Genomic DNA, 144,179 nt, shown 5'->3' with positions numbered 1-144,179 from the left:
ACATGAACATCGTACAGTGTGTTGCACATGTTGCAGGTGCTCTCAATCTGCGTTCACATGTATAATGTATGCTTCAATCGGTTTTTTTTGCAAACTGGCTTTCAGGCATCACTCTCAACAAAGACAGGTAAACACTGCCAAAACAGTCAACCTTGAAAAAATTGCTGTTAACAAAATCAAAGACTGCTACACAATTGTAATTTTTGAATAACATAAACTGCTATCCAAACATATGACATTATCTTCATCCCTGTTATGATAATAATGTGTGTCTGTGTATGTGTGTGTCTGTGTGTGTGTTCTCGTGTTCGTGTGTGTACGTGAGTGTGTGTATGGGGGATAAGGGTGTGTGCACCTTGCTTGGTGTCGTTGTCGGGTGGGGAATTCCCCCTATTGTTGTGAGTGGTGAAGAGGAAACAAGGAATTCTGTTCAAGTCAGCTCAAAGCTCTTCAGTAGGGAAACAGACTCTTTCGAAAAAGAAACCAATTTTGATCTATATTGATGTAGAGGTGTTCCATGGGTGCAGACAGTGAGAAATACTAGCAAATACCTGCGGGTGTGCAGACAGTGAAAAATACTAGCAAATACCTGCCGGTGTGCAGACAGTGAGAAACACTAGCCAATACCTGCGGGTGTGCAGACAGTGAGAAATACTAGCAAATACCTGCGGGTATGCAGACAGTGAGAAATACTAGCAAATACCTGCGGGTGTGCAGACAGTGAGAAATACTAGCAAATACCTGCGGGTGTGCAGACAGTGAGAAATACTACTTCGAAGTAGCAAATACCTGCGGGTGTGCAGACAGTGAGAAATACTAGCAAATACCTGAGGGTGTGCAGACAGTGAGAAATACTAGCCAATACCTGTGCAGACAGTGAGAAATACTAGCAAATACCTTCGGGTGTGTAGAGCTAGGAGAGTCTAACTGAACGTCGTAGCTACGTTCGTTTGTTTTGAATGTCTCCTCCCAAAATCCTATTTCCGGCATGACAGCATTGTTCACTTGGCAGACATTGCCTGGTCGCTTAAGTTGACCGTCACTACTTCGTGCTAGACTCTCAGAGCTGCTCTGTGTGTCACTGGTGTGCGTGCACGTTCATTTGCCCATCGTGTGTGATAGATGTGATGAAGCATACTGGCAGAAGTACATTCACAACCACCACCATGACAGATTTGGTAATAGACGTTGAGTTCTTTGACCAAGGCTCGAATAAATGGAACTCGACAAAACACTTCACGGCTCTGAAACAAACGCCGTTCCTAATTGTGATGAACGATGGACAAACGGGAACCTATTTCCGATCTCGAATCAACGCGAAAAGACCTCATATCACGACTCTGTCAATCGTGTCAACCGGAGTCGCACCAGTCGGTGAGATTTCAAGTATACAATTGTTTCTTTTTGCGTTCATATGTATGTATGTATGTGTGTGTGTGTGTGTGTGTGTGTGTGTGTGTGTGTGTGTTTTCTTTCATTCTCCTGGATGGTTATCGACAGCAAGTGCATGCTGGATTACACTTGTGTGTGTGTGTGTGTGTGTGTTTGCGTGTGTATGTGTGTGTGTGTGTATGTGTATATGTACATACATGTGTATGTGTGTGTATGTGCAAATGCTGGTCAAAAGAAACAGGAATGTTTCATAATACGTATCTAATATTGACAGACTATGAGGTCAATATAGGAAATAAAAGTCGAGTAAAAGACCGAGGCGAAGCTGACGTCTTTTACGAGGCTTTTATTCCCGTAGCTATGCAAAAGACATAACTTGTTGTTGTTGTTGTTTCAAATCTTTATTCTCACGATAGCCAGTGGCCAATAAGAGATAATAGTGTAAGAAAGGAGAAAGAGTGAGGAAGAATTGGGTGGGCAGGGCCTAGGGGTTAATGACTACTTAAGTGTACGGGCAGGGGTGGTCGCCACACGAGCATACAGAGTTGTGTACTTAAGTGTACGGGCAGGGGTGGTCGCTACACGAGCATACAGAGTTGTGCAACAGCAGGGATATCTCGGATTTGAAGGGAGTACGAGAAGGGATTTCGCGAAGCTGGGTGGGCAGGCAATTAAAGTAATGAAGGGCCTTGTACAGGGGAGAATGGAGACAGCGGTCAGTCCGGAGTTGGCAAGTGCCAAGTACGAGAGCGACGTAAATGTTACGACGGTTGCACGTTGCTAGCAGTATGCAGCGAGAGTATATGTGGTGGGGCATAATTGTGGCGCAGAGAATGCGCGAAGAGTATAATATTATGTTTAACTTTAAAGCGTGAAAATAATGTTGGCCATTTGATGCGATGCAAAAGGTGGGAGTGTTCTAAGTGTGTGTAAAGGGAAGGTGGAGACATATTCTGGCGGCTCTCCGCTGGAGTCGTTCTAGCCTGTCAAGGGAAGTGTGGAACAACGGTGTGAGAGCATTGCTCGCATATGAGCATATAGGTAGTATGTATGTCTGATAGATGTGAGATAAAAAATCACTGGTGAGTGTAGACCTTAGTCTAAAAAGAATATTGAAAGACTTTAGTGATTTTTTGACTATGTATTCAACATGCTCCGTCCAACGGAGGTCATGCTGAAAGATTATTCCGAGGTGTTTGTGTTTTTGTGCTACGGTAAGCGGACTATTCCTGAGGGTGATCTGGGGTGGCTGTTCAGGGGGGCGGTTATTGTGGTAAAACGGGAAGATGACTGTTTTCTTTGTGTTACCCAGCAGGTGCCATCTTTGAAGCCAGTCTCCAGCTGCTGTGACACTCTGTTGTAGGTTTCGAGTGCAGTCTTGAAGAGTTCCCGCTATGGAAATCAGAGCGGTGTCATCTGCAAATTGGCTACAGGTGGTGCCGGGATTCTCACATGCGTGTGGAAGGTCTATGGTGTAGACGAGGAGTAGAAGCGGCCCAAGAACAGATCCCTGAGGGACGCCGGCATGGATCTCGAGGAAAGGCGATAGGTCGCCATCCACCTGGACCCTTTGCCGACGCCCCAACAGGTACCGTCGGAACCACTCCAGGGCGTTGCCCCGGACACCATAGTGGGAGAGTTTTGCTAGAAGGCCTGCATGCCACACATGATCGAAGGCCTTGCTTAGATCAAAAAAGCAGGCATTGACGTGTTTCCCGTCGTCTCTCGCAGTGGAGAGGGTATGGACGAGACGGGCGAGCTGCTGCTCAGTGCCGTCTTTCTCACGGAATCCGGACTGCTGGTTGGGCAGGTGGGGTGTGATGTGCTTGTAGAGGAGTTGATGTGCATTTTTTTTCTTTGACTTTTGATGTAATGCTCAAGAGAGAGATGGGTCTATAATTTGTTGGTTGGGTCCCCAGGCTTGGGTACTTGTTGTTGTTGTTGTTGTTGTTGTTGTTGTTGTTGTTGTTGTTGTTGTTGTTGTTGTTGTTGTTGTTGTTGTTGTTGTTGTTGTTGTTGTTGTTGTTGTTGTTGTTGTTGTTGTTGTTGTTGTTGTTGTTGTTGTTGTTGTTGTTGTTGTTGTTGTTGTTGTTGTTGTTGTTGTTGTTGTTGTTGTTGTTGTTGTTGTTGTTGTTGTTGTTGTTGTTGTTGTTGTTGTTGTTGTTGTTGTTGTTGTTGTTGTTGTTGTTGTTGTTGTTGTTGTTGTTGTTGTTGTTGTTGTTGTTGTTGTTGTTGTTGTTGTTGTTGTTGTTGTTGTTGTTGTTGTTGTTGTTGTTGTTGTTGTTGTTGTTGTTGTTGTTGTTGTTGTTGTTGTTGTTGTTGTTGTTGTTGTTGTTGTTGTTGTTGTTGTTGTTGTTGTTGTTGTTGTTGTTGTTGTTGTTGTTGTTGTTGTTGTTGTTGTTGTTGTTGTTGTTGTTGTTGTTGTTGTTGTTGTTGTTGTTGTTGTTGTTGTTGTTGTTGTTGTTGTTGTTGTTGTTGTTGTTGTTGTTGTTGTTGTTGTTGTTGTTGTTGTTGTTGTTGTTGTTGTTGTTGTTGTTGTTGTTGTTGTTGTTGTTGTTGTTGTTGTTGTTGTTGTTGTTGTTGTTGTTGTTGTTGTTGTTGTTGTTGTTGTTGTTGTTGTTGTTGTTGTTGTTGTTGTTGTTGTTGTTGTTGTTGTTGTTGTTGTTGTTGTTGTTGTTGTTGTTGTTGTTGTTGTTGTTGTTGTTGTTGTTGTTGTTGTTGTTGTTGTTGTTGTTGTTGTTGTTGTTGTTGTTGTTGTTGTTGTTGTTGTTGTTGTTGTTGTTGTTGTTGTTGTTGTTGTTGTTGTTGTTGTTGTTGTTGTTGTTGTTGTTGTTGTTGTTGTTGTTGTTGTTGTTGTTGTTGTTGTTGTTGTTGTTGTTGTTGTTGTTGTTGTTGTTGTTGTTGTTGTTGTTGTTGTTGTTGTTGTTGTTGTTGTTGTTGTTGTTGTTGTTGTTGTTGTTGTTGTTGTTGTTGTTGTTGTTGTTGTTGTTGTTGTTGTTGTTGTTGTTGTTGTTGTTGTTGTTGTTGTTGTTGTTGTTGTTGTTGTTGTTGTTGTTGTTGTTGTTGTTGTTGTTGTTGTTGTTGTTGTTGTTGTTGTTGTTGTTGTTGTTGTTGTTGTTGTTGTTGTTGTTGTTGTTGTTGTTGTTGTTGTTGTTGTTGTTGTTGTTGTTGTTGTTGTTGTTGTTGTTGTTGTTGTTGTTGTTGTTGTTGTTGTTGTTGTTGTTGTTGTTGTTGTTGTTGTTGTTGTTGTTGTTGTTGTTGTTGTTGTTGTTGTTGTTGTTGTTGTTGTTGTTGTTGTTGTTGTTGTTGTTGTTGTTGTTGTTGTTGTTGTTGTTGTTGTTGTTGTTGTTGTTGTTGTTGTTGTTGTTGTTGTTGTTGTTGTTGTTGTTGTTGTTGTTGTTGTTGTTGTTGTTGTTGTTGTTGTTGTTGTTGTTGTTGTTGTTGTTGTTGTTGTTGTTGTTGTTGTTGTTGTTGTTGTTGTTGTTGTTGTTGTTGTTGTTGTTGTTGTTGTTGTTGTTGTTGTTGTTGTTGTTGTTGTTGTTGTTGTTGTTGTTGTTGTTGTTGTTGTTGTTGTTGTTGTTGTTGTTGTTGTTGTTGTTGTTGTTGTTGTTGTTGTTGTTGTTGTTGTTGTTGTTGTTGTTGTTGTTGTTGTTGTTGTTGTTGTTGTTGTTGTTGTTGTTGTTGTTGTTGTTGTTGTTGTTGTTGTTGTTGTTGTTGTTGTTGTTGTTGTTGTTGTTGTTGTTGTTGTTGTTGTTGTTGTTGTTGTTGTTGTTGTTGTTGTTGTTGTTGTTGTTGTTGTTGTGCATATTTTAATTCGCAAACCAAACGGGCAGATCTGCCCAATGAAAAGATGGCGGATGCAGATAGAAAGCAGTAATTAATGAAATTGAGGAGGGACTTCAGTAATGTCAGACGCTAGCCAGGGTCTACACAGCTTTAATTCCGTGTTTGTTTGTTTGTGTCATCGGCATGTCTGGCGCTATCCCGTACTTGTCCTGTACCATCAACGACAGCCAGTCAGACAGCCCGACATCAATACGGTGTTGTACGGTATAAGGATGTCGCATAGCATGTCATACAACAGTCGGATGAAATTGTGGGAGAAACCAGCGACCGCTTGGAAACAATGAAAATCACAACAGTTTTATTGTGAGTGAGAGTCAGGCCAAGTTTCTGAAGAGCAGTAGCGAGTGCTATCCCGAGCATTATTTTAGCATTACAAAAGCAAAGACAGGATGCGTATAATAGGAGACCCAAGTTGCTGAAGATTATTATTATTATTATTATGAAATGACCCAAAGGCAATGTGCCTATCGAGGGGTTCATTTGATTGAAAGAGATCAGTAGTCATTGCTGATAACGTGCTGAAAAACTAAATCTGCACCCTCTTTTGCCGTCGGACAGGATGAGTATTATAGGAGACTGTAAAGTGATATAATGTCCTCCACAGGCAACCATGAATTCGGCCGTCAGCAACAGTTAAGCACAAGCACACTATCAAGGCCAGGAAATTAATGTATTATTGTATTGTATCGTATTGTATGGAATATACTTTGACCTCATTGGCTCAACAGGTCAATGTACTTCTACAAAAAAGCCACAAAATCCGATTCTAAGGAGATAAAAAGGAAAAGAAGGAGCGAACCAACAGTGGATGAAGTAGGAGAAAATCACAATCCTCAATAAAATCTGCAATTACTTTTGCCTAACTCATATTCAAACTGGTTGAAACGGTTTTGCAATACAATGATGAAGCGAATCAACGGAAAAGTTATTTCCATCAGTTCTAATAACATGCATGATGAGCTAGGCAAAAAAAGCATAGCGTAGGGCCCTGAGTTTCCAAGCTCCCTTGTTTCCTTTACTGACCAAGTACGATGTCAATACTGTAAAAGCCATAACGAAGTGCTAACTCTAACGAGTTAACGAGGAGAAATCTGTTATACAGAAATCGATACATAGACTGTCCTATTGAGCGTTGAGAATGAGTGAGAACCGTTTTCTTTGGTACACGTAAACTAATCAATTTTGGGAAATCGTCGTATATATGCGCCTCGTTAGAATAATGGCTTTTACAGTATTAGATTTATCACGACAAACAGTCGGTATTTCAAATTCCCGAACGATTACCTCATGAATCCCGGTTGTAGGATTGCAAAACCGTTGCACCATCACCTACTCATACAGTGACCATGCTGCACTAGGCACCGTTCAACTGCGCAACCCATAAGCAGTCAAATATAAGCAGTCAATATAGCACTAAGGAGCTAAGGAGTGAAATATGCTGTCATACTGTAGCTCAGTTGGTTAGAGCATTGCTCGCGAATAGCAAGGTCTCTGGTTCGAGTCCCGGTGGTGTGACTAATGAGTATTTCTTTCTTTCATATCTGGCTTGCAAGTGTTGAGTTTCGGAGAGAAAAGAGCAGTACGTGGCATGTGGCCTCTAATTTCCTAAAACTTTGAAATTCTCCGTGAAGTCCAAATTTGAAATTGCAATTTGTATTTGCTCGCAGTGGACATAGTTTGATGCGCTCCCCATGATAGCAAGCGAATGGCCGAGGGCCCTCTTGATTGGTGTGAGTTGCCAGTATGATGCAAGCCAGATATGGATTGATCGAAGAAGGATAGATTTACCATCACTGTGGATAAGAGTCATACTGTAGCTCAGTTGGTTAGAGCATTGCTCGCGAATAGTAAGGTCCCTGGTTCGAGTCCCGGTTTTGTGACTGATGATTTTTTCTTTCTTTCATATCTGGCTTGCAAGTGTTGAGTTTCGGAGAGAAAGGAGCAGTACGTGGCATGTGGCCTCTAATTTCCTAAAACTTTGCCTCTAATTTCCTAAAACTTTGAAATTCTCTGTGAAGTCCAAATTTGATATTGCATTTTTTACTTGGTTCATGTAAAAGTTGCACCTTATCTCTACATGCCCATTTTCTTGTCCCTTTCCCATATGCAACAGGCCTTCCCACCTATCGCTGGTCCACGCCGCCACTCCCCAATGCCATCGCAAGACGCACCCCGCAGCACTTGATGGTACCATTACCGGCTGTTCCAGAATCTCCCAATCTGACCGTTGAATTCGGCAAATTTGGCGCAAATTATTCCCAGCTGGTCAATACGTCAGTCAGCCGAATAGAAGGGATTGTAAACTTGAGGTCCAGTCGCCATTACAAGGTTCGCGTGTCAAGTCCTGCGGCTTACGGAATCTTTGGTCAAGCTGCTTTCTCCATGGAAGCAGTATTCTATATTCCCAGTAAGTACAGGTCACACACACGCACACACACACACACACACACACACACACACACACACACACACACACACACACACACACACACACTCACACACACACACACACACACACACACATACACACAAACGTGCACACACACACATATACACACACACACACATACACACACAAACTTACTGGTCCTTGTTGCTCACTGCCAAACTGGTCACATGGGTCTCCCCGGGAGAAGGGAGAGAGACTCAAAGGAATCTTGGAAAGATGACTCAATTGGCTATTGAACCACCCAACGGCCGACACCTTCCGAAATTCCCAAAACTCTGGGTGGATTTGAAAATGATCCCACTTATGGGCTCACCACGTCTCAGTAAATGGGTGAGGACAAGGTAAAGGAAAAGGATTGACGGCATCAAGGTATCCGTCCCGGGATCCAACTGCAGTTACCCGGCCTGCCCCCAGTGAAGGTAATATTTGCTACTAGGGTGCGTAGCTAAATCAGAGTGGATCTGATAAAAGCTTCACTAGCACCATTGATTACACAAGAGTTAATCTAGAGAAGCAGTCCACGGTCAACAGGTATGTATACTTCAAAAAGAAAGAACATGAACCCTGAAACCAACAAATGCAGCAGATACAACAGTACACCTTCAAGCAACTGACCCTGTTGGCAACAGACCGAACACAACCAGGCATAAGTGTACCCACCAACCAAACTAGCTGGCACACAAACACACACACACACACGCACACACACACAAACACACGCACACACACACACACACACACACACACACACACACACACACACACACACACACACACACACAAACACACACCCATACACACGCACATGCACATGCACACGCACATGCAAACATACACACACACACACACACACACATGCACATGCACATCCACGCGCATGCACACACGCATGCTTACACACACACATACACACACATACACACATATACACACATACACACATGCATGCACGGAAATATATACGTATTTGTGCACGCACACACGCACGTACGAATGTATGGACGCCCACACATATGCTCACACATACATACACGCACTCGCACACATACACACACCCTCACACACATGTGTGCTCACGCATATACAATTGCTCAAAGTCAATTCTTTTGTCGTCAGTCCTCTTCGGGACAGATACGAGAATAACAACAAGAATATACATATCCAGTTTCGGGCATTTCGGTCTACCGGACACCCTTTCGGTGACTGTCAGTGGTAATGAACATCACCACCACCACCACCACCACCACCACCGCAACCACCATCACCACCAACACCACCACCGCCACCGCACCCGCCGCCACCACCACCACCACCTGATTAGGGTGCTTATCAGAGGGGAAACGTATTTGGAAAATCTACGTGGAAGTCAACTTTGTAATTATTGATGTGGCCTTTCATGCAACTATACACAGGCGATGTTTTGTACCATTGGCGCTGCTCAGAAATAAACCTGTCATTATAATCCAAATCTCCTTAAAAACTTGACACCAGAGCGGCGGAATCGAGAGTTAACGGTCCAAAAAAGCAAGAACGGATGACGTCTTTCAGCTCCAAAACAGGGCCCCGGGTTTGACGCTGATGCACCATTAATGCATTGACGCTTAAATTCACTTTGAAAATTTAAGCAGACGGTCAGTGTATTGTTGTGAACGTCAACTTTGTAATTATTGATGTGGCCTTTCCTGTGGACGGCAGATTGGTGCAACTACATGGGACGCTATATTTACGACAACAATGTTATTAATAATGACTGTGGATTTTCACGTTGCACATGTATGGTGAGTAACTATTCATTTTTATTACCAGTGAACTGTTTAATAATATCTTAATATGGGCCGCGGTCAGCTAAAACATTACTTTGGGTTTTCGAACAAAAAAAATGGAGAAATGACGTAATGAAAACATGTTTTTGTTGAGCCCGTTTATGCTCCCCTTCATTCATGAACCGGTGGCGATCATCATCTCACATTCTTTCAAACACTTGTTTGGCCGTCTAGTTCAAGTAGTTCAAGTAGCTGTCAAGCAAGCACTGACAATATCCGTGTCCAGTGATACTAGAGCAGCTCGTAGGGCCAGACGATCGCTTGGCCCGGGCTTGGTCAGGCTGTCAACAAGGCGGGCGTGGCAGCGGGTCTGCTGAGCGACGAATTTTTTCTTGGATCTGATGTTGATGTTGACAACAAGCTGAATCGTCCCCAGTAGTGAAGAAGCCTTGCGGGCGAGTACATTGGATGACGAACTAACTTGCGACGTTACATACCGCTCACTGCGCTCAGCTCTCATGAGCCGTAGGACGCAGTGTCGGGAGTACAGGTGACGATCAAAATTGTCACTGTCAGATTCAAAAGAGTATCATCGCGGCAAGTGCAACAACATCCCCCCCCCCTTCCCCAGAGGATCGTGGTGCTTTCCAGGAAAAGCTTGGTCCATGACTTAGAACTGATGTCGTTGACTTGCTCAAAAACGTTATCCATTGTATTGTGCTCCTTCGCAAAAGCCACTTGTGTATCTGTGTGTCCGACTGTATGAAAACTGTAATTTTCTATTTCAAAGTACAATAATTTGAAAGCGGTATTTGGGGGACTTTTAGACTACTTTGGGGCCTTCAAGAGGTCAAGTAATTAGTTACGTCCCAAAAACTGTTTTCACGAGAAAACAAAATTTGAAAATTTCACTCTAAGACATGCTTCAGCTGGTTGCAACCCATAATGGCTATGCCCATGATTAACTGTAAAAATGGGGCTCCAATGTGGGAGGCTAGCACACATTCCCATCGAAAAAAACTCCAACCGAAAACGACACCCCATCAGCGGGTCAGAATGTATTATTGTTATCAGCCTTGTCGCTTTGACTTCACCAGGCAAGCTTGGCTAGTCTTCGCTCAGGTCAAGTGGAACGAAGAATGAGGAACAAGCGGGGTTAATGACGTGCTTATACGCATGCAACTGCAGAATAGGCAGCACAGATAATATCAAAACAGTCTGAAAACTGCAGGTCAGAACGCATAGTTAATGCACTAATAAGCGAAGAAGCTGGTAAAGCGCCTACTGTAAAAGCAGAAATTTTCGGTGGTGTAATATTTTCGGTATTCGCCAAAATCGGCGGTTCGGTAGCGGGAAATTTTCGGTAAAACCAATTTTCCAGGTAAGTGTACTAGTACTACATGTATACAGTATCGGGTGTACCGACAATTTCGGTGCGTTTTATTTTCGGTAAAAATTGTCGGCACCGAAGTTACCGAAAATAAAACACCACCGAAAATTTCTGCTTTTACAGTATGTGGATGCAAGCAATTATGGAGTTGTTTGCTAAAACTTAGGTGGAAGCACTCATTGTTCCTGCAGACTAGGATTGCAACTCGACTTACTCATGACTGCCCATCCAGACAACAGGAGGACTTCCTTGAATCTTCCAACAGGGAACGCCTTCACGAAAGCACCACTCCTTGCTCTGGACACAGGTCATGGTGTGCGTGGATGCAATCTTATAATGCCATCTTCTTTCTCGTTGCATCTTTTCTACTCTACAAAGTACATGTTATACCTGAAATATACACACCCAGAGACAAATAAGGCCGCATGGGAGATGGAAACGAATAAGTTTGACACAGGCGACGTTTTGTACCATTGGCGCTGCTCAGGTAACTGTAGTGGAGGAACAGAAAGGTGAAACGGTGGCCAGTCAGAAATTTGAAGAAGGGCTTAGGCTTCATGCAGCTTCGTCTCTGAAATAAGGAATCCGTGTGGAAACACCCTTCCTATAGCACTGCACATCCAAACCAGGTCCTTAAGGGCCTGGTCAAACTGAGGCAAAAACAAAACAATCCACTGATTATAATGCCACGGAAACCTGATGCCAGAGCGGTGAAATCGAGAGTAGACGCTCCAAAGAAAAGGAAGCAAGAACGGACGACGCTTTTCCGCTCCAAGACAGGAGTTTAACGCTGACACGCCATTGACGCTGATATTCACTGATTTTTCATCTCGATATCGAGGAACTAATTGGCCACGGACAACAACAAAACTCATAAGGATGGTTGCAAAGATTGCACTGAAGGTGTTCGCGATGACTGAGGTGAGGGAATTTGATGTTGTTCGTGGAGATTGCTGCTTGACGCTTGAAATGTGTTTTGGTTTCCATTCTCTATCGCCTACCTACCTTCGCAATGCATATACTTCCTTCTTCGTCTTTACTTAAATGAAGCACCCAAACCACGGTTCCCACTAGCCACCGTTTCTCCCGGTTTATTGCACCCACGCTGATTGATAACACATAGTACTGCCTCTCTCTGATTGGCTACGGCCATCGTGAGAATAAAGATAATAATTCTCCCCCCTGTCCAGCGTGGTCACGATTCTAATCTTGAACGATTTTCTTTTTTCGTCAGGGACGAACAATTTGCCGTAGTCTGACCAGACCTTTACTGCAAGATGCTTTGGCACATGGCCATCATCAGGTAATAAGAACAATCATTGTTCAGTTACCTGATGATGGCGAAGTGCTGAAACGCTGCGAAATAACACAACTCGTTCGGATGTGCAGCACTAAGGGAATGGGTGTGTCCATCCAAATTCCCTATTTCCCTATTTCAGTAAAAAATCTGCTGGCAAAAACATTGAAACAATAATGCCTGGGTTTGTACAACACTCAATAGGATACCATTGAAGTTGAAGTAGGGTAACACAGTCATGCACAAGCAATTACCGTAAAGTACCGCCTGAGCGCCCAGTCTCGCGTGAGCGCCCCACCTTGATTTCACAGCCAAGGAAAGGAAAATCGTATGGCAGAGTGCAATGAAGTTTGTACGGCGTGAGAACCTTAGTATGCTAAGGTCAGACTTGGCCAGAGCTCGTGTTCGCTTGAAGGTGAATTGAGTACGGATTGACTGCAGAACGCGCAATAAGTGTAATAGGTTCGTGTAATAATATTATGACTTACTGGCAGGACACCACCCGCACAATACTACTGCGAAAGGACGAGATGGTGGGGTGCTCCTACGGTGGTATCATTGCATTGACTGTGTTGGATTTACATCTAATAGCTAGCAGCATGCTTAGGCTAGGCTAAACCACACTGAGCTAGTAACCGTTGGGTGTCTCAGTACTTCCTACCAGTGTGGTGCCTTGTTGTACCACTCTCTAGCTGTATCTCTTTTACTGAAGTATTTTTTAAGTGTCACCAGCAAATCCTAGATATTATAGGATTAGGTTTCTGGCTAAAGGATTTGGCTAAAGAACCTATGAAAATTGATGAAATGGTTTCATGAGGTGTTTGGAACTGTTTCCTTATACATCCGTAGGAATAATCCAACCTTCAAGCAGATCGGCCAATTTTCGGGGTGAAGCTTCTGCTGCAGTACGGTTAAAAGCACTAAATATGCCAAACTGTGGTAGTGCTCCCCAATCAATCACAAACTTCTATTCATGGTATCTGTGTACTTATTCAGCATACTAGGCATTCTATATTACTTTCCCTGCCAGTTCTATCATCATCTGCATCCATTACAACACTCTCGATAATGCAGAATACTCAAATCCTATATATATATATATAGGATCCAAGAAAAAACTGACAGGTCCTCACTAAAACGGCCCTATAAGTCAAGTGATAATACTGGCACTTTTGAAAACTTCTGAACAGAGCCTACTGATACTGCCCTAACACCTTACAATGCAATTTAGGAAAACAACTTATCCCGGGCAGAAGCATGATTAGGATTAATGGAAATTTTTCCAAAATCCGATATATAGGATTTGACAGTTTAAGAGATATTATGTGGTTAGTTTGGTGGACAGTTAGTCGTAACGTGTAAACACATTTTGTCCTTTTTTCAGCCATGAGCCATTAAGGCATTACAGTACTTTTATTGTTCTTCTCTTTTTGCTGATTGCGGACAGAGCGGAGTGGCCTATTGCCCCCACAATCCAACATGTGAAAAGCTAGTCTGTTCTCAAGAAACGAGAGGTTGCTGTGGAGCATGCGGCATTCAAAGTAAGGTCTTTTGCACAAGACAATTTGTTGTTGTTATTATTATTTAACTTGGATGGCTAGCCAATAAAATTATTGTGAAAAGAAGAAGGACAACATGTTACAAGTTATGACTTACTGTCCACCAACATAACCAGATCTTATACAGTCAGCAAATTGGAAGGTTGTTGATTTGCGCCTTGGAGAAGTGTTGGAGATAGGTGTCAGGTTGTCGAATGTCTCAGCACTCCTTATCAGTTTTGTGCCATTTTGTCGCACTCGCTGACTGTATAAGATCTAGTTTCGTTGGTGGACAGTTCGTTAGAACTCGTAACATTTTGTCCTTCTTCTTTTCACAGTTATTATTATCATGATTATTGTAACTCGGATGGTGAGTAGGGTTTTCCACATTATGTTTTGCACAATTTTTGCATCTTTGGGGTAAAAATGAATCCCAGGTATAAAAATGCATCTTTCCTGATTTTTGCCAGATTTTCTTCAAAAACTACACGTTTTGCAAGAGTTGTGTATTTAAAGCTACAACTGTAAAGCCAAAGGTATTTTTCTAGTGCTGGCAAGACTTGCCGGTGTGTACCAGCACCTGACATTCTTGAAATACGAAAGAAAGTCCAACCCGTATTTCCATTGGAGTTCCAAATCGCTCATACTACATGTAGTGACATGAGAAGAAAAAGACAAGGCCTCAGAGCAGCTAAGAACAGGCATGTTGTGAAAGCAAGCAACAGTTCATGTCACACTGAAAGGCGATCATGATTCATGATTAGTGGGAATATCGATGGTTGATGTAGTTGATTGAAGAATTCTTAAACTTTGCTATTACCATACAGTATTAAAATTTAATATGATCACACAATATTACGAGATCAGCAGGTGGATACTCTCGTATATGCACATGCAAACAATACAAGCTATTTTGAAGCAGGCTAGGAAGACAGGACTGAATGCTCTAAACATCAACATTATCACACACGGTTTTATCGATTTCAATACAGTATGATCACACAATATTACGAGATCAGCAGGTGGATACTCTCGTACATGCACATGTAAACAATACAAGCTATTTTGAAGTAGGCTGGGAAGACAGGACTGAAGGCTAAACATCAGCATTATCACACATGGTTTTATCGATCGCTAAAGAGAAAGAAGAAGAAGAGGAGGGCATAGAAAAAAAGAAAAAAGAGGACATTGAAGCCGCGGAATTGGAGCAAATACATGTCCAGTGCATACCTGTACTGTATCTGAGGAGGAAAGACAAGCTGTAAAACAAAATGTGCATGTACCACGACTGCATTGCTCTGTCCACACAATCCACTTTCTCTAGGCTTCTCCATCCAGGACCTAGTGATTGTACTGCAACATAATCGCCGCCTCGATGTAGTCCTCCAATGCTCGCTCTTGCCTATCAATGAAGGAGTTTTGCAGCAGGCTGAAGACTCGCTCTGCGGCAGCTGAACTGGGTTGAACTAGTAGCACTTTGCGCAGTGCATTGCACCAGCTTTCGATATCAGTATGGCCTCGCCACCAAAGAAGAGGATAAATTCCAGCATGTGTATCCTCGCATGCAGCTAGATAGCCTGGCAAATCTGCTGTCATTGCTTCGACCTCCGCCTGGGAAATGAAGGGGAATGCAACCAGCGCCTCAACATCCTCCATATCTGGTTGCATCTCATTCACTTTGCCTGGGTGGAAGAGCCGAGCAGCGCGGAATGCCTGGACGACAGGAAAGAGAGCACCACCATTTCCAAATCTAGCGTTGAAGTAGCAAACAGCTGGGCGAACACATTCATACCCCACCTCCATCCATGCTTGGTAATGAGCTACATTGCCGTTAGCCAGGACGCGCGCAACAGCAGCTGTAGAGGGCAGTTGAAGAGGGTCTGTGTTGGTAAACAGCGTCAAGGTACTCACTTCCTCATATGCCTTCAAGCACAGCGCCGCATCGCCTTCAAGCCTGTATGTAGCTTGTACAAACGGCTCGCCAAACTCGACAGTGACAGCAAGCTGAATTTGAATCCTGGCCCTCGCTTCAAGATCTGCGATGGACTGCTTCAGATGCCTCTTCGTCACACTGTTGTCTTCCACATCACTGATGAACTTCATCACATCCCCAAAGAGGTTATGCATCTGCTGCATTACCTCCCACTTGCTCCACCAGCGGGTTTGGCTGTAGGAGCACATGCTAACGCCTGTCTGTGCTTTCCATTGTATACGGCTTTTAGGGCTATGGGAGAATAGGGTAATCCAATCCATTACGAAGCCTTTCAGGGTATCACCTCCGATTGCACGACCCACGTTGTCCAAGGTGTGGCTAAAGCAGCCAACGTCCATCACCTGGGGATACAGCGGCTTGATTGTCCTCACTGCTTGATTGTCCTCACTGCTTGATTGTCCTCACTGCTACTTGATTGTCCTCACTGCTACGTCATTTACAGAAGCCCTATCACGCATATTGGTGACAAGATGAGGCGAGTTGATCTGAAATGTTACTGCGAGGGTATGGAGAAGTCGATGAGCAATCTGTTCTCCCGTCATAGTCTCCGCAGCAAGCTTCAGTGAGATCATCAAACGCTGGTGTATCGTAAAGTCAGCTCCAATACACCGCGCAATAATGGCCATTGCCTCGTAAACATGCGTGGTCCCATCGAACACAATGGAGATATGCTTGTGGTTCCTGTCCATCAAGAAGGCCTTCACCTCAGCCACTTCCTTATCTCGGATCATTGGGATGAGGTCACTGAGGTGTTGGCTTCCAGTCAAACGTAGGCCATGTTGCTCGAGAAGAGGCCAGAAGTGCTCAATCTGATTCAGAGGAACACCATCACTCGTAAAGGTTTTCAGGCAATCGACTCTAAACACCAGAACCTCATCAGAAAGGGTGGAGCCTTTTGACTTCGTCTTCGTCGTCTGTAGGCGTGACCATCGATCAATGTTTGAGCACGCTTCGCACTCCGCTCACTGCTTGCCTTCTTTCCGAGTTCGTGCTTGGAAGACTTGATGTGCTTCTGGAGAACACTTTTCACCGTCGATACCTAATGTCGGCATGTTTCACAGAACAGCTTGCCGCTCTTTACACACAATTCCTCCTTGGGAAATTGCTGAACTCGTACAGCCGGCCCACGACTCTGGTGCTTTTCCGGGAGTTGGCGGCTTATAAACACCTCTTGTTTTGGAGCCAGAGTTCAGTTGGATTTTCCTCTTTCTGCTCAAATCAGATGGAGTAGGGGGCGAAGACGATCCAAAATTGAGAGCGCAGCAGTAGTCTCATGTTCGCTACCGGAATCCTCACTCTCGGAATCCTCACTACTACTACTACCACCAACCGCTTCCAAAAGTGACGGGGCATCACTCGCCATGAAGGTTTGCATGCAAACGAACCTCCAAGCTTGAGAAAGGAAGTGAAAAGTGGAACCAACTGAACTATTAAGGAAAGCATAGGCCCTAGGCCATATATAGGGACTAGGTCACTAGGCCCAGGCCCAGTGTGTAAAAAGGAAAGAGCCTGCATGATGCCAAAACCAGGGAGTCGTAAAATAGCAGGTATTTTACGACTCCCTGGCCAAACCTAATTTGGCCACATGCTTCGAATATCTTTGGCAGCCATTTTGTTGCCATGGCACTGGGTGAATAATTTTCGCACATTGGGTGATTTTTTGAATCTTTTTAGATTTTTTTCTAGATCTATCTTGTCTTTTGGTGTGTCGCGTCCTGCACGCGTGTGTGTCTACTCTATACTCTAGCATGGAGAGTAGAATGTTAAGACAGTACTGTCAGTAGTGTTTTCTTTCCAGGGAGCACGGTGTGAGATAAAAGGAGATGACGTGTGCAGGGTCGGCCTCTTTTGTCTTCGCGCGGACCTTTTTTGCGCTGTGGTGGCCCCCACTGGCAATGTTGACGTGTTCAATAGTGGTGTACACTTATCAGTGAGTGGGCGGATGTGTGTGCAACGAGTGAGTGCAGGCCGTGGACAGAGAATTCAATTGACCGTAACTTTGGTGTCTCTGAATGGATTTGAGTGAAATTTTCACCACACACTCCTACCACTATGTTGGCCGTCTGGACATGGGTTAAAAGTTCTTGCGCCTCACTGACAGGCTTTCCAGGCCGGAAAAACTCAAAATTCCGGCATAGTGCCACGGTGTGCGAGCCACCCAGGAGCCAACAAAATGCATTTACAATTTTTTTCACGTTTTCTTACCCATTGTGTCCGTGCGTGGGAATTAAACCTAAAAAAAGTCCAGAAGCAGCAATGGGTGGTGGGATAGGGCCCTCAACGTGGCCCTGGAATCTGTCACAACGGAACGAGTGGGCGTTCTCTCACAGTCTCCCACAGACCGAAGTCATTTTTTGACTTTTTTAGGTTTAGCAGGTGCTACGAGGGCGTACCTTTGGTAAAACATCCAGGGCTGGGACCTCCACAGCAAGCCATTTCCACAGCGCTGCACATCAAATCCAGGATACCCTCAAAAATCGGCAAAGACAACCACTCACATTCCACTACTGCCTAGTACTGAATCCTACCTGACTTCTAGACACGACTCAAACTTGCCAAAGTTTAAGTCACTAAATCAACGTCAACGACAGTAATCAAGCCACATATCTGCAACGTCACGAGGGTGCTGGCAAAAGTTCTGCTGCACGGCTAAAATTCGTGATTTTTTGGACTTGGAGCAAAATTCTGCACACTTTCGCGTTTCCCTTGATACGACAAGTTGCTTACAGTCTGCCCAGATTCAAATACAGTGCTGCCAAAAAATGACAGCGTGCAACAAAAAAACCTTTCCTTGCAAGGGCACATTTTCGGCCATAACTCTTGGACGGCTGGTCACATCGAGACAAATTTTCAGAGATTGTGCAGCTATTCATGCTCTTTCAAATGATGTAGCACTCGATAAGAATTTACAAATTCGGTTTTAGGAAAATAATTTGGGTAATCTGCCGCCTTAATAAGTGGGAACCAGAAAAGGTTGCAGGTTGGTCGAAAGAGTGCTCGATGCCCGGGGGACAGCCTAGCTACTTAGAACTAGTCACAACGAATTCTTCATATTCTTGATCTTACTGTGATTGTTTTTTTCTTGTGTTGATGCGTTTGTTTTTCAAGGTCCTTGTGATTTAAACTGTACCCAAGGAAAAACATGTCTGCTCGGAGGAACCGGAAAAAGTTGCCGATGTAAGTCAGTATAAATAGGCAGAAGGGACATGAACAGGCTCCTTCCACTCGCACCCTGGACATGTAAATGTCATACATGTACATGTGTTCAAAGAGTCGCTGGCTCCGCCGTACTACAGCCAGTGTTACCTAGCACCAGAGAGTCGTATATTTACGACTCCCTGGTGCTAGCACTGAATCTGCTCATTGATGTACACGGCTGACTGGTCCGTACAAAACATCAGAACAGGTACGAGGGAGCTTGGAAGCTCAGGGCCCTACGCTATGCTTATTTGCCTAGCTCACCATGCATGTTATTAGAACTGATGAAAATGTTTTTTCTATTGATTGGCTATAGTGTTTTACGTCGATCATGATTCATGACGGCTACAATGCCCGACCAAACCACAACGAACTGATCGGCTACATCATTGTATTGCAAATGTTTCCATCTGTTAGAATAATATGCATGATGAGCAAAATAAAGCATAGCGTAGGGCCTGAGCGAAATAAATAAACTTTCTCTTTGCATTGCCCTGATGATGGGCCAGGGCCAAAAATTTGGCGTATTATTTATCCTAATTTTAATTTTAATTGCAGAAACCGTTTTTGGAGTTGAGAAGTGAAGTTTCCTGAATATGTAAGTGGCTGTGTTGGAGCTTGCGGGCAATTAAAAAAGAATTGAACCATCTTTTCCCGTTTGTGTCTTTCCCTCAAACAAGTGAAGAACCATTTTTGTTAAACCTTCTGCATGTTGTACAGATGCACGAAATCCTGTAGAATCTCGTGGAACCTCGCAGACTCTCATAACGTTAGACTCTCGTAGACTCGGTTCGCCGATGAATGAGCAGGACTTCTTCTCCACAAATATCTATCTAGTCATCAGGTCTCTTCAAAGTGGAGAAGCTTGAAAAGCGATTGTTTGCCATGGATTATGAGTCTAAATGGGTCAAACCAAGAGTACATAACCCGTACTCTTGGTCAAACGCGCATGTATAGCACACAATGAACACCCAACCGGGTATGTACACACCTACGACCCTAGTACAGAACTTCGTACATCTGTACAACGTGCATACTAACCATAGCACATTTCACCACCTAAATACGTGCAACTCCAGCCCGGGCTGGAGCGAGCGGGCCAGCCCGTCGAGGGTGTTTACATGTGCAAGGCCGGGCTGGTCGCCAGCCCGCAGTCAGTTTATGCGCTGAGTACACATCAGCTCGTTGTGAGTATGCAACGAACACTCTACGGCTGTAGTGTACTGCCGGGGGCTGAAACGCAGGGCTGCAAGCCATACTCAGGTTATAAACCTAAAATCTTTTTTTCTCACACAATGTATTCTTCTGCTGATTTCTTTTCGCGCTGTGGCACATGCTTGGTGCGTCGTATCACCTCGTTTCTTTTTCCTGTTTTTCACATTTTTAACTGTCCATATCAAAGTATTTTGCAAGTAGTTCCCCTTCCATTTGAATGTAAATCATGTATGTCGACAAATAAACAGTGCTCATTGCACGTCCTTCTTGTTGCTGTACAAATAGCTTCATAGATTTTCAAGACAATATCGGGAATCCTCTTCATAACTTCCTTCAAAAGTTAAAAGTACCTATTTTTTAGTATGAACGCAGTGTCGACACCTTGATAATACAACTCTGGCCCGGGCTTGTCTAATTATAATTATGTGCTTTTTCTCGCCCGCCTAGCCGGGATCCCGGGTGCCTCGAGGTGGGATCCCGCCTCGCCGGGCCAGCCCGCTTGCCATGTACGCACCACAGGTTTTGTGTGGATTTGTGTACAACCCCGACATCCCTTTGCAGGCAGGCTGGCCCGCCTGTCGACCAGCCCAGGCTGGAGCTGCACATATAATCACCCCCTCAGGCCAAGGGTGCGTTCTTAAATCCTCTCGGAAAAGTTGGAGACTCTCGGGAAGGTTCGAGAGCTGTTCTTATATCCTGTCCCACTTTTAGGAGGCTCTCCACAGGTCTACGAGCTCTACAAGCTTCAGAGGTGGTTGAAACTTGGAGATTCCCGCGGTTTGGGATCAGCGCATGCGAACTACGGCTAAAAGCCACGTGTTGATCCTGATTGTCTGCATTTCCCCTTTTCGCATACGCATATGTGCATACTACATTCATAACTCAAGAACCCCCCATACGGACTTGGTCGAGCGTAATCGAATTTTTGCGTGATAAAACCGTATACATCTGAGGGAAACCCGGGAGTCTCCAATCAAAAACGTCGGTACCCTGCCTCGAGACTGGTCTTACGCTGGTGTGAAGTGTATGCTTGACATCAGAAGATCCGACTACACTCGACCATGACCCTATGCAGAGCTTGATCAGGCGTGGCACACTCTGGGGATTATGTACTCTTGCTGACACTCCTCACCGACAGATAGCAAGTGTGTTCATGAATATCATCGACATCCCACCATTGCACCAGGAGCCTTGATTCTTGCTGAAATCACCTCTGTGCAAATCACCCGCTCGACCCTGCAACTACTGTATTTCCGGAAAGTTTAACGACCAAAAAGTTTAACGTTTTTTTGTAATTTTGGCATGATAACGTGCAGAAAGTTTAACGATGGTTACCTTGCCACCCATTTGTATGCGCATCTTTTCACAGACTTCTCAAACTGGTTCGCCATAACGTTTCTTCAAAAACGAAAATGAATTGGTCGATAAAATGTTAGACTTTGTGACTCAGTTCTCTTCCAGCGAGCGCTTGTGTCTATGGGCTCATTGAGAAGAAATGAATGTCGCTACTTAAACAACGCAAGCAACTAACTCCAACTTGTTTCACTTCCACAGGTTTAGTCCAGGACAGGTCCACTATGATCTGACTCATCCGTTCTCTCGAAAGTCTACTCAGTCAGCTAACTATCTAACCCCAGTTCTACGAAGTATGGTGCATCTGTTGTGTGAATCACTGTCTTTTATGTTCAACAAAAGCTTATCAGCATCCACCTTTCCGACTGAATGGAAGCTGGCTACGGTCAGCCCCTTGTACAAAGGCAAAGGCAGTACGGCATCGCCCACTAACTATCAACCTATATCGCTCTTGCACCCGATTCGTCGCCTCTTCGAGTTTCGCTCGGCGTCTAGCCTCAACGAGTATATCAATCAACATCAATTGATTGTGGCGAGTCAATTTGCATATATCCCTCAAAAGGTCGACAACCGACCAGCTCGTACCCTGAGTCACCGGATTGCTGATATCTCAGACACCGGTGGAAAGTTTGACTGGGTTTTCCTAGATTTCGGGAAAGCCTTTGATAAGGTCCATCACCCAACACTCATCAAATGTCTAGAAAGATGCATGGATCACTCCACAGTTAAATGGTCCCAGAGATTTTTAAACCGCAGAAAGCTACAAGTGAAGATATAGCAGACGATCTCCGCGACTCATTCGTCACCAGCGGAGTTCCGCATGGATCGCACCTTGCCCCCTCCACTCTTTCTACTGTATATTAACACCCTCCCTGATAGTCTCCACCATAGTAGCCACTTTCTGTGTGCAGACGATGTGACTCTTCTGTATGCTCATCATCGGGCATTATCCCTCAATGAGAATTGGTGTAACAACCAGCAGGAGCTCAGCAGTTGCCAGCGATGGGCCAGGAGCGTCCATGGTGAGTTCTCTCCGGAAAAGACTTCTTCCCTCTGCAACTACCAACTCCCAACACCATCACCAACCCGTATGGACAATATTCCTATCTATTCGTCACCTCACCGTTCTGTAGTTCACCTTGGTGTAGAGCTAAACCCCCGACCTAAAGTTTCATAGTCATTTTGCAACCGTTTTCAGAAAGTTCCAGCAAAGAGTAAACCTACTCTGCTATATGGGCCGTCATTTACATCACTATAATATCACCCTCCTCTATAAGAGGTAAGTTCGCCCTGAAACTGAATACACCATTCCAGTGTGGACTTATAGATTAAGTGCTGAGCACCTAGCTAGCCTTGATGTACTTCAAGCTAGAGTGTGTAGATCCATTTTAAAGTCTAGTAACACAGCCTTTGATAAATAAATTTGAAACTAAAGAAAATCAAAATAAGCTATGCCATATTCAATCCCTTCACTTTTTAGACGCCAGTTTCTTTCACTGGTCACCCTCTTTAGATACATCCATTGGCCCCCTAATTACCTCGCAATGTTCCACAGCTTCAGTGTACACTCATCTGCTAGCTAGTCCTGATTGTTGCAATTCGTATTCCGACTCTTCGTTCACTGTATTGTGCCGTGGTCGTCATGGTTATGGACTACAGTTTAAAGTGTTGGAAGCTCTCTATCAGCGTCTGTATAAGCCTAATTTGTGTGTACAGAAAGATAGTATAATTGGGTTGAAATTGTTCAAGTAACGTGTCGTGTTTGGTGCGGCCAAGCTTGGCCATTAATGGCCCAGGTGAAATGTACTGCTGTTATGTGTTATCACTTTGTCCTTCCTTCTTTCTTTCTCTTGTTTGTTCATTTTTCCATTGGAAAGTTTATTGTTAGCACACGCATTCGTTATTGCTCTCGGATTGATTGTTAAAATTCACACTTGTAAATTTCACTACTGTTGTTCTTAGTGTTATTTCTCTAACTTAGACTTTCTATAATAGTTCAATTTTGTTTCAGTGTCCTTTAGTACAACGACGATTCCTGATGAGTTTTGTACGAAAACTTGTTTGAATCCATATTTTTCACTACACCATTTCTTCATATTTTCATCGTTTTATTGCACATCGTCTCCACTGTTTTTTCATTGCATGAATAAAGTACACAAATGTCGGTTCAGCTGATTTTATTGATTGCGGTTATCAAAATTATTATTATTGTCTCCTCGCGGTTTGTTTAAATAAATTATACAATTATACTTTGCACTTGGAATCTTGGGATGGTTTTACTTCTCAATTTTGTTGTTGTGCGTGTATGTGCTCCGCTTTCCCTCTCTTCTGTCATAGATGTGATGCAACACAATGTTTTACCACTATTTCTGGACCTGACTAAAATAGATGTTCACGTGTTTGACTACGCGCGGAATCTTTGGTATAAGACACCCAACTTTACGGTTGTAGATCAAAGACCGATCCTGATTGTGATGAACCTTAGACAAAAAGGAATCCATTTCAGATCCCGGATCAACTCTAGCACTCTTGATATCGGTCCTTGGTCTCCTCCTTATATCACCAATCAGTCAATTGTGTCTACCAGAAATCCATATATTGGTGAGTTCTCCAACCTCTCTCTCTTTCTCAAACTCTTGGGATATTTTCTCTGTGTGTGTGTGTGTGTGTTTGTGTCTGTGTGTGTCGTGGGGGGGGGGGGGGGTATGCGTGTGTGTAGGGGGATACGAGTGTGTGTGAAGGGGGGATGCGTATGTGTGTGTGTGTGTGTGTGTGTGTGTGTGTGTGTGTGTGCGTGTGTGTGTGCGTGGTATGTGCAGTCGATTTCCAATCGAGGGGTTGCGGGTTCAATTCCCGACGATTATGGTCGCACACGTCTTTCTTCTCTTTCTCGGACTCTTCCTGACTTTTCTTACATTCTCCTGGGTGGTTACCAACAGCCAGTGTATGCCGGAGTATGTGGTGTGGTGTGTGTAGGAAAAAAATGGAAAAACGAAAAATAGGGATTCACTGACCAGAAAAAGTCACTTCAAACAGCTGTGTGGTGGATACCAGGCTAAAAATAGTGGCGGTCAATTCATCAGCCTTGCAAGCTGTTGAATGGTGTAATCCCAGCACAAGTTGCTATGTCTAACATAGCTGTTCGCTATCATTGCTTCCGCGATGGGCATGTCTGAGGTCTGAGGTGTGTGAGGGGGGGGGGGGGGGAGGTCGCATACCCCCCCCCCCCCCCATCGCACATGTACACCCACACACACACCCACACACACCCACACACACACGCACACTCATACACTGTGTGACAGTGTGTGTGTGTGTGTGTTAATTAAACTGTTTTTATAATGATTCTGTGTCGATGTGTTTACTTCTCCAGTATACAATTGCACTGTGCCGGATATTGCTAACGGCACTACGAACAACACATACATCATGTATGGTGAAGCACTGGTCTACACATGCAGTAAGGGCACAGCACCACCAAGCGAGACTCGAGCAATCTGTCAAGCAGACGGCACTTTTAGTGCAATGCCCAAATGTGAATGTAAGTTAGTTTGTGTGTTGCTTTGCAGTGGAGAGGGAGAAATAGAGAAAGATAGCAAGAAGGTGGAAAGATAAAGTTATAAAGAGAAAGAGAGCTAGAAGGAGAAAGTGGGGACGTTTTCCTCTTAACGAGAGAGCTTGGAAGCTCAGGGCCCTACGCTATGCTTTTATGCTTTTTTGCCTAGCTCATCGTACATGTTATAAGAACTAGTAGTAGTAGTAGTATTCTTTTATTTTCCATCGGAAGCCTCAACAGTGATGAACACAACTCTTAAGAGGGCCGATAACAGGGTAGAGGGGTGTGGGGTGAGGAAAAAAAATAAAATAATAATAATAGGAGATATTTAAACTAAACTAAACTGATACTTGGAACAATAAAGCAGCAGTAAGCAGTAAGCAGTAAACACAGGTATACAATACAAGCGATGCAGATGAATGAGGCCGTTTGCTGAAAAGAAGATCTAAATACTTCTGAAAAGACGCTGCGTCTTTAAGCATGGTCATAATGGGATAGTGCAAGAATTAAAGAGATGTTTTTAAAAACGAATTTAAACTAGGAACGCAGTAAACACAGTTATACAATACAGGCGGTGCAGATCAATGAGGGAGTTTGCTGAAAAGAAGATCAAAATACTTCTGAAAAGACGCTGCGTCTTTTAGCATGGTCTGAAGGTGCTTAGCAAATGTAGTGCGGTGCTGGGTGCGCCACTCCACAGGCAAAGAATTAAAGAACAGGGCAGCACGATTTGAAAAGGAATTGACACCGTCAGTCGTCCGGAATTTAGATATTGCAATAGCAGCATTAAAAGAGCTTCTTGTTGTCCTAGGGCCGGTTGAAACTTGAGGGAAAAGGTCCGTCAGATTTGGGAGAGGGAAAACGACATGATTAACATGGATAAATTTAGCAATGCTACGAATAAGGTAATGTTCAAACGGATCGATCGACAATCTAGCTAACAGCGGCATGACGTCCTCTTGTAGTTTCGAGCCACAAGCAGCGCGTACAGAACGACGATAAACGGACGAGAGTCGCTGTCGGTCCTTGGCGGATAGCTTCATTGCAAAGCAAGAGCAGCAGTATAATAAGTCAGGCAGGATAACCGAGAGGATAAACTGCCGTGTTGCCTTCAAACTTAGTTGCCGAAAACACCGTCGAAGAGCGCCAATTTTCGTGCAAGTCTTCCTAACGATAAAGTCTATGTGACCAGACCAAGAAACATCACTGTCTACAATGACTCCCAGGATTCTCGTGCTAGACACTTGAGTCAGAGGCTGTTGGTTAAAAACGATTGGAGTTGAGAGGGGTTGAGAAGACTTAGAAATCATCAAAGTTACAGTCTTTGTTGTATTAATGCGCAGCCCAAGCTCGTCTAGATCCACAGAAATTGCAGATAACGAATCAGTAACGGTAGCGACGGCCTCAGCTTGTGTACGTCTGCTGGCATACAACGTCATGTCGTCAGCGAACATCGGGAGCTTGCAAGAAAAGGCCTCTGCTGTCAATGGGAGCTTCCGTACATATATGTTAAATAGCACCGGACCCAGAATGGTGCCCTGTGGCACGCCACTAGTGATTGCCACCAACGGAGATGTTCCAGTGTGGGTAACCACCCGCTGTTGTCTGGCACAAAGGTATGATCGGAACCAGGCCAGGGCCACTCCCGAAATACCGACAGCTGCGAGAGCAAGAAGAAGCTGTTGATGCTTCACCATATCGAACGCTTTTTTCAAATCAATACAGACAACCGCCGTATGCAGTCCAGCGTCGCGCGAGACAAGCCAGTCGTTCGTAACCTTGGTGAGAAGCTGTCCGGTAGAACGGTGCTTCCGAAAGCCAAACTGGTCCACATGGAATGGGCAACGATCATTAAAAAAAAGATGTATACGAGAAAACACAAGCCCCTCCAGGAGCTTGGCTAGGATAGATGTTAAAGACACTGGGCGGTAGTTAGAAGGGCAGTCGCGGGGGCCTTGAGTTGACTTCAGAATTGGTGTAATGTTTGCAATTTTGAACAAGGATGGGAATTGACTAGACGAGAGGGAAGTGTTGAATAAGATAGCAAGTGATAGAGCAATTACGTCTTTTGATATTTTAAGTAGACACGGAAGAATGCCGTCCGGTCCAGGGGCTTTATTACTTTGGAGGTCACCGATCCGAAGCTTCACCTCTGCTACTGTAACGGCTGAAAACGTAGTAAGGTCGTCGGATTTAGCAGGTCCCATTGGGAGCTTGTAATTCGCTTCCTTATCTGTGACAATCGAGTGAAAATAGTCGTTCAATCGCTCAGGTGGGATGGTAACTGTTTGCTTCGGAGAGGAACGCTTTGTGATCATATTCAAGGCTTTCCAGAACTGCCGAGGCTCCCGTTCATACCGCTGGCACTGGTCTGAAAAGTAAAGATTCTGTAGGTGTCGATACAAGTTATTGCACTGGTTGCGCAGCCGCTTGAATTGTACAGATAGGCTCTCGTCTCGAAAGTTAGTAGCTTTTAGTTTCTTGAAGACCGATTTGCGCTTTCTAATCAAGGCAAGGAGTGGCGAGGTCATGAACGGGCAATTTTTCCGACGGGACTTCCTGTGTTTCCTGGTTACGTACGGTGCGATGATATCAAGCACAGCATTGACTTTCCCTGTCCACTCGTCCAACATCAGGTCTGGGGTACGGGATGTAAAGATATGAAGATCGGAGGACAGCAGCATATCGCAGAAACGCTGAGCGTTGAAGTTCCGGTAGTCTCTGCGTGTTTGATGGGTAGTAGTATTGCTCCGCGCATCCATGATGGGCACTGGGACGGAAGTAATGACGAGGCGATGGTCTGAAAACTCACAGTCCACGACAGAGGCTGACGGAACTCGATCAATGTTTGTGAGAATACAGTCAATGGATGTACGGGTAGAGCCTGTTATTCTTGTTGCTTCAGTTACTTTATTGGCCAGTCTGCACGGAAGTAGCAACGTGTCTTTGAGATGGTGGAACGCACTGGACGTCTGACGCAGAAAGTCCACATTTATGTCACCTAGCAACACAATATTCTCGCCGTCCAGCTGCTCCGTGGATGTAGCGAGCCGATTCCAAAACTCTACCGGCTCGGATGGGGGACGGTATATGCAACCAAACAAGGTACTATCTTTGCCTGTGCCAGCTCTAAGCCACATCAACTCTAGACTGGAGTGTGAGTGGTCCAAGATGTGCTTAGCCTTAACATGTTCCTTTACGAAGATGCAGATCCCGCCTCCTTTACGACATGGAGTGCAGGAGGATAGGCAAGTGCATCCATCAGCGCACGGCCTGTCTCGACGTAAGAGAATTGTGCCTGGTACAGAAACCTCAGTGTCCGAGATGCTTGAGTCGAGCCACGTTTCCGTAACCGCCAGCAGATCTAGGCAGTGCTCATCTATTAGCTTAGTTATAACATGGGTTTTATGTCGTAGGCTGCAAATGTTTATGTGGCCAACATTTAGTCGGTTGGATGGATGAATTGTAGAGTAGAATGCTGGGGTTGAGGGATTTGGAGACGAAGGGGTGAACACAGGAGCATGCGGGTTCAGGGGCTGTGAATACCGGTAGGTGGTGTGTGGCATTATGTGAGTGCTGGAGCTGTGCCGTCAGCACCAAAGCGCCATTCACGAACTGCAAAACCGAGCGAGTCCGGCCAAAATGCTTTGTCCTGTACGGTGGTGGCGTCCGACGCCAGCACTGTGACCCTGGCAAACCCTGTTCGGAAGCGCTCCGAGGTGTACACAACACTCTGCACGATGTGTACATCCTGTGCCTGACAATGCTCTGCAATTGATTTGGCATCACATTCGGGGTCCACGTTGCCAACGTAGAACACTTTGACTCTTGGCTTACCCGTTAGTGCACATCGGGTGGTGCTCTTTGGAAGCTTGGGTGCCAGCCAGCGAGACGATTCCTGTCGCCTGTACGGCTTGGGAGGCTGGCGTTGTGGCCTTTGGGCAGCTGGGGCAGCTGCAGGGGCAGTATTTTTGGGCTGCAATGCTGGTTGTTGGTGCAAAGTTTCTGCATACGTGGGTCGATGTTGTGGGGTGGAGGATACGGTTTTGGTAAAGCTTGGTTCAGTGGGGTCATTGTTCAAAGTTTGAATCACCGTATCGTACCTCTCAACTTTGGCATGCAGGTCGTTCCTAAGTTCCCGTACTTCCGTCTTCAGGCACAACACCTCTCTGGCAGAATCGTTGAATTTAGCTTCTATTTCTCTCATGGCGTGTAACTCAGTCTTCAACTCTCGGACGACATTAGTGAGTTCAGACAGAGCTGAGCACAGGCTGGCAACAACACCCTCATTAGCAGCCAGGGGGCTCGTGCTAGTAGGTTCACTTACTTCTTTGTCCTCATCCAGCGATGTTCTGAGCAGGGCAACAAGATCGGGTCTGGTGGCTTTTCGTGGGATTTCCAGTCCACGCTGCCTGATGAGGTCCCTCAGCTCCCCGTCGATCAGGACTGCAATGTCCACTTCAGCAGCGGGCTTATTAGCCATTTTATTACTAAATAAAGGACTTTTCCGGTGGCCTAAAGCCCAGGAAATTACAAAAAAGGCCGCTTTTCGGGAGCCAAAAAAGGTGCTGCCGCCCGTGACTGTAGTTCGTATATCCACCAAGAACTGAGGCAAAAGTATTTGCAGAATTTATTGCGGATTGTTATTTCTCTAATAATCATCTACTTTTGGTTTGCTCCTTCTTTTCTTTTATCTCCTTATACTGTAAATCAACAAATTTTGGCCGATGAGAAATAGAAACCTCTCTATTAGAGAGGTTAAGATGCACGTTATTACCGACGTGACGCGCAATTTCACGTCAAATTTGAAATCGATCGGTATTTTTGCTCTCACATGCATCCATTGCTCAATCATGCATCATTTGCCGATATGACAAACTTTGGCCTGCGATTTACTTTGGCCGGTTGGTACTAAGCGGCGAAATCAGCGAAATTAAATCGCCAGCGAAAATTATTTTCTGGCCTTTTTGTAGTAATACATGTACATTGACCTGTTGAGCCAATGACGACCCCGAATTTGTGGTTGCCTGTGGAGCACATCACATAACTTAGCAGTCTCCTAAAATACGTATCCTGTCCGACGGCAAAAGAGTCTGCAGATTTAGTTTTTCTGCGCGTCGACGGGATGTCTGCGACGCGAAAGTTCAGCTCGCGTTATTTGGCTTGCACGTCGAAAAATCAACGCGAGTGACCTGCTGCTCACGTGAAAATTTGAACATTACATAACTTTACAGTCCCCTATAATACGTATCCTGTCCGACGGCAAAAGAGGCTGCAGATTTAGTTTTTCTGCGCGTCGACGGGATGTCTGTCCTGACGTTCACTGGGACCGGCTCTGACTCTGCCGATTTACGGGCGTTCTGGACTCGACGGGATGTCTGTCCTGACGTTTCCTGGGACCGGCTTAGACTGTGCCGATCACGGGCGTTCTGGACTCAACGGGATGTCTGTCCTGACGTTGCCTGGGACCGGCGGACTCTGCCGATCACGGGGGTTCTGGAGTCGACGGGATCCCTCTTACGACGTTTCCTGTGACCGGCGCTGAATCGCTCGTTCACGCTTATTTTGGAGACGACGGGATCTCTCTTCCAAAGTACATGTATGTTAATGCGGACGCATCCTATCACCTATTCGGCGTGTTTTCTAATTTATTTACTCCTCGTCTCCCTATTTCTTTCCAAATCTCCCTCTACATCAGGGAGTCGTATACATAACACGACGAATATTGGTACGGTACGGGACAGATACAGGAGCCCGCAAATATTGTGGACAGCTGTTATGTACAATCCTGTAGAGCCTTTGTAGTCACAGATACGGGACAGATACGGGACAGATACGGGATAGCTCCAGCCGTGACACAAACAAACAAACAAACACACAAACACCAAATTAAAGCTGTGCGGACCCTGGCTAGCGCCAGACGTTACTGAAGTAACGTCTTCTGCATAGCTACGGGAATAAATACGTATAATAATCCACATGTCGTAAGAGCCGGGAGCAAGGGCAACTTCCTACGTAAATCTTTCTACCAATTTCCGTGGTAAAGGACTTTCCTACGTTGGATCTTCGTTTTGAATTTTTTTCGCATTTTCCGGCTTTATCAATGGCAATGTTCAAGCATCACGAAACACAAGGTCCGCACCACATCGAAAGTGGTTGAAGCGATTTCGATTCGTATTGCATGCAGTGCGCGCATGCCTCTCAGCTGCCCACAGTGTTAACCGCTAAATGCTGTTTCAGCTGGCAGCAAGACCTATCCAGACATTCGCAATACTTGTTGGAATCCAACTCCCGTTTTCTGGTCCCCTTGTGATAGGGGTGACACTTGCCCATCTGAGCAGTCATGCTGCTAATAGTACGTAGGGGTGAATGAACGAACGAAAGTTTGAATATTCGTTTGAAAAATTTGAAAACGAACGAACGAACTCGCAAGATTGATAAACGAACACAGCAAGCAAGCATAAAGATCGCTTGTGACTAGATCACGAAGGAGCCGCGGAGGTTGGGAGATCACGCTGATCCACTGCGTCTGCCTTGCTGATCACTTGAAGCAAGTTGAAGGAGTTGTCGCGTCGGAACAAATTTTCCTGAAATATTTCTGTGTGTCCGTTTGAGATTGATTTGTACTCGTAGTGAAAGGAGTCGAGTCGCTTGTGACATCTGTTCCTGAAAGCAAACGTTCACTCGTTGCAATGATGTCAAAACTTTCGAGCCTTTCATCGCGGTCCGGAGTTGGAGCGGAATTTGATAAAGTGGTCGGGAAACACGAAGTCCTTTTCTCAATTTCAAAAAGGTTCTATCACGCAACAGAGTGACGACGAGCAATCTTCGTACCCACCTCAAGAAGTACCATTTCTCCTGATCTGACGACCTGAGCTAGCGATGAGAAGAAAACTCTCGTCCGGACGATGGTGATGGACTTTGCAGCTAAGCTAGCTGCAAAACCCTGTGATTCAGCGCAGGCTGGCGTGATGAAAACATATTTCTGTTCTCGCAGTGTATCATGCGGTCAATGAGCATTCTCACTTTCTCAGTGATTCTGGTCTCTGGCTCTATAGAGCTAGCTTACATGTAGATGTACATGCATGATCACAGTGTTTGTTTAGCATCACACCGTCAATACTGAACTGTGGCCAGTCAAGTACAAAGAACGCCTGTACTGACAGTCTGTGTGGTCTTCAAAAAAATACATCCATGAAATACACAATGGAGAATGTTCGTTCGAGTTCGTTCGTTAGTGTGAGAGTTCGTTGGTATTCAAAATTCGATGTTCGATTCACCCCTAAATAGTAGTAGTGGGTGTTAAGGTGGGGGGGGGGGGTGAGTATGTGTATATATATGTGTGTGTGTGTGTGTGTGTGTGTGTGTGTGTGTGTGTGTGTGTGTGTGTGTGTGTGTTATTTGCCCAACTGTTTTTATAATGCTTGTGTGTCGATGTGTTCACTTGTCTAGTAATCAATTGCACTGTGCCGGAAATTGCTAATGCCACTACGAACAACATATACATCAGGTATGGTGAAGCATTGGTCTACACATGCAGTAAGGGCACAGCACCCCCAAGCAGGACTCCAGCGATCTGTAAAGCAGACGGCACTTTAAGCTCAATGCCCAAATGTGAATGTAAGTTAGTTTGTGTGTTGAATCGCAGTGGAGAGGGAAAAAATGGCCCGGTATCAGCAAGAATCGACCTTCGGGTGAAAATATTTTTGCAGAAAAAGTCATTTTCTGCCACCGCAAAAAAACTCTTGCTTTGCTGTGCACATCTAAACAAAAATGTGTTGATTGCGACAATGAAAGCATTTGATCGTCCTACTTGTACTAGTGTAGTAGGAGCGTTCGCTCACTATGGCCAACTGCCGTCCATCTCTGCCAGAAGTCATTGGACTTCCTAGGTAGGAATCATCGCGTCTGGTAGAGAACACCGACAGTCCTCACGAGATGTTTTTTTGTCGACGCCCAATTCTTATTTAGCGACGAAAAAAATTCAACTTGGTTTAGGCGCTTCGCCAAAGGAGATCTCTGCTGGTGAAAGTACTTTCTGACATCTGGAAATCCTCGTAGGGCCCTTCTGATTTTAGTACAACTCCGCTGGGGGGAAATACTCAACGAGGAGAAACTAGTGAGGCGACGACAACAGAGGCAGTTGCACTGAAATGTCCTGGATCAACTCAAGTATGGACGAAAGAGCGCTGCCGCTAGTGACATTATGTTGCGCCCGGGACTCCGTGAGGCCGAACATGAAAACCCCAGGACGGGGCAAGAGATGAACAGTACTTGTGATTAATGAGCTATGAACTCTTTGCCCTCAGTGCTGCAATCAAGGCGCACTGATGCGCATGCTGGAAGTTTCCCACAGAGCTCAAATTTCAATGAGGTGCAGGAAGAACAATGATGGACTACCTCTAAATCGTGCATGAGATGAAGTCACGGTGTGGTGTTAGAATGTTGTGCCTGTGTCATATTCCCTGTGGGATGCACAGACTGGGACTCAAGGTGTAGTTATAGCCACCCTCCCTCCTGTTCTTGACTTCTGCGGATTATCAGCAGACTTGGGATGGTGTTAAGGGGGCAGCCTACCCATAAATTTCATATGGCATTCAATTGACCGTAACTTTGGTGTTTCTCAGTGGATTTGAGTGAAATTTTGACCACACACTCCTGCCACTATGCTGGCCCTCAGGACATGATTTACAAGCTCTTTCGCCTCACTGACAGGCTTTCCAGGCCGGAAAAACTCAAATTTCCGGCATAGTGCCACGGTGTGCGAGCCACCCAGGAGCCAAACAAATGCATTTACAATTTTTTCACATTTTCGTGCTCATTCTGTTCGTGCGCGGGACTCAAACCTAGAACAAGTCCAGAAGCAGCCATAGGTGATGGGGTAGGCCCCTCAACGAGGCCCTGGAATCTGTCACAACGGAACGAGTGGGCGTTCTCTCACACACTCCCACAGACCCAAGTCAATTTTTGAATTTCTTTAGGTTTAGCACGTGCTACGAGGTCGTACCTTTGATACAACATCCAGTGCTGGGACCTCCACAGCAAGCCATTTCCACAGCGCTGCACACCAAATCCAGGATACCCTCAGAAACCGGCAAAGACTACCACTCACGTTTTACTACTGCCTAGTACTGAATCCTACCTGACTTCTTGACACGACTCAAACTTGCCAAAGTCACTAAATCAACGTCAACTACAATAATCAAGCCACATATCTGCAACGTCACGAGGGTGCTGGCAAAAGTGCAGCCCAATATGTGGCTCAAAAACCTGATTTTTTGGACTTGGAGCAAATTTCTGCACACTTTCACGTGTTTCCATGATACGACAAGTTGCGCACGGTCTGCTCACATTCAAATACAGTGCTGCCAACAAATGACAGCATGCAACAAAAAAATCTTTCCTTGCAAGGGCACATTTTCGGCCATAACTCTTGAACGGCCGGTCAGATCGGGACACAATTTTCAGAGAATTTGCAGCTATTCATGCTCTTTCAACTGACGTAGCACTCAATATGAATTTACAAATTCGATTTTTCAGCGAATTTTTGGGTAGTCTGCCACCCTAAAGCAGTTTCCATTGCCGTCTGCAGTGATGGGGATCAAGGCCATCCATGCTCTATGCCAGAAGTTGTGCGAGAGTTGTTTTACAACAAAAACTGGATGGCTGATGTATTACACTGTCTTTTGTAACACATAGTACTAGTATTGCGATGTGGAAAACGCTGTGATAAATTGTTGTATTTTCTGATATGTACCTATACTTGTTTGAGAAGCTTCTGTGTCATCAATATTTATTGCTTTGTTCCGTCTAATACGATACCATGTGAACACTAGAAAGCAATATTGATAGATGACAAAAGCAGAAAAGTCATTTTGTAAAAAATCACCTTAAGGCGAGACCAAAAAAATAGAGATTCCTGGGCCCTCCCGCACCAAAATTGAGCCAAAGCCAATTTTTTTGGGGAACAGTTCACACATGTACAGTACTGATCATGTGAGTATATCTGTGACATGGAGTCACACAAACCCGAGCATGTACGACTCCCTGATGTACAGATCAGGGCCATCGTTGGCCGAAATATAGAAAAATTGAACTTGTAAACCGCGTACCTGTTGTCTGTAAAAAAATTGAATACAAATTACCGGAAAATGCTGCAAAAAAGTTCAACATGGCATGCACACATAGTCATGTATATACATGGGAACCGAAATAAAAAATAAAATCCGCCCGCCCGCACCAATTTCACATGGGTCCTGCCTGGGAATCTCGATTTTATTTTGGTCTCGCCTAAGGTCCATTTTTGCTGATACTGGGCCAAATAGAGAAAATAGAGAAAGATAGCAAGAGGATGGAAATATACAGAGATAGAGAGGAAGGGAGATAGAAAGAGAAAGTGGGGACGTTTTCCTCTTAATAAATATGTATAATAATCCGCATGTCGTAAGAGCCGGGAGCAAGGGCAACTTCCTACGTAAGTCTCTCTACCAATTTCCATGGCAAAGCACTTCCCTACGTTTGATCTTCTTTTTGACATTTTCCACACTTTCCGGCTTTATGAATGGCAACGTTCAAGCATCGCGAAAAACAAGGTTCACACCACATCGAAAGTGAAAGAAGCAGTTTCGATTCGTGTCGCATGCAGTGGGCGCATGCCCGTCAGCTGCCCACAGCGTTAAGGGGGCAGCCTACCCATCAATTTCATATGGCATTCAATTGATCGTAACTTTGGCGTTTCTCAGTGGATTTGAGTGAAATTTTGACCACACACTCCTGCCACTATGCTGGCCCTCAGGACATGATTTACAAGTTCTTGCGCCTCACTAACAGGCTTTCCAGGCCGGAAAAACTCAAATTTCCGGCATAGTGCCACGGTGTGCGAGCCACCCAGGAGCCAAACAAATGCATTTACATTTTTTTCACATTTTCGTGCCCATTCTGTCCGTGCGCGGGACCCAAACCTAAAACAAGTCCAGAAGCAGCCATGGGTGGTGGGGTAGGGCCCCTCAACGTGGCCCTGGAATCTGTCACAACGGAACGAGTGGGCGTTCTCTCGCGGACTCCCACAGACCCAAGTCAATTTTTGAATTTTTCAGGTTTAGGGTGTGCTACGAGGTCGTACCTTTGATACAACATCCAGTGCTGGGACCTCCACAGCAAGCCATTTCCACAGCGCTGCACACCAAATCCAGGATGCCCTCAGAAACCCGCAAAGACTGCCACTCACGTTTCACTACTGCCTAGTACTGAATCCTACCTGACTTCTTGACACGACTCAAACTTGCCAAAGTCACTAAATCAACGTCAACTGCAATAATCAAGCCACATATCTGCAACGTCACGAGGGTGCTGGCAAAAGTCCTGCTGCACGGCGGCGGGCTTCGCCCGCCGCCGTGCAGCCCAATACGTGGTTTTTTAACGTGATTTTTTGGACTTGGGGCAAAATTCTGCACACTTTCGCGTGTTTCCATAATACGACAAGTTGCGCACGGTCTGCTCACATTCAAATACAGTGCTGCCAACAAATGACAGCATGCAACAAAAAAATCTTTCCTTGCAAGGGCACATTTTCGGCCATAACTCTTGAACGGCCGGTCAGATCGGGACACAATTTTCAGAGAATTTGCAGCTATTCATGCTCTTTCAACTGACGTAGCACTCAATATGAATTTACAAATTCGATTTTTCAGCCAATTTTTGGGTAGTCTGCCACCTTAACAACTAAATGCCGTTTCAGCTGGCAGCAAGACCTATCCAGACATTCGCAGTCCTTGTTGGAATCCAACTTCCGTTTTCTGGTCCCCTTTTCATAGGGGGACACTTGCCCATGTGGACAGTCATGCTGTTAATAGTAGTAGTGGTAGTGTGTGTGTGTGTGTGTGTGTGTGTGTGTGTGTGTGTGCGCGTGTGTTATTAGCACAACTGTTTTTATAATGCTTGCGTGTCGATGTGTTTGCTTGTCTAGTAATCAATTGCACTGTGCCGGCAATTGCTAACGGCACCACCAGCAGACATTACGTCATGTATGGTGAGGCAGTGGTATACACATGCAATACTTTTACAGTACCGCCAAGCGGGAATCGAGCTATCTGTCAGGCAGATGGCTCGTTAAGCCCAGTGCCCCATTGTGAATGTAAGTTGGTTCGTGAGTTGATTTCCAGCCTCCGTGTGACAGTCGAAATGTGTTTACTGTGACCGGTATTTGTCACTCTTGCTATGCCAGGAATGCGTACATCCACTGTGAGTGCATGCATGCTTTCTCCCTTGTACATTTAGAATCCACTAAAGATGTGAGTGATGCCGGTCTTTGGCCATCTGAAAAAGGTATACCTTCCACCATTGCTGTTTCCAGGGTTGCTGCACTTTGCTTTAGTGCTTTGATTTGTTTCAAAAATCACTACTTCAAGTTCAATAATTAAAAAAATATTCGATTAGAATTGCGAGCTAGCAGAGATTATTGGTTTTAACAACTGATTTCACTTCCAGAGGCGTCATGGTGTGCTAATGTGGTACAATGTGGATGTGTGACTGTGCTTGCCATGGGGGAACAGTACAGTGTGGATGTGTGACTGTGCTTGCCATGGGGGAACAGTACAGTGTGGATGTGTGACTGTGATTGCCATGGGGGAACAGTACAGTGTTGATGTGTGACTGTGCTTGCCATGGGGGAACAGTACAGTGTGGATGTGTGACTGTGCTTGCCATGGGGGAACAGTACAATGTGGATGTGTGACTGTGCTTGCCATGGGGGAACAGTACAGTGTGGAGGTGTGACTGTGCTTGCCGTAAGGGAACAGTACAATGTGGATGTGTGACTATGCTTGCCATGGGGGAACAGTACAATATGGATGTGTGACTGTGCTTGCCGTAAGGGAACAGTACAATATGGATGTGTGACTGTGCTTGCCGTAGGGGAGCAGTACAGTGTGGATGTGTGACTGTGCTTGCCGTAGGGGAACAGTTAACTTTGTGTATGCATGTGGTTGCTTGAAGTTGATAGTAAAAAAACAACGTTAAATCTATTGTATGAACCGAGGATTGTCAGCCTACCCCCTCGCCTCCTGGTCCATTATATTGTTGAATTCAAACAACAGCCGACGGAGCGAATCGAGTTTAGTGGCAGATCTTCAATCATTCGAGTGAGAGTCGAGAGAGAGTTGAAGAGAGAGGCAACGCAATATAAAGGGCCTGGGTAGCTATGGCAAACATGGGCGCGCAAGTAGCTACCCAGGCCAAATGAATAATGCATGAACTAATGAATATGAACTAATTACCTGTGGGCCTAACACTATGATGAGGAGTTTTTTTCCTGTCACCGACTAAATTACTGTTTTTTCATGTAAATTTCGTCAAATACGAATACTGTCTTGGAGTAATCCTCTGAAGAACTCCCGACTACCAGGTCTACAGGTCTACAGGTCTACAGCCACCAAGTTGGCGTGGCGCTGTGCCAATCAGCATTATGCTGGCATTTTTAGCAGCAGAGCCTACTCCGCGGGATGTGGTGGTGGGGTACTCAACCAACCCATCGTAGCATGGGTTGGTAGCAGCGATCGAAATCGTAAATTCATGGACACACGGGGAAATTCGTACCCTCCAAATACTGTAAAGCGCCATGTCGTATGTGAATTGCCTAAGTCATCTGCGTCTTCAGCAACATCGTCAGATGAATCGCTTCCCGTAGCTACATTGCGTTCCTTTGGGGTTCGGGTTGTTGGTGTTATCGCCGGCCGGAGGAGTACTGTTTTCTGCACACGCTCTCATCATCGTCACGGTTGTTCCTCATACGAAAAGTTCAAAACAATAGTGAGGTTTTGCATTCCGAAATTCGGCAAAAAGATTCGGCACGCGGGAGCGAGGTCGAAAATGCACACGAAGATTCGGCATGTTTGTTCGGAAAAAGCTCACTTTGCCGAAAATATTTTTCGGATGAATTTTCTTGTAGAAGAGCGCTAGCGCGTGATTTATTCAAAGAGGTTTCTTATCTCGGCATCGCTTCGCCTCCGTCTTTGGCGACATCAGCATCGTCAGCTACCTCTGATTGCTCCTCTGAGTCCTCTCCACTGCCTGTCTACTCTCTTTCGCCTGGACTGGAGTATCCTCACCGTCATCTATGTGGCTGAAAAGACTATGGCGATACGCATAAAATTTGACTTGGCCATGGAGTTGGTTTTTCTGAGGTGACTGGGGAGGCAGGTTTGGCCCTCGACTCTTTGGGCGATCAAAGTTCGTTGGAATCAGCAAGAAAAGGAGCACGGGACAGGACATTGCTGATGCTGGGGCTCACGAAATGAAAACACATCATTTTCGACTTGCAAAACAAACGTTGGTGCGAAAATTCGGCATTTTGATGTTCGACAAATGACCGATGAACGCCGAACCGAAATTCGGAATGCAAAACCTCACTAATGACGTACCGGTACGTCCGTTCTCACAAAATAAAACTAAGATGCTCGCGGGAGAAGTCAAAAAGGTGAAAGCTAAGCTGCTTCATATTTTAATTTGGCTGTTTACAAAAATGGTTTAGCTGCACGTGGGTCTCTGCCTCTTTGGCATTCTCCTTCATGCCAGTACGGCGTACCCATCTATGTTGGACTTCGTTTTGACGACGAATGTACGCGTGGAGGTCAGATCCCGCGTGACGTCACTCGGCACTTCGGGACAATGTTGGGCACCTTCTTTTCAAGTCTTCACCCACTTCCAGTCATCGCAGAGAAAAACGAATAACACCATCGTGATCAGGAGCCAAAGAACTACAAGATAAGACAAAAAAATTTTGGTGACAGTTGAAGGTCACTGTGCTGATATATCACTGTACAATCAACTACAGTAAAGTCGCGGATAAAAGCCGGGTTTGCATACAAGCACATCGCGGATAGAAGCCTGAAAATCAAACGGGTCAAATGCATATAAGCTTGTCGCGCGTAGAAGCCTGGCTTCTATGCAAACGCGGATCGGGTAGGTCAAGTGTGCATTGTGCTATGTACGGTGCATAGTAAAACTGCCGCCATACCCGTATTGGTAGATCTACGCGTGTCGCGCGTAGAAGCCTGGCTTCTACGCAAGTGTGGTGCATATAACCATGGTTTGCATACAAGTCTGGTTTGCATTAAAGCCTGATGCAGAAAGCGGCTTATATGCTTATAAGCCCGGCTTTTATCCGCGACTTTACGGTATTCTGTACAATCAACTTCCAAAGAATGAGATCTTCTCGTTTTCTCAGCCATGACCAACTTTCGCTATCCCCATAGCAACGATTGTTGTGAGAAAATGATGGAAAAGTTAAAAGTAGCCGGTCGAGTTTGTGCCCAGTTTTTAGGCTCGGGCGGATTATGCTCCGGCGAAATCATGGAATTATGCTTTCATGGATTCTCGCATTGTGCTCGCAAAATCCTCGTATTATGCTTTGGCACGCGGGGATACATATTATTCACTTTGTTGTACCCATGGAGCCTCCAAGTTCGGAAAATTGTGCTTTCTTGGTACTTGCAAGTGGCCACAAGTACAACAAAATGTTACAGTCATGAGTATCCCCATACCAAGGTGTCCCTGCATGCTAGAGATCGACATGGAAAAGAGAACACATTACTTCTTCTCAGTATTCAAGAGTTGACTTCTTTTCAAAATATGTTTTCATTGTCAAATTAGCTTGAGTTACCTTTGAAAAATATCATGTTCAACTGTCTTCGTGATCGCTATACCCGTCCAACCGATGTCACCCTCACCCTGCGAATAATCTAGCTCATCTCTCCTGTAGCTTCACCTCTCCTTCCATCATGACCCAACATCAACAATACCTCTTCAAGTTTTTTAATAATTATTAGAGCAATCATCTATAGCCTGCAGTGCACAGTCATGGCTGCTTAAATCCAGAGGTCATGACTTCGTAACATTCATAATGTACATGACTGTACATGTACGCGGAGTTTTGCGGACTACCCGTCACTATCTCGTCCGCCCCAGGATTCCTGATGAGACTGATTCACTCGCATCTTCTGCTACATGTACTGTATCAACGTGAGAAAGAACTTTGAAGAAGACGAGTTCGAGCATACAATAATGTATTCATTCGGCCATGATTTCTACCCTGCTTTTCATTGAAAACACTATCTGCATGACCTCGGACCCTTTACCATGCAGACTTCCAGCACTGATCAGGTGCATTGTACACAAGTGTGTAGCCTACGTACTAGAACGGTATTACAATCATGTAGCTATGCTCCTACCTCCGAAAGGATGCCAAATTATGCTCCAAATTTTCAACCACCAAATTATGCCAATAATTATGCCGGCATAATCCGCCGGTGCCTACCAGTTATAGCACTTTCTGATTGCTTATTGTCTTGCTATAGTGGTGGGCAGTTGCTTCATAACTCGTACCCTTTCTGTCTTCTCCGCAATTTAAAATGAAAGAAAGTTTTGGACTCGGATGAGGAGCCAAGGATATATTTATAGAAAAAGGACCAAGTGGAGTTAGTGGGCATTATAGCGTAAGTGGTAGCTCCTTGGTCCTTTTTCTTTTCTATGAAAGAAAATGTTGTGCTTTTTCCCTTCTTTTGACATTACAGCGGCGACTTGGAATGATTGTGATGATGGAAAAACACAAATTTATACCAACCAAACGATCTCGGACTGGATAAGTACGGAGAAACATTGTCAAACAATAGGTGGTCACCTTATCAGCCATGAACAGGCTCAGGCGTGCCACAAACAAATCACCAAACAGACATATTCCTACCCGAGCAAGAGATATGTTAACATCGGCTCCACAAGATTGGTCGATGCACCACACTTCCGCTCTGTTGGCAACAACTTGAAGGTTGATAACTTTCTTCCTATCCATATCGTTGAGCCGTATTCTAAAAGAAACAACGTGTTGAGCTGTGCAAAATCGACAGTGACTGGCAATAGGAAGTCTGCTGTGCATTGCCAAATCGATGACCTCACCTGGTGGCACGGAGGACCAGTACGGTTTGCGCAAGGTCCAACCCATTTCCCTATAGTATGCGCCCGCAAGAAAGGTAAGATCTAGGTCAGGAGTCAGGGTCGTGAATGCTTGTTTCACACGTTCAGCTGGTCTAGACAGTCCTGGACTTTTTGCTGTTCCATTCCTAGCAACTTAACTTCTTCGACTTGCTCACAGATTTGATTACTAGTTACCGTATTTACGCCCATACAAGTGCATGGGCTTGTGTCAGGACACAAGCTCACCTCCCAATTATTAGTGCATGTGCTGAAGTGTGGATACTATTGGTGAAAGCACCTGGGAGCTGAATATTATACTACTAAGCATTGTGATAATACCATTGTTTAGGACACAGACAAACCTTAATCCACCCTTTTAATCCACCCATTTTTAATCCATCCGTTCTTAATCCATCCGTTTTTAATCCACCCATTTTTAAACCACCCATTTTTAATTCACACATTTTTAATCCACCCATTTTTGATCCATCCATTCCAAGTGTAAATACCACAGGGAACCTAAGAACCTAAAATTGAGAAAAATCAATAAGATGATCTGGCCATCCTTTGGCTGGTGTTTTCCGTGCATGGTATCTTAGAATGCTTCGATGTTTACCTTTATGCATCAGGAGAGAGCCCCGTCACCTCCAATTGTGTCGCCAATGGACAGACCGGCATCTACCTCTACCACACGATTGCCTTTGGTTTCGAGCATGCTCTAGAGGCCTGTAAACTGCACAGTGGCCGACCTATTCTCTCATCGGGTGGCGAGAGAGCATGCGCAGCCAAACTCCTGGCCGAATCCAAAATCCTGCGCGATAATGATGTGAGCGGCGTGGAACTGTTCACCAACGATACAACTCTTGAGTCGGGAAAGAGGTTCTGTCACTACCTCAAGGTATCCACCAATACCGCGGTGAAATACGAATGCAACTTGAACAAGCCAGTGGTTTGCGTGAGCTGTAAGATTTATTTATTAACTTTTTTTTACAAAAACACACACACACATTATTTGAGGGCACAAAGCAGCAAGGCAGTGATGACACATAATTATATAGAATGGCAGGAATGTGGAGAGGCAGCAGGGAGTACTGGCAATTCACAAGGGCATGCTGGTGCATGCATGCATGTGAGGTTGATCTTTTCGCCGCCTTTGGTCAGTTCTGAAAGCTGCGCCAGCCTCAGCAGTGCAATCCATACGATCCAAAGCATAATCTTGTAGTACTTTTCCTGATGACAAGAATGGCTTATGGCTCAGATGGGGTCCTGTGATGGGGACCTGTGACGGGGGGGGGGGGGGGGCGACCTGTGATGGGTGGTGGGACCTGTGACGGGGGACCTGTGACGGGGGGACCTGTGATGGGAAACTGAATGATGTACCTTATAACACTGGCCTCAGTTGAAAAAGAAGGGCCTGGTGGATCGTACCACACTTCTCCTAACACCTCAAGCTGGGAAAACCTGCCGCACTCCTGGTGAAATAAACCCCTTGTGCAGCTACCCAAATTGCCGGGGGAGCTATCTGCCAGTGCCTATTCTTGCTGGGCTGCATGCAGATAAAAATGAATGACGACCACCATGCTCCTTATTCAAGCACTTTGTGTTCCGCTGGTTTCTGTTCTCGCACTGCAGCTAAGGCACGGAGCGCCGATAGTGGAGATTTGCCACAACCGTCCCTTGAAGTGGAAGAAGGTATGTGATTGGTGAAAATACAGGCGAAGAAAGGTGTCAGTGCTTCGTTGCAGGGGCAGCTCACCCCTACTGTGATAAGATTTCTGCAGCACCAAACAAAGGCTCTTCACTGAGAGTCATTTTGCATTCTACCCAATTTTCGGGCATGACCTGGCCCAGCATTGGGGTAAAGGGGGTTCAGGAAAAGCAGAATCCACTCGAGAAAGACGTCTTGCTCCATTTTCCACACTAGTTTGTCTTACATACCTTTTCTCAGTGTAGAATTCGAGCGCGAAGTGCAGACTGCACATACCTAGTCTAAATGTATATGCAACACACTTCCAGTCTTGCTGAAATCCCTTTTGTGTCGCAACCCAAGCTGCCTGGGGAACTATCTACCATTGCCGATTCCCGGGCTGCGCGGAGATAAAATGGATGACGATATACCGTGCTCTTGTTTGCATGCGGCGCTGCAAGCACATTGTGTTTCACTGGTCCTTTTCTCTTGCCACAGATGCGGCACCAAGCTCCAATAGTGAAGCGCCCACAGCAGAAGAAGGTATGTCACTTCTGAAGCACAGGCGAAGGGAGGTGTCTGTGCTTGACTATCGTTGTAGGGGGAACTCAGTTATCACAAGCTCTAATATGACACTGGGGCATTGCACACGGTACGGTCACTACGGTATTGACTGTACCACTGTTTGCACCAAGTACCAAGTGAATCAATAGAAAATGCACTGATTTGGGCTCTGAATTTCCAAAATTCTCGGCTAAGCCACACTTCCCTCACGAGTAAATTGTATAGTTCAGATGACTGACCGTACCACGCTAAAATACCTTCCGACATCCCTGTGACATGCTTATTCAACTTCAACACACAGCCTCACACACAGGCCACATTCTCTTCACTACTTCACTTTACATTTCACCAAGTTTTCGGGCCCGGCCACGGCGGTAAACACTCCACTCCATTTTTTTTGCCTCATTTTCAACATTTGATTTTCTTTCGTAAATTTGCTCTTGGCAGACTTCTAGCACGAAGTGCAGGATGCAGATACCCAGTCTAAATAATATATGCGCTGTGTGCTTATTTTATAATAGCAATAAAGAGAACAAATTCTGCAGTCATCGCCACACTACAACGAAGTCATGAAAGTTTACCAGAATTAATTTTCTTGTCACATTCATCAGTGGAAAGTCGTGACTGAAGAGTAACCATGCTGAACAATGATTAAATATACATTCAATGATGTGTTACGAGAACAAAATACAGTGCCAAAATAGAATGAGGGAAGGTGAGACAATAGAAGTGAAGTGAGAGCTAAGTGCAACGGCGGGTGAGAAACTAATTATAACGCTAAAACTGTGTAGTGAGACAAACAATCATGCTGTGCACCTACGAAAACAATTTTAACGCAACTACATGTTTCTTCTGCTTACAAAGATCAGGCTTATGCAAACGAATACAAACAGCCTCAAGTACTTTCAACTGACTAGCATACCGTGCACGACAAAGAACAGAAAAACTAAAATCATCATACACCTGCAGACACTTAGGGTGAGACAACAAGTGAAGAAAAACGGCAGACTTCTTACGATCACAATCACCATCTGAATCCTTGTCTCCAACAACCGCAACCTCGTCCTCCGTCTCATCTCCCAACTCGTCCTCAGTGTCGTCCTCCGTGTCATTCTCCTCATCAACACCGATCGGTCCCAGGCTCGCTTCATGTTGTCTAACCTCTGTTCGTTGACTCCTCCTTTGATCTTGATGGTAAATTGTTACCATTGTTGTTGTGGTTGTTGTTGTTGTTGTTGTTGTTGTTGTTGTTGTTGTTGTTGTTGTTAAATCTTGTGTTCCCAGTGTCCTCGCCGGTGCTTGACCTCCAGTACTGTAATAATTCATTGAATAATTAGCCGTTGATCGTCTAGGTCTTTGAATGTTGATTGTGTTACTTTCTTTGTTGAATTCCGTTCCCTTCAGCCTTCTTTATCGTTGTTCACGTTCAGTGCTTGCCTCATCCATATATGCACGTGCCACCGACACCACAGACTCAGCCCCAGCACTGCCGATGATAGATGTAGGTGGCGGTTCTGGGGGAGGCAACGGCAAAGACGGCGATGAGGGCATTACTTCATCACAGCGTCCACTTTGGTCTTGAGCTGAATGTTGTTGTGGTGTGTTATCTTGTGTTGTTATGGTGCATTGTGTTGTGATGACATTATGCCCATTACCCGACTCCAAGGCTCTCGATACGGGTAATGGAGGCACTATTGCCGATGACGGAAATTGTGCTAACGATGGCTGTGGCCGAGGGTTCTTCAGTGGCCTGCCGCGTTTGGGTCGCAGTGCCCGTGCCGAGCCAGTCAGCATATGTAGTGGGACGTGCTGCTTGATACGTGCGTTCAGATGTTGAAGAGTCCTACCAACGTACCGACTACCGCATTGTCGGCACTCAAATTGGTATACCAATTTAGATGCAAGTTGGGTTGGTAGGACATCCTTCCTCACCGTGAACGCACGTACAGTTGTGAAAACGGGTACAAAATGTACCGCGTTGTAAGTTTGCTGCACAATTTTCCGTACCACGCGACTCATGGATAATGAGAGGTTACCTTTCCAAGGGAGAGAAAGATACGTGGGACATTTGTCCGGGCCAAAACGTTTTTCCTTTTTATGCAGCCTTTCGCTCATGAGTTCCTTCAATAGATCGTCGGGGTACCCGTTCTTTAGAAAAACGGACTTAAGGAAGTCCAGTTCCTCAGCTAGTTTGGAAGAGGAGCAAATACGCTCTTCTCGATCCACCAAGTTACGAACCAAATTCACCTTGTATTGGTACGAACAATACGAGTCAAACATTATGTACTGGCCGGTGAATGTAGGCTTTCTGTATACAGATGTTACGGTACCCTGACTAGACTTTTCCACAGGGACGTCTAGAAAGGGAAGTTTGTTCGCTTGTTCGTGTTCACACGTAAAACGTATGGAAGGATGTAGGTCATTTAGAATACCAAGAAAGATTTGGCTATCTTCAAGAGAATCAAACCAGGTGAAGGAATCATCAACAAAACGAACGTACAATGCTGGCCACAACTGTTCTGCAATCAGTGACTCGCAGTAACCAACGAACACATTCGCTAAAACTGGACCCAATGGAGAGCCCATGGCTACCCCATCAACCTGCCTGTACATGTCACCGAAGGAAAATTCCACACCAGTCGTCACGAGCAACATCAGTTCCCGGAACGCCGTCTCCGATATCCATGGCGTGTCAACTTCATCATTTCGGTACAACACATCTAGGCAAATATTGATAGTCTCTTGTAATGGGACGTTCGTGAACAGACTCACAACATCAAACGAGCACATATGCGCGGAGGCCGGAACCAGGTGGGAGCGAAGGACGTCAATGAATTCGAAGGTGTCTTTAACTGTATGTTTGCAATAGAACGTTTGCACGACGTCAAGCCAACCACACAGCCATTTAGAGATATTATATTGCGGTGATGCAACCATGGATAAAATGGGGCGCAACGGACAGTTCGGTTTATGTATTTTTGGTAGCCCATAGAGACGTGGCCGGACGGAACCAATGGGCCGCATTTTGAAGAACTCTTCCTCCGATATCTGTTTACTTTCTTTAAGTCTCTTGAGAAAACTATTGAACTTTTTCTTTACTCGAACTGTGTTGTCATGAGTAGATACCGGACCGAGTTGGACAAACTTACTCGTGTCCTCAAGGATGACCGCCATTTTCGTATTGTACTCTTGTGTGCTGATAATAACTGTAGCTCGACCCTTGTCTGGTCTTGTGATTCTAATATCGTTGTTGTTCGTAAGATGACGTCGAGCCTTAAGGTGTTCTCTGGATAATGAAAATGTGCTTCGGTCTGGAGGTTTTTCTGCGTGTTCTTCGGCGATGGCTCGAAGATTAGCCGTACAGATAGCACGCTGATTTTCAGACACTGGTGTAAAATTCTTCATGAGTTTTTTGTGGAACATTTCGAATTGCGTAAGAACTATTTCCTTTCTGTTGTGAGAAGGAGGATTACCAAACTCCGTTCCCCGGCAAAGTAATTCCTTTTGCACAGGGGATAGTTCGATGTTGGCCAGATTAATAATCGTGTCCATGTTGGGCTTAAAGGAGCCATACCGCTTTGCACGCAGCCATTTGATGAACGCTTTTGCTTGCACCTTGGGGTGGTCGCTTAAACCAGGTTTTACTGTCTGTGATGTGTGCTTATCCTGCTAGCTAATGCAGATAACTAGTTTTACTGGTTTTTGCATACAGTATATTATCACGTTGTTGAACGGTTGTTCTCGGTGTGACTATAATTTTGGTAGAGGAACCTGGCACCTAAATTTAAATGCCACATTTAAAAAAGGCAACAGATCATACTGTATGTGAAGGCAATGCGTGTTACGTAATTCTATATAACAACCGAACTCTGGCGGATCCCTGACACCGAAATTCTAATGCACCTAAAATTACATGCCAAAAATAATGGAGTTTATCTTCTCGACAAGGAGTGTAACTTCTCATGTACCGGCATAGCCTAAGCTAAAATTTAAGATTTGCGTATGAACCCTACGCCAATCTAGAAGCAATTTATTGTCATGTTTTTACTCTGTTGTTGCTTATATGCAGGTGTTGTGGAGTGCAAAGGGTATCGACTGCAATTGCACAGAGAAGAAAACAAATTTGAAGTTTCCACCAGCACCTGCGCCCAGAGCGGTATGCGACTTTTCAGGCGCAAGGATCGCAAAGCACTGAAGAAATCCCAGTGTTTCAAGGTAAAGATTAAGTTTGTTTAAATTGTATCATAATCGCTTAGTCCACTCCATAAAGACACCTTGCTCCATTTACAACACTAGTTAATCTTACGTAACTTTGCTCTGTGTAGAATTCGAGCGCGAAGTGCAGATTGTAGGTACCTAGTCTGAATGTGTATATGCAACACACTTGTCCTGCTCAGTATTGTTCATGTTTCATCGGAGTATTGTAACCCTGGGGATAGGCCATGGCAGAAAAGTTGATGACGTAAGCAGCAAAGAGCCGTATTTTGAGTGTTTGGGTTGAGGTGTCCTAGTACATAATGTGTAAATGGCTGCAATGGAGGCTGCGACTGCTTAGAATTTGTTTCATTTGTTGTCCATGATTTTTGTAGAATCAGCGCGTTCTATGGAAACCAGATCAAACGCTCGAAACGTGGCCTCTTTGTTGCATACGCCATTCGAACAGTTCATCACACCTGAAAATGGAGGTGCGACTTACAATCGAGTGCTACTGGCAATCGAGTGCTATTTGCAATCTAGTGCGACTTGCAATCGAGCGCGACTTGCAATCGAACGCGACTTGCAATCAAGTGTGACTTATAATCGAGCGCCACTTCCAACCGAGTACGTCCGGTACAAATCCTCTCCTCGTGTATTGTCTTATTTTTTCTATTAACTGGTTTGAGGGAAAGAGACAAACGGGAAAAGTCTGAAGAAAAAATTTAATGACGATTTTTTCTGTTTCTGAATCTGCTCTTCATTTTGCCAATCAGAAATTACTGGGATCTAACCAGGGGCTTCTTGTCTGGATGCGAGTAAAGAACTCCAAGACAGCTACAATGGATCTCTCAACCGGAGAGGACGGGCCAGAGCAATCCACAGCTGCTTCCCTATGTGGTGAGAAGCATGCAGTACATGTATACTAATCGGAGTCCAGTTATTGTCAATGAAGCTCTTGCACACTACCACATGGCCACAGACTCGAGCCAAGTCAGTTCTTTTACCTTCTGTGCTTTAACCCTTCAGGAGCCGACTGTAATAATCAGAATTCTTCATATTTTCATGTTCGTTGGGTTTAAAACGGTGCTGGAGATGTGATTCTGCATTTTCTATAATTATTCTCCTAGTTCTGTCAACTGTTCTTTTGGTTGTGTATATCTACAGTGTAAGATTCAGTGCATTTTGTTCTGTTTAGTTCTCAAAGCTGCGCCAGCCTCAACAGTGCAATCCATACAATCCAAAGCATGTGATGGGGGGACCTGTGACGGGTGGGGGACCTGTGATGGGAAACTGAATGATGTACCTTATTACACTGGACTCAGTTGAAAAAGAAGGGCCTGGTGGATCGTACCACACTTCTCCTAACACCTCAAGCTGGGAAAACCCGCCGCACTCTTGGTGAAATAAACCCCTTGCGCAGCAACCCAAATTGCCGGGGGAACTATCTGCCAGTGCCTATTCTTGCTGGGTTGCATGCAGATAAAAAGATGGGCGACCGCCATGCTCCTGGTTTGCTTGTTGTGCAAGAGCTTTGTGTTCCGCTGGTTTCTGTTCTCGCACTGCAGCTAAGGCACCAAGCGCCGAAAGTAGAGATTTGCCACAACCGTCCCTTGAAGTGGAAGAAGGTATGTAATTGGTGAAAATACAGGCGAAGAAAGGTGTCAGTGCTTCGTTGCAGGGGTAGCTCACCCCTACTGTGATAAGATTTCTCCAGCACCAAACAAAGGCTCTTCACTGAGAATCATTTTGCGTTCTACCCAATTTTCGGGCATGACCTGGCCCAGCATTGGGGGTAAAGGGGGAGCCGGAGAAGCAGAATCCCCTCCAGAAAGACGTCTTGCTCCATTTTTCACACTAGTCTGTCTTACGTAACTTTTCTCAGTGTAGAATTCGAGCGCGAAGTGCAGACTGCACATACCTAGTCTAAATGTACCGTAAAGTACCGCCAGAGCGCCCCACCATCTCATCCTTTCGCAGTCGTATTGTGGAGGTGGTCTGCTGTCTGTAGGTCATACGACATGAACCTTGTACACATATTCCACGTTTTGCAGTCAATCCGCACCTTCAAGCTGACACAAGCTCCACACAAAAACCTGCCAAGATTCTCACATCGTGCACACTTCGTTGCACTCTGCCATACGATTTTCCTTTCTCTGGCTGTAAAATCAAGGTGGGGCGCTCTCGCGAGACGGGGCGCTCTGGCGGTACTTTACGGTATATGCAACACACTTCCAGTCTTGCTGAAATCCCTTTTGTGTCGCAACCCAAGCTGCCTGGGGAACTATCTACCAATTGCCTATTCCCGGGCTGCGCGGAGATAACATGGATGACGATATACCCCGCTCTTGTTTGTATGCGGTGCTGCAAGCACATTGTGTTTCACTGGTCCTTTTCTCTCGCCACAGATGTGGCACCAAGCTCCGATAGAGAAGCGCCCACAGCAGAAGAAGAAGGTATGTCACTCGTGAAGCACAGGTGAAGGGAGGTGTCTGTGCTTGACTATGGTTGTAGGGGGAACTCAGTTATCACAAGCTCTAATATGACACTGGGGCAGTGCACACGGTACGGTCACTACGGTATTGACTGTACCACTCTTTGCACCAAGTACCTCGTAAATCAATAAAAAATGCACTCTCTGAATTTCCAAAATTCTCGGCTCAGCCACACTTCCCTCACGAGTATATTGTACAGTTCAGATGACTGACCGTACCACGCTAAAGTACCTTGCGATACCCCTGTGACATGCTTATTCAACTTCAACACACAGCCTCACACACAGGCCACAGTCTCTTCACTACTTCACTTTACATTTCACCAAGTTGTCGGGCCCGGCCACGGCGGTAAACACTCCACTCCAGAAAGTCGTCTTGCGTCATTTTCAACAACTTGCTTTTCTTTCGTAAATTTGCTCTTGGTAGACTTCTAGCACGAAGTGCAGGATGCGGATACCTAGTCTAAATATATATGCGCTGTGTGCTTATTTCTTCTCATTTTTCAAGTATCTAAATCCCAAAGCACAAGCGCAAAGGGCCTGCCTCTCTTTAGTTCAGGTAAGCTGATAAGGAAGGTCCAATCGATAGCAGTAAATCTGTGTCGCTTGATGTCGGTTTTTTAGATTTAATTGATGATGTGGCTTCATTTGTGCTTCGCATCCGAAGCACCAACAGATGCGTCAACGGTGAATTCGTTAGCTGACCTTTGTTGTTTCGCATAGCAGTCGGTGGTTTATGTTTTAGATTAGGAACTTGTGTCGATTTTTCCAGAATCTGAAAGAGGAGCCATGGATCACGAAGTGCAGATCGCAGATCCCGGTTCTAAATATACACTGTAAAACCTAGTGTAAGCGAACTCTGTGTTTAGCGACCACCTGCTTTTAGCGACCGTTTTCCATGCACCGACAGTTCTACACAGACACTGTGAGACCTGGTTCCAAAGGCCACCTGGCTTTAACGACCGATTTTGATTGCACTGTAGGGTGGTCACTTAAAGGGGCACTCCGGGAATTTTTTTCGGTAATGTGTTCTCTTCATGGGGGCCTTATAATATTATGGCCTCCAAGGAATGCAGATTGCGAAAACTAGAATCAAAAAGTCGATATATGAAGCCAGGGAGGGCCAAGTTTGTCTCCTCCGCCGAGGGTTTTGATGACGTCACCTGTGATTAGTGCCTTCGATGGTGTTAGTTGTTTGAATTTCCTGATGATGAAGAACGATGTTTGGGAGACATTCCCAAGCTTCACAACTGCGGCCATACTCCAAGGAACCAGAAGGGCCTCCTCAGGTGCCACCGGTAGAAGCGCAGCGTGATGAGGGCCAGGAGATTGGAGCAGCCGACTTCACTGGTCGACAAGGAAGAAACGATTGGTGTCCCTGCCAGAAATGTGAAGTGATGCAGAGGGCAGTCGATTGCCTTTCCTGTCGAGAGAGCGATGGAGCTGTTAGCAATGACAGCGCTTTGACATGCGTTACGCATCACCCCGACTTCCCGTCAGCTTGTCTAAACACTTACCAGCACCTCGTCCGATCCCTCCTTCTGCTCGCGTTTTTGCTTGAGGTACATGTAAAGTGATTCCTTTAGAGGTGTTGTTTTCGGTGTGGAACTAGACTTTGCAGACACGCCTGAACTCGAAAATAACGTGGGCACTGCACCCTCCATGCGACGAGCTTACAAGGTCGCTTTTGCCAGATGGGCTGCTCATCGCTTCGCTAGCCATAAATTCGCTCATCAGATCGCGTTGAAAGCAGGCCGGTTCAAAGTAGGCTGAACACAAACGATCCCACTTTATTGGCTCAAAGAGCTTGTGGGTTTCCCACCGGCGACTCGAGCTGCTCTGCCCATGTTCTTGACCCGCGAAAGACGCAACTCAGCGTCGTGGGGAAACACAAAAAATGTCAAATTTGAGCACGCCTCATCCTGCGAATCGTTTGAACAGCCGGGAGCATAGCACCTTCGCATGACAGACAGGAAATCTGAAGCTGGCACATCGACGACATGAAAGAAAAAACTTGACAACTACCCTGCAACTCTTCACCTCGACAGTTTCAGCAGTGTTCCCATTCGAGCTCCGGGAGCGCATTGAGCTCCATCAAAACCCTCCGTGGTGGAGACAAACTTGGCCCTCCCTGGCTTCATAGTATCGACTTTTTGGGTCTAGTTTTCGCGATTTTCCATTCCTTGGGGCCATACGAAGCCCCATGAAGAAAACACACCACCGAAAAATCGGACACCCGTCATCGCCAAGGCTGGCCACGTGGTGCGAATTTTTCTCTTTGTCAATTTTTCCAGAGAATGCAAAATATCGCCCAAAATACCATGAAAAATCGCTCCGTTGCCATGGTAACTGATACGGCACCCCCGAAGTTGTCATGAATTATTATTTTGTAATGAATGCATGAGTGTGGTCACACACTGTACAGTGTCATGTACCCAGGCATACATGTATTACCAAGAGTACTCTTGGTATTACTCAACTCTCAAGTTTGCACTTCCACAGCCGGCCAAGCGCTAGCCCTTTTTCCTCATGTACATGACTACATGACTACAGTACTACTAGTAGAGTGATTTGTACCTTCAGTTGCGCTGAAAAGTGAAAATAGAGGACTTCTGCATAGGAAAGTACTGATCCCTGATAATTTTGGGTGCTTTTCGGACGTTTCCTTTTTCGGACCGGTTTTCGGAAGAGGCTTCAAAAATCGGACACTGTCCGAAAAATTGGACTGTTTGGCAGCACTGTGTATGTGATGGGTGCATATCCTGCTAGCTAATGCAGATAACTAGTTTTACTGGTGTTTGCATATAGTATATCACGTTGTTCTCGGTGTGACTGTAATTTCGGTAGAGGGACCTGGAGCCTAAATTTAAATGCCACCTTTAAAAAAGGCAACAGATCATACTGTATGTGAAGGCAATACGTGTCACGTAATTCTATATTACAACTGAATTCTGGCTGATTCCTGACACCGAAATTCTAATACACCTAAAATTACAATTCCAAACGTAATGGAGTTTATCTTCTCGACAAGGAGTGAAACTTCGCATGTACCGGCATATCCTACGCTAAAATTTAGGATTTGCGTATGAATCCTACGCCAATCTAGAATCAATTTATTGTGATGTTTTTATTCTGTTGTTGCTCATGTGCAGGTGTTGTGGAGTGCAAAGGATATCGACTGCAATTGCACAGGGAAGAAAACAAATTTGACGTTTCCGCCAGCACCTGCGCCCAGAGCGGTATGCGACTTTTCAGGCGCAAGGATCGCAAAGCACTGAAGAAATTCGAGTGTTTCAAGGTAAAGATTAAGTTTGTTTAAATTGTATCATAATCGCTCAGTCTACTCCATAAAGACAACTTGCTCCATTTACAACAGTTGTTTATCTTACGTAAATTTGCCCTGTGTAGAATTTGAGCGCGAAGTGTAGATTGTAGGTACCTAGTCTAAATGTGTATGCGACACACTTGTCCTGCTAAGTATCGCTCATGTCATGTTTCATGGGAGTATTTTCACCCTGGGGATAGGCCATGGCGGAAAAGTTGATGACGTAAGCAGCAAAGAACCGTATTTTGAGTGTTTGGGTTGAGGTGTCCCAGTAAATAATGTGTGAATGGCTGCACTGGAGGCTGTGATTGCTTAGAATTTGTTTCATTTGTTGTCCGATTTTTTGAAGAATCAGCGCCTTCTATGGAAACCAACTCGAACGCTCGAAACGTGGCCTCTTTGTTGCATACGCCATTCGAACTGTTCATCACACCTGAAAATGGAGGTGCAACTTACAATCCAGTGCTACTGGCAATCGAGTGCTACTGACAATAGAGTGCTACTGACAATCGACTGCGACTTGTAATTGAGTGCGACTTGCAATCGAGTACTACTGACAATGGAGTGCTACTTGCAGTCGAATGCGACTTGCAATCAAGTGTGACTTATAATCGAGCGCCACTTCTAACCGAGTACGTCCGGTACAAATCCTCTCCTCCTGTTTTGTCTTAATTTTTCTTCTTCTGAATCTGCTCTTCATTTTGCCAATCAGAAATTACTGGCATCCAACCAGGGGCTTCTTGTCTGGTTGCGAGTAAAGAACTCCAAGACAGCTACAATGGATCTCTCAACCGGAGAGGACGGGCCAGAGCAATCCACGGCTGCCTCCCTATGTGGTGAGAAGCATGCAATATAATGTGTACTACTCGGAGTCCACTTCTTGTCAATGAAGCTATTTCACTCTACCACATGGCCACAGACTCGAGCCAAGTCAGCTCTTTTAGCTTCTGTGCTTTCACCCTTCAGGAGCCGGCTGCAATTTTCAAAATTCTTCATATTATCATGTTCTTTGGGTTTAAACATGTGCTGGAATTGTGATTCTGCATTTCCCATATTTTCCTAGTTCTGTCAACTGTTCTTTTTGTTGTGTATATCTACAGTGTATGATTCTGTGCATTTTTGTTCTGTTTGCGCTGCATAGTTCTGAAGCCGACGAGGAAAGCCGGAGAGGCAAAAGACACGCACGACCAAAGGAAGGGTTTCGTCCACTCTCAGTGAGTACTAAACTATTTCACGGTTCGCTGGAGACTCGGTTTCATTAATAGAATCAGTTTTCTGCATCCCTAGGAACGCCATCACCCTGCACAGATCTAAGGTGCAGATGTAGATCCAGACTATCTAGGTGCAGTCGGAATTTAGTTTTCTTTTTACCCTAATGGTGAAACGAGCAGGGTTTCCCTCCCCCTTCACCTAACGTTATGTAATGCAATTCAGATAGTATATTATAAAGAAGCCTGCCTTGGTAGTTTTGCAAACATGTTTTTCGATTTTGACAGCATGTTACAAGGCGAGGACGCATAGTGCTCCTGACTACAACCATAATCTGGTTGGCAGAGTATTCAGATAATACAATTTATTATCTTTCCAGCAAAACCTCCCTACAGTCAGCCTTGCGAATAATGTGCCTCGATTGTTCATGGGGAAAGTGTCCTATTCTCGAGTTTGCTTTATTCAGAATGTTGAAAAGAGCAGTGAGATTATCTGAAGATTGCGGTACTGTCCGAAGTATACGCTGCACTGGAGTGAAACGCACATTCAAATTTGTTGGTCAAGAAATCAAGACACCTATCCTGCCTATCACCATTTATTTGATTATCACAGTATAGACCGCACTGACGTGTTTGAGGGTTAATTGCTGGCTCATTCCAATAAATATGGTATGTGTGTGTGTGTGTGTGTGTGTGTGTGTGTGTGTGTGTGTCTGTCTGTTTGTGAATGGATGTGTACGTGTGTCTATTTAAACACGCAGATAATAGAAAGGACAAGCAACCTCATTAGCTGATAGCAGTTATCAAACACTCTCTTCACACCAGGGGCGTGGTGTACATCGTGTCTGCGTGTGTGTGTGTGTGTGTGTGTGTGTGTATGTGCAACATCGTCACTCGTCAGTCACCTAAAATGTCCAGAGACTTGCCTACTCTTTGTCCTGCAACTGTCCAGAAGAGAGGACGGCTACTCAGGAATTATTGTAGTTTCTCGCTGGACAATGGGGATCTAGCGCGGTTTGTGGCTCCTAGAACATTCAGGACTGGATTTGGCGAGACAGCCATATCGCTATTCAAAACACACCCAATTGGAAAGAACGTTAACATCGTACTTCTGTAATCTTGTAGACGACTTTGAGATGCTAACGCGCGTGTGCACGAGCGTGTGCATATGTACATATGTGTGTGTGTGTGTGTGTGTGTGTGTGTGTGTGTGTGTGTGTGTGTGTGTGTGTGTGTGTGTGTGTGTGTGTGTGTGTGTGTGTGTGTGTGTGTGTGTGTGTGTGTGTGTGTGTGTGTGTGTGTGTGTGTGTGTGTGTGTGTGTGTGTGTGTGTGTGTGTGTGTGTGTGTGTGTGTGTGTGTGTGTGTGTGTGTGTGTGTGTGTGTGTGTGTGTGTGTGTGTGTGTGTGTGTGTGTGTGTGTGTGTGTGTGTGTGTGTGTGTGTGTGTGTGTGTGTGTGTGTGTGTGTGTGTGTGTTCGCATGCTTTAAAGTAGATGTTTAGATATGTATCAGAATATGTGTGCACGTGTACTATTTTTTGCTGTTTCTTGTACATCCCAAGAGTGTGTAAGTCCACTATGGGTGCTACACTGACCTGATTCATTGCAAGTTAGCATCACTTTGGTGTTGCAGTGTGCATTGTCTGAAGGTATGATTGTATTTTCAGACTAAAGTAAGTGGATCTACATGATTGTACTGGCTTTGAGGTGACATGTGTACGTGGTTGTGTGAATATCAAGCGTGGTGTGGTGTGGTGCGATGAGATGGGTGGGTGTGTGGGGATTGGGGGGGGGGGGGGAGGGGGGGGGGGAGAGGGGGGGGGAGGGGGGGCAGGGTTAACTAGCGAGGTACCTACACCACCATATCTAGGGACATGTCCCGGCCCAAGACAGAAAAGGCTGGCGCACCCTGAAGGCAACTTGCTAGAACCAAACTGTTCAAACCACTCCAGACCGAATATTCAGAAATGACGAGACAACTCACCAGCTATTATCAATGAACTAATCATTTTCACCTTTCTGTAGTGCATCCAATCGATACCGGCTCTTCTGCTCTACAGCATTGTTCCTCAAGATTCTGAGCTTTCTGTTTGTCTTTCTCTTTGTCATCATCCTGAATGGCACAAGTGAAGTAGGCATCCCCGCTTACATCGCGATAGTGCTTATAATAATATATGTTGGACTCAGTAGAGCGTCCAGCCCCTATATGATGTCCAACCCCTATAGAGAGTGCTTATAATATTATATTATGCTAGTGCGTATAATATAATATTATAAGCACTATCGCGATGTAAGCGGGGATGCCTACTTCACTTGTGCCATTCAGGATGATGATAAAGAGAAAGACAAACAGAAAGCTCAGAATCTTGAGGAACAATGGACATATATTATAATTTGAAACTCGGGTATTGAGCCAATAATAAAAGTAGAAAGGAAAAGGACATAATGGAAACGAGTTAAGAGTAACTCTCCACCACTGTAACTAGATACTATATACAGTCAGAAAGTGCAACAACTTGGCACAAAACTGACAGAGTACTGAGACATTCGACGTCCTGACACCTAGCTTCAACACATCTCCGTAGCGCTAACCGACAGCCTTCCAACTTGGAAGGTTCAAGGTTATGGCAAGACCAAAGGGGAAGGCAAGCGCAACGAAAACGAGCACAAGCTTCAGTCCCAACGGAACAAAGAATGTCGATTGTCACTGGACGATGACGAGACCAGTAGGCGATTTGACAAAGCGGTCTAACTGTATGTAGAAATTTATTTAACGTCGCACCACAAACAGGCGATTTCGCCTCCTTTGATACATGTGGACGACAGAAGGAATGAGAGAGAGAGAGGGGGGGACAGAAGTATGGGGAGAGGAAGGGTAGAAATAAATAAGCAATCAACCTCAGGGCTACACCAAAGCAAAAACGGAATCGGAACATACTATATACAAAATAGCTTCATACATATATTGCAAAACACGTTTACTATTCTTCAGTCCGCTATACCACAGAAACACACTAGCCGAAAAGCATTTAAACGGAGCCATGATGCGCTTTTAGCAGGGCACAGAACTGAAGGTGGCTGGGCTCGGAACGGAGATCAGGCGGGAGCTGGTTCCACAGGACTGCGCCGATGAACTGCATGGTCGCTCGACCCGCAGGACCGGGCCAAAATGGTACTCGAACGAGGTGTTGTGCTGCTCCCCGAGTGCGGTCACCAGTAACTCTCACGAAGAAGCTGGTGAAGAGGGAGCTAGCTCGGGAGAACAGACAACGACGGACAAAGATGAGGAGCTTAATGTTAAACATGTCCTCCAGGGTGGTGAGGCGAAGCTGTTCAAAGATCGGGCTCGTGCGCGACCACGGTGGCAGACCGAAGAAGCCGCGGATAGCGCACTTCGTTAGACGTGTGACGTGTGAGGGGCTAACTACAATTCGAAGCAGCAAAGCAGCACACCACCCAACTTGGGTGGGTCAAAAATATCAAAGATAAGTTAAGAAGGGGGAAGCTTTGCGAGAACGAATTGTACAAGCCTTCTTAACTTATCTTTGATATTTTTGACCCACCCAAGTTGGGTGGTGTGCTGCTTTGCTGCTTCGAATTGTAGTTAGACCGCTTTGTCAAATCGCCTACTGGTCTCGTCATCGTCCAGTGACAATCGACATTCTTTGTTCCGTTGGGACTGTAGCTTGTGCTCGTTTTCGTTGCGCTTGCCTTCCCCTCTTTGGTCTTTCCATAACCTTGAACCTTCCAAGTTGGAAGGCTATCGGTTAGCGCTACGGAGATGTGTTGAAGCTAGGTGTCAGGACGTCGAATGTCTCAGTACTCTGTCAGTTTTGTGCCAAGTTGTTGCACTTTCTGACTGTATATAGTATCTAGTTACAGTGGTGGAGAGTTACTCTTAACTCGTTTCCATATGTCCTTTTCCTTTCTACATAATTATATTATAATTAAATTATATAATATAATTATAATATATGTCCCGAGGTTGCTGGGTGGGTACGACAGCCCCAGCGCTAGAAGGTGGGCTTTCTGTTGCATCGTCTCTCTTGCATGCAACTACTTGAGAAAACCGTGTACTTACCCCCGCATGCACCATTGTTCACAGGCGAATTATCAAACACGTCCTGTGCCGCATGCTGATCAGGTAGTGCCATATATGTGGCACATAATATGCCTTATACCATGGTACGGTACGGAGGGCCTGTTTTCAGCCAATCAGCGCTCGTCTAGCCATGGTTATATTGGCCAGTATAAATCCCGCGCGGGATTTATATAGAATATAAATCCCGGTGCACGGTACATACGCTAGGGCACTGCCACCGTACAAGTTCACTGCCTGAAAGTCAGTGAACTTGTACGGCGGCAGTACTCCAGCGCACGGACCATACATAAACAGACACAACGGACACCACATGCGCGTGTACACTCCACACAGAACGGCACACTGACGAGGAACAGTACACAATGGAAAAGAAGAATGACCTGGAATTCGTCTACAGAGTATTCTGTTATACTGAATCTGAGGATAAAGAACGTCGAATAACCACGAAGTATCCCGAATGGGTCAGCAATGTACATTGTACTTCGAAGAGTTGAAGATCATCAACGGACTGTCTCCTTCGTAAATAAGTTTATGATACCAGTGTACATGTACTTCAACCCGATTGGAAAAGGCTACAATAGATTGGATTGAAATGTGATACAAAACAGTGTATGCAAATGCATCTACTTGCAAGCAAAACTGATTATGAGATGCCGCATGTGAAAATCAGCACTGTACCATAATTATAGTAACACTTACTCCCAAAGAGTCCAAGCTGTAATCTAACTAGTGACGGTAGTTTGATTCAACGACAAACTCCAGCACCGCAGCAATTCAGTCGACTTCCGCACCGCTCACGACTCAAGACAAGATCATGAAGATGCTACAATATGCACTGGAACTGAAAGGAAATCTTATGCCAAACATCCACGGAGGAATCTCCTTCTGACCTTGCTCGATCATTCTTTCAATTGACAACTGATAACCATCAGAAGATGTTCATGTACTGCATGATGTAGGAGATCTCCAAATAGGTTCGTTGTTCTGGAAATGCGTAGGGGTACCTGGCATAAGTAGGATATGACCCTCGTAGTCGGGTTATACCGTACCCTCATATAAATCCCTCCTGCTATCGCAGTCGGGATTTATATTCAGCCGGTATAACCCTCTGACTCGGGTTATATCCTCTACATATATGTGCCATATACTATGTTATCACTCTTCTATATCGACCTCCACTAATTCTCGTGATCCTTGACTGGTCCTATATCACCCGTATCGCCGCAATATCGACCGCTTATATCGACCGCTTGTATCGACCAATTAGGCATTGTTATCTTTCGACTTTGGAGGGACTTAGAATGTTTCTCTCCACTTCAAAAAGAAAAATTGAAAGAAAGAAGACAAAGGAAGAGAACAAGCAGGATTCGAACCCACAACAGTATGAATCTCAAGCAACCTCTTATACCACCCAGCCACTGTGCTGCAGATGCTGAGCTCTGTTGTTCTTACAGTCTTGTACCCAAAATAGGCAACATCCTATCCTATGTATAGTTCAAATGCTATACTAAAAAGGTTAAAATAGCTCCTAAAGGTTCAAATTTTGGGGTTATGGCAAAGGAATCGTGATAAATAGGATATTGACCTCGACTTCGGTCTATATGGGAAATATAGGCCTCGTAAAAGACCTCGGCGGACCTCGGTCTTTTACTCGGCCTATATTTCCCATATAGACCTCGTCTTGGTCAATATCCTATACGTATAATTATGGTATATGGTACTGTAAAAGCAGAAATTTTCGGTGGTGTAATATTTTCGGTATTATCCAAAGTCGGCGGTTCGGTAGAGGGAAATTTTCAGTAAAACCCGTTCTCCAGGGAAGTGTACTAGTACTACAGTAACCATGTGCCGGCTTTCAGCCAACCTGGAGACAAAGAAAAGAGCAGCGGGACAGGCCCCTCTCCTGATGACGATGGCTTCAGACTGGCAGCAGGCAAACACACCTTCTCCGCCACTATCCTATCAGGGCGCACTGAGCCACCTGCCTCTGCCTTGAACGACCCGCAAATTGCGTGGGCTAAGGAGTGTTCAAACCGTGAGCGCAAGAAGCTGGCAGAGAGAGTTGAAGCTGCCCGCAGAGGAAGCCATTAGTGCAATGAAGGTAATTACGGTTAATACTTACTGCACTTGCTCTTAATCCCCATGCTGATCCCTTTTTCCCTAGTAATGATAGATCATCAGAACACAATTTCTTTAGCTGTATCTTTTTTAAATGTTAATGGCGTCTCTTAATCCCTTAGCACCCAGCTTTTCCCCCTCCAAGTTAACTACTAGTGTACACAGTCAACATCTCTCCCCTGGGGCTGGCATCCCAGGTCCCAGTGCTCATGGCTCTTGTACCCAGAATAACCTTTCTGCCCCTGCTCACCGCATTGCCCCACTGACACAGTCCTTCATAAGACTGGGCTTTTTGAATGTTTGTAGTCTTCGAAACAAAGTAGCTGAGGTCGCCGATATCCTACAGCAATACAACTTCGACATATTTGGCGTCGCAGAAACCTGGCTTGACAGCACAACGTCAGACAGTGATATTGATATACCAGGTTACTGTGTGATACGGCACGATCGTCCAGTGCGCAGAGGTGGCGGTGTATGCTTTTATTTCCGTTCCGGACTCCAGGTAAAACCGCGCCCAGAGCTTTCCGACGCTAACATTGAATCGTCCTGGATCGAAGTCAAAGGGCGACGAAGGCGACAACTAGTTGGGTGCTTTTACCGGCCACCTGACGAGCCCATCTTGTACTGGCAGAATTTTGAAGAGCAGCTGCACAGGGCTTTCGTGGACAACCCAAGCATCACAGTCATTGGCGATTTTAACGTTAATGTTTCAACCCCCTACCCACCTTGTCCTATCGCCCGGAAATTTCTCGAACTTTGCAACTGCTACGGCCTCACTCATCACGTTCATGCTCCGACTCGTATCTCACCGGCGTGCCCATCAGGTACAACTATCGATCTCATTCTTTCAGCTAGTCAAGACATCAGTGAGTGCCACGTCCTGCCTTTGACCATTAGCGACCACTTTGGGATTGAGGCTAACCTGCACCTTCAGGTTTCTCGCAGCGTGTCACCTCAGGCAGTAGAGCGGGTCCGAGCTCAAAGAAATACTCGGTCGGTGAACCTCTGTGAATTCCGTCGGGATGTCAGCTCCGCAGGGCTGGATGATTTTACTAACACGCGGGATGTGGACACCATGTGGGCGTCGTGGCACACCAAGTTCTTGGCTGTCGTGGACAAGCATGCACCCATCCGCTATGTATCCTCCAACCGCAAATCCCATCCGCCCTGGTCCGACAGAGAGCTCCACAAGCTCAACCAACGTAAAAACCAGCTACACCGACGGTGGCTACGCGATAAGGGAAACCAGAATCTTCACGTACAGTTCAAGCAAGCACGCTCAAGCGCCAGAAATGCCTATCGCCGAAAGCGCAACGATTTCTTCCGAGCGCAATGTGCCGCGTCCAGTCAGAACCCGCGTAAGCTCTGGAACGTCATAAACTCCGTTACGAACAGGAAGAGAGTACGTGTGGAGCCTACTTGCCCCATTGAAGAAGTTTCGTCAGTCTTCCAGGCAGTAGTAACAGACAATGCCCGTCCTCACAGCATCCCGCTACCGCAAGGTCCACAGCCTCAGACTGCAATGTCAGAATTGCCGCAAGTGTCTTTTGGCGAAGTAGAACGGCTTCTCCGACAAATCAATCCTGCCAAAGCAACAGGAAGCGACGGGATACCTGGTCACCTTCTGAAGTGCTGTGCCGATATTCTAGCTGCGTCCGTGGCCACGTTGTTTAATGCCTCGCTTGTCAATGGCACTGTCCCCACAGCCTTCAAACTCGCACACGTTATCCCGCTGTTCAAAGCTGGGGACCCGTCTATTCCCACTAACTTCCGTCCAGTGTCCCTACTTCCCATATTATCAAAACTCTTGGAGAAAGTCGTACAAAAGAAGCTAGCCCAGTTTCTGGACATATCTGGTACCCTCCCCACGACTCAGTTTGCATTCCGCGCAGGCCACTCAACGGAGGATGCCCTGGTACTTATGCTAAATCGTATTCTTAGTGCACGGGACAAGCGGTTGTGTACTGGCATATGCCTTCTAGATATGTCAAAGGCATTCGACAAGGTTCGTCATGAACGGCTACTCCAGGACCTATTCGATATCGGCATAACAGGGACAGCCCTAAAGTGGTTTTCCGCCTATCTGTCGGGCCGTACTCAGCGTATCTGTATTGGACGGGATCAGAGTGCCATTTCTGCACCATCCTGTGGCGTGCCACAAGGTTCTGTTCTAGGACCGATCCTTTTCAGTATCTACACCCGCGAAGTTCCAACCATAGCTAACCAGTCTTCATCAGTTCAATTTGCCGATGACATTGCGCTGATCAGCAGCAGCACATCCCTGGACACGGTATCTGCTACGCTATCGGCCTCGGTTTCTGCACTTGCTGACTGGTTGCAGACCCGTGGTCTCATTTTGAATGCAGCCAAGAGCCACGTGATCCCTGTATACCCCAACAGGCAGCCTCAGCAGCCCCAGCATACGATCAATGTAAACTGTCATGAAACGCCTATTCCTGTCGTTACTGCGGCCAGGTATCTTGGAGTGCTCCTCGACTCGGATCTGTCATGGACGCCCCATGTTGATCGCTGCACCGCTCGACTGGCCCAGAGGATCGGAGCACTATGGAGGTTGCGTCGCTGCTTGACTCATCAGAGCCGAGTTCTCTACTTTAAAGCGATCATCATGTCTGACCTGATGTACGGATCCAATGCGTTTTCCCCGCTTCTTACTGCTAACCAATTGGATCGGCTACAAGTCATGCAGAATCGGGCGGCAAGGGCGGTTTTCGGACTCTCGCATCACACCTCCGCGCGTACCCTCCTGCTGCAATTGGACACCTACAGAGTATCCGAGATATTCAGGCAGAAGTTCATCGTTCTGGTCTGGAGGTCTCGGAATGAGCACGCAAGTTCTGAACTGCAAGCCCTCCTAGTTCCTTCGTCAGCTGGCCCAACTAGGTTGCACTCCACCATGGGTCTGCGCCAACCGCCAGTTTCCACCAGGTTCGGCAAGGGTTGCCTCGCGTTCCGGGGCGCCCAGCTGTGGAACACATTACCCAGCGATATACGTGCCATCTCCACGCTCCGCCAGTTCCGCGCCAGCATGATCCCGCACACACTTACTGGCCTTAGCACCTAGAGTACCAAACGTCCTGTTTGATGATCAGCTGGCTTAGTTTTTCTCCACCTCTATCCTAATTACATCAGTCCCCAATTTCATTTATTACTGCTTTCTATCTGCATTCGCCACCTTTTCATTGGGCAGATCTGCCCGTTTGGTTTGCGAATTAAAATTAACACAACAACACAACAACAACAACAATGGTGGATTCCGGTGCGATGCCAAAGACACCTCCTCGCCATCGGGCACGGACGCAGCAGAAGCAGAAGCAACCGACAATGGTGGATTCTGAGGCGATGCCAAAGACACCTCCTCGCCATCGGGGACGGCACTCCCCGAACCATCACCGACCATCAGACGTACAAGCGGCTCCGTCACCGCAACAGAAGTGGAATACTCCCGCTCCGCCTCAGCCGCCAGAATCGGGATGTTTAGGCCTCCAAGGCGGGTGGGCACTGAGAGGAGTCGCCGAAGGCTTGCCTCATCAGGCACCTCCCGACCCAAGAGGAGGGGTAGCAGGTCACGGTTGACCAGGGTATCCAGGCGCTCTAGTAACGCAGGCGGGCAGGATGCCACTCGGAGCACGTAGCGCCACTTGGAGTAGACACCCTGCAGCGTGGCGTAAACTGCATGAGGCAGAGTACGGGCCACAGATACCAGGTTCACCACCTGCCTGCACCAGGCGGATACCGCCTCCTCAAGGTACGCGGCCTTGAAGCTTCCTGTGCCGAGCACTCCTCCCAGATATCGACAACCGGAGGTTATGATTTTGATGCCGGTGCCGGCGAACAGGGTGGACGCCTCCTCCAAACACTCCTCCTTGACCAGCAGCACCGTTTTCGTTGGGTTAGGGGTATATCCGTAGGCCGGGCCAAGCTCCTTCACACTGTTCCAATAACGCAACAGAGACCGCACACGGCCAGCGGCGGAATCGTCGTCAGCGTACCACTCCTGCACGATATCGGGGCAGAGCTCTCCCAAGCGGCGTATGAGAGGCGTTATGGCCACAGCGTATATTCCCATCGCCAAGGGATCGCCCTGACAGGTACCCTCGCGCGACAGCACTTCGCCACCACCAGCAACAAACAATCGGCTTGGCGAACGGTAGGTGTTGTGGAAGATCTGGCCAAGCGGCGGGCAGACCACGGGTACATTATGCATGGCGACGGCACGGTTCAGCGAGTTGAAAGCAGTAGTAGTAGTAGTAGTAGTAGTAGTAGTAGTAGTAGTAGTAGTAGTAGTAGTAGTAGTAGTAGTAGTAGTAGTAGTAGTAGTAGTAGTAGTAGTAGTAGTAGTAGTAGTAGTAGTAGTAGTAGTAGTAGTAGTAGTAGTAGTAGTAGTAGTAGTCAAAGAACTTTATTGAAAATCCATGATAATGATCGGAAAGATGATGGAAGAAAAATCCAAACTCGAGTCAAATCCAAGCAATTATTAGCAGTCACTACTATCAAAGCAGATCATTATTCACAATAGCGCAACTTGGAAAGCCGGCCAAAAAGGAAGATATTGAAATTAACCGAAGGCCTCCGCGCACAGCACATGGAGGGCCTTATAATTATATTCCCACTCACAACTGGAGCAAACGGCATTGGTCCAGGAATGAAATTGCTACACGCTTTCGGCAGTATGAAGCTCTGCACCCACGAAAGCAAGTAATCAGCCAGCGAAGCAAAATAAAAGAGATCCTGCAGCGCAAATGCGACATTACCATTGCATAACTAAGCTCCGGCTGCTTCTCGACAATGAGCTGAACAATGTTCTTTAGAGCACGGGAACATTCGGAAGCGCACATACCATTGGTCGCGAAAACCAAAGGTGTGAAGGTGCCTCGCTCAACATCAATCACACGTTGTAGATAGGCCCGTTTCTTCTGTGCTTCGTTACGAGACAACTGGGCAAGTACATCCGATCTCGATAGCAAGGACGCCGAGGGGTGGGTGACCCTCACATCAAAAAATGCATCTTGCTGTCGAGACCAGAAGCCCCTTGCACAAATGTCCAAACGAGCCTCAGGAGAACGATTGGCAGTGGCACAATCCAATGACTCACCAGTCAAAGGCAGCAACGTAGGCTCTATCCTTACATCAGAAATGACAGCCGAAAACACCTCCGCCAACAGGTCCCGAATCTCATTATGGCGTAGACTTGGGTAGCCCCCTGTTGGACATACCGCAGCGTGATCAAGCGTCATGGCCGCTCCACATACGCAGGATGATGGTAATTCATCAAGTGGCCAGCCGTAACGAATTGCCACTGCATCACGAAAGGCGGACTTGTTCAAGACGAATCCACAGGAGGCAAGCGGCTCCGCCGTGAGCCAACTTCCCACACCGGCATCTCTGGAGGTTTCCAGCAGAACACGCTGAGGGCCACTTAGGGCAGGGGCCAGCTCTGACAGCTGGGTCCTATGCATAGCAGCACGTTGATTGTTTTGATGTCTCCGGAGAGCGCTGGTGTCGGAAACAATCCGAGCCGGCGTCAACTCATTGGACCCCGACCGCAGCATTCGCACGACGGGCCCAGTGACAACTTCACTTATCTGGCGCTGCACCTCTGCGTCCTCCGACACCACAGGAATAGCGAGGCCACCATATCGCACTGGTAATGCCAGCAGCTTCCGCTCCGAATCAGAAACCTCAATCCGGCCAGTTAACGTAGGGATATATTTATTATTTATGACATCATCCAGTGGTCTGTACGAAGAAGCCAACCCTGGATGACTTCGGATGTGATAATTCCACTTGCTCTTCATACCACGGACAAATGCGGAATATGCGGCGTGGGGCTGTGTAAGCGAGATGTCAGCCAAGAGGCTCATCTCCCGCACCCAACTCGCAATGTGGCTATCGAGATTATCGGCAATGAACGTCGACTGGCCAACAGCACCTCCCAGGTACCTCGCTCCACCAGTTCGTATTGCAATACCGGTGGCATCGAACATGTCAACGGCCGCCCGCTCCAAATCCGGCTTGACAAGGAGTGTCGTCTTTGAGGCATTGGGGAAATAACCATACTCCGGTCCAATGTCAGACAAAGCCAACCAAAACTTGTGCACGTCCATCATCCTTCCACCAGCCTCGCCGTCATCCGCATACCAGCACTGGCCAATAGATGGGTGGTCACTTGACAGGCGTCTGATCATAGGGCTAATAGCCAGCGCAAACAGTGCCATGGCCAAAGGATCGCCCTGGCAAGTACCCTCTCGAGACAAGATCCTGTCACCACCCGGCAGAAACAACGATATTGGAGCGCCATATGTGTTTTGGAAGATTGTGGATACAGCAGGACACACTCGAGGAACGTTATGAAGCGCTGCCTGTCTGTTAACAGCATTAAATGCATTAGACGCATCTATGAACAAAATAGCCTCTGTTTCCGGATCCAAATACTGGCTCTGCACAGCAAGGACCGCAGCCTCACACGCAGATGGCATGCCCACACAAACCTGAAATGGGGCTACAGCCGCAACAACATCAGTGGAGACGCAATCCAATATAGCTTTAGCGATAATACGGCGGTGTACTTCACCAACAGCTATCGGTCTCACACCTATACTGGAAGTAGCGCCAGCAGCATCACCAGCAGACTTCTCCAAGGGAACAAGGCGAGCTGCCACGAACGCTGACAGAATCTGAGGATCGACAACCTCCCTGCAGAGTCGCTTCGCTGCTGCAGCCAACGCCGATGCAAGGTTCGCCGATGCCCCCTTGAACACCGTGAGCATTCTCTGCCAGGCAGCAACGTCCAGTCCCGATGGACCTCCCGACCCAGAACTCTTCATGCGGCCAGCTGTCTTTTTGATTTTTTCTGCTGAAATCGTTTCAAACATAATCTGGTTGGGCAGATCTGGTTCACAGTCCAACAATATTCCCTCGGCTGGATCCACAGGAGCAGGGTGCTTCTTCTGAAGCACGTCACGGACCGTCTCACCCGAGGATTGCACCGCAATATCATCAGCCCGGAGAGGTTTGCCACACCGCCCCTCTGACAAACCAGACAGAGCCTGACCCAGCCGACCACCGTGCACAAGCTTGGCAAAATCCGTGTCCGACATCCCACTGTCTCCACCACCGCCAGCAGACCCCGAGCGGGGACGCAAGTGAGCCTGGACGCAACGGGACTCCTCCAATAGTGGCTGCAAGTCACCAGCAGCCCACATGTCCATGCGCCGCTGCAGATGCTCTGTATTCTCCTTGCTTCTGCTGTGCGGCTCAGGTCGCTGCAGCAAGAGGTGACTAGAAACCGCCACACACTCCCAAGCAACACAGGCAGCTGGACCACCAGATGCAAAAGTGTTTATGAAGTCCGCGATAATGTTAACGAAACGCTTGCCAGTGGAACCCGAGGGGGTCATAAAAAGGTTCCGCTGCCAGCACACAACCTGTCCATATGCAGTCCGCATCCAAATAGCCAACTCCGCATGCCGTGACCATAGAGGAGCAACTAAGGGAGCATGAGCAACCCCAGCAACGACATGGTCGCCACCATCCCCAGACTGCACAGGGCGACTCGCTCCCGAACATCGTGGGGGCGGCAGATCCACACGCAAACACTCCGAAGACACCGGCGCAGGCGCAGGAGCAGACGCATGAGTATCTCCTGTTGTTCGATCCCGGGAAGACTGAGGCCCGGAACTTGGTACATGCCCAACCATGCCGCGGCGAGGCAGCGCAGATGCAGAGGCAGGAACAGACACCTGAGGATCTCCTAATGCGTCATCACGGGAAGACCGATGTCCGGAACTTGGCGCAAACCCAGCCGTCACCGCCGAGGCAGAGCTCCGAGTTGCTATTGTGCGAGAGTGTGAGCCACATGGCGGAGGAACAGAGCCCAACACATCCCGGGAACCATGGGGCACCCAGCCAGGAGGTCGAAAAGGTGGAGCGCTACACAACGATTCGTCCACACCCATTCCAACAACTGCGGTCTGCAGATTCACGTTGCCAAAATTCGTACATTTATTGTCTCTGCCAGGGTAACAATTGCTGCAGCATCGTCCATCCGACGCACACGAACATGACTTGCAAGTCCCAGACGCTCTGCTGCAAGCGCAGCACGGTCGACCGCTCACAGCGCGTGACCGCGACATCCCATAGACACAGCACGGGCACACTGCATGCAAAGACCTAGCCCCAGCCTCAGGTGTAAACAGTGCGTCTACATGCAATGAGTAGTGTCACCTCGACTCGTCCCATACCAAGTATGCATCCAGAGCGCCATTGCAGGCAGTACACAGGGCCAAACCACAACGTGTGCACAGCACAGCAAGCCAGCTCAAACAGGGCCCAAGGCCCGCACGCTCAAACGTGCCCAGCACGGACCAACGGCTATAATGGCCGATTCGCAGGGCAAGAAACCAGCTGAATGAAGGACTGGCGGGCCGGACGAGCCCAGAAGGAAGCAAACTACTCGAGCCGACTCCACATGTCACAAAGAAAGTAATTGAAAAGGCTTCAAAGTAGTAGTAGTAGTAGTAGTAGTAGTAGTAGTAGTAGTAGTAGTAGTAGTAGTAGTAGTAGTAGTAGTAGTAGTAGTAGTAGTAGTAGTAGTAGTAGTAGTAGTAGTAGTAGTAGTAGTAGTAGTAGTAGTAGTAGTAGTAGTAGTAGTAGTAGTAGTAGTAGTAGTAGTAGTAGTAGTAGTAGTAGTAGTAGGAGATACAACATTGCTCTTGGCCGGTCTGGACGATTCTCAGCATAGTTTCGACGAAAACATATGGAACAGTCCGGCGGATGACATACAAGCTTGCTTCCAAGACGTATACAACGAATGTGTGCAGTGGGAGAGGAATCTGGTAATGATTCCGTATGGTTCAGCCGGGTCTTCGTTTGTGAATGAATTGGCCCGCTTAATATCAGCGTTTGCCGCTGACTCGCCACTTCGTCCCATCTCTTGGACAGCGGTAACGGTTGCGTGCCAGCTACTATTACAGCGACCTCACCCGGAGTCCCGGGCTGCTGAGAATGCAACCCACATCACGCGACGTATGAAATCGTGGTCATGTGGCAGGCTTGAGGACATCCTGGACGAAGCCAGGTTTATTCAAGCGCACCTACCCGCTGGGAAGCGTCGCCAGAAACTGCCTGATACAGTGAACGATACAACCTTCAGTCGACGAGTATTCGCAGGGAAGGTTCACTCTGCAGCGAGGATGGTAGGTGATGACTCACCTGGCTCAGTGCTCGGGATGGAGGACTCGGCCGGTGGTGAAAAGACTGTGCCTGAGGTACTGCATGACAAGCACCCGTCTCCCTCACCGGCGGTTCCTGGCTCATTGGTGGCGCCGACCGACTCACAGCGGGTGAACCCAATACTCTTCGAGCGCATCACGCCAAGCCTCATCAAGTTTGTGAGCAGGTCCATGAAGGGTGCCGCTGGTCCGTCCGGACTAGACTCGGAGGCCTGGACCAGGATGCTAACGTGCTTCGGCCCAGCTTCCAACCGACTTTGCACTGCATTGGCGGATTCGGCACGCTTATTGTGTACTGCGAATATCGAGCCGAGTTTCATGGATGCATTCACTGCCGCTCGCCTGATCCCCCTTGATAAATCCCCAGGTGTTAGACCCATAGCTGTTGGGGAGGTGTTTAGGAGGATTATAGGGCGAGCGATAATGAAGGTGATCGAAAGCGACGTCAGAGCTGCGACTGCCCCGCGCCAACTTTGCGTTGGCATGCCAGCTGCTTGCGAGGCTGCCGTTCAGGCAATGGCAGGGGTTTTTGGTCTTCCTGAAACCGAAGCCGTGCTGCTAATAGATGCATCTAATGCATTCAATTCTCTAAATAGGAATGCTGCCCTGCACAATGTTCCCGCTCTCTGTCCTGCTTTAGGTCAGGTGTTCAAGAACACGTATGGCGCGCCATGCCGCCTCTTCGTAGCGGGTGGGGGCGAACTTCTTTCCCGTGAGGGGACGTGCCAGGGTGACCCCCTTGCGATGGCCATTTACGCTGTTGCTGTTATGCCTCTCATAAACAAACTTTCACACGAATGTCCAAACACCACCCAGCTGTGGTACGCTGATGATGATTCCGCTGCTGGCACCCTTCAAGCCGCATCCCTTTACTGGTCTAAGTTATTGCAGCTGGGACCCGACTATGGGTACCACCCCAATCCGGAGAAGACAGTTCTTCTCGTGAAGCCATCTCTCGAGCACGCAGCGCAGGAATTATTCGCTGGGACTGGGGTGAGAATTGTTACGGATGGTTGCATTTATCTTGGTGGCGCCCTTGGGTCTGAGAGATTCCTGCACACATTTGTATCGGGCAAGGTTGATAAGTGGGTTCGCCAAGTCGAGCACCTTTCCGAACTCGCCACTACTCAGCCACATGCTGCATATACTGTGCTTGTGCGCAGCATTATTTCGCGCTGGCGTTATTGCCTTCGGGCCGTAAATTGCTCTCCCGACCTATTTACTAGATTGGATGATGCAATTAATAATTCCCTGCTGCCTGCCATTGCTGGTGTGTCTCTAAGCAGTGACGATCCCCTTCGTCAGCTTATGGGACTTCCATGCCGCCGTGGCGGGCTAGGCATCCCCCCAGTTGCACCATTATGTGAGGGTGAGTATTCGCAGTGTACCGAAGCCGTGCGCCCAATAATTGAGGCAGCCGTGCCACAGCTTGCTGCCGATAGCACGCGAACGGCTGCGAGCCGGCCAGATGCAGCTGAGGAGTTGGCCGAGGTCGAATTGGCGGATGAGGAATCGTCCGGAGAGGCAGTGGAGCGGAACTCAGTAACTAACATCAACAACGTGAGTAGTAGGGACCAAGCCGGTTCTGGTGCAAAGTCGACCTTTGACCTTTTGTGAATGGGTACTTGAACTCTGTGGTTGTTAATTAAGTGGCCACTTGACCTTTTAATTGGATAAATGGTAATGAAGTGGCCACTTGAGATCTGAAGTGGTTTTGAAGTGGGCCAGGTGTCATATTTAATTGGATTAATGACTAAGTGGTGTTTGAAGTGCCTCTCGGCGACATAAGTGCTTTTAAAGTGGTGGGTGTGGTTGTTAATAAGAGTCACTGTCTGGGAATGTGTTCTGAAATGGAATCACATCACATCGGCGATATCCGAATCGAGGCCACTATCATAGTCTTGTCCATCAGCCATCTTCTTCCGCCATATATTACATCACAGTCCAGCAGATACACAAACACACACACACAAATATGTTATGAGTAATCGTTCTAGAAACTTCTTTTTTTACCTTTGTATGAGTAATCTTTCAAGTATGTTCATTCGTAGACACTTGTCTAGAACAAGAAGTGGGAAATTCGTTATCTAGATCAAAGTGACTTGACAGACAAGAGTAATGGCACAAGTATGTCATGGAAACTTCTAGACTACATCAAAAACCAGTTCTCTAAGCAGTTGATCACTCAATACTTTGAAAGACTACATGATTGTACTACCACATAATATAATTTAACAATCAGCAGCAGCAACAACAACAACAACAACACGCACATCATCATCATCATCATAGCACTGTCACTTACCGCTATTGCAGATGATGTCTTTTTTGTCAAGTCCTTGATTGCTTCTTCGTTTTTTCCTCCAACTCTTCTACCGTCACTGTCTGTCAAACACCAGTGCTTCACCCTTGCTCCTTATATACACCTCTTGAATGCTATTATACAATGCACTTTCTCGATCAGCTATTATGGTATAGCAAGTCCATCACCACTGCAGCTGACCTAGAATTGAATTACCCGTCGAAAGTTCTGGAACCTAAATTTAAATTTCAATTGTAATGCTACGTAGTGGAGGTACAACTGAAAAACAATGCATTTCCCACCAATTGATCAGACATGTAGGTTGATACGGTTGAAAGCACCTTTAGCGGCGGTAATTGTATGTCACAGAAACATCTCGAAGATCGCACCCGTCGAAAGTTCTGGAACGTAAATTTCAATTTCAATTGTAATGGTAGGTAGTGGAGGTACAACTGAAAAACAATGCATTTCTTACCAATAGATCAGACATGTAAGTTGATAGGGTTGAAAGCACTTTTAGCGGCGGTATTTGTATTACAAAGAAACATCTCGAACATCGATGCAAAAAGAACCTGTCAATAGCATGCACTCTGTACTGCATTCTACCAACTCTCATTGCACACTCCACACAGTATATAAACCGCAGCTCACACCCGCAACTGTATCACAGGTTGGTGAAACAGTGCTACCGCTACTCCTTTGAAACATGAAGCGGATGCATAGTTCAAGCGGCGGTGGCGGTGGTGAAAGTGATGTGGGAGTTGGTGAGGATGACAGCTCTTCACCCCCAAAATTGAGAAAAGAATCCGCACTTACTTTGACTCGTACAGCTCCTCGTGGATTCTTGAGAGAGTATAGAGCCAGTTTCATAGACGTGCAGAAGGATGTTCTTGGCGTTCTCAACGATCTATCGCCAGATCTGTATGAAACAATGGTGCACGAGCTAGGCATCCAGCCGTTCAAAGCTGTACTGGTTCTTTGTGTCACTGTTGAGAAGCCCAATGCCGCAGGTGCAATCGTCTACGCCTCTCCATTTTTCCGAAGCCGGCCTATGACTGTGCTGAACGTGAGCAACATTCCAGGTCTACTAACCGCCGCCTTCGACGGGATCACTGCAAAGGTGGACGCTTGGGTGCAAGGTGGTTCAGGCTGGGCTGTGAGTAATGTGAAAACTGCACATCTTGATATTTGCAAGTATCGTCCAATGCGCATGTCGTCGTACCTTCCTCTACCTAAAAAGTTAGCTTCGTCAAAGGCCATCATCAATGTGAAGAATGACGACGAGCAGTGTCTGAAGTGGGCTCTTCTGTCTGCCCTGCATCCAGCTGTGCAAAATGCAGAACGTGTGAGCAAATATGCGCAGTATTCGCAGAGTCTCAACTTTGACGGTGTAGAGTTCCCTGCAACCATAGATGATGTGTACAGGGTGGAGAAGGCCAACTCGCTAAACATCAACGTGTTTGCATTTGAAGAAAACCACATCATTCCCATAAAGTTATCAGGTAGTGACAATGCAATAAATCTCCTGATCCTGCAAGATGATCTCCTTAGCCATTACTGTTGGATAAAGGACTTAAGCGCTCTATGTGCCAGCCAGACAAAGTCCCAACACAAGAGGTTCTTCTGCATGCGATGCCTCTCCGCACATCGCAGCGATACCACTCTGAAGAAGCATCAACTATACTGCAGCGATGTGAAGGAAGCGACAGTCCAGATGCCAAAAGCAGACGAGCAGCTCAAGTTCACGGACATACAGCGGAAGATGAAAATGCCGTATGTGATCTATGCCGATACTGAGTGTCTGCTGAAAGCAACGTCTCCAGAGCGCCATGGGAAGCAAACTGTTCGTGAAGCTGAACACGTGCCATGCGCAGTATCGTATGTCGTCGTACGCTCTGATGGTGTACTGAAGAACACTTTCATGTTCAGAGGTGAGTCCTTCAGCATAACTAATTAAATGTACTGCTCAATGTGTGTGTGTGTGTGTGTGTGTGTGTGTGTCTGTGTGTGTGTGTGTGTGTGTGTGTGTAAATGTGAATTATCAGCGTTAATCGTATACCCAGTCGTTAAATCTTTATTCTCACAATATCCAGTGGTCAATAAGAGAGATAATATTTTATGAAAAAAAAGAGGAAAGAGTGAGGAATAATTTGTTGTTGTTGTTGTTGTTTTTGTTCTTTCTACTTTTGTATATGTAGGAGATGATCCGATTGAAAAGCTTTTCGAAGAGCTGTCCAAGGAGGAAGAGCGCATAGAGGAAGACCTGAAGAACATACGTCCTATCATCATCACGGATGATGGAGAGGTGCAGTTCCGCAATGCCGCAGAGTGCTGGATCTGTGGCAAGAAACTGAAGGGTGCTGATCGAGTGCGCGACCACGACCACCTCACCGGACTGTACAGAGGAGCTGCACACAACGCCTGCAATTTGAAGTTCCGCATCGTGCCAGAGCACCATCCCATCCCCGTTGTATTTCACAACCTGAAAGGGTATGATGGACATCTCCTGATATCCAGCATCGGCCTCACGTCCATGAACACTGAGGAGTACATTGACAGACAAGGACGGCGTCGAAGCAAGGTGAAGGGGCGTGTTACTGTCATACCCAACAATATGGAGCGGTATGTGTCATTCTCGTGGGGGAGATTCAGATTCATTGACAGTCTTTCCTTTCTGAACGCATCGCTGGACAAGCTAGTGAGCAACACGCCTCGCGACTCGTTCTTTCATCTCAAGTCCCTGGCTTCGTCGTACAGCAACAACGCCACGGGCAGCAACGTCACGGGTAGCAACGCCACGGGCAGCAGCAGCAGCAGCACCACCACCACCAGCAGCACCACCAGCAGCACCACCAGCAGCACCACCAGCAGCACCAGCAGCAGCAGCAGTGCACCAGGCTCGTCTAGCAATACCCTGCTGGATCTCCTGCATCGCAAAGGTGTCTATCCCTACGAATACATGAACAGCAGCGCTAGGTTTTCCGAGACTGGTCTTCCTGCAAAGGAAGACTTTTACTCACGCCTCTCAGAGTGCCACATCAGCGATGAGGACTACTGCCATGCCCAGCGTGTGTGGACTGCATTCGGCTGCAGCGACATGGGCGACTACCATGATCTCTATCTGAAGACCGATGTGCACCTTCTTGCAGATGTGTTTGAGAAATTTAGATGCACTGCAATGGCCACGTACGATTTGGACCCGACACACTACTACACCCTGCCTGGATTCGCGTGGGACGCCCTTCTGAAACATACAGGAATTTCGCTCACTCTGCTGGACGACGTGGACATGCATCTGTTCGTCGAGCGCGGTCTTCGTGGCGGTGTTACAATGGCGTCACACCGCCACGCCAGGGCGAACAACAAGTACATGAGCTCACACGACCCTGAGCAGGCGTCAACATATCTTCAATTATTATTATGCTCTATTCGCGTTAGCATCAGTGAGCTTATAAAGCTCACATATAGCCTTCGCTTAAGCCGCAAGAAGGAGCAAGTGAGCGCGAGGAAGCGCAATGCACACAGAGCGTCAAAACAAAACAAAAAACAAAAAAACAGAAAAAAAAGAGACAAGCTGCAAGAAGGAGCAAGTGAATGCGAGGAAGCACAGTGCACATCAAGCATCACAATCACAAAAAAGACAAGATGGAAACGCAAAGTTATGTCCATTGTTGCATTAGCGGCTACATACAACCTTCACCAGGTCCTGCCACTGAGGGCGATCCTGGGCGAGCTGCTGCAGCCTGTTGCAGTCATCTCCATTATCTATATATAAAGGTATAAATTATGTCCATTGTTTCATTAGCAGCTACATACAGCCTTCACCAGTTCCCGCCACTGTCGACGGTCTTGGGCAAGCTGCTGCAGCATGTTCAAGTCATCGCCAGTCTCTAGGGCGGTATTATTTTTCAGCTTTTTGAGATCATTATTGAGCGTTCGCGGGAGCGTTGTTCTTGGGCGTCCCCTAAAGCTGGGGCCGTTACCCCCTAAGAAGTAAGCTCCCATGACACGTCTGGCTGGGGCTGCCTCTTCCAAACGCAGCACATGACCAAACAGCCTCCATCTAGCATCTCTGATGATTTGGCTCACGGGACGAGATTCTGTGCGTTTATACAGGGAAGTGTTCTTTATTATGAGCGGGTATTTAATGCCTATCACTGTTCGCAGCTGCTGCCTGTGGAAAGAGTCCAATTTCCGCTCCTGTGTCCCCGTGAGACTCCACGTGCCACAGTTATAAAGCAGGATTGGTAGAATGAAGCTATTATAGAGGCGCACTCGTAGAGACTCTCTGATGTGTTGCCCTCTCAGCCATATCACCCACATCCGGTGAAGTGCGCTTGTAGCCAACCGCTTTCGTCTGCCTATGTCCTCATCCACTCCAAGCATCGAGCCCAGCTTTATTGTGTGTCGCCACTGTTCCTCTATTCGATCCTTTTGTCTGCTTATCATGGTGTGTTCCGTCTTCCCCTCATTCATCTTCAAGTTCCACTCTGCTAACGAAGAGGATATTGTAGGAAGGCAATCTTTTAGATACTGTTGGTCGGTACTGATGAAGTCCACATCATCTGCATATTCCGACTCTCCGGGCAGAAGCAGCTGGACGTCTCGGTCTGGTCGCGGCGGTAGACGGTTTCGTACTTCTCTTAACGCAGCTTCCAGGTATATCGTAAACAATACCGGCGACAGAGAATCTCCCTGTGGAGTCCCATTGTATGTTTCAAGTGGCTGGCTCAGGATGTTGTTTAGCCGTACTTTAATGGTGGTATCCGTAAGTAAGCACTGAATAAGATGTAATTCGTCCCGGTTCACAATAGTCTCCAGCACGTTCATGAGCTTTGGTCTTGAAATAGTGTCAAAGGCTTTCGACATATCAATTCCCAAAATGGCGATATCTTCCTTTACTCTTTGGCATCTTGCTGCCAACCATCTGTAGGAGTACACAGCATCCGCTGTACTTCTCCCGCTGCGAAATCCGCTCTGGCAGGGCGAGAGGTATTGATCAACTGCCGGCTTAATACGCGTCAATACGATTAGAGACAGTAGCTTGCGTAGTGTATTTAGAAGGGTGACTGGCCGCAAATTTGCAGGAGGACCTCTCTTCTTGCCCGGTTTCGGCAACGGGACCAATATACCATCACCAAGCTGGATGCGTTGATCTTTAGCGTAATTATTGAATAATGTGGCTATGTTACCATGCAGTGATTGCGTCCCATACTTCAGGAGCTCAGCCGGGATTCCATCGGGGCCGGATGCTCTGCCGTTATTTAAACGTTTTGCAGCCTTGGACACCTCCTCAGTCGTTATGGATCGGTTCAGTGGCATTTCACTCCTCTCCAACATAGTTGTTGCTAGTGCCTGGTCGCAGAATATAGTTCTGAAGTGTTCCTTGACCGCTTCCACCGATTCCGCAGGTTGAGATATAATTTTGCCTTCAGCATCCTCAACGATAACCGGTGATTGTTTCTGACGACGGAGTAGCTGGGTTGCTTTGAACATCTTTGCGTCATTCTTTATTCTTCCTATTTCTCCCACTCGTTCATCAAGCCTGCTCGATGCCATCTTGAGGCATTCCCGCCGAATCTGGTGTGAAATGCGATTGCGTTCTTGCTTCATCTCAGAAATCTTCCCAGCGTCTTTGCAGTTAGTGAGATCCAAACGTAACTTGCGTTTTTTCTCGGCTAGCTGTTCAATGGCATTGTTATAGCCATTTGTATGTACTTTTCTTCTTTTTGGTACTATGCCAATGGATGATGCAGCTGACTCCTTCATAATGCCGGTGATCTTCCGGGCATGCTCCTCAACACCCATGTTGTCCATCTCACGGCATGTCAATTCCAGACCCCGCTCGATTGCCGCTTGGTATGCCTCCCTCTTGCTCAAGTCACTGAATTCAGATACACTGAATTTGTCATTGGTCTCCCTTGATATGCATGGCGCATTCAATTTCTTGTAAAGATTGGTCAGGTTGACTTTAGCGAGGACAAGGCGGTGGTCACTCTCCATCTTTGTCCCCGCATATGACCTCGCATCTTCCACCACAGAACGCTCACTATTCCGACAGAATATATAATCGATCTGGTTGTATATGGGTATTGCTGAACCACCGTCTGGGTTGTGACGCCATCCTGTCCATGTTGTGATATGTGCCGCACGGTGTTGGAATGCAGTGTTGCAAGCAAACAGGTGGTTGTCCGACGCAAAGTCAGTCAGAACCTGTCCACTGTAATTGCGGCGGCCTCTTGAGTGTGCTCCGCAGCACGACAAATCATGTCTCCCCGTAGCTGTAACGGAACGTTTTCCAACTTTTGCATTGAAATCACCTATCACGAAAAGCATGGCTGATGATCGAAGCTTCTGAATTGTCTCCAATAAACTGTTGTAGAATTCATCCAGACAGGCAGGGTCCTCCGCAACGCGTCCAGATGTTGGTGCATAAACGTTGATAAACGAGCACAGAGTTCTATCGGATAGCCATAGCTGCAGCACAGCGATCCGGTCAGAGATACTCCAGTATCTGTGAATTCGGGGCAGTAAACTTATTTTTACGGCGAATCCAAGTCCATAGTGTCGAGAGGTCGACGAAAGACACAGGAGTCGATAATTATCAATAATTCCATCGAAGCCCTGAGAGATTTTCGTCTCTTGCAGGCAGCAGAGTTCAGCTCCATATCTTGTTAGGTCACAAATAAGTTGATTCTTTTTCAAATTTGAATTTAGTCCACGAACATTGAAAGTTCCGACGTGAAACAAGCTACTCTTGTTTCTACGACTGCTACTCAGAATACTGCGGGTCCTCAAACCCACCTATATCTTCAATACCTCGCGAAATTCCTGTATGTTTCAGAAGGGCGTCCCACGCGAATCCAGGCAGGGTGTAGTAGTGTGTCGGGTCCAAATCGTACGTGGCCATTGCAGTGCATCTAAATTTCTCAAACACATCTGCAAGAAGGTGCACATCGGTCTTCAGATAGAGATCATGGTAGTCGCCCATGTCGCTGCAGCCGAATGCAGTCCACACACGCTGGGCATGGCAGTAGTCCTCATCGCTGATGTGGCACTCTGAGAGGCGTGAGTAAAAGTCTTCCTTTGCAGGAAGACCAGTCTCGGAAAACCTAGCGCTGCTGTTCATGTATTCGTAGGGATAGACACCTTTGCGATGCAGGAGATCCAGCAGGGTATTGCTAGACGAGCCTGGTGCACTGCTGCTGCTGCTGGTGCTGCTGGTGGTGCTGCTGGTGGTGCTGCTGGTCGTGGTGGTGGTGGTGCTGCTGGTGGTGGTGGTGCTGCTGCTGCTGCTGCCCGTGGCGTTGCTACCCGTGACGTTGCTGCCCGTGGCGTTGTTGCTGTACGACGAAGCCAGGGACTTGAGATGAAAGAACGAGTCGCGAGGCGTGTTGCTCACTAGCTTGTCCAGCGATGCGTTCAGAAAGGAAAGACTGTCAATGAATCTGAATCTCCCCCACGAGAATGACACATACCGCTCCATATTGTTGGGTATGACAGTAACACGCCCCTTCACCTTGCTTCGACGCCGTCCTTGTCTGTCAATGTACTCCTCAGTGTTCATGGACGTGAGGCCGATGCTGGATATCAGGAGATGTCCATCATACCCTTTCAGGTTGTGAAATACAACGGGGATGGGATGGTGCTCTGGCACGATGCGGAACTTCAAATTGCAGGCGTTGTGTGCAGCTCCTCTGTACAGTCCGGTGAGGTGGTCGTGGTCGCGCACTCGATCAGCACCCTTCAGTTTCTTGCCACAGATCCAGCACTCTGCGGCATTGCGGAACTGCACCTCTCCATCATCCGTGATGATGATAGGACGTATGTTCTTCAGGTCTTCCTCTATGCGCTCTTCCTCCTTGGACAGCTCTTCGAAAAGCTTTTCAATCGGATCATCTCCTACATATACAAAAGTAGAAAGAACAAAAACAACAACAACAACAACAAATTATTCCTCACTCTTTCCTCTTTTTTTTCATAAAATATTATCTCTCTTATTGACCACTGGATATTGTGAGAATAAAGATTTAACGACTGGGTATACGATTAACGCTGATATTTCACATTTACACACACACACACACACACACACACAGACACACACACACACACACACACACACACACACACACACACACACACACACACACACACACACACACACATTGAGCAGTACATTTAATTAGTTATGCTGAAGGACTCACCTCTGAACATGAAAGTGTTCTTCAGTACACCATCAGAGCGTACGACGACATACGATACTGCGCATGGCACGTGTTCAGCTTCACGAACAGTTTGCTTCCCATGGCGCTCTGGAGACGTTGCTTTCAGCAGACACTCAGTATCGGCATAGATCACATACGGCATTTTCATCTTCCGCTGTATGTCCGTGAACTTGAGCTGCTCGTCTGCTTTTGGCATCTGGACTGTCGCTGCCTTCACATCGCTGCAGTATAGTTGATGCTTCTTCAGAGTGGTATCGCTGCGATATGCGGAGAGGCATCGCATGCAGAAGAACCTCTTGTGTTGGGACTTTGTCTGGCTGGCACATAGAGCGCTTAAGTCCTTTATCCAACAGTAATGGCTAAGGAGATCATCTTGCAGGATCAGGAGATTTATTGCATTGTCACTACCTGATAACTTTATGGGAATGATAATTATGGTTTTCTTCAAATGCAAACACGTTGATGTTTAGCGAGTTGGCCTTCTCCACCCTGTACACATCATCTATGGTTGCAGGGAACTCTACACCGTCAAAGTTGAGACTCTGCGAATACTGCGCATATTTGCTCACACGTTCTGCATTTTGCACAGCTGGATGCAGGGCAGACAGAAGAGCCCACTTCAGACACTGCTCGTCGTCATTCTTCACATTGATGATGGCCTTTGACGAAGCTAACTTTTTAGGTAGAGGAAGGTACGACGACATGCGCATTGGACGATACTTGCAAATATCAAGATGTGCAGTTTTCACATTACTCACAGCCCAGCCTGAACCACCTTGCACCCAAGCGTCCACCTTTGCAGTGATCCCGTCGAAGGCGGCGGTTAGTAGACCTGGAATGTTGCTCACGTTCAGCACAGTCATAGGCCGGCTTCGGAAAAATGGAGAGGCGTAGACGATTGCACCTGCGGCATTGGGCTTCTCAACAGTGACACAAAGAACCAGTACAGCTTTGAACGGCTGGATGCCTAGCTCGTGCACCATTGTTTCATACAGATCTGGCGATAGATCGTTGAGAACGCCAAGAACATCCTTCTGCACGTCTATGAAACTGGCTCTATACTCTCTCAAGAATCCACGAGGAGCTGTACGAGTCAAAGTAAGTGCGGATTCTTTTCTCAATTTTGGGGGTGAAGAGCTGTCATCCTCACCAACTCCCACATCACTTTCACCACCGCCACCGCCGCTTGAACTATGCATCCGCTTCATGTTTCAAAGGAGTAGCGGTAGCACTGTTTCACCAACCTGTGATACAGTTGCGGGTGTGAGCTGCGGTTTATATACTGTGTGGAGTGTGCAATGAGAGTTGGTAGAATGCAGTACAGAGTGCATGCTATTGACAGGTTCTTTTTGCATCGATGTTCGAGATGTTTCTTTGTAATACAAATACCGCCGCTAAAAGTGCTTTCAACCCTATCAACTTACATGTCTGATCTATTGGTAAGAAATGCATTGTTTTTCAGTTGTACCTCCACTACCTACCATTACAATTGAAATTGAAATTTACGTTCCAGAACTTTCGACGGGTGCGATCTTCGAGATGTTTCTGTGACATACAATTACCGCCGCTAAAGGTGCTTTCAACCGTATCAACCTACATGTCTGATCAATTGGTGGGAAATGCATTGTTTTTCAGTTGTACCTCCACTACGTAGCATTACAATTGAAATTTAAATTTAGGTTCCAGAACTTTCGACGGGTAATTCAATTCTAGGTCAGCTGCAGTGGTGATGGACTTGCTATACCATAATAGCTGATCGAGAAAGTGCATTGTATAATAGCATTCAAGAGGTGTATATAAGGAGCAAGGGTGAAGCACTGGTGTTTGACAGACAGTGACGGTAGAAGAGTTGGAGGAAAAAACGAAGAAGCAATCAAGGACTTGACAAAAAAGACATCATCTGCAATAGCGGTAAGTGACAGTGCTATGATGATGATGATGATGTGCGTGTTGTTGTTGTTGTTGTTGCTGCTGCTGATTGTTAAATTATATTATGTGGTAGTACAATCATGTAGTCTTTCAAAGTATTGAGTGATCAACTGCTTAGAGAACTGGTTTTTGATGTAGTCTAGAAGTTTCCATGACATACTTGTGCCATTACTCTTGTCTGTCAAGTCACTTTGATCTAGATAACGAATTGCCCACTTCTTGTTCTAGACAAGTGTCTACGAATGAACATACTTGAAAGATTACTCATACAAAGGTAAAAAAAGAAGTTTCTAGAACGATTACTCATAACATATTTGTGTGTGTGTGTTTGTGTATCTGCTGGACTGTGATGTAATATATGGCGGAAGAAGATGGCTGATGGACAAGACTATGATAGTGGCCTCGATTCGGATATCGCCGATGTGATGTGATTCCATTTCAGAACACATTCCCAGACAGTGACTCTTATTAACAACCACACCCACCACTTTAAAAGCACTTATGTCGCCGAGAGGCACTTCAAACACCACTTAGTCATTAATCCAATTAAATATAACACCTGGCCCACTTCAAAACCACTTCAGATCTCAAGTGGCCACTTCATTACCATTTATCCAATTAAAAGGTCAAGTGGCCACTTAATTAACAACCACAGAGTTCAAGTACCCATTCACAAAAGGTCAAAGGTCGACTTTGCACCAGAACCGGCTTGGTCCCTACTACTAACGTGGAAGCTATGCCGCTGAATTCTGGGTCGGTGGATATTGTCTCTGCTGACCGGGAGCGCGGTGATGTTCGTTCTCTGGATGGAGGTGATGCGTCAGAGATTTGGCTCTCACTGCGTCCGCCGCGTCACACAGTCAACAATGAAACCGCTGATGAGTCTCTCACCTCATCATGGCTTCCGCACCGGCCACCGTCAGCTTCAATGGAAATTCCGTCACGCGATGCTAGCGTTAGCGAGGCTGTGATGGAGACTCGCTAGCGTTTAAGAGAAGGCAAGAAGAAGAGAGACGCTAGGGACATAGAGATCCTGGCCACAGTACATGATCACCTGACGGCAGATCAGCGATTCTTGGTGGAGATAGCTGGTGAGAAGGGCGTGTCCGCCTGGCTGACTGTTGAACCAAGGTCCGCCCATGGCACAACACTTAACAAATCAGATTTTCGAGATGCTGTGGCGCTTCGGTACGGTCTACCGCTTGATGGTCTTCCAACGAACTGTGTATGCGGAGCTAACTTGTCGACTGACCATGCCATGGTGTGCCCTTGTGGTGGCTATCCCACCGCAAGGCATAATGAGATACGTGATCTCATCGCTGAGCTACTCAGAAGTGTAAGTCCCGATGTGGCAATCGAGCCCAACCTTCTCCCATTTGGTGGTGAGACATTGGCATGGTCAACATCTAACCGATCCCAGGAAGCGCGGCTTGACGTCAGGGCTCGTGGCTTTTGGACGCGGCAGCAGGAGGCCTTCTTCGATATCCGGGTAACGCATCCCAGGGCCACCTTGCTGTCTCGTGAAAAAGCCATGAGCCAATTGGAGCGCAATGAGCGGGAAAAAAAGCGGCATTACGCAGAGCGAGTGAATCAGATCGATCGGGGCACATTCACCCCTCTGGTATTTGCGACCAACGGCATGATAGGGAAGGAGTGTTCCGTGTTTTTGAAGGCATTGGTTGGCCGTATTCTAGAGAAAAATGCTGATTTGGTGTATTCTGTTGTTGTCAATCATTTGCGATGCCGTTTGTCATTCTGCCTACTTCGCTGGTGTATCACCTGTTTACGTGGCTCCAGGTCCTCCTATCGCTCTAAGCGCTCGGCGAGCTTTGTGAATGACTGCCGTGTGCTCTCTAGGGCATAGTTTTTCGTTGTCATCATCTCGTATAATGTCAAAATGTGATCTAAAGTTTGTTTTCCGGTGTCCTGAAGTTTTTTCTTTTGTATGAATCTCGGTTTCATTTCTGGCGGTGTTCAAGCAGTTCTGGTTTGGATGTTTTTCTTTCCTTTTCCTTCCCCTTTTTCATGTATAAACATTGCTGTTGCCATTAATATTTGTTATCTTTCTATTTTGTTACAATTGTGCTGTTCGCCTTTTGAATTCATTGCCCTCCTTGCATTCACATCTTCATTGCTTTGTGCTTTCAATAAAAACACATTTCAGTAGTAGTAGTAGTAGTAGTAGTAGTAGTAGTAGTAGTAGTAGTAGTCAAAGAACTTTATTGAAAATCTATGGTAATGTGATCGGAAAGATGATTGCAGAAAAATCCAAACTCGAGTCAAATCCAGGCAATTATTAGCAGTCACTACTATCAAAGCAGATCATTATTCACAATAGCGCAACTTGGAAAGCCGGCCAAAAAGGAAGATATTGAAATTAACCGAAGGCCTCCGCGCACAGCACATGGAGGGCCTTATAATTATATTCCCACTCACAACTGGAGCAAACGGCATTGGTCCAGGAATGAAATTGCTACACGCTTTCGGCAGTATGAAGCTCTGCACCCACGAAAGCAAGTAATCAGCCAGCGGAGCAAAATAAAAGAGATCCTGCAGCGCAAATGCGACATTACCATTGCATAACTAAGCTCTGGCTGCTTCTCGACAATGAGCTGAACAATGTTCTTTAGAGCACGGGAACATTCGGAAGCGCACATACCATTGGTCGCGAAAACCAAAGGTGTGAAGGTGCCTCGCTCAACATCAATCACACGTTGTAGATAGGCCCGTTTCTTCTGTGCTTCGTTACGAGACATCTTCCTCTTTCTTGCAAACGCTTGTTTTATCGTTGCTATATATTGCCCTTACTTGACTACTGTGATACTGCTTGGTCTGGCATAACTACTACTGTATTGAACAAGCTAGAAACCCATAACCGCATGCTCCTTAAAATCTTATTTAGCAAAGATCGTCGCTTTCCCTCCGCTAGTCTTTACGAAATTGCCAAGATCAGTCCCCTTTCCACTCGACATAAGTACCACCTCTGTGTTCTCATACATAAAACATTACTAAATAAAATACAGCTATGAATAGGATGAAGGCCGCAGACATCACGCAACTACGTTACTTGTTCGACATGTATTTACTGTGTATTTTATAACAAAAATATTATTGAAAACCCATAATGGATTTTCTTGTTCCTATCATCAGTGGGAAAAAATACGGAACTAAGGATACAACCAAAGAAACTGAATTTAAGTACTGTAAATAGAAATGTGTTAGAAATAACAACAAAATACAAGTGCAATAAAACCACTAGAGGAAACACAAAAAGGTAACAAGATTACGTAACCAAAGGCGAGAAGGCGCTAAATGAAGTGTCAACCTACGAATACAACTTCAGTGCAACAACGTGCTCCTTCTGCTTACACAAAACAGGCTTATGAATACGTATACAGACTGCCTCAAGGACTTTCAACTGTTGGACATAACGCGCACGACACAGTACAGAAAAATGAGAGTCATCATACACACTAAGACAGTCAGGACGAGATAACAAGTGTAGATACACAGCTGACTTCTTACGATCAACACATTCATCCGCCTCATCTCGCTCCTTCCCACCCGACTCCTCCTCGTCCATCTCATCACTCTCTTCCTCGTTCCGCTCGTCATCCTCACGATCATCATCACTACCATCCTCTGCCTCGTCCTCTGTCTCCTCACCAACCGTTTCGTCATCCAATTGCTCTTCTTGCTCTTCTATCCTCTGATCACCTGTCTCATCCTCCGTTTCTGTACAGACCACTTGTCTCCCATTTGCTAGCTGCTCGTCCCGTGAGCGGAGTTGTTCCTCCAGCTCCGCTTCACTCACTGACTCATGATCCTGCTCGAACTTCTTTCTGTTGGTATTGTCCACAACGCGCGAATTGTCCTCTGCGCCCCATATTATCGATGGTGGCTTCACCGCAATACAAAGTATCGAAGTGGCTCTGTGTTATCTTGGGAGCCGATTTGACAAAGCGGTCTAACTACAATTCGAAGCAGCAAAGCAGCACACCACCCAACTTGGGTGGGTCAAAAATATCAAAGATAAGTTAAGAAGGGGGGGGGGGACTTTCTGACTGTATATAGTATCTAGTTACAGTGGTGGAGAGTTACTCTTAACTCGTTTCCATAATTATGTCCTTTTCCTTTCTACTTTTATTATTGGCTCAATACCCGAGTTTCAATCAAGTAATCGTTATCTTATAGATTACTCAATCGACGAGGAGACAATAGTCGTAAAATGGCAATAAATAAGATAAATTGTGCACTCATAACAACAGCAAAAATGAAGAAAGTCAAGTTCCATAACGTTTTCTTGTGACTGTCATCAGTGGAACGCCGTCACATAAAAATGTAATACTGTAATTTCACAAATTTTCGGTGTACTTTTATTTTCGGTACTTTCGGTGCGTCTGTTTCACACCTAAAATTTCAATACACCGAACAAACACTAACACACATAATCCAATAGGGAACTGCTAGACTGTACCGAAAATTGCTGTTCACCTAGCCTAGCCTATTGCCCTCATATCGAAAATATTCAGCACCGAAAATTTCTGAAATTAGAGTAACTAAAACACACACTTATATACATGTAGCGTTCCACTGATGACAGTCACAAGAAAACGTTATGGAACTTGACTTTCTTCATTTTTGCTGTTGTTATGAGTGCACAATTTATCTTATTTATTGCCATTTTATAGATTACTCGTTGGGGATTTTGAGTGCAAAAAGTACTGAAAACCCTCGTTTTGTGATGTTTGAATCAGTTTCCACTGTCAGTATGCAATTGCCAGGGGCATGGTGCATATTCTGATGTTAAATTGGCTTCAAAACTGCCACGTTTCGGAGCTACCCTATCACTAATGCAGATTTTTGGTATTACGAAGGCCTAGCTTTTGGAAACAGAGTATTTTTCACAAAATTCTGCCACTACTTGCTTACGATTATAATCGATTAATCGATCGTTAAGCTAAAGACAAATCGATAGGTGAAAATTCACGATCGTTTCAGCCCTAGTTAAAATAGCTCCTAAAGGTTCAAATTTTGGGGTTATGGCAAAGGAATCGTGATAAATAGGATATTGACCTCGACTTTGGTCTATATGGGAAATATAGACCAAAGTCGAGGTCAATATCCTATACATGTACATATCGTGTGGCCGAGTGCAATGAAGTTTGTACGGCGTGAGAACCGTAGGGTGCGTTCTTAAATCCTCTCGGAAAAGTAGGAGACTCTCCGAAAAGTTCGAGAGCTGTTCTTATATCCTCTCCGAATTTTAGGAGGCTCTCCAGAGCTCTCCAAGCTTCGGGGGTGGTTGAAACTTGGAGATTCCCGCGGTTTGGGCTTAGCGCATGCGAACTAGGCTAAAAGCCACGTGTTATTATTATTATTATTATTATTATTATATATTGGTCCCTGGTTCGAGTCCTGGTGGTGACAGTCAATTTTTTCTTCAGACTTTTCCCGTTTTTCTCTTTCCCTCAAAACCAGTTAATATTATTATTATTATTATTATTATTATTAATTCAACATCTCCTGGCTCGTCAGAAGACTGCCAATATACATGTACTGTAATTTCACAAATTTTCGGTGTACTTTTATTTTCGGTACTTTCGGTGCATCTGTTTCATACCTAAAATTTCAATACACCGAACAAACACTAACACACATAGTCCAATAGTGAACTGCTTCTCTGTACCGAAAATTTCTGTTCGCCTAACCTGGCCTTTTGCCCTCATACCGAAAATATTGAGCACCGAAAATTTCTGAAATTAGAGTATATGAGAAGTCGGGTGGTACATGGTAGCCAACCACGGCGAACTGAATAATAAAAGTGGACCATGAGTGCACGCATACGCACAGTGCATACCACACCACATTCGTGGCACGCAAGATCGCGGCCCCTTTAGCGCTTGATATTGCTTGACATGTGAAAAATATCTCCGAATCCTTCCAGACCCGTTCCTTGATTCTACCAGTAACTTCGACTTCTGTTTTCTTCTTCTCCGAGAAGCTAGAGAATAATATAAGACGCACCATTAGTTGTATATGCATTTTCCAGCCCAAACTCCAAAAAAACGTCGCGTGAGTTGAGCATGAGGTGCAGGAAATTCAAAAGATACGGTAGTCTACATGAGGAAAAAGCTATTTATACCGTATACTAGTACAGGGGTTCGGGACTTAATTAACACTTGCTGAAACATAATTATATTTGGATCGTATTTTCTACCGACAGTCAGTATATTCAGCTTTTGGGCATAAGGCTGCCGCCGCATTAGGTAAAACATATACGCATGTACTATATATGCCGCTTTTTCGTACATACAGTATGTACTATAAGTCGTCAAAGACACATACAGGAAATCTAATCCGCGCCTCACAAGACGTTTTTTTAGGAGTTGGGCTGAAAAATGCCTATACAACTTACTTGCAGTGCGGCTGCGCTGCTGGCTGTAATGTACACATGCTTTCACCTTTTACATGCGTGTATTTTTTACCTAGTGCGGTTGGGGCCTTAACTACAGCTCAAAGAGCGTGTGCCAGATATTAAAGGAAATAACTGGGTGTATCAAATAAGGAAGGCACCAGCCCTTGTGTAAAAACATAAAATGAAGGCAGGTATGAATCCGTTTATGGGAGATAGATATATGATTAGACACATAAATAAGGCGATCTAGCCTCGTGGGTAGATACGACATCTGTAATGAACTGGTCGCTCGACCGCTAAGACGGGGCGAGAACGAAGCTCGAGTCTAGGTGGTGTGCAACTGCCTGAGTACGATCGTCAGTAACTATACGATATAAGCTAGCTGGTGAAGATAGAAGGTGAGCACTCGGGAACTTGTTTCGAACTTGTCAGGTCTCATCAGCGGAGCTCTGAGCGTCTGGCCGAACCTGGATCTACTAGTAAAGGTACAGTGCATTTCCGTACGGTTTATTCGAGTCGATTGCTTTAGCTGCCTGCTCAGTGCTCAATGTCACAATGCGTGGAGTTGCTTTGCAGGGAAAGATGGAGGGAGGGGAGGGAGAGAGGGAGAGAGAGAGAGAGAGAAAGAGAGAGAGAGAGAGAGAGAGAGAGAGAGAGAGAGAGAGAGAGAGAGAGAGGGAGAGAGAGAGAGGGAGAGAGAGAGAGGGAGAGGGAGAGACAGAGGGATAGAGAGGGAGAGAGAGGGAGAGAGAGAGAGGGAGAGAGAGAGGGAGAGAGAGGGAGAGAGAGAGAGGGAGAGAGAGAGAGAGAGAGAGAGAGAGAGTGAGAGAGGGAGAGAGAGAGAGAGAGAGAGAGAGAGAGAGAGAGAGAGAGAGAGAGAGAGAGAGAGAGAGAGAGAGAGAGAGAAAGAGGGAGAGAGAGAGAGAGGGAGAAAGAAAGAGAGAGAGAGAGAGAGAGAGAGAGAGAGAGAGAGAGAGAGAAGAGAGGGGAGGGAGGGGGGCACAAGTTAGGCCACACCAAGTTATTTTGAGGGAGAGAGGGAGAGAGGGAGAGAGGGAGAGAGAAAGAAGGAAAGAGGGAGAGAGAGAAAGAGGGGGAGAGAGAGAGAAAGAGAGAGAGGGAGAGAGAGAGAGAAAGAGAGAGAGAGAGCGGGAGAGAGGAAGAGAGGAAGAGAGGGAGAGAGGGAGAGAGGGGGAGGGAGAGAGAGAGAGAGAGAGAGAGAGAGAGAGAGAGAGAGAGAGAGAGAGAGAGAGGGAAAGAGGGAGAGAGAGAGAGGGAGAGAGAGAGGGGGGGGGGGGAGGGGGCACAAGTTAGGCCACACGAAGTTATTTCTACATTTTGTGTCACCGCGTGCGTACCTTTTCGAATCCTTGAAAAAAAGAAAAAAAGAACCGAACCGAGTCAATCAATGGCTGTTCTGGTTAACATTCTCAAGCCAGTATGGCAGATCAGAATTTATCAGCTTCTCGATAATCTTGAGTTTCCTAGGGGTGGAGCCTGTCCTGAACGCTAGTCGGGGAAGCCTCCAGCAACAGATGCTGCCGTGTACAAGTATTCAACACGTTAATATTATTCTTGCACTTCGTCCTGTCTTTTGTCCAGCACGAAAGATGATGAAGGCGATTCAGACCTGTGTGTTGATGCTTCTTCTGGTGCTTTTCGCGCACTCCAAAGGATACAGTAAGTCACTCAATGATAATATTTAGATGTATCTTCATTGTGTTGGTTTGTGAGGCATAAATTGCGTCCTTAGGGTTATGTCTATGGTGCGTTTCAAAAGTACAAACCTTTTGTTTCAAAGAGTTTGAAGAAGCCGCTACCATCTATGCCTCAAAAATCTGGGATCAGTCTGTGCATATTCTTTCAGAACGTGGGCGCTTGTTATCCAAGCGCCTAGAAACCAATATGGGAAAACTCGGGCACCTGCTTGAGCAATATGCCAATATCCCAAAGAAAGTTTCACAAAAAGCTCAAATGGACTCGGATGGAGAGCCAAGGATGAATTTATAAAAAAGAGAAAGGACCAAGGAACTACAAGTTACGCTGTACTGTCCACTAACACCACCAGTTACTAAACAATCTGCTCATGCGATAACATTGCACAACACTGACCGATGGTACTGACGTTCTACAACTAACTGGCTAACAGCTCTAGCACGCCTTGGATGCGCACTCCTACAGCCTTCCAACTTGGAAGGTTCTAAGTTATAGAAATAACATAAGGGGGGGGGGGGAGGTGAGGGCAACCGAGATAAGCAGGAGCTGAAAGTCTCAGCTGTAAAGGACGTTGGCGGATGTTCATGCATGTCGATGACGATACTGGCAAGGTCATTGGACAATACGGTCAAACCACGATTCAAGAACGCAAAGAAACATTCCACACAACTTGTGTGGCTCAAAAGATTCGAAGATCACATGCGGTCACACATGAAACGTTTGCACCGGTTTAGCGGGGGCGAAAGGCGTAACTACTGCAGCCGCTTTTGCGGACCACATGATGCATGTGCTGTGTTCCTCAACGCTCCGCTGTGGCGGAGAGAATGCAAATGCAGCACGTCCTATGAATACTTTAGATGTTCTTGTCCGAGTTGAAGCGACCTTCGCTTCTACCTGTAGAGCTATTGTGTATCGCTGGCCGGCTGCTGAATGTCTCCTGTCAAGTACACTCGTGGATTTGGGGGACATTCACTGCGCATCAGTACAGTACGGGTGTACATGTATTTGAATATTCCTATTACTAGTAGTTATAGTTTACATCGATAACTAATTCAAACAGTTGTATAGCAGGATGTCGTTGCTTCCTCCATGATCCATCATCGACCCCAGCGTGGATGCCTGTAGTTGCAGTGAGAGTGTGGCAGAGTACTCTACTACCGTAATGTCCGCTGCAAACGCCCACTTCGCTGCAAACACCCACCCCAGCGGGTCCATACTATTTTCAGCTTTTTCATGTCAATATATACTTGTAGTTGTAGAAAACTGGCATGATATGACGGTCGAATGCGTACGAGAACGACTATAATGCCTACAAACTGGCTATGTCTTACCAAGAGGCTCTGCAAAAGCGATTGTCATTATCTTGCTGCAAAGAAAAAAAACTTTGGTCGAGACTTCCTTTCATACCATGAACGAGTCGTCGTTGTTATTAGTTCATTCTCCACGAAATAATGCCGTAGAAGCCATCTGGTTTTCAAATCATGAAATTTCTGCAGTGCCACGATGTAGCGGTTTCAGAATGGAACGGTGATTGTTCTGACGAAGCGTCATTCAACGACTTGACCGGTCGCAGTATTGCAGTTGCAAGTCGAACAGGGGGGATGTCACAGAAGCTACACCTACAAAGTCGCTGATAACTTGTTGAAAACTCTGAAGTGCTCGAGAAAAACACTTGCCATTGAGCTTTGCGTGATTTGGAAATGATGGCTTGAAACACCGTCAGAAGTGTATTTTGGTTCCTGCAATAGTCTGTTCTTCGCTACCTGGTTATTCACATACGCTACCTGTACAATTCATTTGGGTTTTGGATTGATTTTTATAATTGATTTTGGTTTTGGATTGATTTACTTTTTATTTCATTTTCATTTTCATTTAACTTGCCATATTTTGCGTGTGCATTTTTGCCTCTTCTTGTTCTTTTATTCCATGGCTGGTAGCCCTCATTCATAATATTGGTTGACACCATGTCATCCATGAATTGAGAATAATAATGATAATAATATTATAATAATTCCGAAGTAACTCCCGTTTGGATTTGCGAAATTTAACAACCAACATCATAAAAATCATTAGGAGCTAGCTAGTAACTAGTGCCCAAAAACATTTTGAAACCCGGAAAATGGACTTAGTTTACCGTAGCAAAGCACTCCTCGCGCTACGGTACGGTGTGAGATGCACTTTCGTACAGTAGGCGTGAAAGTGCATGGGGTCAGTGCGTATAGGCCAGCAGATCTTGCAAAACTGGGGTGGGCGTTTGCAGCAGACTTTACGGTACTCTCTGGTTACAGTCCCAGTGTTTCGTACTCTGGTGAATGCATTGCTTGGCGAGAGAAGGGGAGAGTTGGAGATCGTCCGCAATCGGAGTCAATGATTTCGGAGACGTATTCCCTCACCCACTATACAATCATAGCGATGCAGTATGGTTTGCGAGATCTCCAGAACATACAGTACATTGGCCAAGAAGAACAATATGAAAACTGAATACCAAACGGCAACCAAACAACACCAGAACTCCGGGTGCAGAAGTAGCACACCAAACTCCAAAGCCTTCACCATGCAAAGCAACCATCAAAGCGGATCCGCGAAAACGGAGGTTCCGCTCACATGTTTTGGCGTAGCGAAATCCAAACTTTCCGCCAAAGCGTAACTTAGGCCTCTACCGTTGCCGAGGCAACGGTGAAAGCATAAGTTACGCTTAGGCAACGCCCCAAAAATGTGCAATTGTGACCGCAGCCTTAGCCGAATGATGTCACAGTGGCGAACGAGCGGAACCGCTTCTGGGCGATCAGTTTACAGGGTGTGTCAGTGGAACCGCTTATGGGACATAAGTACTGTACAAGCAGAAGTATTCGTTTGGAACTACACGTAAATTTCATCTTCTTCGTCCAAGGAGCTTACGGACCAAATCAAATGCCGGGCTAATGTCGATTTGTCCAGCTTTTCAATACACTCTTATGATCCATGGACGAAATTTACAACCCCACAAACTCCCTTTCTTTGGAGTTGGACGAAATTATTGACCTACGCAAATTTCTACTTATAAAGTATTCGGGGTGAATCAGTGGAACAACTTATGGCAGCCAAGTACACGGCATGAGTCAGCAGTTTTCCTTGACCACCTAATGCATTGCTGCGCCTGTTTTCCTCGTGCCAGGGCACGGCTGGAAAACTTCCAGCTTCACAACAAGACTATAACTTGCTACCTGTCGTTTCTCAATCATGGTCATAGACCAACCCACCGTGCCCTCCTGCCATCAAACAAAGAGTTTTTAGTTTGCTATGTAAACCAGCAATTCAACAAGTGTTTATTCCGTGTCCATACGTTTGTGTTTTCAAGGCCTGTGCAATGGGACTTGCACGCTGGGAATGACATGCGTATCCTCGCCAGCTGGAGATAGTTGCAGATGTAAGTTAGCGCACTGCTGTCATGCTTCCTGTTTGTGTGTGTGTGTGTGCACGTGTGTGTGTGTGTATGTGTATGTGTATGTGTGTGTGTGTGTGCACGTTTGTGTGTATGTGTTTGTGTATACATGTGGGTGTATATGCGTGTGTGTGTGTTTGTGTTTTTGTGTGTGTGTGTGTTTGTGTTTTTGTGTGTGTGTGTGTGTGTATTTAATATTATATATGTGTGTGTGTGTGTGTGTGCGTGCGTGTGTTTGTGTGTGTGTTTGTTTTGTGTGTGTGTGTATGGTATGCATGCGTGTTCACATGTGTGTGTGTGTGTGTGTGTGTGTGTGTGTGTGTGTCTGTGTGTGTGTGTGTGTGTGTGTGTCTGTGTGTTATCGCATGAGCTAATTGTTTAGTAACTGGTGGTGTTAGTGGACAGTATAGTGTAACTTGTATTTCCTTGGTCTTTCTCTTTGTACATATTATTATTATTATAAAATCTTGTAGGACGCATCACGCAGCTTCATAAGTAAAAAATTGGTTGTGAGCAACACTGGCTCACACTCAAATAACTGCTTTTCACCAGAAAAATATTATATTTCAACGTTTCGGTCATGAAATAACCATCATCAGGAATGAAGTGGGCACACCGGTTAGGATGGGTTAATATACTAGGAGCGCTGCAAACTGATAACAAATCACACCTGCATGCACTATGACGAGAGAGAGAACAAAAGGACAAAACATCACCAAAAAAACCCAGGTATAGAAATAACGCAATACGCGACAACTCTAAAAATGGCACAGGTACAAGCAACAAACAGAATGTACATGTGCACTAGGTGCGTGCAGACATGTAATTGCAGGCGCTAGCAACAACAGTAGTAGTAACAGTGCACTAGTTCAAGGGGTGCTCAACCACCACCATCCAGGAAGAGCGAGTATCAGGGCCAGAAATATGTACAAGGCTTCACCAGAGAATTCACAGGAGGTCCCACCCTGCGTTATTGTTTATGCTGGGGCTCGTGTCGCGAATTTGTATTGCTTCGCGTATTCTCCTCCTGGCCCGATCCAACTCAGTGGCAAGGACGCGAACCTCTGTGAATGCCGACTCGCCAAGCGGCAGTACCTCGCCGCCATGGTGAAGTCGGTAGTGCTCGCCCAGGGCTTTTCCAGACGTCTTGTTGCGTGAGTTATCATTGTGTTCTTTTGTTCGCGTTGCTACACTGCGGCCAGTCTCTCCAACATACTTCTCCGAGCACTTGCAGGTCAGACGATAAACCACGTTGCGTCTTGTGCATTCTACCTCGCTCGATTGGCATGCAACGCAGGCGGCTTTAGGCCTTCCTCGTCGCCTCGGGGCAGCGGGATCCACCCACTTACGGCAGCAAGGTCCAGTGAGGCTGTGATAGCCCGGTGACCAATATTTCTATTGTCCTGGAGCGTATACTCAACCAATGCCTGAAGTATGTCCCAGCACATCTGAAAAACACGCTGGAAGCACTGGAGGATATCCGGCAAGTGTATCCCGACCTACAAGCGATCCGATTTCCAGCTGACTATCATTTCCAGTGCATACACACTTTTTTCTTTCCTTCTTTTTTTCTCTCTCTCTCTGTCTTTTTTTTCTTCCCTCTTAAGATCTTCGCTACCTTGTCATTGGGAAGAAATTCCCGTTTGGATTTTGCGAAGTAAAACAAAGTTAAAAAAAAAAAAAAAAAAAAAAAAGCCCCAGCGGGGACCATCATCGTTACAATGGACGTGGTCGCTCTTTACCCAAGTATCCCTATCGCTGAAGGGGTGGAGGCGGTTGCTAGAGTCCTGCAGCAGCACATCGAGTCTGTTGACACATTTGGTTTAAGCGTGGAGCAGATCGAAGAGCTGTTAACCTTCGTTCTAAGATCCAATTATTTCAGATTTGGTGAGAAGGTCTACCACCAGAGGGAAGGCATCGCCATGGGTAACAACCTAGCGCCCCTGTTTGCGATTATCTTCATGCATGACCTCGAAACCTCGCTGTTGCTAAACTCGCCTGGTGCTCCCGTACTCTACAAGCGTTATATTGATGACATCATTATGCTGTGGACACTGGGGGCCGCGCTTCTCCGCCAGCTGATTGCATTCTTCAATGCCGCCAATGCGAGCATCAAGTTCACGTATCAATCTTCGGAGGAAACTGGGTCGGTTGACTTTATGGACACGACTATTCATGTCTCCTCCGAGGGCGCAATATCATTCGAGCTGTTCCGCAAAGCTTGCCACAGTGGCCTCGTCTCAGACTTCAACTCGTGCGTTCCGCAACAGCAAAAACTCGCCATCGCGTCTTCGGAATTCCTCCGCGCGGCCCGCCTTTCCTCTGATCCTGCAGCCCGCCAGCGAAGTGAGCAAAAGGTTATTGACACATTAAAATTCAACAACTTTCCTGACAAAGTTATCGCGACTGCTCATGAACGAGCCAGACGACCTGCTAAACAAAAGAAAGACTATCGATCCACGTTGAAGTTACCATTCAAAACGGATGCCATCCACTACAGGGTCCACCGTCTTCTAAACAAATACAATCTAAATGTACAGATAATCTACAAGAATGCAAGGCTTTCCAACAGCGTCACTAAGTCCAGCCTCACTGGACCTTGCTGCCGTAAGTGGGTGGATCCCGCTGCCCCGAGGCGACGAGGAAGGCCTAAAGCCGCCTGCGTTGCATGCCAATCGAGCGAGGTAGAATGCACAAGACGCAACGTGGTTTATCGTCTGACCTGCAAGTGCTCGGAGAAGTATGTTGGAGAGACTGGCCGCAGTGTAGCAACGCGAACAAAAGAACACAATGATAACTCACGCAACAAGACGTCTGGAAAAGCCCTGGGCGAGCACTACCGACTTCACCATGGCGGCAAGGTACTGCCGCTTGGCGAGTCGGCATTCACAGAGGTTCGCGTCCTTGCCACTGAGTTGGATCGGGCCAGGAGGAGAATACGCGAAGCAATACAAATTCGCGACACGAACCCCAGCATAAACAATAACGCAGGGTGGGACCTCCTGTGAATTCTCTGGTGAAGCCTTGTACATATTTCTGGCCCTGATACTCGCTCTTCCTGGATGGTGGTGGTTTAGCACCCCTTGAACTAGTGCACTGTTACTACTACTGTTGTTGCTAGCGCCTGCAATTACATGTCTGCACGCACCTAGTGCACATGTACATTCTGTTTGTTGCTTGTACCTGTGCCATTTTTAGAGTTGTCGCGTATTGCGTTATTTCTATACCTGGGTTTTTTTGGTGATGTTTTGTCCTTTTGTTCTCTCTCTCGTCATAGTGCATGCAGGTGTGATTTGTTATCAGTTTGCAGCGCTCCTAGTATATTAACCCATCCTAACCGGTGTGCCCACTTCATTCCTGATGATGGTTATTTCATGACCGAAACGTTGAAATATAATATTTTTCTGGTGAAAAGCAGTTATTTGAGTGTGAGCCAGTGTTGCTCACAACCAATTTTTTATTATTATTATGTTAGGGATAAATTTATCCTGTATCGCGTCGCAGTTTGCGATGCAAAAACGATCTACTGCTACTCCAACGTCACCATGACTCGCAGAAAACTGCAATGAATACTGCAATGAATACCATGCTTAGCCTGCGCTATGAAGTAACATGAACATCGTACAGTGTGTTGCACATGTTGCAGGTGCTCTCAATCTGCGTTCACGTGTATAATGTATGCTTCAATTGGTTTTTTTTGCAAACTGGCTTTCAGGCATCACTCTCAACAAAGACAGGTAAACACTGCCAAAACAGTCAACCTTGAAAAAATTGCTTTTAACAAAATCAAAGACTGCTACACAATTGTAATTTTTGAATAACATAAACTGCTATCCAAACATATAACATTATCTTCATCCCTGTTATGATAATAATGTGTGTCTGTGTATGTGTGTGTGTCTGTGTGTGTGTTCTCGTGTTCGTGTGTGTACGTGAGTGTGTGTATGGGGGATTAGGGTGTGTGCACCTTGCTTGGTGTCGTTGTCGGGTGGGGAATTCCCCCTATTGTTGTGAGTGGTGAAGAGGAAACAAGGAATTCTGTTCAAGTCAGCTCAAAGCTCTTCAGTAGGGAAACAGACTCTTTCGAAAAAGAAAACAAGTTTGATCTATATTGATGTAGAGGTGTTCCATGGGTGCAGACAGTGAGAAATACTAGCCGAAATACCTGCGGGTGTGCAGACAGTGAGAAATACTAGCAAATACCTGCGGGTATGCAGACAGTGAGAAATACTAGCAAATACCTGCGGGTGTGCAGACAGTGAGAAATACTAGCAAATACCTGCGGGTGTGCAGACAGTGAGAAATACTACTTCGAAGTAGCAAATACCTGCGGGTGTGCAGACAGTGAGAAATACTAGCAAATACCTGAGGGTGTGCAGACAGTGAGAAATACTAGCCAATACCTGCGGGTGTGCAGACAGTGAGAAATACTAGCAAATACCTGCGGGTGTGCAGACAGTGAGAAATACTAGCAAATACCTGCGGGTGTGCAGACAGTGAGAAATACTAGCAAATACCTGCGGGTGTGCAGACAGTGAGAAATACTAGCAAATACCTGCGGGTGTGCAGACAGTGAGAAATACTAGCAAATACCTGCGGGTGTGCAGACAGTGAGAAATACTAGCAAATACCTGCAGGTGTGCAGACAGTGCGAAATACTAGCAAATACCTGTGCAGACAGTGAGAAATACTAGCAAATACCTGTGCAGACAGTGAGAAATACTAGCAAATACCTTCGGGTGTGTAGAGCTAGGAGAGTCTAACTGAACGTCGTAGCTACGTTCGTTTGTTTTGAATGTCTCCTCCCAAAATCCTATTTCCGGCATGACAGCATTGTTCACTTGGCAGACATTGCCTGGTCGCTTAAGTTGACCATCACTACTTCGCGCTAGACTCTCAGAGCTGCTCTGTGTGTCACTGGTGTGCGTGCACGTTCATTTGCCCATCGTGTGTGATAGATGTGATGAAGCATACTGGCAGAAGTACATTCACAACCACCACCATGACAGATTTGGTAATAGACGTTGAGTTCTTTGACCAAGGCTCGAATAAATGGAACTCGACAAAACACTTCACGGCTCTGAAACAAACGCCGTTCCTAATTGTGATGAACGATGGACAAACGGGAACCTATTTCCGATCTCGAATCACCGCGAAAAGACCTCATATCACGACTCTGTCAATCGTGTCAACCGGAGTCGCACCAGTCGGTGAGATTTCAAGTATACAATTGTTTCTTTTTGCGTTCATATGTATGTGTGTGTGTGTGTGTGTGTGTGTGTGTGTGTGTGTGTGTTTTCTTTCATTCTCCTGGATGGTTATCGACAGCAAGTGCATGCTGGATTACACTTGTGTGTGTGTGTGTGTGTGTGTGTATGTGTGTTTGCGTGTGTATGTGTGTGTGTGTATGTGTATATGTACATGCATGTGTATGTGTGTGTATGTGCAAATGCTGGTCAAAAGAAACAGGAATGTTTCATAATACGTATCTAATATTGACAGACTATGAGGTCAATATAGGAAATAAAAGTCGAGTAAAAGACCGAGGCGAAGCTGACGTCTTTTACGAGGCTTTTATTCCCGTAACTATGCAAAAGACATAACTTGTTGTTGTTGTTGTTTCAAATCTTTATTCTCACGATAGCCAGTGGCCAATAAGAGATAATAGTGTAAGAAAGGAGAAAGAGTGAGGAAGAATTGGGTGGGCAGGGCCTAGGGGTTAATGACTACTTAAGTGTACGGGCAGGGGTGGTCGCCACACGAGCATACAGAGTTGTGTACTTAAGTGTACGGGCAGGGGTGGTCGCTACACGAGCATACAGAGTTGTGCAACAGCAGGGATATCTCGGATTTGAAAGGAGTACGAGAAGGGATTTCGCGAAGCTGGGTGGGCAGGCAATTCAAGTAATGAAGGGCCTTGTACAGGGGAGAATGGAGACAGCGGTCAGTCCGGAGTTGGCAAGTGCCAAGTACGAGAGCGACGTAAATGTTACGAAGGTTGCACGTTGCTAGCAGTATGCAGCGAGAGTATATGTGGTGGGGCATAATTGTGGCGCAGAGAATGCGCGAAGAGTATATGTTTAACTTTAAAGCGTGAAAATAATGTTGGCCATTTGATGCGATGCAAAAGGTGGGAGTGTTCTAAGTGTGTGTAAAGGGAAGGTGGAGACATATTCTGGCGGCTCTCAGCTGGAGTCGTTCTAGCCTGTCAAGGGAAGTGTGGAACAACGGTGTGAGAGCATTGCTCACATATGAGAATATAGGTAGTATGTATGTCTGATAGATGTGAGATAAAGAATCACTGGTGAGTATAGACCTTAGTCTAAAAAGAATATTGAAAGACTTGAGTGATTTTTTGACTATGTATTCAACATGCTCCGTCCAACGGAGGTCATGCTGAAAGATTATTCCGAGGTGTTTGTGTTTTTGTGCTACGGTAAGCGGACTATTCCTGAGGGTGATCTGGGGTAGCTGTTCAGGGGGGCGGTTATTGTGGTAAAACGGGAAGATGACTGTTTTCTTTGTGTTAACCAGCAGGTGCCATCTTTGAAGCCAGTCTCCAGCTGCTGTGACACTCTGTTGTAGGTTTCGAGTGCAGTCTTGAAGAGTTCCCGCTATGGAAATCAGAGCGGTGTCATCTGCAAATTGGCTACAGGTGGTGCCGGGATTCTCACATGCGTGTGGAAGGTCTATGGTGTAGACGAGGAGTAGAAGCGGCCCAAGAACAGATCCCTGAGGGACGCCGGCATGGATCTCGAGGAAAGGCGATAGGTCGCCATCCACCTGGACCCTTTGCCGACGCCCCAACAGGTACCGTCGGAACCACTCCAGGGCATTGCCCCGGACACCATAGTGGGAGAGTTTTGCTAGAAGGACTGCATGCCACACATGATCGAAGGCCTTGCTTAGATCAAAAAAGCAGGCATTGACGTGTTTCCCGTCGTCTCTCGCAGTGGAGAGGGTATGGACGAGACGGGCGAGCTGCTGCTCAGTGTCGTCTTTCTCACGGAATCCGGACTGCTGGTTGGGCAGGTGGGGTGTGATGTGCTTGTAGAGGAGTTGATGTGCATTTTTTTTCTTGGATTTTTGATGTAGTGCTCAAGAGAGAGATGGGTCTATAATTTGTTGGTTGGGTCACCAGGCTTGGGTACTTGTTGTTGTTGTTGTTGTTGTTGTTGTTGTTGTTGTTGTTGTTGTTGTTGTTGTTGTTGTTGTTGTTGTTGTTGTTGTTGTTGTTGTTGTTGTTGTTGTTGTTGTTGTTGTTGTTGTTGTTGTTGTTGTTGTTGTTGTTGTTGTTGTTGTTGTTGTTGCTGTTGCTGTTGCTGTTGCTGTTGCTGTTGCTGTTGCTGTTGCTGTTGCTGTTGCTGTTGCTGTTGCTGTTGCTGTTGCTGTTGCTGTTGCTGTTGCTGTTGCTGTTGCTGTTGCTGTTGCTGTTGCTGTTGCTGTTGCTGTTGCTGCTGCTGCTGCTGCTGCTGCTGCTGCTGCTGCTGCTGCTGCTGTTGCTGTTGCTGTTGCTGTTGCTGTTGCTGTTGCTGTTGCTGTTGCTGTTGCTGTTGCTGTTGCTGTTGCTGTTGCTGTTGCTGTTGCTGTTGCTGTTGTTGTTGTTGTTGTTGTTGTTGTTGTTGTTGTTGTTGTTGTTGTTGTTGTTGTTGTTGTTGTTGTTGTTGTTGTTGTTGTGTTTATTTTAATTCGCAAACCAAATGGGCAGATCTGCCCAATGAAAAGATGGCGGATGCAGATAGAAAGCAGTAATTAATGAAATTGGGGAGGGACTTCAGTAATGTCAGACGCTAGCCAGGGTCTACACAGCTTTAATTCCGTGTTTGTTTGTTTGTGTCATCGGCATGTCTGGCGCTATCCCGTACTTGTTCTGTACCATCAACGACAGCCAGTCAGACAGCCCGACATCAATACGGTGTTGTACAGTATAAGGATGTCGCATAGCATGTCATACAACAGTCGGATGAAATTGTGGGAGAAACCAGCGACCGCTTGGAAACAATGAAAATCACAACAGTTTTATTGTGAGTGAGAGTCAGGCCAAGTTTCTGAAGAGCAGTAGCGAGTGCTATCCCGAGCATTATTTTAGCATTACAAAAGCAAAGACAGGATGCGTATAATAGAAGACCCAAGTTGCTGAAGGTTATTATTATTATTATTATGAAATGACCCAAAGGCAATGTGCCTATCGAGGGGTTCATTTGATTGAAAGAGATCAGTAGTCATTGCTGATAACGTGCTGAAAAACTAAATCTGCACCCTCTTTTGCCGTCGGACAGGATGAGTGTTATAGGAGACTGTAAAGTGATATAATGTGCTCCATAGGCAACCATGAATTCGGCCGTCAGCAACAGTTAAGCACAAGCACACTATCAAGGCCAGGAAATTAATGTATTATTGTATTGTATCGTATTGTATGGAATATACTTTGACCTCATTGGCTCAACAGGTCAATGTACTTCTACAAAAAAGCCACAAAATCCGATTCTAAGGAGATAAAAAGGAAAAGAAGGAGCGAACCAACAGTGGATGAAGGAGAAAATCACAATCCTCAATAAAATCTGCAATTACTTTTGCCTAACTCATATTCAAACTGGTTGAAACGTTTTTGCAATACAATGATGTAGCAAGGTTGATTTGCTTATTTATTTCTACCCTTCCTCTCTCCGTACTTCTGTCCCCCCCCCCTCTCTCTCTCATTCCTTCTGTCGCCCACATGTATCAAAGGAGGCGAAATCGCCTGTTTGTGGTGCGACGTTAAATAAACTTCTACAACAACAACAACAACAACAACAACAATCAATGGAAAAAATATTTCCATCAGTTCTAATAACATGCATGATGAGCTAGGCAAAAAAAGCATAGCGTAGGGCCCTGAGTTTCCAAGCTCCCTTGTTTCCTATACTGACCAAGTACGATGTCAATACTGTAAAAGCCATAACGAACTGCTAACTCTAACGAGTTAACGAGGAGAAATCTGTTATACAGAAATCGATACATAGACTGTCCTATTGAGCGTTGAGAATGAGTGAGAACCGTTTTCTTTGGTACAAGTAAACTAATCAATTTTGGGAAATCGTCGTATATATGCGCCTCGTTAGAATAATGGCTTTTACAGTATTAGATTTATCACGACAAACAGTCGGTATTTCAAATTCCCGAACGATTACCTCATGAATCCCGGTTTTAGGATTGCACAACCGTTGCACCATCACCTACTCATACAGTGACCATGCTGCACTAGGCACCGTTCAACTGCGCAACCCATAAGCAGTCAAATATAAGCAGTCAATATAGCACTAAGGAGCTAAGGAGTGAAATATGCTGTCATACTGTAGCTCAGTTGGTTAGAGCATTGCTCGCGAATAGCAAGGTCTCTGGTTCGAGTCCCGGTGGTGTGACTAATGATTATTTCTTTCTTTCATATCTGGCTTGCAAGTGTTGAGTTTCGGAGAGAAAAGAGCAGTACGTGGCATGTGGCCTCTAATTTCCTAAAACTTTGAAATTCTCCGTGAAGTCCAAATTTGAAATTGCAATTTGTATTTGCTCGCAGTGGACATAGTTTGATGCGCTCCCCATGATAGCAAGCGAATGGCCGAGGGCCCTCTTGATTGGTGTGAGTTGCCAGTATGATGCAAGCCAGATATGGATTGATCGAAGAAGGATAGATTTACCATCACTGTGGATAAGAGTCATACTGTAGCTCAGTTGGTTAGAGCATTGCTCGCGAATAGTAAGGTCCCTGGTTCGAGTCCCGGTGTTGTGACTGATGATTTTTTCTTTCTTTCATATCTGGCTTGCAAGTGTTGAGTTTCGGAGAGAAAAGAGCAGTACGTGGCATGTGGCCTCTAATTTCCTAAAACTTTGAAATTCTCCGTGAAGTCCAAATTTGAAATTGCAATTTGTATTTGCTCGCAGTGGACATAGTTTGATGCGCTCCCCATGATATCAAGCGAATGGCCGAGGGCCCTCTTGATTGGTGTGAATTGCCAGTATGATGCAAGCCAGATATGGATTGATCGAAGAAGGATAGATTTACCATCACTGTAGATAAGAGTCATACTGTAGCTCAGTTGGTTAGAGCATTGCTCGCGAATAGTAAGGTCCCTGGTTCGAGTCCCGGTTTTGTGACTGATGATTTTTTCTTTCTTTCATATCTGGCTTGCAAGTGTTGAGTTTCGGAGAGAAAGGAGCAGTATGTAGCGACCTGACTCACTGAGTATTACGTCATTCTACATACGCATGCGCAAGAAATAAAATCATTCTCTTTGGTCACAACTTCTTCGTTGTCCGGTTGGCCAAAGTAGCCGTCGTCTAGGGCCCGACGTAAAACCCTAAATTGGTGACTCCTGACGCTGCGCTCTTCGGAGTTTTGAGCATGCCATCCCCGAGCTCGGCCCGCCGCAGTTTCCTGCTCGCCTCAACTCTCGGGATCCCGTCAATCGCCGGCTGTTGACGTAAAACTTGAGCCTCACCACCACTCGTCACTGGATCCGCCTCGGAGCTGCTGTGGCCCCTGCCACCCTCCCCGGCCCACCTGGATACCCCGCTATCCTGCCACGGCATTGTCCAGTCGTCCGTATTCGTCCTGGCCTCAAGCTGGAAATTGGCCACCTCCACCATCCGTACCAGCCCAACTGTGCACGCACGCAGGCACACGCCCGGCACCGGACCCCATGGAGCTGCGCTCGCCTCCATCTGTCCCCGCCTCAGTCGGCACGCCTCGCCCCAGTGCAGCGCTCCTGCTGGTATCCCGCCAAGCCTGCAACATGCAGCCGCCTCTGACATGATAATACTCCTCTGTCACGCGTACATTTCCTCTTTTCTTTCTTTCTGCCTCTGACATGCTCTCCACCTCTGTCACGTTAACACACCTCTGACATGTTAAACCGCCTCTGTCATGCATCTCTCTCATTTTCGCTTTCTGCATTTTTGATTTTTGTTTCGGCCTTTGTTGCCACGTCACAAACAAATTTCACGCACGCAGCGCTCTCGCCTTTACATATGATTGTATCATATTATATTTTTGCCTTTCCGCCTTGTACATGCTGCGCTTTCCTTTCTCTTCTCTTTCTTGTTTCTTGTTTATCGTGCTTCGCTCCTCCCGACCTCACCACTGGCGGGGGAGTACTGTAGCGACCTGACTCACTGAGTATTACGTCATTCTACATACGCATGCGCAAGAAATAAAATCATTCTCTTTGGTCACAACTTCTTCGTTGTCCGGTTGGCCAAAGTAGCCGTCGTCTAGGGCCCGACGTAAAACCCTAAAAGTACGTGGCATGTGGCCTCTAATTTCCTAAAACTTTGCCTCTAATTTCCTAAAACTTTGAAATTCTCTGTGAAGTCCAAATTTGATATTGCATTTTTTACTTGGTTCATGTAAAAGTTGCACCTTATCTCTACATGCCCATTTTCTTGTCCCTTTCCCATATGCAACAGGCCTTCCCACCTATCGCTGGTCCACGCCGCCACTCCCCAATGCCATCGCAAGACGCACCCCGCAGCACTTGATGGTACCATTACCGGCTGTTCCAGGATCTCCCAATCTGACCGTTGAATTCGGCAAATTTGGCGCAAATTATTCCCAGCTGGTCAATACGTCAGTCAGCCGAATAGAAGGGATTGTAAACTTGAGGTCCAGTCGCCATTACAAGGTTCGCGTGTCAAGTCCTGCGGCTTACGGAATCTTTGGTCAAGCTGCTTTCTCCATGGAAGCAGTATTCTATATTCCCAGTAAGTACAGGTCACACACACGCACACACACACACACACACACACACACACACACACACACACACACATACACACACACACACACACTCACACACACACACACACACACACACACACACACACACACACACATACACACAAACATGCACACACACACATATACACACATACACACACACATACACACACAAACTTACTGGTCCTTGTTGCTCACTGCCAAAACTGGTCACATGGGTCTCCCCGGGAGAAGGGAGAGAGACTCAAAGGAATCTTGGAAAGATGACTCAATTGGCTATTGAACCACCCAACGGCCGACACCTTCCGAAATTCCCAAAACTCTGGGTGGATTTGAAAATGATCCCACTTATGGGCTCACCACGTCTCAGTAAATGGGTGAGGACAAGGTAAAGGAAAAGGATTGACGGCATCAAGGTATCCGTCCCGGGATCCAACTGCAGTTACCCGGCCTGCCCCCAGTGAAGGTAATATTTGCTACTAGGGTGGGTAGCTAAATCAGAGTGGATCTGATAAAAGCTTCACTAGCACCATTGATTACACAAGAGTTAATCTAGCCAGAAGCAGTCCATGGTCAACAGGTATGTATACTTCAAAAAGAAAGAACATGAACCCTGAAACCAACAAATGCAGCAGATACAACAGTACACCTTCAAGCAACTGACCCTGTTGGCAACAGACCGAACACAACCAGGCATAAGTGTACCCACCAACCAAACTAGCTGGCACACAAACACACACACACACACGCACACACACACAAACACACGCACACACACACACACACACACACACACACACACACACACACACACACACAAACACACACCCATACACACGCACATGCACATGCACACGCACATGCAAACATACACACACACACACACACACACACATGCACATGCACATCCACGCGCATGCACACACGCATGCTTACACACACACATACACACACATACACACATATACACACATACACACATGCATGCACGGAAATATACGTATTTGTGCACGCACACACGCACGTACGAATGTGTGGACACCCACACATATGCTCACACATACATACACGCACACGCACACATACACACACCCTCACACACATGTGTGCTCACGCATATACAATTGCTCAAAGTCAATTCTTTTGTCGTCAGTCCTCTTCGGGACAGATACGAGAATAACAACAAGAATATACATATCCAGTTTCGGGCATTTCGGTCTACCGGACACCCTTTCGGTGACTGTCAGTGATAATGAACATCACCACCACCACCACCACCACCACCACCACCACCGCAACCACCATCACCACCACCACCAACACCACCACCGCCACCGCACCCGCCGCCACCACCACCACCACCTGATTAGGGTGCTTATCAGAGGGGAAACGTATTTGGAAAATCTACGTGGAAGTCAACTTTGTAATTATTGATGTGGCCTTTCATGCAACTATACACAGGCGATGTTTTGTACCATTGGCGCTGCTCAGAAATAAACCTGTCATTATAATCCAAATCTCCTTAAAAACTTGACACCAGAGCGGCGGAATCGAGAGTTAACGGTCCAAAAAAGCAAGAACGGATGACGTCTTTCAGCTCCAAAACAGGGCCCCGGGTTTGACGCTGATGCACCATTGACGCTTATATTCACTTTGAAAATTTAAGCAGACGGTCAGTGTATTGTTGTGAACGTCAACTTTGTAATTATTGATGTGGCCTTTCCTGTGGACGGCAGATTGGTGCAACTACATGGGACGCTATATTTACGACAACAATGTTATTAATAATGACTGTGGATTTTCACGTTGCACATGTATGGTGAGTAACTATTCATTTTTATTACCAGTGAACTGTTTAATAAAATCTTAATATGGGCCGCGGTCAGCTAAAACATTACTTTGGGTTTGCGAACAAAAAAAATGGAGAAATGACGTAATGAAAACATGTTTTTGTTGAGCCCGTTTATGCTCCCCTTCATTCATGAACCGGTGGCGATCATCATCTCACATTCTTTCAAACACTTGTTTGGCCGTCTAGTTCAAGTAGTTCAAGTAGCTGTCAAGCAAGCACTGACAATATCCGTGTCCAGTGATACTAGAGCAGCTCGTAGGGCCAGACGATCGCTTGGCCCGGGCTTGGTCAGGCTGTCAACAAGGCGGGCGTGGCAGCGGGTCTGCTGAGCGACGAATTTTTTCTTGGATCTGATGTTGATGTTGACAACAAGCTGAATCGTCCCCAGTAGTGAAGAAGCCTTGCGGGCGAGTACATTGGATGACGAACTAACTTGCGACGTTACATACCGCTCACTGCGCTCAGCTCTCATGAGCCGTATGACGCAGTGTCGGGAGTACAGGTGACGATCAAAATTGTCACTGTCAGATTCAAAAGAGTATCATCGCGGCAAGTGCAACAACATCCCCCCCCCCTTCCCCAGAGGATCGTGGTGCTTTCCAGGAAAAGCTTGGTCCATGACTTAGAACTGATGTCGTTGACTTGCTCAAAAACTTTATCCATTGTATTGTGCTCCTCCGCAAAAGCCACTTGTGTATCTGTGTGTCCGACTGTATGAAAACTGTAATTTTCTATTTCAAAGTACAATAATTTGAAAGCGGTATTTGGGGGACTTTTAGACTACTTTGGGGCCTTCAAGAGGTCAAGTAATTAGTTACGTCCCAAAAACTGTTTTCACGAGAAAACAAAATTTGAAAATTTCACTCTAAGACATGCTTCAGCTGGTTGCAACCCATAATGGCTATGCCCATGATTAACTGTAAAAATGGGGCTCCAATGTGGGAGGCTAGCACACATTCCCATCGAAAAAAACTCCAACCGAAAACGACACCCCATCAGCGGGTCAGAATGTATTATTGTTATCAGCCTTGTCGCTTTGACTTCACCAGGCAAGCTTGGCTAGTCTTCGCTCAGGTCAAGTGGAACGAAGAATGAGGAACAAGCGGGGTTAATGACGTGCTTATACGCATGCAACTGCAGAATAGGCAGCACAGATAATATCAAAACAGTCTGAAAACTGCAGGTCAGAACGCATAGTTAATGCACTAATAAGCGAAGAAGCTGGTAAAGCGCCTATGTGGATGCAAGCAATTATGGAGTTGTTTGCTAAAACTTAGGTGGAAGCACTCATTGTTCCTGCAGACTAGGATTGCAACTCGACTTACTCATGACTGCCCATCCAGACAACAGGAGGACTTCCTTGAATCTTCCAACAGGGAACGCCTTCACGAAAGCACCACTCCTTGCTCTGGACACAGGTCATGGTGTGCGTGGATGCAATCTTATAATGCCATCTTCTTTCTCGTTGCATCTTTTCTACTCTACAAAGTACATGTTATACCTGAAATGTACACACCCAGAGACAAATAGGGCCGCATGGGAGATGGAAACGAATAAGTTTGACACAGGCGACGTTTTGTACCATTGGCGCTGCTCAGGTAACTGTAGTGGAGGAACAGAAAGGTGAAACGGTGGCCAGTCAGAAATTTGAAGAAGGGCTTAGGCTGCATGCAGCTTCGTCTCTGAAATAAGGAATCCGTGTGGAAACACCCTTCCTATAGCACTGCACATCCAAACCAGGTCCTTAAGGGCCTGGTCAAACTGAGGCAAAAACAAAACAATCCACTGATTATAATGCCACGGAAACCTGATGCCAGAGCGGTGAAATCGAGAGTAGACGCTCCAAAGAAAAGGAAGCAAGAACGGACGACGCTTTTCTGCTCCAAGACAGGAGTTTAACGCTGACACGCCATTGACGCTGATATTCACTGATTTTTCATCTCGATATCGAGGAACTAATTGGCCACGGACAACAACAAAACTCATAAGGATGGTTGCAAAGATTGCACTGAAGGTGTTCGCGATGACTGAGGTGAGGGAATTTGATGTTGTTCGTGGAGATTGCCGCTTGACGCTTGAAATGTGTTTTGCTTTCCATTCTCTATCGCCTACCTACCTTCGCAATGCATATACTTCCTTCTTCGTCTTTACTTAAATAAAGCACCCAAACCACGGTTCCCACTAGCCACCGTTTCTCCCGGTTTATTGCACCCACGCTGATTGATAACACATAGTACTGCCTCTCTCTGATTGGCTACGGCCATCGTGAGAATAAAGATAATAATTCTCCCCCCTGTCCAGCGTGGTCACGATTCTAATCTTGAACGATTTTCTTTTTTCGTCAGGGACGAACAATTTGCCGTAGTCTGACCAGACCTTTACTACAAGATGCTTTGGCACATGGCCATCATCAGGTAATAAGAACAATCATTGTTCAGTTACCTGATGATGGCGAAGTGCTGAAACGCTGCGAAATAACACAACTCGTTCGGATGTGCAGCACTAAGGGAATGGGTGTGTCCATCCAAATTCCCTATTTCCCTATTTCAGTAAAAAATCTGCTGGCAAAAACATTGAAACAATAATGCCTGGGTTTGTACAACACTCAATAGGATACCATTGAAGTTGAAGTAGGGTAACACAGTCATGCACAAGCAATTACCGTAAAGTACCGCCTGAGCGCCCAGTCTCGCGTGAGCGCCCCACCTTGATTTCACAGCCAAGGAAAGGAAAATCGTATGGCAGAGTGCAATGAAGTTTGTACGGCGTGAGAACCTTAGTATGATAAGGTCAGACTTGGCCAGAGCTCGTGTTCGCCTGAAGGTGAATTGAGTACGGATTGACTGCAGAACGCGCAATAAGTGTAATAGGTTCGTGTAATAATATTATGACTTACTGGCAGGACACCACCCGCACAATACTACTGCGAAAGGACGAGATGGTGGGGTGCTCCTACGGTGGTATCATTGCATTGACTGTGTTGGATTTACATCTAATAGCTAGCAGCATGCTTAGGCTAGGCTAAACCACACTGAGCTAGTAACCGTTGGGTGTCTCAGTACTTCCTACCAGTGTGGTGCCTTGTTGTACCACTCTCTAGCTGTATCTCTTTTACTGAAGTATTTTTTAAGTGTCACCAGCAAATCCTAGATATTATAGGATTAGGTTTCTGGCTAAAGGATTTGGCTAAAGAACCTATGAAAATTGATGAAATGGTTTCATGAGGTGTTTGGAACTGTTTCCTTATACATCCGTAGGAATAATCCAACCTTCAAGCAGATCGGCCAATTTTCGGGGTGAAGCTTCTGCTGCAGTACGGTTAAAAGCACTAAATATGCCAAACTGTGGTAGTGCTCCCCGATCAATCACAAACTTCTATTCATGGTATCTGTGTACTTATTCAGCATACTAGGCATTCTATATTACTTTCACTGCCAGTTCTATCATCATCTGCATCCATTACAACACTCTGGATAATGCAGAATACTCAAATCCTATATATATATAGGATCCAAGAAAAAACTGACAGGTCCTCACTAAAACGGCCCTATAAGTCAAGTGATAATACTGGCACTCTTGAAAACTTCTGAATAGAACCTACTGATACTGCCCTAACACCTAACAATGCAATTTAGGAAAACAACTTATCCCGGGCAGAAGCATGATCAGGATTAATGGAAATTTTTCCAAAATCCGATATATAGGATTTGACAGTTTAAGAGATATTATGTGGTTAGTTTGGTGGACAGTTAGTCGTAACGTGTAAACACATTTTGTCCTTTTTTCAGCCATGAGCCATTAAGGCATTACAGCACTTTTATTGTTCTTCTCTTTTTGCTGATTGCGGAAAGAGCGGAGTGGCCTATTGCCCCCACAATCCAACATGTGAAAAGCTAGTCTGTTCTCAAGAAACGAGAGGTTGCTGTGGAGCATGCGGCATTCAAAGTAAGGTCTTTTGCACAAGACAATTTGTTGTTGTTATTATTATTTAACTTGGATGGCTAGCCAATAAAATTATTGTGAAAAGAAGAAGGACAACATGTTACAAGTTATGACTTACTGTCCACCAACATAACCAGATCTTATACAGTCAGCAAATTGGAAGGTTGTTGGTTTGCGCCTTGGAGAAGTGTTGGAGATAGGTGTCAGGTTGTCGAATGTCTCAGCACTCCTTATCAGTTTTGTGCCATTTTGTCGCACTCGCTGACTGTATAAGATCTAGTTACGTTGGTGGACAGTTCGTTAGAACTCGTAACATTTTGTCCTTCTTCTTTTCACAGTTATTATTATCATGATTATTGTAACTCGGATGGTGAGTAGGGTTTTCCACATTATGTTTTGCACAATATTTGCATCTTTGGGGTAAAAATGAATCCCAGGTATAAAAATGCATCTTTCCTGATTTTTGCCAGATTTTCTTCAAAAACTACACGTTTTGCAAGAGTTGTGTATTTAAAGCTACAACTGTAAAGCCAAAGGTATTTTTCTAGTGCTGGCAAGACTTGCCGGTGTGTACCAGCACCTGACACTCTTGAAATACGAAAGAAAGTCCAACCCGTATTTCCATTGGAGTTCCAAATCGCTCATACTACATGTAGTGACATGAGAAGAAAAAGACAAGGCCTCAGAGCAGCTAAGAACAGGCATGTTATGAAAGCAAGCAACAGTTCATGTCACACTGAAAGGCGATCATGATTCATGATTAGTGGGAATATCGATGGTTGATGTAGTTGATTGAAGAATTCTTAAACTTTGCTATTACCATACAGTATTAAAATTTAATATGATCACACAATATTACGAGATCAGCAGGTGGATACTCTCGTATATGCACATGCAAACAATACAAGCTATTTTGAAGCAGGCTGGGAAGACAGGACTGAAGGCTCTAAACATCAACATTATCACACACGGTTTTATCGATTTCAATACAGTATGATCACACAATATTACGAGATCAGCAGGTGGATACTCTCGTACATGCACATGTAAACAATACAAGCTATTTTGAAGTAGGCTGGGAAGACAGGACTGAAGGCTAAACATCAGCATTATCACACATGGTTTTATCGATCGCTAAAGAGAAAGAAGAAGAAGAGGAGGGCATAGAAAAAAAGAAAAAAGAGGACATTGAAGCCGCGGAATTGGAGCAAATACATGTCCAGTGCATACCTGTACTGTATCTGAGGAGGAAAGACAAGCTGTAAAACAAAATGTGCATGTACCACGACTGCATTGCTCTGTCCACACAATCCACTTTCTCTAGGCTTCTCCATCCAGGACCTAGTGATTGTACTGCAACATAATCGCCGCCTCGATGTAGTCCTCCAATGCTCGCTCTTGCCTATCAATGAAGGAGTTTTGCAGCAGGCTGAAGACTCGCTCTGCGGCAGCTGAACTGGGTTGAACTAGTAGCACTTTGCGCAGTGCATTGCACCAGCTTTCGATATCAGTATGGCCTCGCCACCAAAGAAGAGGATAAATTCCAGCATGTGTATCCTCGCATGCAGCTAGATAGCCTGGCAAATCTGCTGTCATTGCTTCGACCTCCGCCTGGGAAATGAAGGGGAATGCAACCAGCGCCTCAACATCCTCCATATCTGGTTGCATCTCATTCACTTTGCCTGGGTGGAAGAGCCGAGCAGCGCGGAATGCCTGGACGACAGGAAAGAGAGCACCACCATTTCCAAATCTAGCGTTGAAGTAGCAAACAGCTGGGCGAACACATTCATACCCCACCTCCATCCATGCTTGGTAATGAGCTACATTGCCGTTAGCCAGGACGCGCGCAACAGCAGCTGTAGAGGGCAGTTGAAGAGGGTCTGTGTTGGTAAACAGCGTCAAGGTACTCACTTCCTCATATGCCTTCAAGCACAGCGCCGCATCGCCTTCAAGCCTGTATGTAGCTTGTACAAACGGCTCGCCAAACTCGACAGTGACAGCAAGCTGAATTTGAATCCTGGCCCTCGCTTCAAGATCTGCGATGGACTGCTTCAGATGCCTCTTCGTCACACTGTTGTCTTCCACATCACTGATGAACTTCATCACATCCCCAAAGAGGTTATGCATCTGCTGCATTACCTCCCACTTGCTCCACCAGCGGGTTTGGCTGTAGGAGCACATGCTAACGCCTGTCTGTGCTTTCCATTGTATACGGCTTTTAGGGCTATGGGAGAATAGGGTGATCCAATCCATTACGAAGCCTTTCAGGGTATCACCTCCGATTGCACGACCCACGTTGTCCAAGGTGTGGCTAAAGCAGCCAACGTCCATCACCTGGGGATACAGCGGCTTGATTGTCCTCACTGCTTGATTGTCCTCACTGCTACTTGATTGTCCTCACTGCTACGTCATTTACAGAAGCCCTATCACGCATATTGGTGACAAGATGAGGCGAGTTGATCTGAAATGTTACTGCGAGGGTATGGAGAAGTCGATGAGCAATCTGTTCTCCCGTCATAGTCTCCGCAGCAAGCTTCAGTGAGATCATCAAACGCTGGTGTATCGTAAAGTCAGCTCCAATACACCGCGCAATAATGGCCATTGCCTCGTAAACATGCGTGGTCCCATCGAACACAATGGAGATATGCTTGTGGTTCCTGTCCATCAAGAAGGCCTTCACCTCAGCCACTTCCTTATCTCGGATCATTGGGATGAGGTCACTGAGGTGTTGGCTTCCAGTCAAACGTAGGCCATGTTGCTCGAGAAGAGGCCAGAAGTGCTCAATCTGATTCAGAGGAACACCATCACTCGTAAAGGTTTTCAGGCAATCGACTCTAAACACCAGAACCTCATCAGAAAGGGTGGAGCCTTTTGACTTCGTCTTCGTCGTCTGTAGGCGTGACCATCGATCAATGTTTGAGCACGCTTCGCACTCCGCTCACTGCTTGCCTTCTTTCCGAGTTCGTGCTTGGAAGACTTGATGTGCTTCTGGAGAACCTAATGTCGGCATGTTTCACAGAACAGCTTGCCGCTCTTTACACACAATTCCTCCTTGGGAAATTGCTGAACTCGTACAGCCGGCCAACGACTCTGGTGCTTTTCCGGGAGTTGGCGGCTTATAAACACCTCTTGTTTTGGAGCCAGAGTTCAGTTGGATTTTCCTCTTTCTGCTCAAATCAGATGGAGTAGGGGGCGAAGACGATCCAAAATTGAGAGCGCAGCAGTAGTCTCATGTTCGCTACCGGAATCCTCACTGTCGGAATCCTCACTACTACTACTACTACTACTACCACCAACCGCTTCCAAAAGTGACGGGGCATCACTCGCCATGAAGGTTTGCATGCAAACGAACCTCCAAGCTTGAGAAAGGAAGTGAAAAGTGGAACCAACTGAACTATTAAGGAAAGCATAGGCCCTAGGCCATATATAGGGACTAGGTCACTAGGCCCAGGCCCAGTGTGTAAAAAGGAAAGAGCCTGCATGATGCCAAAACCAGGGAGTCGTAAAATACCAGGTATTTTACGACTCCCTGGCCAAACCTAACTTGGCCACATGCTTCGAATACCTTTGGCAGCCATTTTGTTGCCATGGCACTGGGTGAATAATTTTCGCACATTGGGTGATATTTTGAATCTTTTTAGATTTTTTTCTAGATCTATCTTGTCTTTTGGTGTGTCGCGTCCTGCACGCGTGTGTGTCTACTCTATACTCTAGCATGGAGAGTAGAATGTTAAGACAGTAGTGTTTTCTTTCCAGGGAGCACGGTGTGAGATAAAAGGAGATGACGTGTGCAGGGTCGGCCTCTTTTGTCTTCGCGCGGACCTTTTTTTGCGCTGTGGTGGCCCCCACTGGCAATGTTGACGTGTTCAATAGTGGTGTACACTTATCAGTGAGTGGGCGGATGTGTGTGCAACGAGTGAGTGCAGGGTGGACAGAGAATTCAATTGACCGTAACGTTGGTGTCTCTGAATGGATTCGAGTGAAATTTTCACCACACACTCCTACCACTATGTTGGCCGTCTGGACATGGGTTAAAAGTTCTTGCGCCTCACTGACAGGCTTTTCAGGCCGGAAAAACTCAAAATTCCGGCATAGTGCCACGGTGTGCGAGCCACCCAGGAGCCAACAAATGCATTTACAATTTTTTTCACGTTTTCTTACCCATTGTGTCCGTGCGTGGGAATTAAACCTAAAAAAGTCCAGAAGCAGCAATGGGTGGTGGGATAGGGCCCTCAACGTGGCCCTGGAATCTGTCACAACGGAACGAGTGGGCGTTCTCTCACAGTCTCCCACAGACCGAAGTCATTTTTTGACTTTTTTAGGTTTAGCAGGTGCTACGAGGGCGTACCTTTGGTAAAACATCCAGGGCTGGGACCTCTGGATACCCTCAAAAATCGGCAAAGACAACCACTCACATTCCACTACTGCCTAGTACTGAATCCTACCTGACTTCTAGACACGACTCAAACTTGCCAAAGTTTAAGTCACTAAATCAACGTCAACTACAGTAATCAAGCCACATATCTGCAACGTCACGAGGGTGCTGGCAAAAGTTCTGCTGCACGGCTGAAATTCGTGATTTTTGGACTTGGAGCAAAATTCTGCACACTTTCGCGTTTCCCTTGATACGACAAGTTGCTTACAGTCTGCCCAGATTCAAATACAGTGCTGCCAAAAAATGACAGCGTGCAACAAAAAAACTTTTCCTTGCAAGGGCACATTTTCGGCCATAACTCTTGGACGGCTGGTCACATCGAGACAAATTTTCAGAGATTGTGCAGCTATTCATGCTCTTTCAAATGATGTAGCACTCGATAAGAATTTACAAATTCGGTTTTAGGAAAATAATTTGGGTAATCTGCCGCCTTAATAAGTGGGAACCAGAAAAGGTTGCAGGTTGGTCGAAAGAGTGCTCGATGCCCGGGGGACAGCGTAGCTACTTAGAACTAGTCACAACGAATTCTTCATATTCTTGATCTTACTTTGATTGTTTTTTTCTTGTGTTGATGCGTTTGTTTTTCAAGGTCCTTGTGATTTAAACTGTACCCAAGGAAAAACATGTTTGCTCGGAGGAACCGGAAAAAGTTGCCGATGTAAGTCAGTATAAATAGGCAGAAGGGACATGAACAGGCTCCTTCCACTCGCACCCTGGACATGTAAATGTCATACATGTACATGTGTTCAAAGAGTCGCTGGCTCCGCCGTACTACAGCCAGTGTTACCTAGCACCAGAGAGTCGTATATTTACGACTCCCTGGTGCTAGCACTGAATCTGCTCATTGATGTACACGGCTGACTGGTCCGTACAAAACATCAGAACAGGTACGAGGGAGCTTGGAAGCTCAGGGCCCTACGCTATGCTTATTTGCCTAGCTCACCATGCATGTTATTAGAACTGATGAAAATGTTTTTTCTATTGATTGGCTATAGTGTTTTACGTCGATCATGATTCATGACGGCTACAATGCCCGACTAAACCACAACGAACTGATCGGCTACATCATTGTATTGCAAATGTTTCCATCTGTTAGAATAATATGCATGATGAGCAAAATAAAGCATAGCGTAGGGCCTGAGCGAAATAAATAAACTTTCTCTTTGCATTGCCCTGATGATGGGCCAGGCCCAAAAATTTGGCGTATTATTTATCCTAATTTTAATTTTAATTGCAGAAACCGTTTTTGGAGTTGAGAAGTGAAGTTTCCTGAATATGTAAGTGGCTGTGTTGGAGCTTGCGGGCAATTAAAAAAGAATTGAACCATCTTTTCCCGTTTGTGTCTTTCCCTCAAACAAGTGAAGAACCATTTTTGTTAAACCTTCTGCATGTTGTACAGATGCACGAAATCCTGTAGAATCTCGTGGAACCTCGCAGACTCTCATAACGTTAGACTCTCGTAGACTCGGTTCGCCGATGAATGAGCAGGACTTCTTCTCCACAAATATCTATCTAGTCATCAGGTCTCTTCAAAGTGGAGAAGCTTGAAAAGCGATTGTTTGCCATGGATTATGAGTCTAAATGGGTCAAACGCGCATGTATAGCACCAAGAGTACATAACCCCCCAGAGTGTGCAACTCCCACATACCCTGTTGTCCCGACAGAATTTCAAGTTGACGTCATTATTTATGACGCAATGCTCCTTGCAGCAGTGATTTACAACATGTGTACGGGTGTCAACGCATCACACGTTTTTCTTTGCAATAATTTGTACAGGATCGATCGGCTTCGGTCAACCACAGGTTCCGGATTCGTCTGATAATCCGTGTACAGTGCGCATTGCATCATCAAAATGACGTCAACTTGAAATTCTGTCGGGACAGCACCCATAGTGGAGTTGCACACTCTGGGGGGTTATGTACTCTTGATAGCACACAATGAACACCCAACCGGGTATGTACACACCTACGACCCTAGTACAGAACTTCGTACATCTGTACAACGTGCATACTAACCATAGCACATTTCACCACCTAAATACGTGCAACTCCAGCACGGGCTGGAGCGAGCGGGCCAGCCCGTCGAGGGTGTTTACATGTGCAAGGCCGGGCTGGTCGCCAGCCCGCAGTCAGTTTATGCGCTGAGTACACATCAGCTCGTTGTGAGTATGCAACGAACACTCTACGACTGTAGTGTGCTGCCCCGGGCTGAAACGCAGGGCTGCAAACCATACTCAGGTTATAAACCTAAACTCTTTTTTCTCACACAATGTATTCTTCTGCTGATTTCTTTTCGCGCTGTGGCACATGCTTGGTGTATCGTATCACCTCGTTTCTTTTTCCTGTTTTTCACATTTTTAACTGTCCATATCAAAGTATTTTGAAAGTAGTTCCCCTTCCATTTGAATGTAAATCATGCATGTCGACAAATAAACAGTGCTCACTGCACGTCCTTCTTGTTGCTGTACAAATAGCTTCATAGATTTTCAAGACAATATCGGGAATCCTCTTTATAACTTCCTTCAAAAGGTAAAAGTACCTATTTTGTAGTATGAACGCAGTGTCGACACCTTGATAACACAACTCTGGCCCGGGCTTGTCTAATTATAATTATGTGCTTTTTCTGGCCCGCCTAGCCGGGATCCCGGGTGCCTAGAGGCGGGATCCCGCCTCGCCGGGCCAGCCCGCTTGCCATGTAAACGCACCACAGGTTTTGTGTGGATTTGTGTACAACCCCGACATCCCGGTGCAGGCAGGCTGGCCCGCCTGTCGACCAGCCCAGGCTGGAGCTGCACATATAATCACCCCCTCAGGCCAAGGGTGCGTTCTTAAATCCTCTCGGAAAAGTTGGAGACTCTCGGGAAGGTTCGAGAGCTGTTCTTATATCCTGTCCCACTTTTAGGAGGCTCTCCACAGGTCTACGAGCTCTACAAGCTTCAGAGGTGGTTGAAACTTGGAGATTCCCGCGGTTTGGGATCAGGGCATGCGAACTACGGCTAAAAGCCACGTGTTGATTCTGATTGTCTGCATTTCCCCTTTTCGCATACGCATATGTGCATACTACATTCATAACTCAAGAACCCCCATACGGTCTTGGTCGAGCGTAATCGGATTTTTGCGTCATAAAACCGTATACATCTGAGGGAAACCCGGGAGTCTCCAATCAAAAACGTCGGTACCCTGCCTCGAGACTGGTCTTACGCTGGTGTGAAGTGTATGCTTGACATCAGAAGATCCGACTACACTCGACCATGACCCTATGCAGAGCTTGATCAGGCGTGGCACACTCTGGGGATTATGTACTCTTGCTGACACTCCTCGCCGACAGATAGCAAGTGTGTTCATGAATATCATCGACATCCCACCATTGCACCAGGAGCCTTGATTCTTGCTGAAATCACCTCTGTGCAAATCACCCGCTCGACCCTGCAACTACTGTATTTCCGGAAAGTTTAACGACCAAAAAGTTTAACGTTTTTTTGTAATTTTGGCATGATAACGTGCAGAAAGTTTAACGATGGTTACCTTGCCACCCATTTGTATGCGCATCTTTTCACAGACTTCTCAAACTGGTTCGCCATAACGTTTCTTCAAAAAACGAAAATGAATTGGTCGATAAAATGTTAGACTTTGTGACTCAGTTCTCTTCCAGCGAGCGCTTGTGTCTATGGGCTCATTGAGAAGAAATGAATGTCGCTACTTAAACAACGCAAGCAACTCCAACTTGTTTCACTTCCACAGGTTTAGTCCAGGACAGGTCCACTATGATCTGACTCATCCGTTCTCTCGAAAGTCTACTCAGTCAGCTAACTATCTAACCCCAGTTCTACGAAGTATGGTGCATCTGTTGTGTGAATCACTGTCTTTTATGTTCAACAAAAGCTTATCAGCATCCACCTTTCCGACTGAATGGAAGCTGGCTACGGTCAGCCCCTTGTACAAAGGCAAAGGCAGTACGGCATCGCCTACTAACTATCAACCTATATCGCTCTTGCACCTGATTCGTCGCCTCTTCGAGTTTCGCTCGGCGTCTAGCCTCAACGAGTATATCAATCAACATCAATTGATTGTGGCGAGTCAATTTGCATATATCCCTCACAAGGTCGACAACCGACCAGCTCGTACCCTGAGTCACCGGATTGCTGATATCTCAGACACCGGTGGAAAGTTTGACTGTGTTTTCCTAGATTTCCGGAAAGCCTTTGATAAGGTCCATCACCCAACACTCATCAAATGTCTAGAAAGATGCATGGATCACTCCACAGTTAAATGGTCCCAGAGATTTTTAAACCGCAGAAAGCTACAAGTGAAGATATAGCAGACGATCTCCGCGACTCATTCCGTCACCAGCGGAGTTCCGCATGGATCGCACCTTGCCCCCCTCCACTCTTTCTACTGTATATTTACACCCTCCCTGATAGTCTCCACCATAGTAGCCACTTTCTGTGTGCAGACGATGTGACTCTTCTGTATGCTCATCATCGGGCATTATCCCACAATGAGAATTGGTGTAACAACCAGCAGGAGCTCAACAGTTGCCAGCGATGGGCCAGGAGCGTTCATGGTGAGTTCTCTCCGGAAAAGACTTCTTCCCTCTGCAACTACCAACTCCCAACACCATCACCAACCCGTATGGACAATATTCCTATCTATTCGTCACCTCACCGTTCTGTAGTTCACCTTGGTGTAGAGCTAAACCCCCGACCTAAAGTTTCATAGTCATTTTGCAACCGTTTTCAGAAAGTTCCAGCAAAGAGTAAACCTACTCTGCTATATGGGCCGTCATTTACATCACTATAATATCACCCTCCTCTATAAGAGGTAAGTTCGCCCTGAAACTGAATACACCATTCCAGTGTGGACTTATAGATTAAGTGCTGAGCACCTAGCTAGCCTTGATGTACTTCAAGCTAGAGTGTGTAGATCCATTTTAAAATCTAGTAACACAGCCTTTGATAAATAAATTTGAAACTAAAGAAAATCAAAATAAGCTATGCCATATTCAATCCCTTCACTTTTTAGACGCCAGTTTCTTTCACTGGTCACCCTCTTTAGATACATCCATTGGCCCCCTAATTACCTCGCAATGTTCCACAGCTTCAGTGTACAATCATCTGCTAGCTAGTCCTGATTGTTGCAATTCGTATTCCGACTCTTCGTTCACTGTATTGTGCCGTGGTCGTCATGGTTATGGACTACAGTTTAAAGTGTTGGAAGCTCTCTATCAGCGTCTGTATAAGCCTAATTTGTGTGTACAGAAAGATAGTATAATTGGGTTGAAATTGTTCAAGTAACGTGTCGTGTTTGGTGCGGCCAAGCTTGGCCATTAATGGCCCAGGTGAAATGTACTGCTGTTATGTGTTATCACTTTGTCCTTCCTTCTTTCTTTCTCTTGTTTGTTCATTTTTCCATTTGAAAGTTTATTGTTAGCACACGCATTCGTTATTGCTCTCGCTTTGATTGTTAAAATTCACACTTGTAAATTTCACTACTGTTGTTCTTAGTGTTATTTCTCTAACTTAGACTTTCTATAATAGTTCAATTTTGTTTCAGTGTCCTTTAGTACAACGACGATTCCTGATGAGTTTTGTACGAAAACTTGTTTGAATCCATATTTTTTCACTACACCATTTCTTCATATTTTCATCGTTTTATTGCACATCGTCTCCACTGTTTTTTCATTGCATGAATAAAGTACACAAATGTCGGTTCAGCTGATTTTATTGATTGCGGTTAAAATGTCGGTTCAGCTGATTTTATTCCCGTAGCTATGCAGAAGACGTTACTTCAGTAACGTCTGGCGCTAGCCAGGGTCCACACAGCTTTAATTTGGTGTTTGTTTGTGTGTTTGTTTGTTTGTGTCACGCCTGGCGCTATCCCGTATCTGTCCCGTACTGTACCGTACCAGCAAAGACAGCTGGCCACAATATTTTTGTTTGTTTGTGCCATCGACATGCCTGGCGCTATCCCGTACCTGTCCCGTACCATCAAGAGTACGGTACCATCAAGAGAATGAGTATATATGCGAAGTGTATGGGGGGAATGCATTCAGTGCAGTACCATTAAATTTTGTGTGGATTTGTGTGCGAGGCCGAGATCCCACTAGCAGGCTGGCTGGGCCGCCTGTCGACCAGCCCGGGAATCGCGTGTAGGCCGATAGCATAATAATTATAACGTCATGTAGATGTATAGCAGGGAGTCATATTATGTAAACGACTCCCTGCTGTATGGGGAGATTTTCTGGAAAGAAATACGAGGTAGGGAGACGAGTAAATGCGATCAGAATGGATGTTAGTTGCCGTCAGTATAATAATAATAAGAAGAAGAAGAACGCCCGTGATCGGCAGAGTCAGCGCCGGTCCCAGAAAACGTCAGGACAGACATCCCGTCGACTCCAGAACGCCCGTGATCGGCAGAGTCAGCGCCGGTCCCATAGCTATGCAGAAGACGTTACTTGTACTTCAGTATCTCATTGAAACGTTTTTGCAATACAATGATGTAGCTAATCAAAGGAAAAAAGCATTTCCATCAGTTCTAACAACATGCGCGATGAGCTAGGCAACAAAGCATAGCGCAGGGCCCTGAGCTTCCAAGCTCTCTCGTTGATTGCGGTTATCAAAATTATTATTATTGTCTCCTCGCGGTTTGTTTAAATAAATTATACAATTATACTTTGCACTTGGAATCTTGGGATGGTTTTACTTCTCAATTTTGTTGTTGTGCGTGTATGTGCTCCGCTTTCCCTCTCTTCTGTCATAGATGTGATGCAACACAATGTTTTACCACTATTTCTGGACCTGACTAAAATAGATGTTCACGTGTTTGACTACGCGCGGAATCTTTGGTATAAGACACCCAACTTTACGGTTGTAGATCAAAGACCGATCCTGATTGTGATGAACCTTGGACAAAAAGGAATCCATTTCAGATCCCGGATCAACTCTAGCACTGTTGATATCAGTCCTTGGTTTCCTCCTTATATCACCAATCAGTCAATTGTGTCTACCAGAAATCCATATATTGGTGAGTTCTCCAACCTCTCTCTCTTTCTCAAACTCTTGGGATATTTTCTCTGTGTGTGTGTGTGTTTGTGTCTGTGTGTGTCGTGGGGGGGGTATGCGTGTGTGTAGGGGGATACGAGTGTGTGTGAAGGGGGATGCGTGTGTGTGTGTGTGTGTGTGTGTGTGTGTGTGTGTGTGTGCGTGTGTGTGTGAGTGGTATGTGCAGTCGATTTCCAATCGAGGGGTTGCGGGTTCAATTCCCGACGATTATGGTCGCACACGTCTTTCTTCTCTTTCTCGGACTCTTCCTGACTTTTCTTACATTCTCCTGGGTGGTTACCAACAGCCAGTGTATGCCGGAGTATGTGGTGTGGTGTGTGTAGGAAAAAAATGGAAAAACGAAAAATAGGGATTCACTGACCAGAAAAAGTCACTTCAAACAGCTGTGTGGTGGATACCAGGCTAAAAATAGTGGCGGTCAATTCATCAGCCTTGCAAGCTGTTGAATGGTGTAATCCCAGCACAAGTTGCTATGTCTAACATAGCTGTTCGCTATCATTGCTTCCGCGATGGGCATGTCTGAGGTCTGAGGTGTGTGAGGGGGGGGGGGGGGGAGGAGGTCGCATACCCCCCCCCCCATCGCACATGTACACCCACACACACACCCACACACACACCCACACACACACACACACACACACGCACACTCATACACTGTGTGACAGTGTGTGTGTGTGTGTGTTAATTAAACTGTTTTTATAATGATTCTGTGTCGATGTGTTTACTTCTCCAGTATACAATTGCACTGTGCCGGATATTGCTAACGGCACTACGAACAACACATACATCATGTATGGTGAAGCACTGGTCTACACATGCAGTAAGGGCACAGCACCACCAAGCGAGACTCGAGCAATCTGTCAAGCAGACGGCACTTTTAGTGCAATGCCCAAATGTGAATGTAAGTTAGTTTGTGTGTTGAATTGCAGTGGAGAGGGAGAAATAGAGAAAGATAGCAAGAAGGTGGAAAGATAAAGTTATAAAGAGAAAGAGAGCTAGAAGGAGAAAGTGGGGACGTTTTCCTCTTAATAAATACGTATAATAATCCACATGTCGTAAGAGCCGGGAGCAAGGGCAACTTCCTACGTAAATCTTTCTACCAATTTCCGTGGTAAAGGACTTTCCTACGTTGGATCTTCGTTTTGAATTTTTTTTCGCATTTTCCGGCTTTATCAATGGCAATGTTCAAGCATCACGAAACACAAGGTCCGCACCACATCGAAAGTGGTTGAAGCGATTTCGATTCGTATTGCATGCAGTGCGCGCATGCCTCTCAGCTGCCCACAGTGTTAACCGCTAAAATTAATGCTGTTTCAGCTGGCAGCAAGACCTATCCAGACATTCGCAATACTTGTTGGAATCCAACTCCCGTTTTCTGGTCCCCTTGTCATAGGGGTGACACTTGCCCATCTGAGCAGTCATGCTGCTAATAGTACGTAGGGGTGAAATGAACGAACGAAAGTTTGAATATTCGTTTGAAAAATTTGAAAACGAACGAACGAACTCGCAAGATTGATAAACGAACACAGCAAGCAAGCATAAAGATCGCTTGTGACTAGATCACGAAGGAGCCGCGGAGGTTGGGAGATCACGCTGATCCACTGCGTCTGCCTTGCTGATCACTTGAAGCAAGTTGAAGGAGTTGTCGCGTCGGAACAAATTTTCCTGAAATATTTCTGTGTGTCCGTTTGAGATTGATTTGTACTCGTAGTGAAAGGAGTCGAGTCGCTTGTGACATCTGCTCCTGAAAGCAAACGTTCACTCGTTGCAATGATGTCAAAACTTTCGAGCCTTTCATCGCGGTCCGGAGTTGGAGCGGAATTTGATAAAGTGGTCGAGAAACACGAAGTCCTTTTCTCAATTTCAAAAAGGTTCTATCACGCAACAGAGTGACGACGAGCAATCTTCGTACCCACCTCAAGAAGTACCATTTCTCCTGATCTGACGACCTGAGCTAGCGATGAGAAGAAAACTCTCGTCCGGACGATGGTGATGGACTTTGCAGCTAAGCTAGCTGCAAAACCCTGTGATTCAGCGCAGGCTGGCGTGATGAAAAAATATTTCTGTTCTCGCAGTGTATCATGCGGTCAATGAGCATTCTCACTTTCTCAGTGATTCTGGTCTCTGGCTCTATAGAGCTAGCTTACATGTAGATGTACATGCATGATCACAGTGTTTGTTTAGCATCACACCGTCAATACTGAACTGTGGCCAGTCAAGTACAAAGAACGCCTGTACTGACAGTCTGTGTGGTCTTAAAAAAAATACATCCATGAAATACATAATGGAGAATGTTCGTTCGAGTTCGTTCGTTAGTGTGAGAGTTCGTTGGTATTCAAAATTCGATGTTCGATTCACCCCTAAATAGTAGTAGTGGGTGTTAAGGTGGGGGGGGGGGGTGAGTGTGTGTATATATGTGTGTGTGTGTGTGTGTGTGTGTTATTTGCCCAACTGTTTTTATAATGCTTGTGTGTCGATGTGTTCACTTGTCTAGTAATCAATTGCACTGTGCCGGAAATTGCTAATGCCACTACGAACAACATATACATCAGGTATGGTGAAGCATTGGTCTACACATGCAGTAAGGGCACAGCACCCCCAAGCAAGACTCCAGCGATCTGTAAAGCAGACGGCACTTTAAGCTCAATGCCCAAATGTGAATGTAAGTTAGTTTGTGTGTTGAATTGCAGTGGAGAGGGAAAAAATGGCCCGGTATCAGCAAGAATCGACCTTCGGGTGAAAATATTTTTGCAGAAAAAGTCATTTTCTGCCACCGCAAAAAAACTCTTGCTTTGCTGTGCACATCTAAAGAAAAATTGGTTGATTGCGACAATGAAAGCATTTGATCGTCCTACTTGTACTAGTGTAGTAGGAGCGTTCGCTCACTATGGCCAACTGCCGTCCATCTCTGCCAGAAGTCATTGGACTTCCTAGGTAGGAATCATCGCGTCTGGTAGAGAACACCGACAGTCCTCACGAGATGTTTTTTTGTCGACGCCCAATTCTTATTTAGCGACGAAAAAAATTCAACTTGGTTTAAGCGCTTCGCCAAAGGAGATCTCTGCTGGTGAAAGTACTTTCTGACATCTGGAAATCCTCGTAGGGCCCTTCTGATTTTAGTACAACTCCGCTGGGGGGAAATACTCAACGAGGAGAAACTAGTGAGGCGACGGCAACAGAGGCAGTTGCACTGAAATGTCCTGGATCAACTCAAGTATGGACGAAAGAGCGCTGCCGCTAGTGACATGATGTTGCGCCCGGGACTCCGTGAGGCCGAACATGAAAACCCCAGGACGGGGCAAGAGATGAACAGTACTTGTGATTAATGAGCTATGAACTCTTTGCCCTCAGTGCTGCAATCAAGGCGCACTGATGCGCATGCTGGAAGTTTCCCACAGAGCTCAAATTTCAATGAGGTGCAGGAAGAACAATGATGGACTACCTCTAAATCGTGCATGAGATGAAGTCACGGTGTGGTGTTAGAATGTTGTGCCTGTGTCATATTCCCTATGGGATGCACAGACTGGGACTCAAGGTGTAGTTATAGCCACCCTCCCTCCTGTTCTTGACTTCTGCGGATTATCAGCAGACTTGGGATGGTGTTAAGGGGGCAGCCTACCCATAAATTTCATATGGCATTCAATTGACCGTAACTTTGGTGTTTCTCAATGGATTTGAGTGAAATTTTGACCACACACTCCTGCCACTATGCTGGCCCTCAGGACATGATTTACAAGCTCTTGCGCCTCACTGACAGGCTTTCCAGGCCGGAAAAACTCAAATTTCCGGCATAGTGCCACGGTGTGCGAGCCACCCAGGAGCCAAACAAATGCATTTACAATTTTTTCACATTTTCGTGCTCATTCTGTTCGTGCGCGGGACTCAAACCTAGAACAAGTCCAGAAGCAGCCATAGGTGATGGGGTAGGGCCCCTCAACGAGGCCCTGGAATCTGTCACAACGGAACGAGTGGGCGTTCTCTCACACACTCCCACAGACCCAAGTCAATTTTTGAATTTCTTTAGGTTTAGCACGTGCTACGAGGTCGTACCTTTGATACAACATCCAGTGCTGGGACCTCCACAGCAAGCCATTTCCACAGCGCTGCACACCAAATCCAGGATACCCTCAGAAACCGGCAAAGACTACCACTCACGTTTCACTACTGCCTATAGTCTGTTTCAAAAAGATTTACAATCAGGTTTGGGTCTTAAAAAGTATGAAGATAAGGGAAATTTGGACAACAAAGTACATAGAATGGCTTGTTAGGACACGGCAAATTGTTCTGTGAAGGTTTCGGAACAATTGGAGCAGCCGTTAAGGAGTTAGAATTTCGGCCAGGTTTCCGGCCTTTTCCCATGGTTTACAATTTGCCCTGGAAGCCAGTATCGATTTTTTATCAAAACCCACGATTTATCCTTTCCTTTTTGGCCTTGTGGTTATGAATGCTGTCTGCTGACCATGAAGTTGTGAGTTCAAATCCCAACCTATCCTCAAGTCAAACTTTTTTCTTCATTGTTTTGGTGATCAAGCTGGTACAAGACAAAGAAGATGGCTGCACCAAACGACTTGTTGTTGTTGGACCTCGCGCTTCCTGCCGAACTGACTGACACTTGACTGGCTCACGCCATGTGAACACACCCACAACACTGCAATGGTGTGAGTGAATATGGAAGTCATCGCGCTGTAGCTTTTTGAGATTTATTCTAGTATTTCAAGATCGCCAATTTATTTGAATTTAGCAGTCAACGCCGTCTTCTATCAGCGTTCACAAGCGTCTGCTTTTCTCAAAATGTCGTCGAAGTCACACGGATAGCTTTGCAAGTCATGGCCTTGGGAATGAGTCCGTGTCGATGTCGTTTTCGTCACACGGTGAGTATTAAAATTGCATCGCAGCTCAAAGAAACTATTTTGGTCACAAAACGAATTGGAACCCATGCCGCTCGTCAACATTTACAACACTTTCGTTTCGACATGTCCTCTCTGACTCCATTATCGATACGAGGAAGAACTCGTTTGTTGTAAACCAGACGACAGACGTACTGTATCAACGTGAGTGAGTTGTCATTTTTCCTGCTTTCGCGCGGAATATTTCTTCGATTTCACAGTGAGTTTTTCCAGGCAGCGCTCGAGTGCTCATACGGTAAGACGCCAAACTCCGCGGGCGATCGCCAGGATTGCAAATCTTTTTGAAACGGACTGTAGTACTGAATCCTACCTGACTTCTTGACACGACTCAAACTTGCCAAAGTCACTAAATCAACGTCAACTACAATAATCAAGCCACATATCTGCAACGTCACGAGGGTGCTGGCAAAAGTCCTGCTGCACAGCGGCGGGCGAAGCCCGCCGCCGTGCAGCCCAATATGTGGCTCAAAAACCTGATTTTTTGGACTTGGAGCAAATTTCTGCACACTTTCACGTGTTTCCATGATACGACAAGTTGCGCACGGTCTGCTCACATTCAAATACAGTGCTGCCAACAAATGACAGCGTGCAACAAAAAAATCTTTCCTTGCAAGGGCACATTTTCGGCCATAACTCTTGAACGGCCGGTCAGATCGGGACCCAATTTTCAGAGAATTTGCAGCTATTCATGCTCTTTCAACTGACGTAGCACTCAATATGAATTTACAAATTCGATTTTTAAGCGAATTTTTGGGTAGTCTGCCACCTTAAAGGGGAAGTATACCCTAAAATCAAATTTTCACCAGTTGTAGTCTTCTGGGTGCTGAGTCGAATGGTCTTGGTCCGAGGAAGCTGCGACGCTCCCTTCCTACTTGAATCCCAATCGAACTCGCGCACTTCCACCGAAACTGGGTGACTGCGCCCTACTAGATGGGGATTTGTATGCAAAATGTCACTAAAAGCGCCATTTCGTTCTTATAAAAGCACGGATGACCGCAATTGGCCCATATGTTGTAGTCTTTTGGACGCTGAGTCGACTGGTTTTGGTCCGAAAAGGCTGCGATGCAGCGTTCCTCCTTTATTCCCAATCGAACATGGTTGAACAAGCGGTCACGTGCTCCTGGGTGCCCAAATCACCTGGTCACCGCGCCAGCAGGCGACAACTTTCACACCAAGGTTCAGCTCGAGTTCAACTCGAGTGACAGGACTGCACCCAAAAAAGGTCAAACAGGGTAGTAAGTTGTACCCTGCAGGCACGGTGGCCAGGTGACTGGTGTACGCAGGAGCACGTGACCGCTTGTTCAACCATGTTCGATTGGGAATAAAGGAGGAACGCTGCATCGCAGCCTTTTCGGACCAAAACCAGTCGACTCAGCGTCCAAAAGACTACAACATATGGGCCAATCGCGGTCATCCGTGCTTTTATAAGAACGAAATGGCGCTTTTAGTGACATTTTGCATACAAATCCCCATCTAGTAGGGCGCAGTCACCCAGTTTCGGTGGAAGTGCGCGAGTTCGATTGGGATTCAAGTAGGAAGGGAGCGTCGCAGCTTCCTCGGACCAAGACCATTCGACTCAGCACCCAGAAGACTACAACCGGTGAAAATTTGATTTTAGGGTATACTTCCCCTTTAAAGCAGTTTCCATTGCCGTCTGCAGTGATGGGGATCAAGGCCATCCATGCTCTATGCCAGAAGTTGTGCGAGAGTTGTTTTACAACAAAAACTGGATGGCTGATGTATTACACTGCCTTTTGTAACACATAGTACTAGTATTGCGATGTGGAAAACGCTGTGATAAATTGTTGTATTTTCTGATATGTACCTATACTTGTTTGAGAAGCTTCTGTGTCATCAATATTTATTGCTTTGTTCCGTCTGATACGATACCATGTGAACACTAGAAAGCAATATTGATAGATGACAAAAGCAGAAAAGTCATTTTGTAAAAAATCACCCTAAGGCGAGACCAAAAAAATAGAGATTCCTGGGCCCTCCCGCACCAAAATTGAGCCAAAGCCAATTTTTTTGGGGAACAGTTCACACATGTACAGTACTGATCATGTGAGTATATCTGTGACATGGAGTCACACAAACCCGAGCATGTACGACTCCCTGATGTACAGATCAGGGCCATCGTTGGCCGAAATATAGAAAAATTGAACTTGTAAACCGCGTACCTGTTGTCTGTAAAAAAATTGAATACAAATTACCGGAAAATGCTGCAAAAAAGTTCAACATGGCATGCACACATAGTCATGTATATACATGGGAACCGAAATAAAAAATAAAATCCGCCCGCCCGCACCAATTTCACATGGGTCCTGCCCGGGAATCTCGATTTTATTTTGGTCTCGCCTAAGGTCCATTTTTGCTGATACTGGGCCAAATAGAGAAAATAGAGAAAGATAGCAAGAGGATGGAAAGATACAGAGATAGAGAGGAAGGGAGATAGAAAGAGAAATTGGGGACGTTTTCCTCTTAATAAATATGTATAATAATCCGCATGTCGTAAGAGTCGGGAGCAAGGGCAACTTCCTACGTAAGTCTCTCTACCAATTTCCATGGCAAAGCACTTCCCTACGTTTGATCTTCTTTTTGACATTTTCCACATTTTCCGGCTTTATGAATGGCAACGTTCAAGCATCGCGAAAAACAAGGTTCACACCACATCGAAAGTGGAAGAAGCAGTTTCGATTCGTGTCGCATGCAGTGGGCGCATGCCCGTCAGCTGCCCACAGCGTTAACAACTAAATGCCGTTTCAGCTGGCAGCAAGACCTATCCAGACATTCGCAGTCCTTGTTGGAATCCAACTTCCGTTTTCTGGTTCCCTTTTCATAGGGGGACACTTGCCTATGTGGACAGTCATGCTGTTAATAGTAGTAGTGGTAGTGTGTGTGTGTGTGTGTGTGTGTGTGTGTGTGCGCGTGTGTTATTAGCACAACTGTTTTTATAATGCTTGCGTGTCGATGTGTTTGCTTGTCTAGTAATCAATTGCACTGTGCCGGCAATTGCTAACGGCACCACCAGCAGACATTACGTCATGTATGGTGAGGCAGTGGTATACACATGCAATACTTTTACAGTACCGCCAAGCGGGAATCGAGCTATCTGTCAGGCAGATGGCTCGTTAAGCCCAGTGCCCCATTGTGAATGTAAGTTGGTTCGTGAGTTGATTTCCAGCCTCCGTGTGACAGTCGAAATGTGTTTACCGTGACCGGTATTTGTCACTCTTGCTATGCCAGGAATGCGTACATCCACTGTGAGTGCATGCATGCTTTCTCCCTTGTACATTTAGAATCCACTAAAGATGTGAGTGATGCCGGTCTTTGGCCATCTGAAAAAGGTATACCTTCCACCATTGCTGTTTCCAGGGTTGCTGCACTTTGCTTTAGTGCTTTGATTTGTTTCAAAAATCACTACTTCAAGTTCAATAATTAAAAAAATATTCGATTAGAATTGCGAGCTAGCAGAGAGTATTGGTTTTAACAACTGATTTCACTTCCAGAGGCGTCATGGTGTGCTAGTATGTTACAGTGTGGATGTGTGACTGTGCTTGCCGTAGGGGAACAGTTAACTTTGTGTATGCATGTGGACGATGTGGTTGCTTGAAGTTGATAGTAAAAAAACACGTTAAATCTATTGTTTGAACCGAGGATTGTCAGCCTACCCCCTCGCCTCCTGGCCCATTATATTGTTGAATTCAAACAACAGCCGACGGAGCGAATCGAGTTTAGTGGCAGATCTTCAATCATTCGAGTGAGAGTCGAGAGAGAGTTGAAAAGAGAGTCAACGCAATATACAGGGCCTGGGTAGCTATGGCAAACATGGGCGCGCAAGTAGCTACCCAGGCCCAATGAATAATGCATGAACTAATGAATATGAACTATTTACCTGTGGGCCTAATAATATGATGAGGAGTTTTTTTTCCTGTCACTGACTAAATAATTACTCTTTTTCATGTAAATTTCGTCAAATACGAATACTGTCTTGGTGTAATCCTCTGAAGAACTCCCGACTACCAGGTCTACAGGTCTACAGGACTACAGCCACCAAGTTGGCGTGGCGCTGTGCCAATCAGCATATGCTGGCATTCTTAACAGCAGAGCCTACTCCGCGGGATGTGGTGGTGGGGTACTCAACCAACCCATCGTAGCATGGGTTGGTAGCAGCGATCGAAATGGTAAATTCATGGACACACGGGGAAATTCGTACCCTCCAAATACTGTAAAGCGCCATGTCGTATGTGAATTGCCTAAGCCATCTGCGACTTCAGCAACATCGTCAGATGAATCGCCTTTCCGTAGCTACATCGCGTTCCTTTGGGGTTCGGGTTGTTGGTGTTATCGCCGGCTGGAGGAGTACTGTTTTCTGCACACGCTCTCATCATCGTCACGGTTGTTCCTGATACGAAAAGTTCAAAACAATGACGTACCGGTACGTCCGTTCTCACAAAATAAAACTAAGATGCTCGCGGGAGAAGTCAAAAAGGTGAAAGCTCAGCTGCTTCATATTTTAATTTGGCTGTTAACAAAATGGTTAAGCTGCACGTGGGTCTCTGCCTGTTTGGCATTCTCCTTCATGCCAGTACGGCGTACCCATCTATGTTGCAGTTCAGAAGGCACACGTGTACCGTACATCGGAACAGCTTTATTTTTATTTTTATTTTATTTTTTTACTGAATACCACAGTACCATCAGATGCTGCACAGCGGGGGCGGTGGCATATTGGATGGAAGTGGGGGCGGGGCAAAAGTAACTCCTCCGACCAAAGGTCTCGGAATCATCGTTACTCCTGTGCGCCGATACATAGGAGAAAAGAAACATGTGCATCCAAGAGGGGAGCACCGGCTTTGCAAACGATAATGGGGAGAATTTGAGATTGGGATAGGACAAAACAATAGTAAAAGCAGTGCACCGTAGGAAGATGGAGTGAACCAAGAGTCCATAACCCCCCAGAGTGTGCAACTCGTGATCCTTCTCAGCACAAATCAGTGCCGCAACGAAATCCAAACTTCATACGTCATGTAGTGAGTAGCTATGACGAAATGGGAAGTTTGGCCCGGACCTACTTCGCCCGTTTGCCCAATTTGGGGTCTTTCTTTACGAATCCACGGCCAGGTATTAGAGAGGTTGAGATGCACGTTATTTCCGACGTGACGCGCAATTTGACGTCAAATTTGGCGTAAAACTCCAAATTTCGACGCGAGCAGCAGGTCACTCGCGTTGATTTTTCGACGTGCGAGCAAATAACGCGAGCTGAACTTTCGCGTCACGTCAGAAATAACGTGCATCTTAACCTCTCTATTGTACGTAACACGCCTGGAAAGGCTCAAGTACACAAAGAATTAGTTTAGAGTTGTCGAACAGTTTTATCTTTTGAGTGTCTCTCCGATAAGAGAAGAACAATGGCCACTGTTGAACCTAAAGCAAAGCGCTCCCCATTGTCGCCGGAGTGCAGTGTCTCTGTGGACGATATTCGTCAGTTTTTGCTCGATCTGGGCTCCTCATTTTCTTCTCTCGATTGTCGAGTGTTGGAAATTGTACCAAAATGGGACTGAGGAGCAGGTTGAAGCACATCTACTTCGAAATCGATCGGGTCTTCATGCCGTGTGCCAAGAGCTATTTCCATCAAATCTTGTAAATCTATATCCATGCCTATTCTTGCTATCCCGGAGTCACGAACTCTCCCAATACAAGCTTTTCAGACAACGAGCAGAGAAACTCTCTTCAAATAAAAAATTCTGTGACTGTGAAATCAAAGCCGTTCTGCTGACACTGCATAGCCCGTTGAGCAAACGTTTTACGTGACACTTCCGTGGCTTGCTTCAAAGCAACCTTCAAGTAAGTTACTTGGAACCCCCGCCGGATGTACCAGATATGCACATGGCCCCATCCGCCCATGCTTGCCCGGGGACCGGATGACGCAATGTTTGGATTTCGTTGCGCCAGACCCCAACCTGGAGTTGCACACTCTGGGGGGGGGGGGGTTATGGACTCTTGAGTGAACTGATAATCGGATTTTAAGGCTGAGCGAAGGGGTTCAAAGAGGGGTAGAAGGGAGCTGGAGTGCGGTCAGTATAATTAGGCTGGTATGTTGGCAAAGATCATAGCCTGTCTGTGGCCCACTCCCACTTGCTGCGCCGCAAGTGGTCGTTGACGTTTTTCTTGAACGTGTGCATGCCTCTGCGAGAAGGGGGAGACTGCAGAAGGGTAGGTGGGAGCTGATTCCACGTTGCGATGAGGGAGTGGGGAAATGAGCGGAGCGTGTTGTTTCGTGCCTGAGGAGGAAGGATACTGGTGAGTTGCGATGGATGATGTGTTACAGATCTGGTTGTCTCACGAGTAGGCATGCGGTGTTGCGGTGCGGCTGCTGATGGTGGCAGAATGGCTTTCACCATTTCCGGACCCTCCACAAAGTGCAGCTTGTACAGAAAGCAGAGCCCTGCTACGGTACGGCGAATGTAGCTAGCTCGATCGAACCACACACGGGCTGGACTTAGTAGTAGTAGTAGTAGTAGTAGTAGTAGTAGTAGTAGTAGTAGTAGTAGTAGTAGTAGTAGTAGTAGTAGTAGTAGTAGTAGTAGTAGTATTTATTATTTGACTAGGGGAGTCCCAACAGGCATGGCCTTGTTACAGGGAACCCTAGGTGAATCTTTGTGAGGTGAGCAAAAGTACCAGCAGATTGTGCCTGACGACGAATGTACGCGTGGAAGTCAGATCCGGCGTGACGTCACTCGGCACTTCGGGACAATGTTGGGCACCTTCTTTTCAAGTTTTCACCCACTTCCAGTCATCGCAGAGAAAAACGAATAACACCATCGTGATCAGGAGCCAAAGAACTACAAGATAAGACAAAAAAATTTGGTGACAGTTGAAGGTCACTGTGCTGATATAATTATCACTGTACAATCAACTACAGTAAAGTCGAGGATAAAAGCCGGGTTTGCATACAAGCACATCGCGGATAGAAGCCTGAAAATCAAACGGGTCAAATGCATATAAGCCTGTCGCGCGTAGAAGCCTGGCTTCTATGCAAACGCGGATCGGGTAGGTCAAGTGTGCATTGTGCTATGTACGGTGCATAGTAAAACTGCCGCCATACCCGTATTGGTAGATCTACGCGTGTCGCGCGTAGAAGCCTGGCTTCTACGCAAGTGTGGTGCATATAACCATGGTTTGCATACAAGTCTGGTTTGCATTAAAGCCTGATGCAGAAAGCGGCTTACATGCTTATAAGCCCGGCTTTTATCCGCGACTTTACGGTATTCTGTACAATCAACTTCCAAAGAATGAGATCTTCTCGTTTTCTCAGCCATGACCAACTTTCGCTATCCCCATTGCAACGATTGTTGTGAAAATGATGGAAAGTTTAAAAGTAGCCGGTCGAGTTTGTGCCCAGTTTTTAGGCTCCAGCGGATTATGCTCGCGAAATCATGGAATTATGCTTTCATGGATTCTCGCATTGTGCTCGCAAAATCCTCGTATTATGCTTTGGCACGCGGGGATACATATTATTCACTTTGTTGTACCTATGGAGCCTCCAAGTTCGGAAAATTGTGCTTTCTTGGTGCTTGCAAGTGGCCACAAGTACAACAAAATGTTACAGTCATGAGTATCCCCATACCAAGGTGTCCCTGCATGCTAGAGATCGACATGGAAAAGAGAAAACATTACTTCTTCTCAGTATTCAAGAGTTGACTTCTTTTCAAAATATGTTTTCATTGTCAAATTAGCTTGAGTTACCTTTGAAAAATATCATGTTCAACTGTCTTCGTAAAATGGCAATAAATAAGATAAATTGTGCACTCATAACAACAGCAAAAATGAAGAAAGTCAAGTTCCATAACGTTTTCTTGTGACTGTCATCAGTGGAACGCCGTCACATAAAAATGTAATAACTAAAACGCACACTTATATACATGTAGCTAATATGGTTTCAGGTAGAAATACAGCAGCTAACAAGTACAAAAAGCGAAGTTTGCACCTTTGCAATGTGTGAATATAGTGTATGTGAGAAAGGTAGTGGCAGATGAATGTGATACTGTGTGAATGAATGAAACCATATTAGCTACATGTATATAAGTGTGCGTTTTAGTTATTACATTTTTATGTGACGGCGTTCCACTGATGACAGTCACAAGAAAACGTTATGGAACTTGACTTTCTTCATTTTTGCTGTTGTTATGAGTGCACAATTTATCTTATTTATTGCCATTTTACGACTATTGTCTCCTCGTCGACTGTTTAAACTGTCTTCGTGATCGCTATACCCGTCCAACCGATGTCACCCTCACCCTGCGAATAATCTAGCTCATCTCTCCTGTAGCTTCACCTCTCCTTCCATCATGACCCAACATCAACAATACCTCTTCAAGTTTTTTAATAATTATTAGAGCAATCATCTATAGCCTGCAGTGCACAGTCATGGCTGCTTAAATCCAGAGATCATGACTTCGTGACATTCATAATGTACATGACTGTACATGTACGCGGAGTTTTGCGGACTACCCGTCACTATCTCGTCCGCCCCAGGATTCCTGATGAGGCTGATTCACTCGCATCTTCTGCTACATGTACTGTATCAACGTGAGAAAGAACTTTGAAGAAGACGAGTTCGAGCATACAATAATGTATTCATTCGGCCATGATTTCTACCCTGCTTTTCATTGAAAACACTATCTGCATGACCTCGGACCCTTTACCATGCAGACTTCCAGCACTGATCAGGTGCATTGTACACAAGTGTGTAGCCTACGTACTAGAACGGTATTACAATCATGTAGCTATGCTTCTACCTCCGAAAGTATGCCAAATTATGCTCCAAATTTTCAACCACCAAATTATGCCAATAATTATGCCGGCATAATCCGCCGGTGCCTACCAGTTATAGCACTTTCTGATTGCTTATTGTCTTGCTATAGTGGTGGGCAGTTGCTTCATAACTCGTACCCTTTCTGTCTTCTCCGCAATTTAAAAATGAAAGAAAGTTTTGGACTCGGATGAAGAGCCAAGGATATATTTATAGAAAAAGGACCAAGTGGAGTTAGTGGGCATTATAGCGTAAGTGGTAGCTCCTTGGTCCTTTTTCTTTTCTATGAAAGAAAATGTTGTGCTTTTTCCCTTCTTTTGACATTACAGCGGCGACTTGGAATGATTGTGATGATGGAAAAACACAAATTTATACCAACCAAACGATCTCGGACTGGATAAGTACGGAGAAACATTGTCAAACAATAGGTGGTCACCTTATCAGCCATGAACAGGCTCAGGCGTGCCACAAACAAATCACCAAACAGACATATTCCTACCCGAGCAAGAGATATGTTAACATCGGCTCCACAAGATTGGTCGATGCACCACACTTCCGCTCTGTTGGCAACAACTTGAAGGTTGATAACTTTCTTCCTATCCATATCGTTGAGCCGTATTCTAAAAGAAACAACGTGTTGAGCTGTGCAAAATCGACAGTGACTGGCAATAGGAAGTCTGCTGTGCATTGCCAAATCGATGACCTCACCTGGCGGCACGGAGGACCAGTACGGTTTGCGCAAGGTCCAACCCATTTCCCTATAGTATGCGCCCGCAAGAAAGGTAAGATCTAGGTCAGGAGTCAGGGTCGTGAATGCTTGTTTCACACGTTCAGCTGGTCTAGACAGTCCTGGACTTTTTGCTGTTCCATTCCTAGCAACTTAACTTCTTCGACTTGCTCACAGATTTGATTACTAGTTACCGTATTTCCGCCCATCCAAGTGCATGGGCTTGTGTCAGGACACAAGCTCACCTCCCAATTATTAGTGCATGTGCTGAAGTGTGGATACTATTGGTGAAAGCACCTGGGAGCTGAATATTATACTACTAAGCATTGTGATAATACCATTGTTTAGGACACAGACAAACCTTAATCCACCCTTTTAATCCACCCATTTTTAATCCATCCGTTTTTAATCCATCCGTTCTTAATCCATCCGTTTTTAATCCACCCATTTTTAAACCACCCATTTTTAATTCACACATTTTTAATCCACCCATTTTTGATCCATCCTTTAACATTCCAAGTGTAAATACCACAGGGAACCTAAGAACCTAAAATTGAGAAAAATCAATAAGATGATCTGGCCATCCTTTGGCTGGTGTTTTCCGTGCATGGTATCTTAGAATGCTTCGATGTTTACCTTTATGCATCAGGAGAGAGCCCCGTCACCTCCAATTGTGTCGCCAATGGACAGACCGGCATCTACCTCTACCACACGATTGCCTTTGGTTTCGAGCATGCTCTAGAGGCCTGTAAACTGCACGGTGGCCGACCTATTCTCTCATCGGGTGGCGAGAGAGCATGCGCAGCCAAACTCCTGACCGAATCCAAAATCCTGCGCGATAATGATGTGAGCGGCGTGGAACTGTTCACCAACGATACAACCCTTGAGTCGGGAAAGAGGTTCTGTCACTACCTCAAGGTATCCACCAATACCGCGGTGAAATACGAATGCAACTTGAACAAGCCAGTGGTTTGCGTGAGCTGTAAGATTTATTTATGAACTTTTTTTTACAAAAACACACACACACACATTATTTGAGGGCACAAAGCAGCAAGGCAGTGATGACACATAATTATATAGAATGGCAGGAATGTGGAGAGGCAGCAGGGAGTACTGGCAATTCACAAGGGCATGCTGGTGCATGCATGCATGTGAGGTTGATCTTTTCGCCGCCTTTGGTCAGTTCTGAAAGCTGCGCCAGCCTCAGCAGTGCAATCCATACGATCCAAAGCATAATCTTGTAGTACTTTTCCTGATGACAAGAATGGCTTATGGCTCAGATGGGGTCCTGTGATGGGGACCTGTGACGGGGGGGGGGGGGCGACCTGTGATGGGTGGTGGGACCTGTGACGGGGGGACCTGTGATGGGAAACTGAATGATGTACCTTATAACACTGGCCTCAGTTGAATAAGAAGGGCCTGGTGGATCGTACCACACTTCTCCTAACACCTCAAGCTGAGAAAACCTGCCGCACTCCTGGTGAAATAAACCCCTTGTGCAGCTACCCAAATTGCCGGGGGAGCTATCTGCCAGTGCCTATTCTTGCTGGGCTGCATGCAGATAAAATGAATGACGACCACCATGCTCCTTATTCAAGCACTTTGTGTTCCGCTGGTTTCTGTTCTCGCACTGCAGCTAAGGCACGGAGCGCCGATAGTGGAGATTTGCCACAACCGTCCCTTGAAGTGGAAGAAGGTATGTGATTGGTGAAAATACAGGCAAAGAAAGGTGTCAGTGCTTCGTTGCAGGGGTAGCTCACCCCTACTGTGATAAGATTTCTGCAGCACCAAACAAAGGCTCTTCACTGAGAGTCATTTTGCATTCTACCCAATTTTCGGGCATGACCTGGCCCAGCATTGGGGTAAAGGGGGTGCAGGAAAAGCAGAATCCACTCGAGAAAGACGTCTTGCTCCATTTTCCACACTAGTTTGTCTTACGTACCTTTTCTCAGTGTAGAATTCGAGCGCGAAGTGCAGACTGCACATACCTAGTCTAAATGTATATGCAACACACTTCCACTCTTGCTGAAATCCCTTTTGTGTCGCAACCCAAGCTGCCTGGGGAACTATCTACCATTGCCGATTCCCGGGCTGCGCGGAGATAAAATGGATGACGATATACCGTGCTCTTGTTTGCATGCGGTGCTGCAAGCACATTGTGTTTCACTGGTCCTTTTCTCTTGCCACAGATGCGGCACCAAGCTCCGATAGTGAAGCGCCCACAGCAGAAGAAGGTATGTCACTTCTGAAGCACAGGCGAAGGGAGGTGTCTGTGCTTGACTATCGTTATAGGGGAACTCAGTTATCACAAGCTCTAATATGACACTGGGGCATTGCACACGGTACGGTCACTACGGTATTGACTGTACCACTGTTTGCACCAAGTACCAAGTGAATCAATAGAAAATGCACTGATTTGGGCTCTGAATTTCCAAAATTCTCGGCTAAGCCACACTTCCCTCACGAGTAAATTGTATAGTTCAGATGACTGACCGTACCACGCTAAAATACCTTCCGATACCCCTGTGACATACTCATTCAATTTCAACACACAGCCTCACACACAGGCCACAGTCTCTTCACTACTTCACTTTACATTTCACCAAGTTTTCGGGCCCGGCCACGGCGGTAAACACTCCACTCCATTTTGTTTACCTCATTTTCAACATTTGATTTTCTTTCGTAAATTTGCTCTTGGCAGACTTCTAGCACGAAGTGCAGGATGCAGATACCCAGTCTAAATATATAAGCGCTGTGTACTTATTTTATAATAGCAATAAAGAGAACAAATTCTGCGGTCATCGCCACACTACAACGAAGTCATGAAAGTTTACCAGAATTAATTTTCTTGTCACATTCATCAGTGGAAAGTCGTGACTGAAGAGTAACCATGCTGAACAATGATTAAATATACATTCAATGATGTGTTACGAGAACAAAATACAGTGCCAAAATAGAATGAGGGAAGGTGAGACAATAGAAGTGAAGTGAGAGCTAAGTGCAACGGCGGGTGAGAAACTAATTATAACGCTAAAACTGTGTAGTGAGACAAACAATCATGCTGTGCACCTACGAAAACAATTTTAACGCAACTACATGTTTCTTCTGCTTACAAAGATCAGGCTTATGCAAACGAATACAAACAGCCTCAAGTACTTTCAACTGACTAGCATACCGTGCACGACAAAGAACAGAAAAACTAAAATCATCATACACCTGCAGGCACTTAGGGTGAGACAACAAGTGAAGAAAAACGGCAGACTTCTTACGATCACAATCACCATCTGAATCCTCGTCTCCAACAACCGCAACCTCGTCCTCCGTCTCATCTCCCAACTCGTCCTCAGTGTCGTCCTCCGTGTCATTCTCCTCATCAACACCGATCGGTCCCAGGCTCGCTTCATGTTGTTTAACCTCTGTTCGTTGACTCCTCCTTTGATCTTGATGGTAAATTGTTACCATTGTTGTTGTGGTTGTTGTTGTTGTTGTTGTTGTTGTTGTTGTTGTTGTTGTTGTTGTTGTTGTTGTTGTTGTTGTTGTTGTTGTTGTTGTTGTTGTTGTTGTTGTTGTTGTTGTTGTTGTTGTTGTTGTTGTTGTTGTTGTTGTTGTTGTTGTTGTTGTTGTTGTTGTTGTTGTTGTTGTTGTTGTTGTTGTTGTTGTTGTTGTTGTTGTTGTTGTTGTTGTTGTTGTTGTTGTTGTTGTTGTTGTTGTTGTTGTTGTTGTTGTTGTTGTTGTTGTTAAATCTTGTGTTCCCAGTGTCCTCGCCGGTGCTTGACCTCCAGTACTGTAATAATTCATTGAATAATTAGCCGTTGATCGTCTAGGTCTTTGAATGTTGATTGTGTTACTTTCTTTGTTGAATTCCGTTCCCTTCAGCCTTCTTTATCGTTGTTCACGTTCAGTGCTTGCCTCATCCATATATGCACGTGCCACCGACACCACAGACTCAGCCCCAGCACTGCCGATGATAGATGTAGGTGGCGGTTCTGGGGGAGGCAACGGCAAAGACGGCGATGAGGGCATTACTTCATCACAGCGTCCACTTTGGTCTTGAGCTGAATGTTGTTGTGGTGTGTTATCTTGTGTTGTTATGGTGCATTGTGTTGTGATGACATTATGCCCATTACCCGACTCCAAGGCTCTCGATACGGGTAATGGAGGCACTATTGCCGATGACGGAAATTGTGCTAACGATGGCTGTGGCCGAGGGTTCTTCAGTGGCCTGCCGCGTTTGGGTCGCAGTGCCCGTGCCGAGCCAGTCAGCATATGTAGTGGGACGTGCTGCTTGATACGTGCGTTCAGATGTTGAAGAGTCCTACCAACGTACCGACTACCGCATTGTCGGCACTCAAATTGGTATACCAATTTAGATGCAAGTTGGGTTGGTAGGACATCCTTCCTCACCGTGAACGCACGTACAGTTGTGAAAACGGGTACAAAATGTACCGCGTTGTAAGTTTGCTGCACAATTTTCCGTACCACGCGACTCATGGATAATGAGAGGTTACCTTTCCAAGGGAGAGAAAGAAACGTGGGACATTTGTCCGGGCCAAAACGTTTTTCCTTTTTATGCAGCCTTTCGCTCATGAGTTCCTTCAATAGATCGTCGGGGTACCCGTTCTTTAGAAAAACGGACTTAAGGAAGTCCAGTTCCTCAGCTAGTTTGGAAGAGGAGCAAATACGCTCTTCTCGATCCACCAAGTTACGAACCAAATTCACCTTGTATTGGTTGGAACAATACGATTCAAACATTATGTGCTGGCCGGTGAATGTAGGCTTTCTGTATACAGATGTTACGGTACCCTGACTAGACTTTTCCACAAGGACGTCTAGAAAGGGAAGTTTGTTCGCTTGTTCGTGTTCACACGTAAAACGTATGGAAGGATGTAGGTCATTTAGAATACCAAGAAAGATTTGGCTATCTTCAAGAGAATCAAACCAGGTGAAGGAATCATCAACAAAACGAACGTACAATGCTGGCCACAACTGTTCTGCAATCAGTGACTCGCAGTAACCAACGAACACATTCGCTAAAACTGGACCCAATGGAGAGCCCATGGCTACCCCATCAACCTGCCTGTACCCAGACCACTCTATTCCAGACAGTGGAATTTCGACAAGTACTCTGCCTCTGATGTCAGTGATGATACCACAGAAACCACAGCATGTGACGACACGCAAGCAAACTCGGCATCCCTTTCGGAAGTGGAAACAAATGTGCACGCGCCCTCAGTCAGTGATGGCTCTGAAATCAACCATGCCTGCTGATGACCATGCTGCACACTGCCTTCTTGAATGTATGTAGTATCAGGCGCAAGACAGCCGAAGTGCAAACGTTCTTGTCAAACAGAGGCATTCATGTCTTTGGTATGGCTGAGACTTGGCTCACTCCAGATATCTTGGACAGTGAACTTACTATCCCACATTTCAAGCTACATCGGAAGGATAGATTGCAGCAACGTGGTGGTGGTGTTGGGATATACTGCCATGAATCTGTTCTTGCGCGAAGACGCACTGACTTGGAGACTGACTTAGAGCTGCTGTGGATAGAAGTTAGCGTTTCCGGTGGCATAGTGCTGGTTGGATGCTGTTATCGTCCACCAGACAAACCTGTAGCATTCTGGACCTCCCTGGAGTCCAGCCTAGACGCATCAGTTCATGCACCAGGAAAGAAGGTTCTGGCAACTGTCATGCTGGGTGATTTCAACGTTGATATGAAAATGAACCAGTCACCCATGGCCATACGAGTAACTGACTTGTTTAACAAATTTGGTATGACAAA

At 45.9% G+C, this 144,179-nt stretch overlaps 5 protein-coding genes across 5 annotated transcripts in view; 4 read left to right on the top strand and 1 right to left on the bottom strand.

Moving 5' to 3' along the window:
• The window catches only part of LOC135813550 (sushi, von Willebrand factor type A, EGF and pentraxin domain-containing protein 1-like), a 48,288-nt gene extending 5,466 nt beyond the window's left edge, over positions 1-42,822 (top strand). Inside the window, exons 4-15 of the mRNA XM_065326641.1 lie at positions 1,123-1,374; positions 7,352-7,645; positions 9,383-9,465; positions 13,585-13,678; positions 18,777-18,845; positions 23,772-24,035; positions 24,808-24,975; positions 32,443-32,610; positions 36,956-37,123; positions 41,559-42,011; positions 42,585-42,730; positions 42,787-42,822. Coding sequence (XP_065182713.1) covers positions 1,123-1,374; positions 7,352-7,645; positions 9,383-9,465; positions 13,585-13,678; positions 18,777-18,845; positions 23,772-24,035; positions 24,808-24,975; positions 32,443-32,610; positions 36,956-37,123; positions 41,559-42,011; positions 42,585-42,730; positions 42,787-42,822 — 2,195 coding nt within the window. The remainder of the gene's footprint in view (positions 1-1,122; positions 1,375-7,351; positions 7,646-9,382; positions 9,466-13,584; positions 13,679-18,776; positions 18,846-23,771; positions 24,036-24,807; positions 24,976-32,442; positions 32,611-36,955; positions 37,124-41,558; positions 42,012-42,584; positions 42,731-42,786) is intronic.
• A 6,830-nt stretch (positions 42,823-49,652) lies between these two features.
• LOC135813549 (uncharacterized) lies at positions 49,653-56,640 on the top strand. Its single transcript, XM_065326640.1, has 8 exons — positions 49,653-49,671; positions 49,969-50,028; positions 50,809-50,856; positions 51,403-51,453; positions 54,047-54,192; positions 54,932-55,055; positions 55,361-55,433; positions 56,189-56,640. The coding sequence occupies exons 1-8, from the start codon at positions 49,653-49,655 to the stop codon at positions 56,190-56,192; spliced, it is 525 nt and encodes a 174-aa protein (XP_065182712.1). The 3' UTR covers positions 56,193-56,640.
• A 17,264-nt stretch (positions 56,641-73,904) lies between these two features.
• On the top strand, positions 73,905-76,973 carry LOC135813548 (uncharacterized). Its single transcript, XM_065326639.1, has 3 exons — positions 73,905-75,129; positions 75,397-76,641; positions 76,879-76,973. Exons 1-3 carry the CDS (start codon positions 73,905-73,907, stop codon positions 76,971-76,973), a joined length of 2,565 nt encoding a protein of 854 aa, XP_065182711.1.
• Positions 76,974-79,970: 2,997 nt separating this feature from the next.
• On the bottom strand, positions 79,971-81,822 carry LOC135813546 (uncharacterized). Its single transcript, XM_065326638.1, has 2 exons — positions 81,406-81,822; positions 79,971-81,100 (listed from the first exon to the last, which is right to left on the bottom strand). Exons 1-2 carry the CDS (start codon positions 81,707-81,709, stop codon positions 79,971-79,973), a joined length of 1,434 nt encoding a protein of 477 aa, XP_065182710.1. The 5' UTR covers positions 81,710-81,822.
• An 8,355-nt stretch (positions 81,823-90,177) lies between these two features.
• On the top strand, positions 90,178-142,365 carry LOC135813545 (uncharacterized). The gene is made up of 17 exons (XM_065326637.1): positions 90,178-90,258; positions 91,376-91,453; positions 94,827-94,895; positions 99,869-100,120; positions 106,353-106,646; positions 108,399-108,481; positions 112,366-112,459; positions 117,481-117,549; positions 123,650-123,913; positions 124,685-124,852; positions 126,446-126,613; positions 131,847-132,014; positions 138,000-138,452; positions 139,047-139,379; positions 140,034-140,093; positions 140,587-140,631; positions 142,274-142,365. Exons 2-17 carry the CDS (start codon positions 91,384-91,386, stop codon positions 142,363-142,365), a joined length of 2,682 nt encoding a protein of 893 aa, XP_065182709.1. The 5' UTR covers positions 90,178-90,258; positions 91,376-91,383.
• Positions 142,366-144,179: the final 1,814 nt, after the last annotated feature.

Source organism: Sycon ciliatum, chromosome 4, assembly GCF_964019385.1.
Source record: "Sycon ciliatum chromosome 4, ocSycCili1.1, whole genome shotgun sequence".
In the NCBI taxonomy this organism is placed as follows: domain Eukaryota; kingdom Metazoa; phylum Porifera; class Calcarea; order Leucosolenida; family Sycettidae; genus Sycon; species Sycon ciliatum.
The sequence above is the reverse complement of the archived record's forward strand: the minus strand, read 5'-3'. Positions and strand labels throughout refer to the sequence as shown.

What these genes read in the sequence shown, in the direction of transcription:
- LOC135813546 (XM_065326638.1), bottom strand. Translation starts at nt 81,709, where the DNA reads ATGCGATGCCTCTCCGCATATCGCAGCGATACCACTCTGAAGAAGCAT. An exon ending in GAACACTTTCATGTTCAGAG is followed by an intron (nt 81,101 to 81,405) that starts GTGAGTCCTTCA and finishes TTGTATATGTAG; the next exon opens with GAGATGATCCGATTGAAAAG.
- LOC135813548 (XM_065326639.1), top strand. Translation starts at nt 73,905, where the DNA reads ATGAAGCGGATGCATAGTTCAAGCGGCGGTGGCGGTGGTGAAAGTGAT. An exon ending in GAACACTTTCATGTTCAGAG is followed by an intron (nt 75,130 to 75,396) that starts GTGAGTCCTTCA and finishes TTGTATATGTAG; the next exon opens with GAGATGATCCGATTGAAAAG. An exon ending in CTCTATTCGCGTTAGCATCA is followed by an intron (nt 76,642 to 76,878) that starts GTGAGCTTATAA and finishes TTGTTGCATTAG; the next exon opens with CGGCTACATACAACCTTCAC.
- LOC135813545 (XM_065326637.1), top strand. Translation starts at nt 91,384, where the DNA reads ATGATGAAGGCGATTCAGACCTGTGTGTTGATGCTTCTTCTGGTGCTT. An exon ending in AACCGGAGTCGCACCAGTCG is followed by an intron (nt 100,121 to 106,352) that starts GTGAGATTTCAA and finishes CATATGCAACAG; the next exon opens with GCCTTCCCACCTATCGCTGG. An exon ending in AGTATGCGCCCGCAAGAAAG is followed by an intron (nt 138,453 to 139,046) that starts GTAAGATCTAGG and finishes TTTATGCATCAG; the next exon opens with GAGAGAGCCCCGTCACCTCC.
- LOC135813549 (XM_065326640.1), top strand. An exon ending in GCCCACAGCAGAAGAAGAAG is followed by an intron (nt 50,857 to 51,402) that starts GTATGTCACTCG and finishes TCATTTTTCAAG; the next exon opens with TATCTAAATCCCAAAGCACA. An exon ending in AGAAATTCGAGTGTTTCAAG is followed by an intron (nt 54,193 to 54,931) that starts GTAAAGATTAAG and finishes TTTGCCAATCAG; the next exon opens with AAATTACTGGCATCCAACCA.